The 124,947-nt window shown below is 42.5% G+C and overlaps 2 protein-coding genes across 5 annotated transcripts; both read left to right on the top strand.

Moving 5' to 3' along the window:
- The first annotated feature begins 4,129 nt into the window (after positions 1 to 4,129).
- Positions 4,130 to 66,589, top strand: Il13ra1 (interleukin 13 receptor subunit alpha 1). The gene is made up of 11 exons (XM_006992961.4): positions 4,130 to 4,605; positions 17,791 to 17,930; positions 21,807 to 21,945; positions 24,393 to 24,513; positions 34,078 to 34,262; positions 36,779 to 36,930; positions 43,098 to 43,145; positions 43,422 to 43,554; positions 46,031 to 46,127; positions 49,571 to 49,655; positions 64,126 to 66,589. Exons 1-11 carry the CDS (start codon positions 4,527 to 4,529, stop codon positions 64,216 to 64,218), a joined length of 1,272 nt encoding a protein of 423 aa, XP_006993023.1. The 5' UTR covers positions 4,130 to 4,526; the 3' UTR covers positions 64,219 to 66,589.
- A 20,419-nt stretch (positions 66,590 to 87,008) lies between these two features.
- Positions 87,009 to 90,226, top strand: Zcchc12 (zinc finger CCHC-type containing 12). Of its 4 annotated transcripts, none has more exons than XM_015986484.3 (4): positions 87,009 to 87,236; positions 87,600 to 87,657; positions 87,858 to 87,992; positions 88,400 to 90,226. In XM_015986484.3, exon 4 carries the CDS (start codon positions 88,508 to 88,510, stop codon positions 89,714 to 89,716), a length of 1,209 nt encoding a protein of 402 aa, XP_015841970.1. In that variant the 5' UTR covers positions 87,009 to 87,236; positions 87,600 to 87,657; positions 87,858 to 87,992; positions 88,400 to 88,507; the 3' UTR covers positions 89,717 to 90,226. The 4 variants fall into 4 exon arrangements, with proteins under 4 accessions (XP_015841970.1, XP_006993022.1, XP_076417536.1 ...); XM_006992960.4 differs by having other exon boundaries at positions 87,597 to 87,657; XM_076561421.1 differs by having other exon boundaries at positions 87,037 to 87,232; positions 87,597 to 87,657.
- The last annotated feature ends 34,721 nt before the right edge of the window (positions 90,227 to 124,947 follow it).

The raw sequence follows: 124,947 nt of genomic DNA, 5'->3' as shown, positions 1-124,947 counted from the left end.
GAGCCTGTCAAGACCAGGTGATTTTAGCATTCACCTCGGATACAGGCAAGCACAGGATAATGGGCCAGTAACAGCCAAGTATAAAAGCCAAGGAAGAATATCCTAGTTTGGGATTTATCAATTTTGGCTCAAGTGTGTCATTCTGAACAGCTAAATCTTAGTTGTGGGCCTGTCCTGTGCATTGGACAATGATCAGCAGTAGCCCTGGCCTTATCTACTATATGTCAAGAATGTTCTCTCCCTAACCATCCCTGACAGGCATGACAACCAGAAATATCCTGAAAAATGTCGCCTGGGAGGCTGAGTGGCCCTGGTTAGGAGCCATTGCTCTAGAGTCACTAGAGGGAAATTCCCTGCGACTTCCCCTCTTGCCTTGCACTTCATGCTGGATCTGGTTGGCTCTTCCTTAATAAAAGCTGGAGGACACATTGTGGAATGTTTTCCTAAGAGATCAGCAGTTTTCACTAAGCCGACAACGGACTCTGCTCTCTGTGTCCTTTTTTTGAATTTGTGAGGTTCCTTCTCACTGGCTAGAGGGAAGCCTGATTTAGGGAAAGGAGGCACATCGTATGCTTCCCTCTGAGGTATCTTGTCTCTGCTCCTTTCCAGCTCCTGAAAGGAGGAAAGCCTCGGTGAGAAAGTGAAAATGAAAATAGCTAGCTGAAGCTAGGCATGGAGGCTATGCCTGTCTGTCGTCATTCCAGAACTCTGGAGATTGAGGCAGAAGAAACACTGATGGTTTGAGGCCAGCCTACATAGTAACTAGTGACTTCCAGAACAGTCTGGAAGTCTGGGCTACAATGAGAGACTCTGTCTAGAAAAATCATCCTCTCCTTTACAAAAAAATAAGACAGCAGAAGCTAACTGCACTGGAGGTGGGCCTCACTGATAATCCCAGTATCAGGGCTAGGGAGGCTGGGCTGGGAGAAGAGCATTGTGGAGGTTAGTTTGGGCAGCACAGTAAGACCATGTCTAAAAGTAGGAACAGGGAGGAGGAAGAATAGAAAGAAAGGAACAACGGGCCTCAACCCCCATCCAGGTTCATAGGTCAGCTCAGAACTCCAGCCACAGTCCAGTCCAAAGTGCAAAAGAGGTAGATGGTAGTCTCAGGCCCAAGTCACATGGGCTGGAAGGGTCAAAACGAAACTTGCTGTTGCCTCATCATGATTTGGATTATTCTAAGCCAAACTCAGAGTTTCTTGTATACTGCAGTTCCTGGAAAGCTTTCCATTTGTTTCTCTTCTTCTTGTACACCAGAGAAGTGGCCCCGTCCAGTCTAATGTGCCTTTTGAATAAAAGCACAGAACCTATAAATAATAAGAGTTTGTTTTTGAAGAAACAGCATCCCTAAACCCTCTCTTGCTCCACCCCCCCCCCCAGATTGAAAAAAGAAATGCTGATGGATGTTTAAGTCAGAAGGAAAGGGAACTGGCTCCATAGACTCACTCGTGGACAGTAAGCCAGGGTCAGCTCGGGGAGAGGAACCCTGTCCCCTCCCCCAGCCTGTGCCACGCTTTGTCTTTTCTCTCCCAGTGTTCCAACTCTCAAAGCCATTTCTGGACGTCAATGATGAATCGTTGCTTTAACTTTTTGTAATCATTGCTTGCCATTACTGTGCAAATCTAAAGCACTCATTCAATCTAGGCCAGGCAGTGCCCACGATGGCACGCGGCCAGTCCCTAGGGCCTCTTTTTCCAACTGGAGACTCCTTAAAAGGCAGATGGCATAATCATTTTGGAAATGTTATCATAAACTTATTGTATAATGTTTATAGCACATGTCAACAAGTGTGTATGTTTGAGGTGATGAGGGAAGGGGAGCCTTGGGCTACCGAGTGCCAACCTACTTAGAGAGGGAGTTTAAAAGGGCAGTACTAGCTACCAGTTCCATGGGCTTTGATGGTATTGTTTTCATAACCATTATTTTGTTTGATAATACATATATAGTTACGGCTTTATTGTGAACCTTCAACAGTAAGAATCAGTGTTTCAAGACTCACCGCAAGCAATCTCCCCTCTCAGAAACCTTTCTTGCTCCTTCCCTATCATAAGGCATGCTCCTTTGCATCCCATAGTTCCATGTTCATGTTTCTGGTGATTGCCCCTAGAAACTGTTTGCAGCTCTTGGTTGGCAAGCTCTACCTTTTCTTTTAAATTTCTTTGCTTGGCACTTAGGACAGAACTCAGAGTCTTGTGCGTGCTAAGCACACAAGTAACCACAGGGCCAGACACCTCCAGCTAAGGTCTGCCTTTAATGATTCTCTTCCACAGTTCTTGGACTTCACAAATATTTACTCAACTCAAGAGCCGTCATTCCAGAGTGGAGTCTTTGTTTAGCTAGACCAAACATGCTGATGGCCTCTGGGTGAGGTTGAGGCTAGGTATACTATAACTGGGTATAGGTTATTGACAACTTTTTAGAGCTCCTTTTGGGTGTCTATATTGACTTAATCTAACCAAAATATCTTTATCATGAAAAGAGGGACACAAATAGGGGGATTTTCCCCCCAGCCATATTCTAATGCTTAACACTTGTGAGTATATTGCCTTCTATAGTAAAAATGACTTTCAGATATTATTAAATCAAGGCTTATACAATAGATGGGTATGTGTGCTTGTTTGTGTGTGTGTGTGTGTGTGTGTGTGTGTGTGTGTATATGGATGGAGGTCAGAGATCAATTATAGTTGTCTTTCTCAATTGCTCTCCACTTTATTTTTTGAGACAGTGTATCTCACTGGACCTGGAGCTCGCCAAATTAGCTAAACTGGCAGATTAGCAAATCAGGAAATCCAAGGAATATTCCTGTCTCTACTTCCCCAGGGCTGGGATTATAGGTTCACTTTTCTGTACTTGGCTTTTTCTGTGGCTGCTGGGGCTCTGAACTCAGGTCCTCATGCCTGTGTGGCAAGCACTTTATCGACTGAGCCACCTCCCTCGTCCCCAAATCAAGCCCTTTGAAATGTGTGGATTATGACTGTGGACTATTGCTCTCTCTAATCACAAGGGTCTTTGTAAGAAGAAAATGGAGCTAGGTTGGCCAGAGTGAGAGAAAGCGATGTATTTGGACCATGGAAACAGAGGGTTGAGTGTTAACAGCAACAAACCAAGCAATGTGGGCAGTGTCTCAGAGCTGCAAAAGCCAAGGAAACAGTGTATGTTCTAGAATCTCCAAAAGGAAAGGAGCTCTGCCCACACTTAGGTTTAGCACAGTGAGACTTCTGAGTTCTAGAAATGTACTAGCACCAAACCTTTAAGTTACCAAATTTGTGGTGATTTTTACAACAGCACTACAAAACTTTAAAAGCTCATTCATTTCTCTCCTTTACCAATCTCAGGAACCCTCATTAGCACCCAGTATTACGTATCCAATGCATAGCCTTTTAACAATTCTAGAGCTTCTCAGTGCATACTCTTTATATTTTTCATTGCGTTTATTTGTGTAGATGTGTGTGCACATGCCATGGTGCTTATGTGGAGGTCAGATGGCAACTTGAAGGAATCGCTTTTCTTCTTCCTCCATGCGTGTTTTGGGTATTGAACTCAGGTTGTCAGGCTTGGGAGCAATCACCTTTAGTCACTGAGCTTTTCAATGATTCTCTTTCTTTCTCTCTTCTCTTTCCACTTCCTCTCTTCCATGCTCACTGTGTCTATCATTTAAGACATGGTCTTACACTGCAGCCAGGCCTGGTGTGGAATCGGTGGCAGTACTTCTACTTCAGTCCCAGAATTGTTAAGTACTTGTCCAATCTAGGCCACTGTGCTCAGATGTGAAACACCATACCTGTCTACAATATGTATCTTGAAAACTAAATCTATAGTAGTTGATGGTTTTAATAATACGGGTACATAGGATGATGGCACTGTCCATTGTTTGGGGAATGCCACTTTAAAAATCCCATTCAATGTATTACCAGTTTTTAAATACATCGTCATTGCCCCCTTCCACAAAACAGAGTGCCTGCCACTAAAGTCCTGTATTTGGACTAGCAAGTCCACCCAGAGAAATAAATAAGGTATTACTAATGTAGGAGTCAGAGCTTAGGAAACAAGGGCTCAGAGACCTAAGGCTGGAAGCCAGGTTTCCAGACTCCCAGGACAAGGTTCTTTCCTACATGACCCTGCCCTAGTGCCTAGCAGGGCGCAGCCTTTGGCACCTGGGACAACCACGCATCCTAATCGAAGTGGGAGTGGAGAGAGGCCAGTGGCTGGAGCCTTGCCACAAAGCTCCAGAGGAAGTCGCCTTGGGTCCTAGTGAGGAGTCCTCTGGAGCTGTGACAGGTGGTGGCGCCGACGGAGGCCAGGTGTCACCCGGTGGGAGCCCGGGAGCCGCGTGCCCCGCCCCGTCCACCGCCCGCGCCCTGGCGCCCCCGCGCGCTCGGATTACCTGCGGCCGTGGGCGGGGCCGCCCTTCCCGTCTGCGCCGGCTCTGGCCTCCAGCGCGCCTCGGCCGGGAAGTGGGAGCGAGAAGCGAGGAGGCGGAGACTGCGGCGGCTCCAGCCGGGCCGCGCTCCGAGCCGAGGGGCTGCATGGCGCGGCCAGCGCGGCTGTGTGGGCTGTGGGCGCTGCTGCTGTGTGCCACCGTGAGTCCAGGAGCCGCGGCCACAGGTGAGTGTGCCCCCAGGTTGGTGACAGCCACCCGGAGGACGTGGCTGGCAGGGACGTGGACCGGCGGGCAGGGTGCCTTGGGGTTGCCGGGGGTGGGGTGGGGGTTAGATTGTCGCGGCCAGGGTGTGCGCCAAGGTGGTTGCCACTTCGACGCCCTGTGAGCCGCCGCCAGTCTTCGCCGCCGGTGCTGGGTCTCCCGGATCCTGCTGGATTTGGGGGACTTGGGAGCTGGGGGTTTCCCAGGAGCGGTGGCTGGGGAGTCCGACTAGCCATCTCACTTCCCTTGCGCACTAGGGAAGAGCCAAGGAGGCTGGCATCTGGAGGAAGGGGACTGAAGGGAACCTAATTTTGCCGAAATGACCCAAACAAGTGGCTTTGCCTGTGAAGGGATGAGGGACCCAGGGGGTGGCGACCAAGTCCTGGTGAGCTGGGAACTTCCCAGGGCTCCTTGCCCAGAGCCTCACAGATGCTCAGTTTGAAAGTGTGGCTTTGGCGATGGAAGTTAAAGGGAGCCTCTAAAGATAGATCTTAGTCCCAGTAGCAAAAGGACAAAAGGGTCAAGACCTCCTCTGGCATTAAGAAATCCATTGAGAAGACCTGACCAGCATCTGATGCCTCCCACCTTTAATAAACCGTATATTATGGGGGGAAATCTTAAATTTATGGAAAAGTTGCATACATTGTTTGGGAAGTTGCTCCATTGCCCTTGTGCTTGTGAGCAACTTTTAACTAATGAACTTTGCAGAGCTGCTGTGAAAATCGAAGGTGAATGATTTCCTCATGGACTGGGCCTGGCAAGCATGGAGATCTGGGACTTTTAAAATAGGTTTTATTATCGCATCCACACACACAAAAACCAATTTGCTTAACGAATGTTTACCAAGTGTACTGTGCTTTGAAACGAAAGCTGAAATGTTGTTAATTAGGAAACTCCCATGCTCTGTCAACAAAATATATGTATCTGTGACAGGCAGTGTTTCTAGGGGCTGAGGATGTCACAGTGAGCAAAATGGATCAAGTCCCCGAGCCATGAAGCTAGTTAAATCATTGGTAGAGGGTGTGTGTTTCGGTGTGTTAAGTAAAATATGGTATGTCAGATACTACTAAAGTACTACGGAGAGAGACAAGACAGGGTAGGGAGTTGTAAATGGCACGGAGTAGAAAGACTTTCCTGAAAGATTGGCATTTGAGTGAGACCTGAGGTCCACTTAAGTTTGTCCGTCTATAATTGCCCGTTTTTCCTGGGTTCCTGGAGAGGGCAGCTGGGGCTTCATGCAAGCTAGGTAAGTGCTCTAGGGCTGAGTCAGACCTCCAGCCTTTGATAATTATTCAAGTGTTGGCCTGGTTTGTTTTATGTTGAGCCAGGCTCTGAAGGTCGGTTGACTTAGAATCTTAGAGTGTACGGAATGATCTTTGTCCGTGAAGTATCTCTCCTTCAGCCGAGGCAGCAGGTTTCTGTAGGTATTTAGGAACACTGAAGTCCACAGACTTACCTTAGGTCACACCTATCTCATTGGTGTCCTGATTTTCGCCGCCGTGTCATCCCAACACACTCCCTCCTACAGGTCCCTTCCCACACACACCTGGAACAACAGCTGGCCCTCTAGACAAGACCGTCAACCCTCAACTTACCGACTTATTTTTGTCATGATAGTTTATTGGTACCTTAGACTACAGAAACTTTTCTCCTTTTAGAAATATTGAGAGAATTGCGTTTGTGGTGTAGAAAGCATTTGCCATCTCTAGTTACTCGGAGGCTGAAGTTTTTAGTGACTGACATTGACTGGCTGTGAGACTCAAGGTTAGTCATTATCCCCTCCATCCGTGACAGTTTGCTCATGGATGAAATGAAGCGATTGCGCTGTATATGTTTTAAACCACTGTTCTAATTGTAATTTCTGTGTTTGGGTGTTGAGAACGCCGTACATCTTAAGTGCTTTTCTCATTTTGATCCTGCTGAATATTTAAAAACTGATTAGGTTACTGGTTTAGTTTGGGCTGTTTAGTGCAGCAGCTGAATCGGGGCTTTGCTTAATAACAGCTAGCATTTCCATGTCTACTGTCTGCCCAGCAGTTTTCGAAGTGCTTTACTTCTTTTTATTTAAAGCTGTATTTTGACAAGTCTCATGAAGCTAGTTTATACTATTGGCAGAAGCTGTGTGTTTCTTTGTGTTAAGTAAAATATAGTACTAAAGTGCTATGGAGAGAAACTCGGCAGGGTAGGAGGTTACAAATTTAGTTACTAGTTTAGTGCAGTCTGTTTAGCTCCATAGCCCACACTGTGGCATGGTTTTAATAACAACTAGTCTTGAACTGCTGGCATGCAGAAGCGCTAGATAGGTACCTTCCAGGGTACCAGTATAGGACTAGATGGGATCCATGAAAGTATATACACACTAGTCACTACAGAGAGAATAGTATACTAGAGACTGACTTGTAGTTTGACACATAATTGAAGTTTTGCTCTGTAGCCCAGGCTAGCCTTGAATTAACTCCCTGAAATTCTGTTTCAGCCTCCTCCATGCTCAGACTATAGGTGTGTGCCACCATCCCCAATTTTAAGTTTCATTTCTATTTCATTTAACCTTTACAAGCAGCCTAAACTTCAGGTGTTATTATTGGGGGGCACTTTTGTGTACAAGGAAGCTGAGGCATCCTAAGGCTGAGATTCTTACCTAAATAAACTCGAGGAGCTAGGCTTCCAATCCTAGCAACCTGATTCCACAGGCTATGTCCTTAACCACTCAGTACCCAGTGCCTCTTTCAAAAGAAGTAAGAGGGAGTCTTGGCATGCAGAAGAGCTAGTTAGGTACCTCCCAGGGTACCAGAATGGGGACTAGTTGGGATCCATGAAAATATATGTAGACTAATCATATATTGAAGACTGGCTTCATAATGGCTGGAACATGTAGTTGAAACAATAGGCATTCAGAAGAGAGGAACGAAGGCTGACAGTTTCACAGACTAGGAAAAACTTGAGTAGAGCTTCAGAAGGGGTCGACTTTGGATGGAGAAACAGTGTAGTGGAGATTAAGCAGGCGCAGCGATGAGGAAGTGGCCAGTCAAGAGCCCAGCTTGGTCAGAAGAGATACCGGTAAAATCAATCTGTGCAAAACAGCTCTATTTGCTCGTAAACATCTTGATCAGGGCACAGTCTGAAGAAAAGCAAGCAAGGAGACTGGTCTGGGTAGAGGGAGCCATTGGAGTGTGAAGCTTGGTGGCAGATGGCAGTCTCTATTAGAAACATGCACAGCATATATACACCTCCTATGTAGGATCACGACTTACTGGTGATAAGGTCTTCCCTCCTTATAATGTTTAGGAGAGAATATTGGTGTGATTGGGGATGATTACGAAAGATGTAGCAAAAAAAAAAAAAGGCAGGAGTTGATGACTGCATGTGAAGAAAAAAGACAGATGACTCACGTATGACTCTTAGGATTTCCTTCACTTTTCCCGAAATCTGCATGCCTCTGCCAACTCTTGAGATTGAACAGGAGAAAGCAAAAGCAATCAGTTAAATGAAGCACCTTACTGTAAAATGATTACTGATGGCGTTACCTCCTCATTCACACAGAATGTGGGGATAGGCGATAAACAGACGCACTTGGGGTTTAGCTAAAAGAGTTACTTGGATCTTGACCTCTTCTACACTCCCCCGTCTCAAGGTAGTGATCATCTCCCAGTAAATGGTTGAAAGTCGATGTCAAAGGAAGGCAGAAGCAGTATGTGTTACGCCTCAGAGCCTATAGGCACACATTTCCACAGAAAACTAATGCAACTGTCCATTTTGTCTCTTAATACTTGCTCTGGGCAGAAACTGTTGTAGCACTTTACCCGTTTTTTTTTTTTTGAGACAAAGTCTGATTACAGAGGCCCCACTGGCCTGGTATTTGTTACTTAGCCCAGCTTGGCTCCAAACTCTTGGCAGCCTTCCTCCCCCAGCCTCTTGAGTGCTGGGATTGCAGGTGTGACACATTACCTATCTTAACTTGTTTAATACTTACAGTCACCCTTTGCAATCGGTTATGTTTAGGTTATGATTCTCATCCTTATGTTATGGGTGAGCAAGCTGAGGAGGAAGAGGGAGGTTAAGTAACTTGCCACACAGTAGTTGCAGAGCTGGGATGAGCTAGGCTCTTGAGCTGATGTCCTTAATTACTTCACTGTAGTGGAATCAGTCACCCAGAGCCCCTAGAAGCTATTCAAGTGTAGTCACTGCTTTTTTGTGTATATGCCTTACAATATGTATTACAAAATTCACATGTGTCATTATGTGCTTACTATCTGGAGATTACATTTTAGCTTTTAGAGAGCTATGGGCCCGAGGCCTCAGGAACCATAGGAATCCTGAAAACAGCCTTTGTGTTAGATTGTATGCTAATATAGGTTCTCTGAGCATGCTTCAGCATGGTGTTTAGGCAGTTAGGTAAGGAAATGCATTTTTCCCTTTTATAAGAATCATGCTTTCACAGCAATGTCTTCTTTCAAAGCTAGGGATTGTACCCGGGACCTTGCATATGTAAAGTAAATCTTCTATTACTGTATTGCCAACCTATTTGATTTCTTTTAAATTTTGAAACAGCATCTTACTAAGTTTCCCAGGCTAGCCTGAAATTTGCCATGTAACCCAACCCGGTCTCTAACAATCAGGCCTGCTGTCTTAATCTCCCGAGGAGATAAGATTGTGGGCATGTGCCACCATGCCCAAATTTGAAGTGTTTTTTTTTTTTTAATTATGAAAAGGCGTTTATTTGCGTAGCAATACCTGCTGAGTATTGAACCCAGTGCCTGGTACGTGCTGCATCCCTAGCTTCGGTTGCTGAGTCGGTCAGGTGTTTTTTTTTTCTGCATCAACTGGGATAATGTCATATTTCTTTTCCCTTTCATTGTGTTAATGTGGTCTATTACACTGATTAATTTTCCTATGTTGAGTCATCCTTCCAGGAATAAATCCCACTTGGTCATGGTGTACAATCCTTTTGGTATGTTACTGAAGTCACTGTGTCAGCATTTTTTTGAGGATTACTTGTCTGTTAGGATTTAGAAACAGGTACTGCAGGCCTCATAGGTCTTTGAAAATGGAAATGTATAGTATTGGCTTTTTAGATACTTGGTACAATTTGCCCATAAAGCCATCAAGTTAGGATTTTTTTTTTGCCAGGAGATAAATTTGATTACTGATTTAATATCCTTATTGCTTACAGATCTATTCAGATTATATGTGTCTTTGTGATTTAGATTCAGTAAGTTTTGTGTTTCCAGGAATTTGTGCCTTTCATCTAAAGCATCAAATTTCTTAGTGTTGAGTTGTTCATACTTTTTTCTTATAATCCTGTTTTGTGTCTTAGAATCAGTAGTAATATACTCGTTTTCATTTCTGATTTTAGTAACTGCGTCTTTTCTTTGCCTACATAAAGACTTGGAAATTATGTTGCCTTTTGAAGAAGCCCTTTGTTTTTTATGATACTGCCTTGCTTTTCTGCGTCTTATTTCATTTATCTCTGTGCTAATCTTCACCATCTCCTGGATTTTTCTAACTTTGCACCTGTCCTGTTCTTTTCATGGTCCTGTAAGTTGTAAAGTTAGGTTGTGTCTGGATGTTTGTAATCCCATCTTTCATAAATTTGGGGAGTTTTCAGATATTCTTTGTTTGCTTGAGTTGGTTTTCGGACAGAGTCTTATGTAGCTCAGGCTGGTTTCGAACGTGTTATGAAACATAGCTGAGGAACCTTGAACTCCTGATCTAACTGCTTCTACTTCCCAGGTGCTGGGATTACAGGTGTGCACCAGGCCTGGTGTCCTCCTTCTCTTTCCCCTTCCATCCTCCTTCCCTATCCCCCCCACCCCTCCACCCCGCACCTTTACTCGGTCTTTACTCAGAGGGAGTTGGTCCTCGGGTACTGTCCATTTCTTTTTGTGGGTCTCTTACTTGCCTGTAGCTTGCCAAGTAGGCTAGGCTGGCTGACCAATGAGCCCCGGGGATCTGCTTGTCTCCACTTACTCAGTGCCAGGACTGCAATCATGCTTGCCTTGCCGTCTGAGCCTTTGCCCCAGCCCCTTGTTATTTCTTAAATTTCTCTTTCTTCCCTTTTCTGTCCTCCTTTAACCCATCCCCTAATGCAGCTATTAGTCCAGTGATGGTGTCCCACAGGTTCCTGAGGGTCTGTTTATTCTTCTTTAGTCTTAAACAAACAAACAAACAAACAAACAAACAAGTCCTGTTAGTGTTGCCTGCAGCAACATGAGGAACCTACCACGAGCCATACTGCTAAAGAAAAATGGCTCTCCCTCCACTAGCAGCCGCCAGTGGCCAAGGGGTGGAGCCCCATGAGCCCCTCTACCACCCATGTTGGAAATATTGACTGGTTTGATATTGTGCAGGTAACTTCTGTGTGCAGCCCCAGGGACAGACCTGACTGGGGCTTCGAGGGAGTGAAGAAAAGACAGACAGACACATGGACAGACAGCTAGGAATCGGTGGTCTGAGCTCTCTAATGGAGAAGCCACAGTACCCCAGAAGCTGTTTATTTTATTGAATTGAATTGAAGGTGGAGTTGCTGCACACATCTGAAGAAGTAGGCAGAGTTATTACATGCAGATTAAACAAGGAGGCGGGGTTATTATATATAGATAACCAAGGAGGCAGGGTTTATGGTATGCAACTGGATCAAGGAGACAGGTTTAGCTGATCTCAGCAGGAGCAGTCTCTGTAAGTATCTGGCAGGAGAAGGCTATGGTGAACATTTTCTGCAAACACTGTCAACTTCTACACATGGACCACAAGGGAAGGCTTTGCCATTTCTCTCTGGGTCTGAGGCTACAGTCCTTGATGTGACTGTGCCCATGTCAACAACATACATTCACTCAGGATGTCACACACTCAGGGCTTTCTCTGCTTCCTACAGGCAACCTCTGCTATGTCTACAAGTGTTTCACAGCTTTTCTCCCCGTCCTCCATCTTTTACATTCTTTCCATCCCTTGCCCCTTGTTCCCTGAAACTGGAGAGGCTTGATATCGATGTCTCATTTAGGGCTGAACACTTACGGTCATTCTCAGCGCTTTGACAAATGAGGAGTCTTCTGTGTTGACTGTGGACTGCTGCAAAAGGAAGCATCTATGAAAAAAGATGGAGAGCAGGACTAAACAACAGGAGCAGGTTATTCTGAGGGTATATGACTTCCTAGCTATGGGCTTTTGACCAGTTTTACAGTATTAGGTATGAATTCCCTCCCGTGGAACAGGCCTCAAATCCCATCAGAGAAGAAGAGTTGGTTTCCCCACTAATGGTCATGCTATTATTGCACCAGTGGGAACGTCTTACCTGACAGGTTGGTACCACAGCATGCAGAGTCCAGTGCTGTGTAAGTTGGTTAATGAACTTTTCTCCTCCAGCAACCTCTATAACACTTTTCAGCTCTCTCTCTCTCTCTCTCTCTCTCTCTCTCTCTCTCTCTCTCTCTCTCTCTCTCTCTCTGTCTCTCTCTCTCTCTGTCTCTCTCTGTCTCTCTCTCTCTCTCTCTCTTTCAGCTGAGGATTGAACCCAGGGTCTTATGCTTGCTAGGCAAGCACTCTACCACTGAGCTAAATCCCCAACCCCCTTTCAGCTCTTTGAAAGCTGGCTATCATCACAGAGGAAGTATCCAAATCCGTTCCATCTTGTTTTTTTCTGTGTGCTGCAACCAAAATATGTTGTGTCTTACCTTCTATCTCCAGTGGGAAATGAAAAGCAATGGCGGTATCGTGGGTTATTTGGTGGTTGGGGGTTCCGAGGCTTCCTGGATCAATAACTCATAGGGAGGTATCACACAGATGGCACTGAGATTTCATTAAATAGCCCATGTCTTCTGAGAGGAGGAGCCTTGTCCAGAGTACCTCTGTTCAGACTGCTTTTAACATCTTATTATTGTATTTATTTATTGTGAGAGGGGACAAGCATGTCATCCAGCATGTGTGGGAGGTCAAAGGGCAACTTGCAGGAGTCACTTCTCTCCAACCATGTGGGTTCTGGGGTTTGAACTTAGGTTGTCGGGCTTGACAGCAAGTAGCTTAACTTGCTGAGTCCTCATGCCAGCCCTCCTCCTTTAAAAAAGTTTATATATGTGTAATATAATATATATATGCTTATGAAATAGTGGGTTTCAGTAGTGTTTTTTCATACATCCCAAGTTTTTATTAGTTCCTTTTTCACTCTCATCTCTGCTTAAGCCTTTAATGCCCACTATTCCCCTGCCCAACTTACTTTCATACCGCGTGTGTTCTACATTCCCCTCCCACCTTAGGAACTCCCTCCCTATACTGTATCATAGGTCCTTTCTGGATCCTGGGCGCTGCAGACGCTCCAAATCAAACACACAAATCTACGAGTTCTAAGCTGAACAGCCACATTTCTTTAGCCTTATCTTTCTGTTATTCAGACTCAGTAATTTTCATTGTGTTATATTCGAGTTTGCTGATTATTTCATTTGCTGATCCAGTCTGTTTTTAAATACCTCATTTCAGTTGTTTACTTGTGTTTTATCTTCTGGTTTTTGGACATGAGCTCTCACTCATGTAGCTCTGGCTGTCCTAGTCCCCAGTCTGTAACCCAGGCTAGCTCAAATTCCTCATGATTTCCTGCCTCTGCCTTTTGCACCCCAGGATTTCAGATGAGAACATCTCCAGAATTTGGCTTTAGTTTCTTTTTAGGTTGTTGCTCTTTCTGTTTTGTTTATCTCTCTTCAGTTCCTTAAGCATCTTTAAGACATTTTGTCTTATAGTCTTTGTCTAGCACACTTTCCCTTTTCAGGGACAGTTTATCCTGATTGTTTTTCCTTTGACTGACTCAGACTTGCTGGGATGTTGCTTAGTGATAGCGCACTTGCCTAGCATATGCAAGGCTCTGGGTTTCATCCTCAGCACTGCCAAAACTGAAAAAAAAAAGGATACTCATACTTACTATTTCATACACTGAGTTTTGATCATCTGCACTTCTCCCCCAAACTCCTTCTAGATCCATACCCCCTTCCCTAACCGTCTAACTTTGTGTCTTTTTTTCACCCATCAAGTCCAATTTCTGCTGCTCACATATTCATGGGGGTGTGGCCTTCCAGTAGAGTGATCAACATACCAGGGCAACACTCTTAAAGACAACTGACTTGTCCCTGTGCCAGAAACTAGCATCAGTCTCCAATAGCTCCCCAGCTAGGGGCGGGACTTCGTGTCCACCTGCACTCTCCATCCTTTGAATTTGTCTAGTTTGAGCTTGCTTGGGCTTGTGCATGAGCTTGCTTGGGACTTGTGCATGCTGTCCCAACCACTGTGACTTCATATGTGCAGCCGCCCTCTTGTGTCCTGAGGACACTCTTTCCTCGTATTCGCTCAGGGATTTCTGTTTTGATCATCTCTGTGTTTATTTTTATTATTGAGACTGTCTCTGAGGTTTTCTTGGGTCTTTTGGAAGCTTTCTCTTTAATCTTCCTCATGTATGCAGCTATTTTTAAAATGTCTTGACTCTTTAATGTCTGGCTTCCACAAAGGAAAAAAAAAAGAGGAAAATGAGGAAGAAAATAAAGTACCATTGTAAATTTCCTGAAAGCCACTGCTGCTAGAAGAGGAAGGAGTTGCAACAACTTGGCCATGGCTTTTGTGTCTTTGCCTCTTTCGTTTGAAGTAGCAACCAGTGATCAGAATACAGGTCTCAGATATTTGGAGGGCAGGGTTCTCTTTGCCTACTCTGACAAGCTTTCTGTCTCCCTACCTCCTTTCCTCCCTTCCTCCTTTTTCCCCTTCTTTCTTTCTGAAAAAGATTCATTCTGTAATCCAGGCTGGCCTTGAATTTGTGATAATTCCCACCCCTCAGCCCCCCAAGTGCTGAGATGATGTGCATGAGCCACATGCCAGGTTAGGCTGTCTTCATAGTGCCTGGAATCTGCCATTCAGCATGCAGTCAACATGATGGTGTGTGTGGGGGCGGGGAGCACATATGCTTCAAACAGGATCTAGCTGTTAGCCCAGACTGGCCTGGAATTCACAATGTAGCCCAGAGTGGCCTCAAAATCACGGCAGCTTTCTTGCCTTAGTTGTTTGAGTGCTGGGATTATAGTTTACCAGTTTCAGTACAGTTTTCGTCTAGGTGGGATGTTTCCTATCCTGTAACCCCTCCACCACCAACCAGCATCCACATACAGTTTTAAAGTATAGGAGGTAGAAAAATCTCAGCAGTTAAGAAGCAGCCACTAGGGCAAAAACAAAACGAAAAGGAAAGACATCTGATAGCCCCAAGTAGCTTACAGTGCAAACCAGTTAGATTTGGCTAAAATAGCATTTCCAAACAGATGGGAAAATTGAATCTTATTTGGTGAGATTAGAACTAGGGAAGACTTTTGATTGATTTCAAGTATAAATAAGAAGCTAAGGTAGAAGGGTTGATGTGAGTTTTAGGTCAGCCTGGGCTACATAGTGAGTTCAAGGTGCCTGAGTTAGAGTGAGACACTATCTCAAAAAACCAACAGAAAAAGCAGCAAAAACCGGTAGGGGGTTTAAACGTCTTAAATTATCTTAAATATTAGAATCCAAGAGAAGTAACAATAAACAATAACAATAGTTTTGTTGTTTTTATTATCAGGGCTTTAATTTTTGTGGGGGAGGTAACTGGATAGTTGGACTGTCAGGAACTGATAAGACAGGGATTCATGATTTCTGCTAAAATTTGTTTCTGGAAACTGCAGAATAAGGGAGATAATCCTAAACTAGATTGTGGTCTCTAAAATCCTAATTGATGGAATTTACCATGCAGCTCAGACTGACCTCAGACTCAACAGTGATCCCCCTGCCTCAGTTTTCTGAGTGCTGGAACTACAGCTGTGATCTACCAAAGCCAGCTACTAGTTCAGTTTAAGACATTGGGCTAGGAATTCCCTGCTTTTAAAGGCCTTGGCGTGCTCAGGGCTGAACCCTCCCCACACTGGGCCCTGGGAAGAGCTTACCAGTGGTTGTGTCAGGAGAGTGAGGCAATATTAAGATTCAAGGACTTTTATAGGCTGCTGACCAGTTAGTGGCTAGGTATTAAATGACTGTTAGGAAAACCTCAACTGCATAGTGCCCATGGCGCTGATGTTTGGGACTGATGGAGTTTTGTGATAGTGTGATAAGACACTATAGCTATAGTACTTAAACCATCATTTTAACAACATCAGTTATTATTAGTTGCAGTGCTGAATTAGAATCTAGAGCTTGGCAAATTATAGGCAAGTGTTCTACCACTGAGCTATATACCCTTAGCTCCGCTTTAGTTTGTTATTTTTGTTGGGGTTGGCCTTGGTCTTGTTTTTGCCATGGAAGTCTCCATGTGCAGTGCAGGCAAATGCCAATTCCAGATCCTTCTGTCTCCACCTCCCCAGTGCTAGGATTGCAGGTCTGGCTGGATTTTTAAAATGGCTTTAATAAACTTGGTTTTGCAATGTTTGCAGAAGCATTGCAAAGAAGGGCAGAGAATTCCCCTACACTCCCACCCAGCTTCCCATGTGGGACTTTGATAATCCTGGGCTTGGAAGTTCTCGGGCAAGTTTGAGACAGTGTTTCGGTTTCTCTATGTCCCCTTCCCTCTCCAGCTCCAGCTGCTTAGTGTCAGTTCCCAGGGGGGATCCGGGTGCTAAGTCTCTCTCGGTGCTTCTTTGGAAAAGCTATAACAACAACAAACAAAGAAAAACCCACCCACCGAGGACTAGCACATGTTGCCCAGCACAACTGAAGAGAGCACACTGAGGTTTGTAAGCGCGCAGAAGAGCGGCGTAAACTGTCTGGATTGAGTGTGGGGAACCCCAATGTCCTGGAGGAAGAATCTTGGGAATACTAGTATTTGAGAGTCCATCAGGGTGATGCCTGATTTTAATCTCAGCACTGGGAGCAGAGAGGCAGGTGGGTCTCTGTGAGTTAAGACTGGCCAGCCAAGGGTACAGAGTGAGATTCTATCTCTAAATGAATGAATGAATGAATGAATGAATGAATGAATAAATAAATAAAAAGTCAATAGGCTTCTTATTCATGGGCTTTATATTTGCTGGTCAATTGCCTATAGACTAACAAAAAGAAAAGAAAAACCTAAAAATATTACATCTGTGCTGAACATGTTAGACTTTAGTTTTTCTTGTCATTATTTTTCTGAACAATACAGTATAACATTGATATATATACCATTAAAGTATATGGAAGGATGTACATGGACTATATGAAAATCCTACAAGGAGCCTTTGCAATTTTGTTACTCACACAGAGTTCTGAAATAGACCTTCCATGGATACTAAGGAAAGAATATATTATATTTAATTAAGTATATGGCCTGGGAACTGGGAATGTAGCTCACTGACAGAGACACTTCTGTGCTTAAGGCCCTATGTTCTATCCCTAGAAAGAGAGAAAAGATATGGGCCATAGTGGTGTATACCTGTAACTATGCTAATGAGAGGTGGAGGTAGAAGATGGACGGTGTAGTAAGTTTGGGGCCAATCTGAGCAGAAACGATCTCAGAAAAGAACGTGACTTTAAAGCCATATTATCCAGGTTACAATCAGTGACTGACTTCCTTGTGCCTCAGTTACTTTTGCTGTTATTATTTTTTTTATTTAAATAGTGGGTGTATGTGTTTGCTTGCACACGCATGCCACTGCATGTGTGTGGGAGTCAGAAAACACCTCCAAGGGTGTATTCTCTCCTTCTACCACGGAGACCCTGGAGATCGAACCTGAGGTTATCAAGCTTGTGTGCAGGTGACTTTACCCGTTGAGAAACCTTTGGCAGCCTGTTTTTCCTTTCTTCATTTTTTTTTGAGACAGCCTCAGTCTATAGCTCATGTTGGCCTTGAACTTACTATGTAGCCCAGGCTAGCCTTAAACTCAGTGCAATCCTCTTGCCTCAGGCTCCCAATTGCTAGGGTTGCAGATGTGAGCTACCACACCCAACTAGTCACTGCATCTTTAAAGTGAAGCCAACAGTAGTCCCTATTTCCGAAGCGTCTATGAAGATTTTTTTTTTTTTTTTAGTAATATATGTAAAGTGTAACCGTGTCTGTCTCAGTAAATGTTGGATGTTCTCATTTCAGCTTGTTATTGGCTTTGGCCTCTCGGATGTGGGAGAATGGGTTAAATGAACCATTAAAGAGTCTGGCTGTCATTGATAAATGTTTATCTTATGTTTGATTTGAACAGAAGCTCAGCCACCTGTGACAAATTTGAGCGTCTATGTCGAAAACCTCTGCACAATCATATGGACATGGAGTCCTCCTGAGGGAGCCAACCCCAATTGTAGTCTCAGATATCTTAGTCATTTTGATGACAAACAGGATAAGGTAAGTTTGCTAGAATATGTGCCATTGCTGAGGTAAAGTGAACAAATACTATAAATCAAAGCAAGGCATGAGTCAAATTCTCATCTTCAAAGCAGGGATTTTATTTGAAGTTCTTCCCAAATTTCCACTGAGGAGAACTATCAAAACAGCTATTGACAAAATCGAGCATTTGAAAATATTTGCTCATTAGTGATGATTGAATAGAATTGATTGTTCTGATAGGAAACACTAGATATCTTTATGTACTTGGTGCAATAAGTAATCAGTTCCATTATTGCTAAGTTTGTTATGTTCTTGTACGTCAGCTGACAACTTAAATAATTTTTGATGGCAGGACTGGATAATTAGGTTTTTTTTTTTTTTTTTTTTTTTTTTTTTTTTAGCTGAGGACCGAACCCAGGGCCTTGCACTTGCTAGGCAAGCGCTCTACCACTGAGCTAAATCCCCAAACCCCGATGAGAATTAGGTTCTTTATGATACCTCTATTCAATTGTTTGGGGAGTCTGTATCTTCTTTCCTTGTGTATGGTGAGAGAGATATTTGGGGTTGAACTTGTCTAGAATTTTGAGGAGGTGGTACTGTCTAGACCTCCTGGAGTTTACCACCGTGAGGCTTCAAATGAGTAGCAAGAGCAGTGCTCCTCTTCCTGTCCTTTGGATGCAACCGCAGTATCATCTATAGGCCTGTACTTAGCCCCTAGCCCCTAGGCCTATTGAACATGGGGGAGCTTAGGCAGAAGCCCAGTACTTCCAGCTTCCTAAATGAGATCAAGTCTGCAGGTTCTTTGCAGCCTTCACGGTGAGGCTTATCAAGATATGAGAGATCTGCAGAGAGGTTTGTTTTTTAAAGCAAACGATTGATATCACTCTACCATTGTTTTATCCATGTCCATTAACTCTCCAGTCTGGCAAGTAGAAGGCAGCTCTGGCAATGCATTTTAGGTTATCTTTCATCACTAAGAGATAGGGAAGTCCCGCTGGGTGAATAAATCAAAGGCCCTTCAGTCCAGGCATGCACAGAGGCATAAGCTGAGGCTGGCTCCCTTTCCTGCTGGGAAAGAACAGTTTAGTCAGGAAAGGTGTGACAGAGCCAAGTGGGCGTTCATTGTCAGGGAGATGGGCTTGGATAAATTTTACATGAAGGCCAGATTCCCAGAGGGTGGGGAATACTGTCTTTATAGCAGCTACCAGTGCAATGATTCTGCTGGGAGGAATTTAGTTTCTTGTCTGATACAGGAAGGCATGTTTCACTTGATGATCATTGATATTTAGGCTTCCTATTTTATTCATACCAATTTAATATTACATATCTCAAAATCGGAGATTTTCTTCTTGAGGCAGGTCCTCTGGTATCTCAGGCTGGTTTCTGTCTCATTATGTAATAGAGGCTAGCCTTGTGCTCCCGATTCCTCTGCCTGTACAGCCCAAGTACTGGAATCACAGGCAAGCACCACCATAGAAAGAGACTGTAGGCCAGGCGGTGGTGGCGCACGCCTTTAATCCCAGCACTCGGGAGGCAGAGCCAGGCGGATCTCTGTGAGTTCGAGGCCAGCCTGGGCTACCAAGTGAGTTCCAGGAAAGGCGCAAAGCTACACAGAGAAACCCTGTCTCGAAAAACCAAAAAGAAAAAAAAAAAAAAGAAAGAGACTGTAAAACTATTATCTTTAAATATTTATTTTATTATTCATATGCCTAGAAGATAAGATTCAAGTCCATGTTTGGAAGTATTTTTTTATTTTTTTTTTTTTTGGTTTTTCGAGACAGGGTTTCTCTGTGTAGCTTTGCGCCTTTTCCTGGAACTCACTTGGTAGCCCAGGCTGGCCTCGAACTCACAGAGATCCGCCTGCCTCTGCCTCCCGCGTGCTGGGATTAAAGGCGTGCGCCACCACCGCCCGGCCGGAAGTATTTTTTTAAATTTAAAAATGCCAGCATAATAAAACTCTTTAGCTTTCTAGCTGGAACAGTATCTAATATAGTGAGAGAACTGAGATCTCCCTCCCCCACCATGATCCTAATTTATGATGTTTAAAAAAAGTTATTTTAAATAAAAAGCATCATTGAACCTAGGTGCCACACTTTTGAGATAAGTACTGTACCACTGAGCTACACTCCTAGCCTTAATTTATCATGTTTGTCAATACATTTTTCCCTTGGTGTCCTCAGAGGATGACTGCATCTCCCAGATGAGAATAAGGAGGGATCCTTGGGTCAGCAAGGGTCCCTCAGCAACTTGTAATTGGTAAAGTAATGAAGTTGGTGAGACTTACATTGGAAGCCTTCCTGCCACCATTATCACACTCTCGAGGGCTGGTCTTGAGCTTCACAGGCTTGGTCAGGGACCTCTCTTCCTCAGCGTACATTCATTTCTAAATGGACAATCCTAAAATGATGCAGCATTCCAGGAAAACTTCTGTCAGCACTGGACTTATCATCCCGGTAGGCAGAGCCTATATGGGAAGCCAAATGATAAGTAGATTTCTTGGCAAGGAATCAAGAATTCCTTGTGAAAATGTCCTTGGCTATGAATAGCCGGAGGTCCCGCTGAGGATAACCATAATTTTGCTGGATTCTCCATGTCCAAGTTGTTAAGTTACCACCTCCTTTCTCTGAGCCAGGATTTTACTTGAAGAGATCTATTTTGTATGCCCTCCTGGCCCCCACTTTTCCCAAGCACTGTCTTAATTGTCCTTAAGAACTATTCTGCCTCTGTATGCATATCTTTCTTTTGATATATTCATCATTGATTTGTTGGTGACTTCCTGAGGATATCCTCATGTCTTTGTTTCAGAGGTGACTAGAGTTTCCCCCATGCCCAGGCAGCAGTGGGCAAGCAAAATGTCACACCAGCTGCTTGAGGTGGTAGATTGAGCGACGTGACCATGTCCCACCTCCTCATGGCTACCAGGAAATTATGAAAGGAAATACTATGGGAAACTTGAGTCAGAAACTATTGCAAAACAGGAAGTGCTGTCTTGGGAGTTCTGATTAAAATCAGCTTCATTCTTATTCCCCTCACTTCTGGAAATGTTAATTTCTTAGAGAGCCCTTTAATAACGTTGTTCTAAGTCATAATAAGCAGATTTGTGATTTAGTCTTAGATTTCTACAGTGTCTGGGGCCTCTGTGGTTCCACAAAGCTTTTTTATCCTTATTTGTGTTCAGTCCTTATAGCAACACTAGAAACTTGCCCAGACACCACAAAAGAATGTTTAATGAAAAGTGTCTTTTTGGCCCTCAGTCCCCAGAGATCACCACAATGACTGGAAACTTAAACCTTGGTGTTGATGGAATTTTGTTAATTGCTTCCTTTCAGTTTGCTTGTGGAGAGTTGATGCTGGCTGGCGTGGTAGACTTCAAAGTAAATTGCATGATAGTTGTACTTTTTTTTTTTAATTTTTTTTTTTGAGACAGGGTTTCTCTGTGTAGCTTTGCGCCTTTCCTGGAACTCACTTGGTAGCCCAGGCTGGCCTCGAACTCACAGAGATCCGCCTGGCTCTGCCTCCCGAGTGCTGGGATTAAAGGCGTGCGCCACCACCGCCCGGCTGATAGTTGTACTTTTAAATGTGGGGATTTCTTTATCTAGAGTTTTTCAGTGGCGGGTGGCACTACTGCTGCAGGCTTATTGTTCATTGTAGGAGAAGGGTGGGCTGACCAGTTCATTATAGGATGTCAGTTATCATTCCTGGCCTCTAGCTATTGTGTCTACAGGCATGGCAGAAGAGCGGAATAACTCTTTCACGATCACTCAGCCACTCACTTCATTTAAGAACTTACTATTTTTCTTATACACTTGGGTCTGCTAAGACTTTGTTATTTAAGTGTCTTTTTTGTGTGTTTGCTGTAGAAGTTATTTCTTTAAAAAAACTTTCTCATCTCAGAAAATTGCTCCTGAAACCCGTCGTTCTAAGGAAGTACCACTAAATGAAAAGATCTGTCTGCAAGTGGCATCCCAATGCAGTGCCAATGAGAGTGAGAAGCCTAGTGCTTTGATGACAAAGTGCATCTCACCCCCTGAAGGTAACAGATTAGGATTTCAGAGTGTACCCCATTGCTCAGTGTGCTCACATTCATTGTTGATGGGCTCATTTCATTCTCAAAGTTTGCTTAATCAAATAAGTGTCAGGCCCTGTATTAGATGCTGATAAGTTTGAGGGCGTCGCTGCTTCCAGTAGCTCAGACAGTTTTAATATAATCATGTCTACATAGTTAGAATGCTTTCTTTTAAAATTTGAAAAATGAACACACACACATACACACACACACACACACACACACACACACACACACACACACACACTCACAGACTCTCTTCCTCCCTAAAATGTGCTTTACAAATTTATCTAAAGTAAGTAAGGCATTCATTGTTATCTTGATGTGCTCCACAATGGAGAAGAGGATGGAGTGACTTCCTGTAGGTCTTCAGGCTCAGCGCTTTTAGGGAGCCTATAGAACTGTCTATTTCATGGCATATGGAAATCAGTTTGCTATGCAGAATATATATATATATGGGGGACATGCTAAAGGGGAATAAGTATGCTGGCCTAGCTTTACTACATGACTAGTCAAAGGAAAAGCTCTTGGGTGGTGAGGATCATTGCCCCCACAGTCCTTCTGCCTCTTATATTATGTACAGGGAGGAGCCTACATTAATTAAAAGAAAGGCTACCAGACACCAGCTACCGACGTTTAAATCCCAGCTCGGCCCGTTACTATTTGTGTGACCTTGGTTAGATTGCTGCCCCCATCTGTATTCCTCATCTATAAGATAGGAGCACCTACCTCCTACAGTCATTGAGAGGGTTACAATAAATACTTTGCACATTCTGTCTTTTCATGTTATCCTGGTCCTTTGTTAGGCAGGGCCAGGTCTCATCTCCAGCTTCCAAACCTTAGCAGTACATGGATGGTTGCTTAAGCCACTCTCTGATTTGTGATAATCAAAAATACCCATGAGGCACTGCTTTTAAAGGTCTAAAATTTAGGACTTCCAGGTAACTGAGATCATGATTTAAATGGGTTTGGCAATGCTGGGCAATGGTGGTGCATGCCTTTAATCCCAGCACTTAGGAGGCAGAGGCAGATGGATCTCTGAGTTTGAGGCCAGCCTGGTCTACAGAGTGAGTCCTAGGGCATCCAGGGCTACACAGAGAAACCCTGTTTCAAAAAACAAAAAAAATCCAGCTTAGCCTACTATATTTGTATTCTTAGGAGTTTAACAATTTGAAAAGCAATTATATTGTGACATAAAATGGTTCATGCTGGCTCAGAAAAGTATTCCTTCGAGGAGCATGAGGGTTAAAGGCTGACATTTTAAACCTAGGCATTAAATTAATGTAGAGACAGGATAACTGAAATCTCTTTATCAAGAGAGATGTCACATCAGAATGATTTCAGGCCAGGTGTGGTGGCATGTGCCGATAGCCACATTACTTGGGAGGCTGAGACAGGAAGAATTGTTTGGACCAGGAGATCGAGCCAGTTTCTTAAAAACCAGCCAGAATAACAAAGAGTAACACACCAAAGAACACCAAAAGATAAAGACAGCCATCTTGGTGATACACACCTCTAGTTCCAGCACTCAGGGGGATGAGACAGGAAGATTACAAGTTCAGAGCCAATTTGTGCTCCATGACAAGTTCCAGGCCATCCTAGGCTACTTAGAAAACCATGTCAGAAAAGAGGGGAGTTAGGAAGAGAACACCCAAAACCACAGCATACAGCAAGCAACTATTAAAGCCTAGGTTATACTTATGTTTCCCTAGAACTTCCCCAGATGTCAGTACTGAGGAGAAGAAAGGTAGGTCAATTGTGTCTTTATAAAAGGCTTGCCTCTTCCAGAGGACCCTAGTTAGGGTCTGAGCATCCATGCCAGGTTGCTCACAGCCACCTCTAACTCCAGCTCCAGGATACTGGATGCTTCTGACTTCTGCAGGTACCTGCTCTCACATGCACATACCCCTATGCAGACAAACAACACCAGCTGGTTAGCCCTGAAATCATATACACAAAAGCAACCAAAACAGACCTATCACACATACGCCAGCTTAACAATAATAATCAAAGAAAAGGAGGCCATCAATTTGAGGGCAATAAGGGGGAGATGGGGGTGTTGGAGGAAGGCAAGGGAAGGGGCAAGTGATATAATAATATTTTAATTAAAAACAAATATTAAAAAGGATAAAATATAGGGGCCATTTGCATTTTTATGTTAAGTTATTCTATAGTCATGGCATATGGTTGAAATGTTATTTGACTTAACCAATTTCTATAGTTAGAAGAAGAGTAAGGTTCCTTTAGAGATACAAACGATGCTTTCTTTGTATAAAGTGGTGAGAAAGAAAGCTGTGAACCAATCATCTTTGTATTTTTCTTGTCCTGAGTGACCTCTGAATGAAATGGGCGTGAGATTAGGGGTTAAGCTGTTACCTACTTTCCGTGACAAGGACTCTTGCTGAATGTTCTAGGTGATCCTGACTCTGCCGCTACTGAGCTCCAGTGCATTTGGCACAACCTAAGCTATATGAAGTGTTCCTGGCTCCCTGGAAAGAACGCAAGCCCTGACACAAACTATACTCTTTACTACTGGTGAGTATGTATCGCAGGTACAGCAGATTAACTGGAACACTGATTGTGGTTGTTCTGGGAGCCTTTGGAGTCAATCTTATTTTAAAAAAGAATAGCCTGTTTTGTTTTTTTTATATGTGATGGTAGGGATAAAACTCAGGGTCTTGGCTTGGTAGTGGTGGTGCATGATTTTAAACCCAGCATTCAGGAGGCAGAGGCAGGCAGGTCTCTGTGAGTTCGAGGCTGGCCTGGTCTACAATGCTATTTCCAGGACAGCCAGGGCTACACAGAAAAACCCTGTCTCAAAAACAACCAACCAAACAAACAAACAAAACAAAACAAACTAATCAACAAAACAAAAAAACCACCATGGCCTTGCAAATGTCATGGCTTACTGGGCCTGTTATTTTCTATACGGGCAGTCATGTAACACAAATCACAAAGGTTCTTATTAATAAAAACAAACCCAGAGTCAGGTATTGGGGTAAATGCTGAAAGATCAGAGAAGCAGAACAAGCCACAGCCAACCTCACCTCAACAACTCCTCATCAGATCCTGTTTCCTCAGACTGGAAGTTCTCACCCGAATGGATCTCAGCTGAACTGCTGCTAAAAGCCTAAAAACTTAAAAGCCTACAGTTCTGATCCTCACACCTTACATACCTTTCTGCTTCCTGCAATCACTTCCTGGGATTAAAGGTGTGAGTCACCATGCCTGGCAGTTTCCATTGTGGCCTTGAACTCACAGAGATCTGGATGGATCTCTGACTCCCAAGTGATAGGATTAAAGGCGTGTGTGCCACCATTTTCTGGCCTCTGTGTCTATCTAGTGGCTGTTCTGTCCTCTGACCTCAGATAAGTTTATTAGGATGCACAATATATTGGGGGACACAATATCACCACACAGTAGGTTGCTAATTCATAATGAAACCCATTACTTCATATGGTAACTTAAAAACTAATCTGAAAAAATTAAAACAAAAGGAAAGGGCCATTATTAAGATGGCCCAGCAGGTAAAAGGCATGTGCTGCCAAGTCTGGGGACCCACATGGTGACTCCTCACATGCTCCATGACCTGTGTACCTCCCACTAAGTAAATAAATACCTATAAATAAATGTATTAAAAAATTAAAAAAATATAAAAAGGAAAAAATTCCACTCTTAAAAAACAAGAAAAAAATGACCAAAAACACCACAAGAAGAATAGACAGTTGTGTAGAAAATACATCTACTTAAAAAGACTTCCTGTTTTAAAATGCCCATCCACACAGTATTGCAACATGTATATGGGAAGACCCCAGTATTCCTTTCGCTCCTTTTCTCTCAGTGGTAAACTCTAAAGCAACATCAAAACCAGAAAATTAGTGTTGACACGGTCTACAGTCTTGCCACATGACAGCAGTTTCATATATATGTGTGTGCTCTATGCAAGTATATCACATAGTTCCACCACTACAAAGTTCCCTCCAGTTGCTTTTTCATAGCCACACCCATCTCCTGCATCCCATCTTCCTTTTCGGTCCCCTCTCCTAAGTCTCTGGCAACCACTCGCTAATCTGTCCTTCATCTATATAATTTTGTTATTTCAAGAATTTCACTAGAATGAAATTCTACAGCAAATATCATATAAAATGCACTTCTAAAAAAGCAGCACAGTTCCCCTGAGAGCCATATAGTATATATACTTACATACATACATATTACACACATACACATATTACATTCCTTTCTTTGTTTTTGAAACAGTTTCTCATGCTGTAGCCCAGGCTGGCTCACTGTGTATCCCAGGCTGGCCTCAAACTGTGGCAATACTTTTGTGTCCTCATGCCTGGCTGAAATTGGGGGATGTTTTAAAGCAGGTTTATTTACTCTTTATAAAGGCCTGGAAGAGTTTTATTGATTTGATATTTGTACATATTTGTGGAATATTGTATTTGGCTCATATGTACTATATGCAGTGATCAAGTCATGCTAATTACCACATCTCTCTCCTCAAATACTGTTTTTTTAAAGATTTATTTATTATGTATGTATATTATATGTGCCAGAAGAGGGCACCAGATCTCATTATTGATGGTTGTGAGCCACCATGTGGTTGCTGGGAACTGAACTCAGGACCTCTGGAAGAGCAGCCAGTGCTCTTAACCTCTGAGCCATCTCTGCAGCCCATCAAATATTGTTATTTCTGTGTACTGAAAGCCTTCAAACTCATTTCCTATCTTTGAAATGTGTAATTAGCTGTTGTGGGCTCTAATAGCCCTACTGGTTGTAGAACTGTAGTTACTGTACCTACTTACTACCACCATCTTCTATCTCCTTATCAGTTGTGAGGATTGTATTAGTAGGGTTTCTATTTCTGTATAAAAATGATGAAAGGGTTTATTTTAACCTACAGTTTAGCTAGGCGGTGGTGACAAACACCTTTAATCCCAGCACTCAGGAGGCAGAGGCAGGTGGATCTCTGTGAGTTTGAGGCCAGCCTGGTCTACAGAGTGAGTTCCAGGACAGGCACCAAAGCTACACAGAGAAACCCTGTCTCGAAAAACCAAAACAAAAAAGAAAGAAAGAAAGAAAGAAAGAAAGAAAGGAAGGAAGGAAGGAAGGAAGGAAGGAAGGAAGGAAGGAAGGAAGGAAGAAAGAAAGAAAGAAAGAAAGAAAGAAAGAAAGAAAGAAAGAAAGAAAGAAAGAAAGAAAGAAAGAAAGAAAGGGGGGATTTTAACCTACAGTTTATAGTCCATCTTGGAGGAAACTCAGGGCTGGAACTCAAGCAGGAACCTGGAGGCAGGAACTGAAGTAGAGACCATGGAGGAGTGCTGCATACTGGCTTGCTCCCCCTGCCATACTCAGTTTGTTTTCTTACACAGGCCAGGACCACCTGCCCAGGGGTGTTACCACTCACAGTGGGCTGGGCCCTCCCACACCAGTCACTAATGAAGAAAATGCTTCGCAGCCTTGCCCACAGAGCAATCTGACGGAAGCGATTCTTCAGTTGAGATTTCCTCTTTCCAGATATGTCTAGGTTTATGTCGAGTTGACAAAAACAGAATCTAACCAGGGCAAGGATATTAGGCACTGTGACAGCTGGATGGAGAGAAGAGTCTAGCCTTGGGGATCTGTCCTCTATTTGGCCTCGCTCTCATCACTTGTTTGATAAAACAGCTCTGACAGAAAGGCATGGGTGGGACCCTGTCTATGACTTCTGAAGATAAATGCCCTGGAATATCATATTGTGGCCGTGGCTCAATGGTAGAGCACTTGCCCAACATGCATGAGACCTTTGGAAAAGGAAACAAAATCATCTTGGAGTGACCATTACATCATGGAAAATATTTGTACTATATTAAAACACTCATGGGTATAGATAATGAAACAGAGTGCAAAACCCCCATATGGTGTTTTCATTTAAATTTATTTTTAAATGATACATAAAAATTGTTCATATTTATGGGCTACTATGAGAGAGAGAGAGAGAGAGAGAGAGAGAGAGAGAGAGAGAGAGAGAGAGAGAGAGAGAGCGAGAGAGAGCTCTACAAACCAGGCTCAGCATGTTAGCCTCCTCAAATCCCATGAATTGTTGAATGAAATCCCCCTAAATGTCCTGGGGAGTTGCACTCACTCTCCTCCCCTTTGGGTGGGAGGGAGGGTCAGCCTGATAAGATTGAGACACACCACAGGTAAAGGCAGGTGGTCCAAAGATCATGTGCTCCATTCTGTAGGTTTGTTTTCCCCAAACCCCTATCTCCATGTAAAAGTTCTCATTGGAGGTTTTGCAGTTTCACTTGCTCATTCTTGGTACCTATTGAAATCCTCTTTTTGTAAGATTCATGTATTGGTGAAATTATTAAGGCCACTCCACATAGTTAAAAGGGAGATTTATTTAATGGCGTAACTTACAAATGAAGGGATAGGTAGGTGGCGGGTTCTGGGAAAGACTCAGCACAGTCCAGCGGTGTTCTCTGGAGAACTCTCCTCGGTCTAACTCTAGTGTCCAGGGTCCAAGCAGGAAGCAAGCGCGGCACATCCTGATCTCAGGTCTTCAGGGCTCTCCCTTGGCCCTGCCTTGTAGGCGTGATAGTTACCGAAGCCTTAATAGGGGTTGGAACTTCCAGACCAAAGCTGGAATGGCTACCCACTACACTCATGTGCCTCTCTTGTACCTTTATGGTAAAGTCCATATTCTTCAACATGACAGACAAAGCCCCTTATCACCTGGCTACTCTCAACCTGTTTAGCCTGTCTCATCCCCCTCCTTTGACCTCTGCCCCTCTTACAGCCTACATTGAATTTATTTCCATTCTTCATACTGACTCTTCAATACACAGAATAGTGGTATTCAAACAGGGATATTTAAAGAGAATAATGGGAACAGTCTACCTTTTCTCATAGTCTACACCTTCCCCTTTGACCTAATGCCTCCTGTTTGTCCTCAGCTCAGCTAAGAGGCAATTTCCTCTTCAGAAAGTCTTCCTTGACCTCTCAAGTCTGGAGACATATCCCCAATAGTACTTTTGCATGTCATAGTGCTCTGCACAGTGTATCGTCATTTCCTGTTTACTTAGTGGTAGTTCCCTTCTCCAGACTGCAATCTCCTTTGAGAGCAGGGGCTGTGTTGTGTTTTCCCCAGTACTTGACACATGGTGTAGGTGTTCCATAAATCACTTGTGCATTCTTGGTGCAATCCAAAAGCAGAGAACATTCAGGGATAGGGTGAGGACTTAGACGTATAAGCACTGCAGGATCTCTGTAGTTTGGGAGTGAAAAAGACTGAATACATCTGGCTCCCCAAGAGGTGCTAGAAAGAAAACAAACAGAATTAAGCTTCTAGGAGTCTCCTGATTCTGTTTTGCAGTGAAAGCCATAGACAGCTGTTAATACAGGCGTTAAAGATACCTTAGGAATTGGTAGCTCCCTATGTTTCATATGCTATTAACCCCAGAGTTATCAGATTGGAACCACAGGGAAATCCTTTAGGAATGTGTCTATAGGAGGGGATTAGAAAGAGGGTTGGGAGGGTCTTAAACTTACCTTATTTCATGACAGACTGTGAAGGAAAGCAATCCAGCTTTTACAGTTGGGGTAAACGAGTTCTTGGAGATCTAGTAAGAGAAAAATAGGGAGGCGCCCCTGCCCTGGAGATATGCTAGCAAAAACCAAGACTCAATGCAAACCATACAGTGTCCCTGTGGTGATTTGAAAGAAAATGCCCCCCTACAGGTAGTGGCGCTATTAGGAGGTGTGGCTTTGTTGGAGTAGGTGTGGCCTTGTTGGAGGAAGTGTGTCATTGTGGGAGTGGGTTTTGAGGTCTCCTTTGCTCAAGCTACGATCAGTGTGACACAGTTGCTTCTGCTACCTGTGGATCAAGATGTAGGACTCTCAGCTCCTTCTCCGGCACCATGTCAGTCTGCATGCCACTATGTCCTGCCATGATGATAAAGGACTAAACCTCTGAAATGTTTTGTTTATAAGAGTTGCCATGGTGTCTCTATACAGCAATAGAAACCCAAGACAGTCTCCTTGGGATTAATTTGCATTCTTCTTCTCTTGGATGATGCAGGCTCTTGTCAAGGTTGACAGCAGATAGTGTTTCTGTTGGTATTCAGCCCCACGTTGATACCTTTTGGCAGGGCACAACCTATAACTGGACATGGCTCAAGAAGTAATCTGGAAAGTGGTAGTTTACTGATACCATAGTGGTCAGGTATCAAAGATACTACTTCTTGTCAGTGTATTTCTAGAGCTGGTAATTTGACGGAGGCTCTCCCCATAGTAGTGTGTACTTGGGCTGCTCAATACAGGAGATGCTAGTCATGTATGACTGTGTCTTAGTTACTTTTCTACTGCTGTGCTAAGACTTTATGACCAAGACAATTGATAAAATAAAGTGTTTCATTTGGGGCTAACAGTTCCAGAGGGTTAGAGTCCATGACTATCATGGTATCATGGTGGGACAGCAGCCAGACAGGCATGGCACTAGAATAGTAGCTGAGAGCTCACATCTTGATCCTCAACTCCAAGAAAGAAAGAAAGCCAACTGGGAATGGCATGGGTTTTCAAAACCTCAAAATCCACCCCCAATGACACACCTCCTCCAACAGGGCCACACCTCCTAACCCTTTCCAAACTGTTCCACCAAATGGGGACCAAGCATTCAAATATATGAGCCTTTGGGGGACATTCTCATTTAAACCACCACAGGCTGTTTACAATTTAATTAAATGAAGTTACAACCTCAGTGACTCAATATCACTAGCCAATTCCAGTGGTCACAAGTGACTGCTGCATTGGATGATGAATTTCTGTTATACAGTGTTGCCCTATGTCTTCTGCTCTCTCCATCCAACAACTTCTTCATTCTAGTCAGACTATGTGTGTGTTCAAATCCTTATTTACACTGATCCTTTCTTATCTCTGAGCCTTGGTTTTTTTTTTTTTTGGGCGGGGGGGGGGGTTGAGACAGGATTTCTCTGTGTAGCTTTGCACCTTTCCTGGAACTCGCTTTGGAGACCAGGCTGGCCTTGAACTCACAGAGATCCGCCTGGCTCTGCCTCCCAAGTGCTGGGATTAAAGGTGTGCACCACCACCGCCCGGCCGGTTTTATCATCTATAAAGTGGGGAAAGTGATAATAACTACTTCCAAAGATTGTTGAGGGCTGTTATATGAAAAGTACTTGCAATAGTGACTGATGGTCAGCATGGCATTTTGTGAGGGCTGTACATACTAGTGTTTGTTAGTTATTTGCATTCTCTTGCAGGTACATTCGGCACTCAGTGCTGCTCTTCCACCACATGGAATTGGCATCAAGCCCATGCCTCCTCCTCTTCATACCCCCAGATTGATACTTTTCAATCAAATCCCCAAAGTCAAGGGAGTTCAGACATGTTATTGATTAGCAAACATGAACAATGGCTTATGTACCCATGTAGACCACACATTGCACAAATTGCCAGACTGTTTCCTCTAATCTCTTAACTCCCCTAGTGGGGGGTTGTTTTTTGAGTTCAAAATCATTGTTTGCAAACCCAGAGCAGTGACTTGTGTTCTAACAGGGTAGTTTGGTATTGGAAAGAGCCTGACCCGAACAGCTCCAGTCTAGCCAGCTTGATCAATTTTAGGGATATCCACCCTGCATTAATCACTTCCAGAGTCCACAAGTATCTATGAACTGTTGAGGGAACAAAATGAAAGATGAACCTAAAAAACTATACATCACAGGAGTTCCTTTCATTATATTTTAAAAGTCACATTTATCACTAGCTTTTGTAATGCAAGAAAAATGTCATTAGTAGCTTTAGTTTCTGTTGTGGTTGGAAAACATTCCAAGACTGTCTAATCCCCAAACGACTCATGACCACAACTTATTTTTAAAAGTTTTCTTTTATAATCCATAGAGACTTCTAACTAAGAGGAAAGATTTTGTGCTTTTAGGTGATCATAGTGGCACATGCTTATAATCCCAGCACTTTGGTAGTGGAGGCTGGAGGACCCTAGGAGTGCAAGTTTGTCTTTGACTGCAGAGGGCATTTGAGGCCAGCCTGGCCTTCAAGACCCTGTGTCTCAACAAGAATAGCAACATGAAGAGATGAACTGTCTCTTGAAAGACATGTTCTGTATCAAAACACTTCTTTGTAGTGTTTGTAGGAGTAAATACATTACATTTTCATTATAAAAAAAACCCCTGATTTGCAGTAGGATTTGCATTTCTGTCAGAGTTCTGATTGCTGAGCTCAGGAAAAACTACAGATAATTTTGAGGTTACAGGTCAAGGGTTTGAGACTGTCTGTTCTTTGTTCATTTTTAAACAATGATCTTCCTTTTCTACAGAACCTTTGCACAACTCCAACTGTGGCAGATGATGTAAGACTTGACCCTGTCTTGTACTAGTTCCTAAAAAAACAGAGTTCTCTGATAGCTGATGCTGGAAAGACACACACACACACACACACACACACACACACACACACACACACAGAGAGAGAGAGAGAGAGAGAGAGAGAGAGAGACAGAGAGAGAGAGACAGAGAGAGACAGAGACAGAGAGACAGAGACAGAGACAGAGAGACAGAGACAGAGAGAGACAGAGAGAATGTAATGAATACACTATCCATTGTCTAGGTGCTCATGGTCACTTGGGAAGGTATGTGGAGAGATGAAATGTTATTTAGGATGCCAACAGTACCACTTATGAAAGCCTAATGGTAGAGTGGACACTCAGAGAGCCCTTGTGTGCTTGAATGCTGATCTGGCAGTAATGGGAGGGCAATAATAATGAAGGTCATAGAGGCCAAATATGAAGTCTGAAACAGTGAGATCATGAATTAGGGGGTGGCCAGTGGGAATATCAGAGATGAGACTCCAAGAAAATTGGCAAACAGAACTTGGTGATAGGATATAGAGAAAAAGGAAAAAAAGAGTCATTTCAAAGTATCTAAGGAACATAGAGAAAATGAGCTCAGAGTGGAAGAAATGGAAAGATTTGCAGAAATGGCAGTTTGGTGGAGGAGAGGGTACATATGGTGTCTTCATACAGTGACTCTGAGGCAAGAGAGAAGAATGAAACACTCAAATGGAATGGTTAAAGTCTGGATGATCAGGGTGGTGATGCATGCCTCTAATCCCAGCACTCAGTAGACTGAGACAAGTGGACCTCTGTGATTTCCAGGCAAGCATGGTGAATTCCAGGCCAATCAGACCTACACAGCAAGACCCTATGTGAAACAGACAAACAAACAAACAAACAAACAAAAAAACATGAAATCTTAGAAGAATTCTGAGGTGAATGGTCAGATTTAGGAATTCCCCAGAATGAGTAGATAGGGAAATTGGAAGTAGAGAAGGGGAAGGGCTGAGTTTTGGTATACTGCTTACCTTGTAAGCATGAGGGTCTGTATTCACATCCTTAACACCAACATTAAAAAAAACAGCTAGGTGTAGTGGTGTATGCTTTTAATCCTAGTACTGAGATAGAGAAGATGGAAGGACCCCTGGAGCTTGCTAGTCAGAAAATGTAACCAAAACTCCTGGTTCAGTGAGAGACCCTGTCTCAAAATACAAAGTGGAGAGCAATGGAGGAAACCACCCAACATTGCCCTCTCACCTCCACATGCGTTTGTGTGCACACACGGGTACATACGTACACACGTAAAATAGAAGTAGAGAAGAATGTTATTATGACTCCCCACCCCTGGGAGCAGGAAAGAAGGAAGGAAACCATCTAAGAAAGCAAGGAAGGAAGAGGCAGAGTGGAGCAGAGGGGAACCAATGGGGTTCAGTATATATGCATTTTCAGAAGGGGTAAAACTTCTCATTCTGGCTTCAGAACTTCTTCCCTCATACAAAAGAGGAAGGTCAGGATTCTAGTGCCCATGGCTATTGTGAATACCAATGTCCGTCATCAGAGGACACTCTTTTCTTCTAGAATATGACATGAGCCACATTAGAAAATAGGCGTTTAAAAAACTATCATGCCTTATTGCATATATGGCTTTTCATGGGCATTTCTTTCAGCCATTTTTAAAAAATGACTACCCTTGTCTCTTGACCCTGTGTTCAAAATAACACAGAGCATTGTCTCATTTTCTCTTGTAGGTACAAGAGCCTGGGAAAAATTCTTCAGTGTGAAAACATCTATAGAGAAGGTCAACGCATTGGTTGTTCCTTTAAACTAACTAAAGTAGATTCCAATTTTGAACAGCACAGCATTCAAATAATGGTCAAGGATAATGCTGGGAAAATTAGGCCATCCTTCAAAATAGTGTCTTTAACTTCCTGTGGTAAGTTTTCAAAGCCCTCTTGGACAACATGGATAAAAGGTTGTCCCATATTTTGAATAGTTAAAACAAATAATTAAAGATGATAATTTTCAGCCTGAAGATCTTTCTGAAACAAGAGACTGTATTTATATAAGCTTTTTTTGATAGATGTTTTCAAGAAGCAAATTGGAAATGGTGAGTACCTCATGCTTCCTTCTTGTTGACTTCGAAACAGGCAGAGACTTAGGGCAATCAGTTGTACAGCCAAGATTGGAACCTGGCTGTCTAATTCAAAGATCTTGTTTCACTTTGATCCTCTGGAGGATATGCTCATCTGATCATATAGTCCCTGAATAATCTTTTGGCTAGAAAAACTTCTCAGGAGTATTACTAGAATACTTCTCGTAATGCTGGGGATGGAGTTCAGGACTTTGCGAATGCTAAGCAATGCTCTACCGCTGAACTATATACACTCACCACCATATTCAAAATATTTAACTTCATGTGGCACATGTATTGATCAGTCATAATGTGTAGGCCAACCATATTTGACTGTATTGCCTAACAGGTCAGTAGTAGTTTGCCTCTCTGTTACTTTCATAAAACAGTGGTCAAAACCAGGGAAAGGGTTTATTTGTCTTACATTTCCATGACACAGACCACTATTGAAGGAAGCTGAGGCAGGAGCTCAAGGCAGGAAACTGGAGGAAGGACTCAAGCAGAGACCATGGATGAAGGCTGATTACTGGCTTGCTCCCTTTGGCTTGCTCAGCTTGCTCAGAGGTGGGACTGCTCACAGTGAGCTAGATCCTGCCACATCAATCAGCAATCTACAAAGTGCCCTTACATATGTGCCTGCAGGTCTATCTGATAGAGACAGTCCCTTTTCCCAGGTGACTCCAGTTTGTTTCAACTTGACAAAAGTTTAACCAGCACAATTAACCAGCACAAGGCTTGAACAACACTTATTTGGTTGAAGACTTAGCGCCTCCTTTTGCCAAGGCAAATAGACCCTTTTTGGGTGTTTCCTTATTTGTAAAATGGAATATATCATTCCCTTAAGAGCCAAAAGACATGAGGCATCTAAAGGCATTTTGTAAATCTCCAAAGTAAAATAATATCAGTATATTAGTTTGCTTGTTGTAGTAACCTACAAGGGAGCTCAGATTCTGGCTAAATGAGAAGTGGATGATTAATAGAAAAAAAATAGGCACCATTTGACAAAGGCTTGTCTAGACCTGTAAGCAGAACACTAGTTCCCACTCCTCCAGATAGTCTTGGAAGTCAACTGTAGCAGGGGACCAAAGGCAGCCTAGTTTGTAGGCCAAGAGAGTGAAGTCAGGCTAGTTTATCACATGGGGGTGGCTAAAGTAAAGCTGTCCTTCCTCTTGTTTGGCAGACTATCTTAGGAAGGGTTTTAAGGTTTTACTGTTCTTTCTGGAATTAATGGTGACATAAAAATTCTTGACAAGAAGTTGGCCTCTATGTTTTCTGTTAATTACCCATTATTTTCTGTTCCTTATTCTTAACTATAGTTCACACCTGCAAAAGTAACCTGAACTGGCTAATGCTTTCAAAATACTTTGTTCTTAATTGGGATTGTAATCATACAATGCTAAGTTTACCACCATCATCTTACATGCACAGTAGTGTTAAGTATATTCATATTGCTGTACAGCAGATCTCTACAAGAGATTCTTTTCTTTTTTTTTCATTTTGAGATGGGGTTTCTCTGTGTAACAGCCCTGGCTATTCTGGAACTCACTCTGTAGACCAGGCTGGCCTCAAACTCACAGAGATCCACATGCCTCTGCCTCCCAAGTGCTGGGATTAAAGGTGTGTGCCACCAATGCCCAGCGTCTATGTTTTTCATCATTCAAAGGTGCCATTATACTATTAAACATTAATTCTGCTTGCCCACAGCTCTTAGCAGCACTCTTCTGCTTTCTGTCTCTTTGACAATAGCTACTTTAGCATTTCACATGAATACAATCATAGCACTTGTCTTTTCTAGATTGGCTTGTTTTGCTTAACAAAATGTTCTCAAAGTGCAGCCATGTTACAGCCTACAGTGGAGAGCAGAGTATTTTTGAAATTGTGGTCTTGGATTGGCATCAGTGAGGGAGAGCTAGAGAAGCCTCGTGTACCAGTATTTTCTTACCGGTGTAGTGGAAGCACATCTGCACCCAAGAACTCCTTTGCTTTATTCTCTGTGTGGCGGCTAGATGTCCTGATTCTACCTTGACTGTTTGCTGACTAGACTCAGATCAGAGTTCATGTCATTTACCAGAGAACCCCAAAGGCTCTCCTTAAATCCATTTTACTGGGCAGTTTTAAATACACTTCCTCTGCTAATTGTGGCTAATCAGAAATTCTCAAACTCTATATCAGATCATGTGAAGCCATTAAAAGCTATCAGCCCTATTTTGATTTCACTTTGTGAACCTTCATTATCCAGTTTACATATATAATCATATCTTATATACATGTAATTTAATAAACTTGTAGAAACTAATTTTCTTTCTTCTATCTTTCAGTGAAACCTGGTCCTCCACATATTAAACATCTTTTCTTCAAAAATGATGCCTTATTTGTGCAGTGGAAGAATCCACAGAATTTTAGTAGCAGATGCTTATCTTCTGAAGTAGAAGTCAATAGCAGCCAGACTCAACTCCAGTCTCCTTTCTCTGTAAGTTTTCTTAGAATATATCACTCAAATAATAAGGAAATGTAGCTCTTAACATTTGTCAACAGATAATGATGATAATAAAGTTAAAAAAGAAGGCATATTGCAAGTTTTGAAGGTTTACAGTAGTATTGGCTGCAGAGTTTAAGTTGCTTAAAGCATTGCTGTTGTCTGCCATGTACCAGACACCTTTGCTTGCTACAGCTGTAAGACAAGCATGTTTCTCTTTTTTTCTTCTTCTTCACAGAGATTACTGATTGGAAAATGTATGTGAATTAGTAAACTAATTGCACAGTGTGAGTATTATGAAAAAAAGAAAGAAGAATAAGTAGAATGACTAGATGGGCTTGAGGAAATATTAGCCAGGGAAGTCACATAAAATAATGACATTTGATATGAGAGCAGAATGCTTAGCAGGAGCTAGATATATGAGGAATTGGGGTTAGAAAGAACAGCAGATTTAAAAAAAAACCTGAGTCAATAAAGAGCTTGACATGTAGTTGAAAACAGAGGGGGCAGGTGTGGCCAAAACATGATAGGAAAGATGTCTAAGTAATAGGCAGAGATAAAAATCATGCAGGTATGTAGATGCCTTGGAAAAGACATTCTGTTTTCTTGGAGTTTAGGGAAGCCATGTAGTCAAATTGGAATGGTCAGTGTTTCTTGGATTACACACATGTCTGCTGTCCAAAAACCAATGTAAGACATACAAATTAAAAGTCTCTGTGGGGCCTTCACCAGAATATGGTGTAACCCTAGGGCATCAGTCCCATTATTTGATTTAAAGTTTTATAGATTCTTGGAAGATTTTGTTTCTTTGCCTATTAAATTTTAAGCGGAGGGGGAGGCTGGTGTGATAGCTCAATGGTTTGCTGCTAAGCCTAATGACCTGTGTTCAGTCTTTGGGATCCACATGGGTAGAAAGAGAGAACCAACTCCTGCAAAGTTTTCCTTTGACCTCCACATGTATGCCATAGCAGTCATACATGCACATGTGCGCACATGCGCGGACACACACTACATATAATATCTAAAAAACCTCTTTTGGGTCCAGATTTAAAATCAGACTACTCTAGGTGTGTATTTCCATAAGGTGGCGCCTCAAGACCACGGAGAGTGGACCATTCACTCTCTTGTTTGCTACCTGCCTGGGTCCTTTGTACATTTGCGTTTTTAGAGGTTCTATATTAAAGTGTGTTAGTGGCTTTTAAAGGAGCCTGGTATCTTGCACATGGGTAAAATTTCTGGGTCCATGATGGAACTCTCAAAAGGCTTTTTAAAATAAGTCAGTGTTGATATTCTCTAACACCACAGGGAGTGCCCAGCTCCACAGCAGAACAGAGTCCTTCAGGGTGTTTGCAGATGGAACTGTATAGTGATAGGAAGTGATTGTTAGTGTTAGAAAGTGTGGTGTCCCCATACGAAAAGTAGTGATTTCTGTATGGGGGAGAAGAGGATGTTTAGTCTGACAACAAAGGGAGTATTTTGATCACTCCAGCCTTTACCCTCCCCGGATGCTTCTGTGTGAAATGCTGAGGCATGTCCTGCTTCTCTGAACTCATTTAGCCTCTCAGTTATGCCCTACTGTTTAAAACCTGATCACACTTATGCCTCTTGTCTCCACTGAAAGTATACAGCAGGCGTTGGGTAGTGTCGACTTTGTTCTGTTCTTGGTACTAACAGCAGCTTCTATGCACCGAATGTTGACTACTTAGTAGGTATATTAGTGAGCACTTTCTGTTAATTCTCTCATTTAGAAATCACACTAAGCACAGGGACCTATGTCCTGTTATTTGAGCACCACCCTCCCCCTGCTTTTTTTTTTTTTTTTGAGACAAGTGTTTCTTTGTGTAGCTTTGGAGTCTGTCCTGGAACTCACTCTGTGGACCAGGCTGGCCTTGAACTCACAGAGATCTGCCTGGCTCTGCCTTCCAGGTGCTGGGATTAAAGGCGTGCACCAACACTGCCTGGCCTTGAGCCCTGTTTTACATTGGGAAAGTTTAGGTACACCTAAGGCCATATTTCTAGTAAAGGAAAGAGTCACGATTAAGCAAAAGGATCTAGAGAGATGGTCCAGTGGTTAAGAGCACTGGCTGCTTTTCTGGAAGGCTCAGGTTTGATTCTCAGCACCCACATAGTGGCTCAAGACTGGCTGTAACTCCAGTTCCAGGAATTTGATGCCATCTTCTGGCTTCTGCAGGCACCATGTAGCATACATGCAGGCAAAATGCTCATGTGTAAAATAAAAACTGAAAAAGATGGAAGCAAAAGTCTTAACCCCAAGTGTGTGTTTTTAACCACTGGAGATCACCTTACTACTTCTCGTAATAGTACTAACTACCATTTATCAACTGTCTAGGATAAGCTACAAAGATACTCATCTAAGGGCTTCTGATGTAGTAGCTCATAATAACCCATGAAATTAGTATTATTGGAACACACTTTTTTGATAAACTGAGGCTGAAGAAAGATTAAGTAACTTTCACACAGCTTATAAATCAATATGACCTCAGAGGTCAGTCTCTGTGTCTTCAACTTGGACCAAGATTACTTGATACAATGCTATGCACAAATCATCATTAAATAAAGGCTAAGTCTATAGTTCAGTGGAAGAACCCTTGCCTAGCATGCTTGGGGCCCTAGGTTCAATCCCTAGTCCTTAAAAACCACACTAATTAAAGTCTTGTTGAATTTATATATATGTACAAAACTTCTGAACTAAGGAAGACATGTACACCATGGACTTTATATACATTGACCGGACTACAGTCTATTTGGAATTACTCTGTTTATGTGCTTGAGTTTAATGCTTTTCTTTAAGCAGATGTTCACCAGCTGCTTCCTCCCTAAAATGTCATCATCTCCTTGTGTGCTAATTTTGAGCTTTGCTGATTAGCCCCTTCTTTTTCTTTCCGAAAGATTACTTGAGGAGTTGTTTGTTGGGTTTGCAGGCCGGGGGAATGGGTAAACTGGATCGTGAACTCCTACCATCATATGGGGGTGGGTGAGTTATAGTCAGAGGTAGCTTAGAACAGAATCCTGAAATAAGGTAGGAATTGTTTTCTATGCCCACCTCTTCCCTGGAAACAGTTTACTGGGTACTCTGTGCCATTGTTTTTCCCCTTTCAGAGGTAAGAGCAGCTGCTGACCCATACATGAGGATTTACAGGGGAACAAGAGCCCAGACTTAATCTACACAGTGATTTGCTGGTTTTGGCATTCGTATGTTTGGGAAATGGTCCAAGAAAGAAGTGACATCAGTCTACAGCTTGATCTCTCAAGTGGCACTTGACACTTGTGATTTCCCAGAAGGCCAGTGGTTCCAGAAATAGGACACTGAGGCCACATGCTTTTTCTCTGCCTGTGTATGAACTACTGAAATGATAGTCTTTCCTCATTCTGGTGGCCTTCTAGCTCTTCAGAAATGCTGGTATGGACTATGTGGTGAATGGCATTGAGTGCCAAATTAATAGCGGTATATTGTGGTCTTTGCTCCATGTTTAAAAGTTTCTTTGACAGGAGTTGGAGAGATGGCTCAGCGGTCAAGAGCACTGGCTGCTCTTCCAGAGGACTGGGGTTCAATTCCCAACACCCACATGGCGGCTCACAGCTGTCTGTAACTCTTGTTCCAGGAGATCCAATATCCTCACAGAGGCACACCACACGTGTAGGCAAAACACAAGGGCACACAAAATAAAACCAAATTATTAAAAGTTTTTAAAAGGTTTCTTAGACAGAGGTTTGACTATTAAGACTAAGTAACAGATTTTCATGCTTGATTTTTTTTTTTTACTGTTTTTGAAAAAAATTCAAATTTATTTCTTAGGCTCTCAACAAGGGTGACTAGTCTCTCTTAAAAATTTGTAAAGGAGGGTAAAGAAATGGCTCAGTGGTTAAACCCACCTATTGCTCTTGTAGAGGACCTGTGTTCAACTCCCAACCCCTACATGGTAGAATCAGAACTGTCAGAAACTTCTAGAGAATCCAACACTCTCTTCTGACTTCTGCTGGCTCTGCCCATAGATGGTGCACATACATACACTCAGACAAGTATATTAAATAAACATTTTAAATTTTTTTTGTAATGGAATATAATTCACTCTAGAAAAAAGTACATAAGTCATGATGTACATGTCAACATTTTTTCATAAGTTACTTTTATTTATTTGGTTTGTTCATTTTGTTTTTAGGAAACAGAGTCTCATGTAGCTGGTCTCAAGCTCACTGTGGAGCTGAAGCTGGCCTTGAACTCCTGGCAGTCCTGCCTTTGCCTTCCAAGTGCTGAAATTATAGGCATGTACTTGTCCAAACAGCTTCAGAAATGAATTTTACCTGTATAGCCAACACCGTAGAAGCCCCCTCATTATCTCTTCTAGGTGCTGTACGCCTAAGGGAAACCTGTTATCAAGACTTCCAATCTTCTAGTTTTGTTTTGTTGCCACCGTTTAAGCTTTCTCAGACATGCCAGCCATGACTCTAGTCCCAGCTACTCAGAGGCCTGAGAGGAGAATAGCTTGCCCAGGGGGTTGAGATCAACCTAGGCAATGGAGCAAGTTTCTGTCTCTGTATGTCTCTTTCTCTCTCTCAACCAATAAATTCTTTCTATAAATAGAATTATGGAGAATATATTTGAACAGCAGCTCTGCTCACCGTTATAACACCAATGCCAGAACATATTTTGGGGTTTGTCTTCTTTCATTCAACATAAAGTTTACAAGATTTTTCCCAATAGTTGTAGGTGGTTAATTCTCATTATATGCATCTATGCATCCCTTTGTGTGACTGTATCACTTTCTACTAATGGATTTTCTCACTGACTTGGCAAGTTTCCAGTTTAAGCTATTAGGAATAGAGTTTACAAACATTTGTATACCTGTCTCCTGGTGTGCAAGAGCATAACTCTCTGTGGTCATGCCTCTGTTTATGTGGGGGTGGGGGCTGTCAAAAGGTTATGTATGATTGCCTCTAGTAGAAAATGACAATTTTTCCAAATGTTTGTGCCAATCTACACATTTAACAGAAATTGAGAGTTGCAGGCACCTCGTGACCCATCAACACTTGATATTGTCTAGGAAGTATGTATATCGTTGTTTCTATTTCATTTGCAGTTCCCTGATGACCAATGAAGTTAAGAACTTTTTCTGCCCATGTGCATACCTTCTTGTGAATTGCCTCTTTGGGTCATTTTCCAGTTCTCCTATTGAGCTGTCTTTCATTAATATGTAGAGGACAAATGTATTCACAGCCTTTGTTAGAGATTGCGTGTTTTCTTCTTCTCTGCATTTCCTGCTTGTTTCCTTAATAGGTTGTGGTTTTCAGTTTTAACACTTTATAAAATATTTATTTATGGTTCATGAGTGCTGCTTAACGTCTTTTCCTCTTTCAAAGTTATGAAGATGGTTCATCTGGTGGCTTGCTATATTTATGTGTTTATATCTGTTCATTTTTTTCCTGTTCATTTATGTGTGGTGTGGGTGTGTGTTTGCATGTGTGTGGAGGTTTGAGGTTGACTTTATTCATTGAAAATGATACTTTCTCAGTCAAACCTAGAGCTCACTGATATAGATTATTTCCAGATTGCTAGGGACAATCCTTTTTCTCCATCTTTCTAGAGCTGGAATTATAGGTGGATGCCACATGCACCCAGCCAGTGTTCCATGTGCTCTGCTGATCTGAACTCTAGTCCTTGTGCTCAAATGGTGAGCACTTAACCATTGAGCCATCTACCCAGTCTCTTTGTTCATTTATTGACATCTGCAGCATACTTGAAATTGGTCTCGTGAATAGTGTGAGGTAGAGGGAAAGAATTTTTTCTTCCCAGGCATATGTAATATACACAGCACTGCTTAATAAAAAGAGCAGCATTTCTCCACTGTACAAATTTCTCTTTTATTTCTTTAAATTTTACGATTTTTATTTATGTGTGGTATGTGTGACTCTGTACGGGTATGTGCATATGAATGAAGGTGCCAGAGGTGTTAGAGTTCCTGGAACTGGAGTTATAGACTGTTGCGGCCTGCCTAACATGGGTATTGGGAACCAAACTTTGGTCCTCTGAGACATCTCTCCAGCCCACATGTTCTTTTCACAGGATGTAAGGAAAGCTTGTTAGAAGTCGCTAAAAGACATAAAACATTTTTTTTTTAATTTTGGAACTCATTTTTTTCAAGGTTGGGGAAGACAAATGCCAGAATTCAGGATCTGAAAGAAATATGGAGGTCAGTAAATTCAGCTTTTGTTATTTGGGCTTGGACACCAAGTAACTGAGGGTGGGGAAGGTCAGGCACAGTGTAAATTTGAAATGCTCAGTGAAAAGCAAACTGTTTTGTTCTGTGGGTTATTGCCAGTGTTTTTCAGGAGTCAAAGTCAGATAATCTGAATTGTAATCCAAGTTTTAATCACATACAGAATTTTGCCAATTATTATAATTCAACAGCAGAGCTAAAGGGGATAAGCTGATAATATTTTTTGTGCATTTCTACTTTATATCGAAGGGTACAAGTTGTTTCATACTCCCTGGTGTTCTTCCTGATGCTGTCTACACAGTCAGAGTAAGAATCAAAACAAACAAGTTATGCTTTGATGACAATCAGCTGTGGAGTAATTGGAGCGAAGCGCTGAGTATAGGTAAGAGAGCACACTGTTATTACAGTGTAAAACACTGAGGGCTGGAAACTAAGTGGAAGCACAAAATCGATCGCGAAAAGGGGCTGCCATTCTTTCTTGATGCCAGAGAGTATTTATAATGCACATTTCCTTTCCATTTAATTGCTGTCAAATCACCCAGGGTTAATGGACAACCTACAGTTCTTTAGGAGGCCACAATCCACAGGGTGCTATTCTTACCTCTGCCCCATCTCCATCTTTATCAGCAACCGGAACAAAATCACAGAAGGCAGGCACCATCAAATCTTCAGGTTGCACCATGCCAGCGAACTCTCCTGGATGCTAGTTGATAGACTCAGGAGTGACTTGGTGGTGTTTAATAAAGATTAGCCTTGTTAGTAGCTAGGCTGAGCAGGCCATGCTCAAATAAAGGATGAGAAAGACCTGTTTGAATTGTGGGGTTGAATGCCAGAGAAAATGCATGTGCAGTCTTGGATAGTCGTGCTGGTGTAGCTCCCAGGTCATATGGGTAGTGTTGCAGGGTGGGGCATCAGTGGTCCGTCCCCGTTAGAAGTATGAAGTAGGGCTGAGGACATGGCTCATTTGGTAAAGTGTTTACTGTGTAAGCATTAGGACCTAAGTTCAATCCCTAGCACCCACTTCCAAAAAGTTTAGGATAGTGGTACTCACTTGTAATCCCAGTACTCAGGAAGTAGGGGCAGGAGGATTCCTGGGCTTGCTGGCCAGCTAATCTAGCTGAAATTGGTGAGCTTCAGGTTTAGTGAGGGACTCTGTCTTTAAAAATAAGGTACAGCCGGGTGGTGGTGGCGCGCAGGCCTTTAATCCCAGCACTCGGGAGGCAGAGGCAGGCAGATCTCTGTGAGTTCGAGGCCAGCCTGGTCTCCAAAGCGAGTTCCAGGAAAGGCACAAAGCTACACAGAGAAACCCTGTCTCGAAAACAAACAAACAAATAAAAAAAAATAAAAATAAGGTACAAAGCAATAGAGGAAGACACCTGACATTAACTCTGGTTCCTACTTACTTAAACATTTGCACTTCACATGCAAACACACACACACACACACACACACACACACAGTATGTGGTAACACCTTTCCCAGTCTGTGTGGAGTATCACATTGTAGGAGATACAATGACTGACTGGCATCTGTCATTGAAAGGGTAATGAGGATGTTGAAGAACCTCAAAATGTCTATGGAAGTGTACATGAAGTAACTTTGAGAAGGCATAGCTGTTGAATTCTTACATTTAAATCATTGCTAGGTGGAAGAGGAATTTGTCTTTTCTTTTGGTGGCCACTAGGGGCAATATAGAACCAAAATGAGACAGCTGTTAAAAGAGTCATAGGAATGGGTTTTTGAAGAATGTCATTCTGTATTCATTGAGAGACTGAACAAGCTGTATGTCAGATATGGTTGTATTAGTTATCTGTTGTTACAGAACAAAGTACACCAACCCTATCTAAGAATGGTGGCTAATAGCTGTAATTCCAGTACTCAAGGGGTCGAGGCAGGGAGATGGGCATGAGTTTGAGGCCAGCCATGGCTGCATGGTGACTCGTAAATCAGCCTGGGCTACAGTGTGAGACTCTGTCTCAAGAATAAAATAAAAAAAAAAGAAAAACAAAACAAATTGACACCAAACTTTAATAGCTTACAATAGCAGATACCTCCCACATGCCAGTTTCTCTAGGTCAGGAGACTAGTGTAGTTTAGCTAGCAGCTTCACATGGTTGCATTAGGACTGCTTGACAGAGACTGGAGAGTATCCCAGTATCCCACTTCTGGGCATACTGAAGGGGAAGAAAAGAAGAAGAAGAAGAAGAGGTTGCGCAGAGAGACACTAAGGGGAAAGTCGTGTGAAGATGATATGGTACCAGACATAGAGGAGAGGCACTCTTTAGAATCATAATGGTGGTAGTTGTTAGAATTTATTTAAGTGTTCAGTAGTGGGCAGTAGGAAGGTACGATAGTGAGTCTTTAAGTAAACAGTAAGAAAAGACAGTCAAGCTGGACAGTGGTGGCGCACGCCTTTTCCTAGCACTTGGGAGGCAGAGGCAGGCAGATCTTTGTGAGTTCAAGGCTGGTCTGATCTACAGAACGAGTTCCAGGACAGAGCTGTTACACAGAGAAACCCTGTCTTGAAAAACAACAACAAAAAAAAGGAAAGAAAGGACAGTCATTGTTAATAGAGTTAATAGATATGGAGTTTTTTTTATTTAATACTGTCTAAAACAATTTAGGATGCCCTGGTTGAAAACAACCCTTAAGGTCTTTACTCATCTAGAAAGCTCAGGCACCAGAGCAGGATAATTATTCAAACTATTATAAGATAATTGAAGAATTTGAGGAAAATGGGTTGAGGCATAGGAAAGAAATATCTGCTCTTACTAGCAAATAGAATTGTCGCCTGCTTCATTACGAAAAAGAGCTTGTAGATCTCATGTCTTCGCGCTTTCTTTCTTTCTATTGCGTAGGTAAGGAGCCGAACTCCACATTCTACATAACCATGTTACTCATCATTCCAGTCATTGTTGCAGGGGCAATCACTGTCCTCCTTCTTTACCTGAAAAGGTAAGTCACCTGCCCAGGCAGGTTTGACAGTTCCTGCTAGCCTGGGTGCTATGCTTATTACTCTTTATGCTGGGGGGTTGTTTGCCTCATATTTTTTGCACAATTGCAATCATGCGTGACTTTTGCCAAAATGACAGGCAAATCATTGTGCCCATTTTTGTGGTGAAGGAAACATCAAGTGAATTTCCCACAGCACTACTCTGGCATGGCCCCGACACCTCATGCAGCCTTGAGGCAGGGGGAAGGGCTTGGACTTGCCTCTACTGGATGTGCCTCCCCATGGGAGGCCTTGCCTTCTTGTGGGGAGGAGTGGGGCGTGTGTTGGGAGGGGGAGGCTGGGGGCACTGGAGGAGGGAAGAGGGGGATTTTCGATTAGTGTGTAAAATGAATGGAAAATTTTTCTTAATAAAAAAAGGAGGGGAAAAAAGCATTGCTAAATAGTCCCTGTGCTATGTACATTGACTCTTTTCAGTACCTGATTTATCCACAGTTAGTAGACAACTCTTGGAATGAGCTTTTAGAAATAGGAGATTAAGGGGGCTAACAAGACATCTCATTGGGTAAAGGCACTTACCGAACAAGCTTGGTGATGTAAGTTTGACCCCTGGGACCCATGTAAATGTTTGAGGAAAGAACCATTTCTACAACGTTGTCCTCTGACCTTTATATGTGCACAGTGGCATGTTCACACATGTGTGTTCCCCCCAGACCTCATGCACAATTAAAAATAAAAAGAAGCTGGGTCCAGGAGTGGAGCTCAGTGGTAGGACATGCAGTTAGCATGCCCAAGACTCTGGTTCAATTTCCAGCACCAACCAAAAAAAAAAATAAAAGAAAGAAAAGAAAATAAGAAGCGGAATCTATTGCTAATAAAACGGCTTATCAAGTGTTAGTGCAAAGCATGCTGCTACTTGATGCCACGGGAAAGAAAACTCTACCAGATTATCCCTAACATATGCTATTCATTCCTTAAGAGTGCTTTTATTGCTGAGCATGGTGGTGCACACCTGTAATCCCAACACTTGGGAGGTGGGGGAACGGAGAAGCAGGAGTTTAAGTATTCTTAGCTACACACTGAACTCAAGGCCACCATCAGCTCTGTGAGACCCTGTGTTAAAAAAGAGAAAGGATGTTTTATTTCTCTTTACCAGTATAGAGGTGCTTGCTGCTCTTATAGTTAATACTCAGGATTGGAATGAAAGTATTGATCTGGGCCCAGAACCAAAGCTTTAGCCTTATTTCAACATTATATGTTAGATATCCATTTATATGCTAGCTACTATTCAAAGTGCCAGGTTTATGGCAGTGAATAGAACATAGGCTATATCTATATTTCTATAGTGGATAGTACACATACATAGTAGCAAATCAGGTCGGCAGGAGGTAGAGGTAGGCAGTGATAGGAGACTCATTTCAATAAGGTGACCAGTGACGTCCTCTCCAAGAAGATGATCATTTAATGATAGACTCATAAAATAAAGGCATGAGCCATTCAAATATTTGTCCAGACCAAGGGAAAAACAAGTACCAAGACTCAGGGCCTGAAATGAAACTTGTCATGTGTGGCTAGAAGAGACAGGGTGAGGGAGAGTGGCCAGAGATGAGGCTGGAGAAGCTTTCAGATAGGACCAGGTAGGTATGGTAAGAGACCTTGGAATACCCTAAGCAGAGGATTTGTGTGGTCTGATGTACTGTTATGTATAGGATAATATCACTATTAAAGACTTTGTTTGGGCAAGAGTAAAAGCAGGTATGTTAGATAAAGGGCATTAATGTCTGGAAGGAAGCATGAAAGAACAGTCTGTATTTTTTTGTTTTTTTGGTTGTTTGTTTATTTTTTTTGTTTTGAGACAGGTTCTTACTATGTTGCCTTGGCTGGCCTGGAATTGTTTTTGTAGATCAGGCTGGCTTTGAACTCACAGAGATCCATTTGTCTCTGTCTCCTGAGTGCTGGGGTTAAAGACATATTGAAAGCGATCTGTACTAGAGGTTTAGGCACAGAGGAAGAAGTGGTTAGATCAGTGTGGGATATATTTTGAATGCCCAAATTAACAAGAATTGATGATGGCTAATAACTTATGAGGTATTAGGGAACGAGGGAAATTAAACATTCCAGAGTTTGGCCTTGAACAGCTGAGTGTCAGTGACATTTCTCAAAATAGGAAAAAACTATGAGGAGAGCTACTTTTGAGAGAAAGGGCAGGATTTCAGTTTTTAAGTCATTGTTAGAGATGCCTACTAAGTATCCAAGTAGATGTGAACAGTAGACAGAAGTATACATGGACCTGGACTTTAAGGAAGAGCTCTAAGGTAGAGATGACATTTGGGGAGTCATGTCATGGAATAGGTTTAAACTGACTAAAGCAAGCACTTAGACGGAGATTCAGGAAGACATAGGACAAAACCATAGGGTACACCTGGAGACACACCCTGAGAGGTGAGGCAGGCCCACAAGAAAGAGAGGAGAGGAGGGGCCTGAGGATGTGCCTAGGCAGAAGCCCACTTGTCTGGCATGTGTGTATCACTGGGATTGAAAAATTGGGAGCAGTAAAGAATGATCAGATTTTGGCTGTGTGAAGTGGTGCATGCCTGTAATCCTAGCACTTGGGAGGTACAGACAAAAGAATCAGGAGTTCAAGGCCAGCCTGAGCTGTATATCAAGTTTGTGGACAGCTTGAGCAACATGAGATGTTGTTAAAGGCAAAAACCAAACAGCCAAACAAACAAAAAATAGCAACAAAAAAACAAGAGATTTTTTTCACAGTGCTGAGCATTGAACCTAAGCTCTTGAATGTGCTGTAAGCAAGCACTCTAACCACTAAGCCATACCCCCAACCCACTTCTTATTAAGACAGGCTCTAAGTTACTTAGGCTGGCCTTAAACTTACTCTATAGCTCAGGCAGGATTTGAACTTAACGACCCTCCTGACTCAAGCTCCTGAGTAGCTGAGGTTACAGGTCTGTGCCATTAGACTAATATATATACTCTCAAAATTATAAAAAGAAAACTTCTTATCTGTTGAAATTATCCCCCATTATTTTATTTTAATTTTGAGACAGGACCTCACAATGTAGCCATGGCTGGTCTGGAATTCTCTATGTAGACCAGGCTGGCCTTGAACTCACAGAGATCCACCCACTTCTGCCTTCTGAGTGCTGGGATTAAAGATGGGTGTCACCGTGCCCAGCCCTCATTATTTTTAAGCTATATAAGTAATTTAAGTTGGTGCCTTATTTCCTCTATGCAGATTTGGTACTCTTAGGACACTGATTTCCCATAGCCATTTAAACATGTTTTTCACAATTCCCTCATTACTAAAGGTGGCTTACTAAAAGTGACTTGTGTACTGTGACTTTTGCATGCCTATTTTTTATATAGCTGTCTTTTAGGTGAGAGACTCATGCACTAGAAGGTCTGATAAAAAAAATCTCTTTTCTTAAAGGCTCAAGATCATTATATTTCCTCCAATTCCTGATCCTGGCAAGATTTTTAAAGAAATGTTTGGAGACCAGAATGATGACACCCTGGTAAGCACTGCCTCCATGGGGGATTGTAATAGGGTATGAAATTTGGAAAACATATGGTGCACATAATGTGAAATTGATTATTCCAACCATTTTAAGTATATAGTTCAGTACCCTCCAACACATTTTCTGTGTTTTATAACCACCATCAGTATCTACTTCTAGATCTTGCTCATCATCCTTGGCGGAAACTGTACCTCACCAAACACTAACTTCTTGTTCTCTTATCCTTCCCTCCCCCCAGCAACTACTATTCTGTGTTCTGCTCTGTGTATCTGTCTATTCTAGGTTATCTCATATATGTGGAATCATGCAATATTTGTCTCACTGAGTTTGGTTTGTTTTATTTAGCATCATGTTTTCAAGGTTTAACATTTTGTATCATGTATCAGAATTCTTCAGATTGGTCATTGTATGTATACATGCATTTGTTGGGGGAGTTGCACATGTTGAGGCCAGAGGAAGATTTTGGGAGGGGGGCTTACTCTATCAATCTCTGCCTTATACCTTTGCAAAAGGGATCACCACTGAACCTGAAGTGAGGCTGGTGGGCAACAGGTGATCCCCCTGTCTCTGCCCTCCACAGCACTGGGGTTACACGCATCATCAGCCATGCCCATTTTTTTTAAATGGATGTTTATGTTTCAAACTCAGATCCTCATGTTTACTCAGCAAATTGTCTCATCTAATGAGCCACCTCCCCAGACCAAACTTGGTTATTTTAGACTACATGTGATCTAAACGATGAAAGAGTTGATTTAAAATATTGGATATCTGGCCAAGCATACAAGCTAAGAAATTTTCAGAACACCCTGTCTGTCTCAGGTCGCTGGACTCTGTTGTCTTTTTGAGGAATGAGGTCTAAACACACAGGAGGAAGAGCCTTCTTTGGAAAAATAACCTAATGGGCAGCCTTCAACTTTTAGATACTTTTTAAATGTTGATGAGGTAAATATAGATAGGGTTAATAGTTACGATGTACTTGATTCATACAGTTTCATTAGAAAGCTGGACCCTAAGCACATAGAAAGAGAACAGACCCACCCCAACTGTTGGTTTCCTGCAGACTTTCATGCTACACCCTATGGGTGGAGACTTAAGACGTGGGAACACAAGAGTTTGAGGTTTCTGTGATAAATGCATTTACTCTAATGAGATAATGAAGAACATGTATGAAATAAATATTAATAGCACTGTAGATAGCCTAAATTAGTAATAACAGGCATAGGGCAGTTCATTTAGAGAAGCACTGTAGTGTACTAGATAATAGCCTGGGTTCTGGAGTCACAATGTCTGGATTCAGATATCCACTGTGTCATTTACTGTCTTTTTGACCTTAGGTCACTTGCTTAGCCTTTCTGTAACTTGGTTTTCCCATTTATAAAGTGGTAGTAGGAGTAGCACCTGTCTCATGTGGATTAAATCCATATAGAGCACAATAACAATAAAAACTAGTTAGCATGCCTCACACTTTAGACATGCTTAATGCATGTTAGCAACGAGTAGTGATTTTGACAATAATATGAATTTATTGTTGGCTCTCATAATAACAGATTACTCATACTGGCAATGATGCTATTCGGCTAGGGACAGGAAGTAGGGAGGCTGACAGGCTATCAGAGAAGGATTCTTGTGGAGCACTTTAATTTTTTTAAAAGGAGATCACTTTTGTAGAGAGTGGTAATGCCCAGGCCAGGGTACTGCTGAGGAGGTAGGTCCAGCAGTCTACAAGAGAGATTGTATAGCATGGGTAAGGTTAGTGTGGCAACTAGTGGTCCTTTAGCTCTAGTTGAATCATAGTCAACTAGTATTCTTGTAAGAAGCACAAGTTCCTGGGCTCTGTCTCCAGAAATTCTGGCAACAAGTTGGGAGCGAGTCCTACAAATCTGCATATTTAAAAAGAGGCAGTAGGTGATTCCTGTCCTGGTAAAAACAACCTGTATACCATATTCTTCATTTCAACAACTACTCTAATAGATGCTGCAAGCAGTTATTGAGCATCTACTGTATGTCAGGGAGGGCAGTGAGTGCTTGGCCTATGTTACCTTATTGAATCCTCAGAACCACCCTATGGTGTAGGTGTTTGTGATGGTTTGTGCTGTCGACCTAATGGAATCTAGGATCACCTGAGAGATAGGCCTTTGGACATGCCAGTGGGGTATTATCGTGATTATATTAATTGATTCGAGAAGGCTCGTTTTAACTGTGGATGAGACCATTTCCTAGGCAGTGGATCCTGGACTGTATAAGGTAGAGAAAGCAAGCTGAGCATTAGCATGCATTCATCTGTTTCTGTTTGCAGATGTGAGGTGATCAGCTGCTTCAAGCTCCTATTCCCTTGATTTCTCTGCTATGATGGACTGTACTTTGAGCTGTGAGCTAGAATAACACTTTCTCCATTAAGTTGCTTTTGTGTGGAGAATTTTATCACAGCAGTGAGAAAACAATACTGTTAGACAGTACTGTTAGTATCATTTTTCCACATGAGAAACTAGAGACTCAGTGAGATCTAGAAACTTGGCTATAGTCACACAGCTGGTTGGAAGTGAGATTCTAGAGGTCCCTTGCTTTTTTTTCCCTGTGCTTCATTACTTTTTGTATGATAGAATGCTTGTCCTCGAGTACCTCATTGCCTTCTACAAGTTGGTTTGACAGGAGAAGAGTTAGGCGAAAAAGACTCGGGATCAAATTATGAATAGCATGCAGTGAGAAGGTATCAGAGGATGGATTAGAGAAAGGAAGTACATGCATGGCATCAAACTGGAAGTAGGCCTGCTTTGCAGCAGTGGATGTTTTGGTTTGCCCTGTGTGACCTGCTTACAGTCCTTCCATTTGGAATAGTAGCAGAGCATGCACTCTCCCATTCACCCCCACTCTGCCATTTCCAGTTCCACTATGCTGTTACACATTGGCCTCAATGCCAGGTCGTGGAAAGACATTTGAGTTTGCTCCTCTTCTCAGAAAAATGGAGACTAGCTAAAATGCCACCGTGCAAATGCCCAGTGTCTGTGGGCAAACACCAAATGCACAGCACATGCCAACCAAAGCATTGATGAGTCATGTGGTAGTTCGAATGAAAATGGTCTCCATAGGCTCATATGTTTGAATACTCAGTCCCTAGATGGTGGAACTGTTTGAGAGGGATTATGAGGTGTGGCCTTGTTGTGGAGGTTGTATTTGGGTTTCCCAAGCCCACACCAGGCTCAGTTAACTCTGCCTCATGCTTGTGATATGAGCTCTTGGCTACTGCCCCAGTGCCGAGCCTGCCTACCTGTCTGCTGCCGTGCTCCCCCACATGATGGTCAATGACTCTAACCCTCTGGAACTGTAAGCCTCCGCTAAACTCTTTCTTCTGTGAGTTGCTTTGGTCATGGTGTCTCTTTGCAGCAATAGAAAAGCCACTAAGACACGGTATACACTAATGCATTTCTAAAAAGAAACAGTATCTGGTTCTTAACAAGTTGGTAAGAAAGTGGCACTTGTCATGTAGTGCTAGTGGCCCTACATACAGGTTGAGTGTCCCTTGTCTAAAGTGCTTGAGAACAAAAATATTTTTTCAGACTTTGGAATATTACATAGACTTTACTGTTTGATATGAAAATCGGAAATCCAAACTTCAGAACTTTTTATTGACAGGGTCTCACTATGTAGCCTTGACTAGCCTAGAACTCTCTAGGTAGACCAGGCTAGCCTTGAACTCATGGAGATCCATCTGCCCTACTTCCTTAGTGTTAGGATTAAAGGCATATAATACCACACCCAGACAAAATCCAGAAACTTTAAAGCATCATATCACTGTGTAAACAGTTTCAGGTTTTGGCACATTTCAGAATTTGGGTTTTTGAATCAGGGATGTTTAACCTGTGTGTCCTTTCTTGACAACAACAATATAATAAGCACCTTTGCTTACATAAATTATGCTCTTGGAAATACATATTCAGGGAATAACCAAACAATATCACAAGAATGACCCATGCATCATTTTGTTCTAATATGAAAACCTAGAACCCAGTGAGTTGCCAACAATTAAGAATTGATTTTATTTTCTAGAACAAAAATATACTATAAGGAAAATAGTAAGAGAATTAGTAGATAAATTGAGGGAATTAACATATAAATAATGACATTAAAATTTAACAGATAAATGAGAAGCAAAATTAATGAAATAATATAATTTCCAATGTGCAGATGAAATATTTGATTCTCATGTATGGCTGCCCAAGTGTCAGAAAAGTTTGATAAAGCATCTAAAGTGAACTGGGAGTGTATCCTGTCTAAGGATAATGAAAAGTTAACAGCTTTCAGGCAGAAGAACAGTTTACTTATAAACTAAGATGGCCGCAGTCAGGCTTTCTACCTACAGACAGATATGGAATAACATCTTTATTTTTTTAAAAAGTTAAGTTTCAAAGAATAGTATCTCAAAAGAAAAGAAGAAAGAAAATCCCACTTATCAGAGTACAAAATAAATTATAAATATCTAGTAAATCACAATCCTAGTTTTTAGAGAACTATATTAGATACACATAGAACAATGAGTGGAAGGAACTGGGTCAGAGGGATTATGGGTAGCTGATATTCTCTGTCTAACTCCCTGAAATTTTCAAATTGCCTATAATAAGCATGTATTACTTTTACAATGAAAGAAACCATGTACAAGCCATTAATGAGGAGGAAGACTATTGTAGTCATCCAGGTTTGGGAGATAATGGAGCCTTGGACTTCCATGGTGGCAGAGGAGACTGATAATAGGACACATTATTAAAGGAATGCACTCTGACTTGGTGACTCTGTGTGGGTGATGAAAGGTAGGGAGAATAGAAAATAATTGTAAGTTTTCAGTTCTGGGTGATAGAGTGAATGATAGCAACACTGACGGCAAAAATCAGATCAATTATCTTTTTCAGAGACAAGAAAATTGCCGGGGATTTTTCAATTTGCTGTCTAGAGGATAATATGTTGTTTTTGTCCCGATGAGTCAGATAATTCTGTAATTTCGTGAGCTAGATACATTGACAAGATGGACCACTGAAAGCGTGTACATTTTCACCCATGATGGCTGCAGATCATTAAACAAAATCAGGTTTTTCAGACTAAAAGTATAATAAAATAATGCCACATATGGGCAAGGGTCAGGGAACAATTTTCTGTCTGCTTTTAAGCAAATAAGTAATCTGCTTTTCTAAAAAAAAACTATGTGTATGTTGGGGGAGGATGTACATGTGGCAGTTGGACAACTTTGGGAAGTTAGTTCTCTCCTTTTAGTATTATGTGGGTTCTAGGGGTTGAACTCAGGCCTCTGGGCTTGAGTAGCGAGAGCCAGCACCCCCTGAGCCCATCTCATAGACCCCATAGTCTGCTTTCTTTACACAGAAGTAGTCTTCACAAAGTGATGTACGTGCAATAGAAACACAGCTAGAATCATTTATTCACAGAATAAACATGATTTTAGATGCTGTTTGATGAGACACATGTTTATATGCCCAATTCTTGCCTTTAATTACAAATTTCCAAAATCCTAGATTCTCTTTTAACACCCTGACTTTAGAGATGGGGACTTTGGGGGGCACCGAGACGTCTCCAAAGGTAGCGGAGTGACTAGTAAACCTGGATGAGACCCAAGTATCCCAAAGATGTCAACCCTAATCTGAAGAAAGAAGCCATATGATTTTTAAACACTCATTACTTCCACATCGATAACGCTGCTTTAAAAACGTATTTAGATGTGGCCACAAATCAATCTTCAGTGTAGTTTTCCTTAAGGTTTCTAGTGTTTTCATGTTGTTTTGTTCGTCACCGTAGTAACAGTTTGGCCAACAGTGCTTCCTGTTGCTTTGCTATTAGCCTTTCCATGTGACTAATTGGGCTGCGGGCCACATTCAGGGGTGGGGGAGGGGACTGCAGAGGGAGTTGTTTCTCTTCTGAATCTGTGTTGCTTGTATCTATTAAAAAGAAAAATCACACTGTTCTTCCCACACTTCTCGGCAGGCAACTGTGCTCTGCCAGTTTTCCATGCCCAATCACAAGGTAGCTTTTAAACTTCCAAATGTTTAATTTTTTTACTTCAGTATATGTCTTTTGAAAAACAAAGGATGCTCTCCTCTACAGCCAAGACAGCACCATGGTGCTTTAAAGATTAAGAATTCCTAATATGATCTAAGGCTCAGGCCCTGCCCGGATTTTTCCAGTTGTCCCATTTGTTTAGAGATCGATAGCATCCAATTATCCCACCTTTAGTGAGGCTAAGAATGACCACTGTATTTAAGACGAGAACAGCATACTCCCTCAGTTTACCTACATTCCCCCACTCTGCCCCTGCATCCCCGACCTGTGCCATTGGAGATACTTTGTTGAGTATTGTGCAGCACCCTGCCAAACCTTCACCTAATGCTTTTTACACCAGCAGATATTGTTGCTTTACTCAACCTTTAGGTGTTGTTAAAGGGCAGTTTCCGCATTTTGTCCTTTCAGCTACGTGCATAAATCTGCACCTTTCTGTAAAGCATTGCTTTTTGGTTGTCTGCTAGTCTCTTGGGCTGTTCTGAAACTCAATTCCTGCTAAAAGGGTAGAATGCATGCTTATTTCTTTCCTTTATTGGTTTATAAAATGAGGAGTTGGGTTAATAGCCACCACAAATGGTTTCAAATTAGCCCCTTTTATGACACATTCACAGTGCTCTTAGGTGTGGGGATCTCCAATTTGTACTGTTCAGCCTTTTGTTTTTTTTTGTTGTTGTTTTTTTTTTTTACTATTGCTCTGAAGAAGACTGGGGCATGAAATAGGTTCATTTGTGTCCAAGAGACCAGTGTTTTTATATGGTGCTTAGATGCTTAGAAACTTACTTCACTTCGCTAGACACTGTGGGAAACACTGTAATCAAACTTGAAAATAATGGTAAATTGAGACTTGATGTTCCATAATGCTCCCGAATTTATTGCTTAACAATACAAAAACCAATGATGTTTTTCCTCTTTGACCACTATTCTATTGTTGATGGCCTGTTTCTTTTATTTTAAATGGCAGATTAAGGATTGAATTGTGGACTGATAATTTTATGGGTTTTCAAATTGGGCTGGCATAAAATTCATAAAATTGAATACTAGATGAAAGCCTTTGTGTTCGTTCTTTCTCCTTTATGTGGGCATATTACATGCTGTGCTAAGAGAAAGGCCATGGTGCTGATAAAGGGTTAAAAAAGAGAGTATAGAATGTATTCTGTATTATAGTCACCCCATGTATTCTGTATTGCAGTTAGCCCCCTACAGCCTCCCACACTCCTTCCCATCTCAATCAACTCCACTCCCTCGTTTCCCCATCGTTCCCTTTCCTGGATTCATGTTTTGGGTTTGTTTTGTGACCTATTTAGATTAACCAGGGCCATCTGTGTGACCACTGGATTGGGACCATACATTGGAGCATGACAGGGTCACCAGTGAGTGTCCAGTTAAAAATCAATGACTCTCCCCCTCTTCATGAATCTATCAGTAGGAAATAGTAAGCAGTGGGAGGGCTAAGAACTCCTGAGTCCTTCCTTCATATATACATGTATGAAACTGTCAAAGAATAAAATTAGTCAGTAAAACATTTTAAGAGTATGAGGGCTGGAGAGATGCTCATAGATTAAGAGCACTTGTTGCTCTTGCAGAGGACCTGGATTTGGTTCCCAGCACCCACATGGCATAATCTCACAACTTTCTGAAACTCCAGTTCCAGGGGGATCCAATGTCCTCTTCTGGCCTCTACAGGCACCAGACACATATATGGTGCACGCAACATATAGGCAAGCAAAACAGACATATAAAATTAAAATGAATCTAATTTTTTAAAAAGAGCTATCCAAGTTTTTTGGAATAAAAAAGTCAATTGAAAAGATTGTCCCTACAGATTGTTTGTGATCCAGTATCACTTTATTGAAACAATTTTTTTAATGTTTTGGGGTGTGTGTGTGTGTGTATGACACAGGATCTCTTCTCAGCCCAGGCTGCCTTTCACCTCCCTATATAGCCCAGGGTGGCCTAGAATCCCTAGCAATCATCCTGCCTCAGTCCCCTGAGCATTGAGATTATAGTTATGAGCCATCACTAGTGACTTCCAAATTGCTTTTCTTCTTATCCAACACAGCACTGTGTATGTATATATTTTAGGAAGCTTCTACAGTAGTAGGTTATGACCCTTTCTGAACGTCTATAGTGTTAATTTCCCGCCATGTACTCCTTCCTTTAGCCTGTTTTCCCACCCCCTACCCACAGTAACCCTTCCTGTCCCATTATTAATTTTAAACCCTTTATACTAGTGCATTCTGTCTCCTTTCCCTTTAATGTCATTTCCCATAGATGGTTAGTAATTTCCTGACCTTTATGGGTATTCCAAATGAAACACACATATGTGAAGATGCAAAGCTAACATCCACAGATGGGAGAAAACATGTGATGTGGGCCTTTCTGGGTCTGGACTACCAATGCTCAAGGATCATTGTGGAGGAGAGGGTAGAAAGATTGCAAGAGATGGCCGGGTGGTGGTGGCGCACGCCTTTAATCCCAGCAATCGGGAGGCAGAGGCAGGCGGATCTTTGTGAGTTCGAGGCCAGCCTGGTCTACAGAGTGAGTCCCAGGACAGGCTCCAAAGCTACACAGAGAAACCCTGTCTTGAAAAACCAAAAAACAAAAACAAAAACAAAATGCAAGAGCTGATGATGGGTGATCAAAAGGAAACTGTCTTCCAGACATAGCAGGGCAGCTGCACACATGAACTCACGGTGCTTGTGATAGCGTGTGTAAGAAATTCTTTAAAAACAAAACAAAGCCGGGCGGCGGCGGCGCACGCCTTTAATCCCAGCACTCGGGAGGCAGAGCCAGGCGGATCTCTGTGAGTTCGAGGCCAGCCTGGGCTACCAAGTGAGTCCCAGGAAAGGCACAAAGCTACACAGAGAAACCCTGTCTCAGAAAAACCAAAAACAAACAAACAAACAAACAAACAAAAAAAAAACCCCAAAGCAACAACCCCCCCCACGTCCTGCTTTGACTATCGTTTTTTTTAATTTAATTTTATTTTATTTTACAATACCATTCAGTTCTACATAACAGCCACAGATTCCCTTGTTCTCCCCCTTCCTGCCCCCTTTCCCTTCCCCCCAGCCCACCCCCCCATTCCCACCTCCTCCAGGGCAAAGCCTCCCCCGAGGACTGAGATCGACCTGGTAGACTCTGCCTGCTTTGACTATCTTAAATGTGTTCATACCTTATCTTCTGGTATAAAATATTGTTAAAGAATCTTACAGTATAATATTATTTCCATATTAAAATATTTGAGTTTCCCTCCCTGGATTTTCAAAATATTTTCCCCACAAAATTCAATAATCTTACCAGAACCATTCTTTTTTTTTTTTTTTCCTTTTTTTTTTTTTTTTTTCCCCGAGACAGGGTTTCTCTGTGTAGCTTTGCGCCTTTCCTGGAACTCACTTGGTAGCCCAGGCTGGCCTCGAACTCCCAAAGATCCGCCTGCCTCTGCCTCCCGAGTGCTGGGATTAAAGGCGTGCGCCACCACCGCCCGGCCTTACCAGAACCATTCTTGATATTGGTCATTCTGGGTTGATTTTTCTCAGGTACAGGTTGAACACCTCTAAACTAAAAATCTAAAATCTAGAATGCTGGAAAATCTGAACTGATATGAGGGTCAATATGATGCCACAAATGGAAAATTCTACTTCCTAGAACTGTGTTTTATGCACAAAACTTTAATGTGCCATGTAACATTATCTTGAGTTATGACTATTTAGTATATGTGAAATATGAAGGAATTTGAGTTAAGACTTGGGTCTCATGCACAGTATATCCCAATTTTGAAAACCTTTCCCAAACTCCAAGCACTTTGATTCTCAAGCATTTTGTATGAGGGTCTCTAACCTCTTCCACTCTTGTTCTCTTTGTCTTCCGTATCTGTCACACCCTCCTTGATAATTGTATAAATCCCCCATCTCACCCTCCATTGCTCTGAAAACATTATCTAATGACTGGTTGTGTTTACTCACTCATGTTCCCTCTAGCTTAGTCTTCATTTCTGAAATGAAATTATTATTTTCCGTTATTTCTAATTCCTTACTGAATTTTTTCATCTAATTTCTGAATTCCCTCTTGTTCTGAATTTTTATACATTCTTTCACGGGATTTATAATTTCTTATTCTGTGTAAATTTTTCTTCATAAAATTTTTGAAATATTAGGGTATAGTTTTCATGGGCATATTTCTGACAACTTTTAATTCTGTGAGGATATTATTCTGTTGCTCATTTTTATGTGAAATTAGTTTCCTAAACTTAAAGAAAGAGGCTTCACTTGGGCCCGTTTTCCTAATTTCCTGACTATACAGCCCCCTCTTGTATTGCTTTGAGAAATTTTGGAGGTTAGAATGAGTGACTTTTGACATCTTGCCTCCTTTCTGTCTCGGCAGTGGTGCGAGTCATTCTCACTGAGCAGCCCTGAGATGCCTGCTCCTGACTCTGCAGCCTCGAGCCTCCACTTTTCCTTCGACCTCTGCTTCCCACGTGTGCCGCGACACCTGGCCTTTTCTCCTTTTTACAACTTCTTCCTCCATCCCTTCTTCCCTCCCCTCCATCTCTAGATTTATCTGGATTTTCTTTCTTTTTAGCCATTTCTTTGCCCTGCCCTGCCAATCAGTTGGAGTCTATTCCCATAGTCTCTTCCCAGAGTGCAACTTCTGTCTCGACCATGGACTTGTTGTGAGTTAGCGGACTCTTTGCATTCTCAGAATATGTTCCGAAATTAGCTCACTGATGTTTGAGTTCCCACCGCCTTCTCAGATCTCTTGGATACCATGTTGAGTCTTTCTGTATATTCTTCCACAGCTGTTTATCATTTTTGTCTCAACCATCACTTGTTTGTCCCCATCAACCCATATTTGGGTTTATGACGAATTCTTTTTCATCTAGGTTAGCTGTAAAGTTGGTTAGTGAATTTTATTTATTTGTTTGTTTGTTTTTGCTTTCCTATTTACTCTGCTTGTCTTTCCTACTTCTTTTTTAAATGATTGCATTTGGAGAGAGACAAATACCATACCATGCTGCCACAAACCACCTTCTTGCCATCATATCTCTGCAAACTACAAACTATGAGCCAAATCCTGCCAACTGCCGCTTGTTTTTGTCTAAAAATAGAATTTGGATCTCTCTCTCTCTCTCTCTCTCTCTCTCTCTCTCTCTCTCTCTCTCTCTCTCTCCCTCCCTCCCTCCCTCCCTCCCCCCCTCTCTCTGTGTGTGTGTATGTGTGTGTGTGTGTGTCTCTCTATCTCTCTGTCTCTGTCTCTGAATGCTGGGGAAGGAACCTTGCACAAGATCGATAAGTGCTATACTAGAGAACTGCTCCTCCAGTAGCTTTTAGTTTGCAAATTTGCAGATTTGAAGCGACAAATTATTATCCAGGGAGGTCGTATGGCTTGAATGAAGTGTATTCATGCATGAAATTGTTTTTAGAGGTTAAAGAAAATGAAAGCTCTGTTATGCCAATTTATGAGAATTTATAACATATGTTGCTAAATGAAATATCCGTATTACCTAAGCAAAACATGAGAATTCAAACAATTATATTCACAGGAAGTAGATATGAAAACTAGGGTATACAAATCTCTAGATTTGCCACTATTAGGATTCAAATACTTGTTTGGACACACTTTTTTCAACATGTTGTTAAGTAATGTTTTAAAAATCAGTGGGTGTTTTGATAGGCGAGGAAATTTTATACAACCAATTTTGTATATTTCGTTGGGGCATTGGCTTAAGTCATGTGTTTTGTGAAATTCTTGTTCCTTGCCCTTTTATCTGCTACAATATTTCTCTTTTCCTTGGTGGTTTTCAAGGTTCTTTATATATCAGGCTTTGTTTTTGCACCATTGACGATGGGACCCAGGGCCTGATTCATGCAAGGCAAGCACTCTACCAACTCAACAATTTCTCTACCTCATATATAAAATATTAATCCTTTGGCTTGTCAGCCATTGTTGCCTTTTTATTATATTTATGGTGATTAATTACATACAAATGGTTTTTCCTTTTTTTCTGCAGTAAAACCACCTTTCAAATAATCATCTTAGAGGTTGGGGATTTAGCTCAGTGGTAGAGCACGCAAGGCCCTGGGTTCATCCTCAGCTCCAGGAAAAAAAAATCAAATAATCATCTTTTGTGTGCAGGAAGCCTATATCATGGGAAACTTACATAGCTGTTCCCCTGTGTGTTTAGTTGACTTTGTTTTTTATATTCAGGGCTTTACTCCATCAAGGCTTTATTGATGTAGTCTATGAGAGAGGGATTAACTTTGTTTTTCAAATGCTTAGCCACTTGGCATAGTGCCATTTATTGAGTAAACCGTTGTTTTAAGGTCATCTAATTTTTCAGATTGTTTTTCTTAGAAGTCTGCACATTTCACATTTTTTTAAAATATAGAATTTTTGGAAGTACAACTTATAAATAACAAGATAGATTCTTTTTAAGTGTTCACTTAGAAGAATTTTAGCAAATGGATGCAATTTGGTAGTCACCACTCCAGTAGAAATATAGAATATTTCTGTCATTTCCTGACATACCCCTTTGGAGTTAGTTCCATCCCTCACTCTAGACAAGTGGTTCTCAACCTGTGGAGCTTGACCCCTTTGGGAGTCTAACAACCCTTTCACAGGGCTCACAGATATCCTGCATGTTAGATATTTACATTACAATTCACAACAATAGCAGAATTACAGTTATGAAGTAGTAATGGAAATAATTTCATGGTTGGGGGTCATTACAACACGAGGAGCTGTATTAAAGGGTCACAGCATTAGGAAGGTTGAGAAGCATTGCTGAAGACTCTTGCAACCACTGATCTGTTTTCTGTCCCCATAATTTTTCCCTTTCCATAGTATCATATAAATGGAATCCTAGGACACATAGATTTCTGAGTATGGCGTCTCTCACTTACTAATAATGCATTAGGGAAATACTCATATTGTTGCATGTGTCAACAGTTTACTTCTGTCTATTGCTAAGAATTACTCCATGGTTTATTTAAATGTTCACTTAGGTGAGGACATCAGGGCTATATCTAGTTGCACTGTTATGAGTTTAGGCACTGTAAATGTTCATGTAGAAGTCTCTGTATGGTCGTGTTTTCATTTCTTCTGGGTAAGTACAAAGGAGCAGGACTTTGGGGTCATGTGTGAAGTGTGTGTTTAGATTTACACACAAACACAAGGCTGTTTCACATAGTGACTACTGTTTTGCATTCCCACCAACAATATGTGAAAGATCCAAAGTCTATGCATCCACACCAGCACTTGCACTTGTCAATAGTTTTAACTGTAGCGACTCTGTTAGATACGTTAGGGTTAAATATTTTATTTAGGAAAAAAATGACTATTTTAAGCAGGATCTCCCAGCTTTTAGCTCTATACACTAACGCTACATGGTCCATATTTCTGCAGTGCCACAGGCTGCCACAGCTGAACAGGCTGTTCTTGTTTCTGTTTCTCTGACTTCCATTTCTTCCCGTGAGCTTAAAGAACTATGGACCACCAAAGGAGAAAGGGAGCCTACACATCATCCTTGTGCAGAGAGTGGTGTGGTTTTATTTCTGCAAAGAATTGTTCTTGTTCACTCTTTGTAACAATTTAAACCTTATAGCATGAAACCAGCCATAGGCAATACAGAAACAAATGGTTATATTTCAATAAAACTTCACTTCTTCAAACGGGTCGTCAGCTAGATTGGCCCATGCCTCATAGTTTCCCCACCTCTAGTTTTCTCTAACAACTTTATTTTACAGATGAGAGAACTGAGTTTAGATTTCACGGTTTCCCCAGACTGACAAATAAAAAAAAATAAAAAACAAAAACAAAAAAAACAAACAAACATAGGACCAGAATGTTGGCCATGAAAGACATGCTTGATCCCATTCAGGAGAAGCTGTATATAATGAGTCCATTATACATAATGTCTAGCAAACAAGGTCTGTCTGGCAAATGATGCTAAAGGAAGGTGTTAGTATAGAGCCTTTCACAGGTTTTTGAGACTAAGACTTTCTGGATATCCAGTGTCTTGTTCACTAGATGTTAATTGGCTTTTGTGAGCCTCTGATGTTTCTGGAGCAGTGGTCAAAAAAATAAAATCCCAAGTGAAACAGTTAGAAAAGTAGGCTACCCTTTTGTTCATCTCCAAACGACTGTTTCTAGTCTTGAAAATACCTACATTTTTATCTCTTCAGACAGCCATTAACCATTATGTAACAGTCCTATGCTTTTCCTGTGTTTAATGTTAGTTCTTGATTGCTTGACTTTGTTAATTGTCCAACTAGATGAGCATTCTTAGATTTAAAAACCCAAACCAGGAAAACATTGCACTTATGGTTCTTGTTCATGCCAACTTTAAAGTGCCCAGGGAGAGACTAGTGTCGAGAAGAGTCACTGTGTGTGTTTGTGTTCTTCTTTGCAGCACTGGAAGAAGTATGACATCCATGAGAAGCAGTCCAGAGAAGAAACGGATTCTGTAGTGCTGATAGAAAACCTGAAGAAAGTGTCTCAGTGATGGGGATAATTGATTGCTTTCTTTCTCTCAATGTGACCTTGTGCAGATTCATTGCATTCTCCACTTGTTATCCGAGGACTTGTTAAATAGAAACTGAAACTACTAGACCCTTGAAAAACAGTCAGCTCTTAAGAGCCGCGGGTTTTGATGTCAGCCTTGCACTGACAAATCCAAACACATGGAGCTCTTCAAGGAGAAAGCGGAGTCCTTCTTGTCCTCGTTGAATCTTAAAAGCAGACATCCTTTGCCAAGTCTCCAGACTAGAGGACAAAGAAAAGGGGGCAATGACCATGGATTCATCTTATTAAGAGTTGTGATGGCTGCCTAAGGAATCTCTGCTTGCTCTGTATTCTTTGTGTGGAATAACATCAAGAAATTTTACTTGTGAGGAAACTCATTTGGGGTGTGTACACTAATGCTGAGCTTGATTCCCAGAGAACAGTTAGCAAACAAAACTGATACAATCTGCTGCCTATTGTTTGGGAGCCCACTGAGTAATGTTTGTGGCTATTAAAATGCACTGTCATTATCCGCTTCAATAGCATTTTCCTCTGCTTTGAAATTCCCAGAAATCATCTTGGCAATGGTGATGACATGTACAAAAAAAGCAGAGGCGACTTCTCCACCAAGGCCCTTTTATGTCATTGCCGGGTTTTTTAGGAGAGTGGAGGCAGAGCGACCTAGTATTAGAGTTGGAATCAAGAACTCTCTAAAGATATATGCTCCCCTTAATTTCTGCTACTCAAATCAAGTATTGACTATGTATCTAACTTGTACTACACCTTCAAGTATGAGGGGTGGGACCCCACTCCTGGGTTTACTTAATTAAGAAATATTGGGACTCCATATTTCTTAGCACTTTCTTTATCTCCAGACTCTTGAACTTTTGAACTTCCGGTCTCCTGTTCTTATTCCCTGCTATGCCTACTCCCACATCCTCTTTCATGTAGCCTTTTGACTTGCAGTGGAATTGAGGATACAACTTTGCTTAGACTCTCTAGTAGAGCAGGGAATAATTTTCATCTCAGGTAAAAGATGAGTATTCTGAACAACAATGACTAATTCATACAGATTGTGGCACTTCCCTGTGAGCCTGCAATTATTTGAGGTTTTTGAGCAATTGGTGTTTCTTTGTGTGTTCTCTAATAGAGATGATGTCTTTTCTTCGCTTAGAATTTAGGCTCTATTTGCTCAGGGGGAAAAAAAAAAGATTTGTGTCTGTTTTTCGTTGTTTGCAAAATAGGCCTTAGGATGGCTATTTTCCATGCTGTAAATGGTTCTGTCCATTCTGTGTTTTATTGAGAGAGAGCCAAGTGGGACTCCAACTATGTACTCAGTTTTTGCATATGTTGGGTTTCCATTTTGTCCCATTTCCACAATATATGCATATATATATTCCCCCCTATTCCAACTACTTCCTGCAAATTTAAAACATTGAGAGGTACCCCACTTCTCTTTCTCATACCTACAGATCACTAGCAAGGACTGAAGAACTTTATATAACAAATTCTTTAGGCATTTACCAGTTCATATTAATAAAATGATGCTACTTGCCTCTTTTGTTTTTAAGCAGGGAAGATAAGAAACCCCTGCTCTCCACAGGTTGGGACAAAGGGGAACCTTGCTTCCGTGGTAGTAGAGGAGCACTGTGCCGTGGCATTTCAGGAAATGGGGGTCCATGGTGTGATTGACGCACAGGTGTCTCCTCCCGGTGCTTTTATTTTGGTTGTCAGATTGCAGTTGGGCTCCAGGCATCCTAGGTGTTCAGTTTCTCCTACTAGTCACTGGAAAGAAGACTTGGCTTTTTGTAGAAGAGGAAAATCACTCCTTAAGCAGATTTTCACAAATCTGGGAAGGAAAGCACCTAAATGCATCACACAGGGCCACTTTTACTGCTGGCCTATTTTGATGGTGATGAAGAGGATGCCTGGAAATGCCCTGGAGACCACCCATTACGAGAGTTATGCAGCGTGGGAACAAGAACATCATATTTTACTTCCATTCTCTGCAATAGCAGAGGGGAAAGGGGATAGCACATTATAGGAATTCCTTTGTTTTAATGGACAAAAGTAATCTCCAGGACTTAGGAACTCTTAAAGACATCAGTACATTGCATATCGGAAACTTGTAGGTTCGTTATATTATTTTGACTAAGGTATATGGATTGTTTTCACCTACACATATAAGTAAACCCAGTGTAAGGAGGACCATTCCTTTTCTTTCATTCAGATAACCTTTTTCTGAATCTGGGTGTTGAAGGGATACATGAAATAATGTTAATGTGTTTAGTAATGTCTGCTACTAGGAGTCTTTCTGTTTAACTTCTTATAAGAAAGTAAAATAAATATTGTCTTTTTGTATGTCACCTAAATGCTTTCTTTTGATCTTATTTTTGGGAAAGTATTGTGGGGAGTGGGTGGTAGAGAAAATTACAGTTGAAATAATAAACATTATAAAGACAATTCCAAGGCAGCTACTTTATCTTAACAAACATGTATTACAGTTTCCCTGTTGTTTGGTTGTATCAGTTTTCTGAAGAAAACATACATATAAAATCAGTTTCCTGTTAGGGCACCCATTCCAGGCATCATCTAAAGAGACTGAAGGATTTGACAAATTGTGATTGCAAAAATTAATGGTGGTCCATCAAGATGCCTCACCAGGGAAAGATGCTTGATGCCAAGCCTGATGACCTGAGTTTGAGCCACAAGACCCACATGGTAGAAGGAGGGAACCAACACCCTCGAGTTATTCTCTTATCTCCATACATACACTGCACCACACATACAGCTGCATACATGCACTCGTACACAAATAAAAAGCTATCTAAAATTAATGGAAACAGAGCTGATCTTTTGCAATATCAAGCAGGAAATAAAACACAGTATACTTTCTGTCATCATAGACATGATGTGCACATGATATACACAGCTATCATTGCCTTTGTCATGAGAGACCCCTGGTTATATTATTAATATTAGCTTACATGTGAGACTAAGAAAATTATTTTTTTCAATAGCTGTTCTCGTAAGATCTATCTAGCTACTTAGAGCTTCATAGTTTTTTTCAACTTTTATTTGTGTGTGTTGTATGTGTACGTACATGTTCATGTATGTCTGCATGCTTAGAGCGTGGTGCACTTGTGTGCACATGTATATGGAGACCAGAGGTCAACACTGGGAGTCCTTCTCTACTGCTCTACTCCTTAGTTTTGAGACAAGGTCTCTCACTGAATCTGGAGCTCCCCAATTGGGCAAGACCAACTAGGCAATGAGTTGCACAGATCCTCCTGGCTCTGCCTCCACATTGCTGGGCTTAGAGGTATGTGACACCACTCTTCCAGCTTTTTAACATGAGGGCTGGTGATGTGAAGTTGAGATTGTAAATCTAGATGAGATCGGTGGAAAACATCATTTCCTGTAGCTACAAAAATGGTCACCTCATCTCAGGGAGAGAGAAGCCAGAATCATCTATGCATGTTTGCTTTTCAGGTTCTTTGCAATTTCATCATTACCATGGACTGCTCTTTGAAAAGTGCAACATCATGTTTACATGAATTGTGTTATTAGGCTTTTGGTTTCATTTTGCTTTCTTTTTATATTTTGGATTTTTTTTTATGAGATGGGGTCTTGTTATGTAACCCAGTGTGGCTTGAACTTGCTACATAGCCCAGCCTTGTCTAGAGCTCACAATCCTCCTGCCTCAGTCTCCCAAGTGCTGGGATTACTGACATGCAGCATGTCAGACTCTCTACTAAAGTATTAGCACTTTGAGAAGAAAATAAGAAAACAAACACTTTTATTTGGCCTGGAGAGACAGCTCAGCATGTAAAATAAAGCTGCTTGCAGATCTGAAGACCTGAGTTCTGTTTCCAGAGCCCAATCAAAGGTGGAAGGAGAAAACTGGCTCCATAAAATTGTTCTGTGATTGCCACACACATATTGTAGTATGTGTATCCATATCCATATCACACACATGCATGCACACACACCAATGATAATAAAATTAATAAACCCTTTTATTTCAGAAATGTTTTTCTTCCACACTTATAATTAGATAAAATAATCTTCACACACGCACATGCACACACACACAAACACACACATGCACACACATATAAAGTTGACATGTATATATCAACTAAAATCTTGGAATGCTTTAATTTCATTAAGGGAGAAGTTTATTTGATGTTGACATGCTAGATATTTTTTTTAACATCAATCCTTAAGATGATTTTTTTCCCTAAATTTTCTCTGGCCTCTAACCATCTTTCCCAGTGGTTGCATCTTCAGCAACAGGAAACTATCTCACTGCTAGTTTTCAACATTTGTTAGGTAGACTAGTAAATGAAAAGGGAAAATCAATAGTTTCTACTTTGTATTAAGTTACTAATACATGTGCTATTTCCCTGATTCCCTATACCATGAGATTGGCTGCATTCCATGCCTTTTACAAATGCAGACATTGGAGATACTGGCTGATTGAGTTCTGTAAAACTGTACAGCTATGGAGTCATGAGGCAGAAGTGGAAAACAAGTCTACCTGACTCTTAATGCAGCCAGCAGTGCATTTGTTTGTCCCTAAGAAGCAGCTACTAAAAGAAGAGACACCTTCTTTCACATTATTGCCAAATTGCCTATTAACGGTAAGACTTTGGGAATTCAAATCACCATGTTGTAAAGTGATCATTTGCAGCATCTTGAGATTCATTGTGCAATCATTTATCAGTGTGCCAGGTAGGGTGTGTTAAATAAAAGGAATTTGGAAGTGAATAATGTTTGGCTCTGTAGTCCATAGTTGATTAGTCAAGGGGAGGCTACTTTTTATAAGATAAAATAAGCTGAATTAATTGTTTGGAGTTCCAAAGGATGCTGGGCAAGTACCTCGCCCTGTCTGGATCTGCTTCTTCTCTGAGGGCCAGTGTTTTCATCTGTAAAATTAAGAGGTTGGATTACATTTACTATATTAATTCTGACACACAATAGGGACTAATATAATTTTGCCCTTATAAATCAAGAAAACATGTTTATCATCATTTATTCTTGCTTGCTATACGCGGTAAATGCCAAAAGCAACCAGAGGAGCAGGTCCTTTAATGGAATGTGAAGAACTAAGGAATTGATACCTTGGAGGAGCTCTGTTGTTCATCCAAGTCAAGATTTTTCACTGGGGCCCAGCCAAGGTTGTGACTAACAAGTATTTCTTAAAGCGTTCAGATGATTTTAGAGCATATTTCTTTGAAGCACAAAAATGGAATATATAATACACATTGCTTGCATAATGACTTGATTTAATGTATTATCTAAAATAGTCTATTTGAATTCAGTAATAGAAAATTTGGTAGTTGAGCTTAAGTTTTTTTTTTTTTTTTTGGTTTTTTTCGAGACAGGGTTTCTCTGTGTAGCTTTGTGCCTTTCCTGGAGCTCACTTGGTAGACCAGGCTGGCCTCGAACTCACAGAGATCCACCTGGCTCTGCCTCCCGAGTGCTGGGATTAAAGGCGTGCGCCACCACCGCCTGGCGAGCTTAAGTTTTTGTTTGGACAATGCTCGGGGATTTTACCCATGGCTTCACACATGCTAGGCAAGTAAGTGGTCTACCACTAGGCTACATCTCTAGCTAGCTTAAACATTTTTTTATTTGCACAAAATAATGCATGCATGCACAAAACCTCTAAACTCAAAGAGTATTATAGAGCTTGCTATGGTCTATATTGTTAGTGTTCATCAAAGGTACATGGGACTTGATCCCCATCATAGTATCATCAGGATGTGATGGAAACCTTCTAGGAGCTAGGGCGCAGCTGGAAGCCTTTGGGTTATTGAGGGTTACTTTAGGGCATTTCAAAGGGAGCAATAAGTAGGACCCCAGTCCCTTCCTCCTTTTCTCAGCTATACACGTCTACCATGATGTGCCACCACAAGCCTGAAGTAATAGGGCCAGCTGTTCATGAACTGAAATTTCTATGAGCCCAAATAAGCTTTTTCTCTTTATAAGTTATCTTAGGCATTTATTGTAATAGCAGAAATCTGACTAATACAAGACCTAACACAAGGCTCATGATGTCGTAACAGCCATTCCTCTGCCCTGCCCCTTTACTCCTGATTTCTACTTTCCATACCCCTATCCCTGGAACCCATGACAGTGTAACCATGAAAGACATTTATGGATGTGATTCAGGCCACAGGCTTTAGAACAGGGAGGATTTTCCTGGGTTAAATTATTGAGTTTAGCCTAGTGATAAACGTGCTTACCTAGTGTACATGAGTTCTGGGTTCAATCCTCAGTGCTAGAAAAAAATGGGGGTCCAATCTTGAGCTCTCAAAAGTGAGAATTCGCTTTTCTGGAAGCAGAAGAGCAAGAGCGGGTCAAAGTCAGAGACTCAAAGTACTGTTGCCAGCTTGAGGATGGAAGGGTCCATGTAGAAAGGGTGGGATGGAACTGATTACTGCCAGCAACTTGAACAAGCCAAGAAGCAGCTTCTCCCCAAGAGCTCACACAGAGGAGCAAAGCCTGGCAGATACCATGCTTTGGGTCTCATAGGACTCTGGACAGAGAATTCAGCCACACAATGTTGGATTTCTGACCAACAGAAGTGTAAGCTCAAAAATTTTTGTTGGTTTAAATAGCTTTAAAAACATTTTTAGTTCTTTCTTTTGGTATATGGTATAATTACTGTGGAATAACACAGTAACTAATGCTACTTCGTATTTTTAAATTTAGAGATTTATTATAAACTTGTTATGTAAGATAAGGAATTTGCATTTTTTTCTTGAATGCTAGTGATTGAACCCATGGCTAAACGTTAGTTCTCTCTCTCTCTCTCTCTCTCTCTCTCTCTCTCTCTCTCTCTGTGTGTGTGTGTGTGTCTTCCTGTTTCTCACACACATGCACACACACACTTCCACAAGTATAAATTTTTAATGACAATATTGACTAGTTGCACTATATCATGTAAGTACTGCTCACAGTAACGATGCATGTAAAGTGCAATTCATCATATTTCTATTTTGTTCTTCCAAAATCACCTTTTTTTTAAATTTATTTTTTCTCCATACCATCAATTTTCTGACAAAACCATAAAATTCTACATAGCATCATCAAACATATTAAGTAATTCCTGGGTTCCATTTATTTTTCTTGGAGAATGCTGTCTTGGAGTTTGCTCCCTTCTGATTCATTCTGGAATGGTTATTTTCTAGGCTTGCCACCAAGCTGTCATCCTGGGAATTCCTCTCCTGCATTAGACCCCAGTTTCTTTGGTTTAACCTCTAGCCTTACCGGCCCACACCCTTTGCTAACTTCCTTAGAAAGATGTCATCATCAGAGGTGATTTTTGTTGGATTATTTCTCTAACAGTGTACCCTTCTAGAGGTGATTTTAATAAAACCTTTCTGTGTCTGAATATATGCTTACACATGATTAAGTTTCTGCTAGGTGAATAAGTCTTCATTGGAAACAATCTCCTCTCGGGATGTGGAAAGCATTCTTCAAATTGCACATATTCTTCCAATGTGTTCTTGCTTCTAAAATAGAATCAGCCCTCCATGATTTCCAACTTCCGGCATGTAATTGTTTTTCTCTTCAAGACTGTCTTTTGGTCCATCGTGTCTTATAATCTAATAATATGCCTCAGTGCAAATCTTTCATCTAGTAAACTGGGATTTTGTGAGCATCGTTCAGTGTAAGAACTAGCTCTTCATTTGTTGCACATCATGTTATTTCTCACCTTTATCTCCTCTTCTATTGTCTGTGTTTCTAGAACTCCAATTAGTTAGCTATTGAATGTACTGGACTGATTTCCTACCTTCCACATTTTTTTTCTCAGATTTCCATTTATTTTTGGCTTTTGATTTTAGTTTCTGAGAAATCACCTTAATGTGGTTTGAGCCTCAATCCTTATTTGTACATTTTTTGTTGTTTTTCGAGACAGGGTTTCTCTGTGTAGCTTTGCGCCTTTCCTGGAACTCGCTGTGTAGCCCAGGCTGGCCTGGAACTCACAGAGATCCACCTGGCCCTGCATCCCGAGTGCTGGGATTAAAGGTGTGCGCCACTGCCGCCTGGCCCTTCTTAGTACTATTTGACAAAAGGTTCTACATCCTAGGGTTGTTTTTAGGTTCAAAATGACGCATAGAGAGTGCTTTGTATGGTGCACTGCCATCAGCAGTGCTTAGGATCCAATTCCTGGTCTCGCGACCCATGAACACGACAATTCAAGTAGAAACCATATCTTGCTCTCATGGCATCATACTATAGTATTGTCTTCCTTTATGGTACTGAATTTGTAATGACAGTTTTCAATTGCATTGCTTTTAGAAAACTTGAATAGCATAAATCAAATCACCATTATTAGCTCTGTTTCTAAAAACTCTTGAAATCAAAATGGTTTTTTTTTTTAAATTCTTTTCTTTCTTTCCAACCTTCCCTCACCCCTGAGATATAGATGTGAACTGGAAAATGGATGTAGGTGCTCTTTGATAAAAAGTGAGTCGTTTGGAGTACAAATTCATCCATTTTTTCAGGATGAGACGACAGTGTAAACCTTTAATATGTGCAAGTTGCCATATACTCTGTCATATAGCCAGTACCTGGGTGCCAAAGAGGCTAAAAAGCAGCTCACAAACCTCAAGACTCAGAGGAGACCTAGGTTTAGTATAAACGTGGTCCTGCCTGTGTTTAGGGGCCCATGGAGACCAGAATTAAAATCAGAGAAAAGGAAGGAGCAAAATTTAGTCTTGCTATTTCACGCATTCATTTGGATGACGTGGGCACCAACCAATCAGATTGGATTCCAGTTCCAATTTCTTGGTATGCACGTCTCAGTCTTGGATGCAGCAGCTGTTTATTGTGGTGTGAATATAGCCCAGTGATCAAGCTTTTACCTAGTGTGTATACATTCCTGGATTCAATCCCCAGCACCACTCAGAAGCAGATATTTATTGCCTATTATGTACCAAATCTTTGCTAGGCACTGCATGATGTTGGGCATTATTTCATTTCCTCTGAGATTTCCTCACCTGTGATAAGCAGAGTGGAAAACAGGAGCCCCTACAGGTCCAATAGTCACAATATACCAAACAGGTTTTGATTATTTTTAGGAAAGTCATGGAAGCAGCTAATGGAAAAATTGCAAATGACCCAAGACTCATAGATTTCAAAATGTGGAGAAAGAAAACAAACAAAACCAATTCCACATGTTATTGTTTGACATAAGAACTGATAGAAGGATGAATTCTACATGACTTAACCCATCACGCTGCCAGAGGCACTAGAGACAGGACAAAGATTGCTCCAATCAAAAGTTGAGTTTGGGACTGGAGTGTTGGCTCGGTTGGTAAAGTGCTTGCCATGAAAGCATGAGGACCTGAGTTTGATTCCAGAATTCATGAGCAGAAGAGTTTGATCGCAAGAATCCACCTAAAAAGGCTGGGCATGTTGGTGGTGCGCATTTGTCATCTCAGTGCTGGGAGGCAGAGACACGTGGATCCCTGGGGCTCACTGGCCGTCCAGCCTCGCTTGCTTGCAGTGTTCTAGGCCAGTGAGAAACTGTCTCAATTACAAGGTAGGCAACTGCCAAAGAATGGGCACTCAAGGTTGTTCTTTAACCCCACATGCACGTGCACCTTTCATGTTTCCCGTCACACACGAGCATACACACAGATAAAGTGGAATAAGGGACACATTCGAGCTGCACTCCAGTGATGCCCCCACCAGTGTCCATGTACCCGTACCTCCCCCTTCAGTGTGCTCTACTTTCTTTTAGCATCCTTACTCCAGCTGCTGCCACTCCAAAGCCTCTTGCTGATTGGCTAACAGTAGATCGGTAACTCTTGCTAGAGTTTATAGTCCACGCTTTCCCTAACTGCCTCGTTTCCTGTTCTTTCAGCATCTGCCTCCTCATAATGTGTAAGCTCAGTTCATTCTTGTATCAAAAAAGACAAAAGAAAATTGTGGGTTACCATTCTTGGATAAGATTCATCTTGTAGGCAGCCTCCCCTAAACCCTGCTACCACTTTCATGGGGGATGTTTAAGCATCTTTTCTTTGGGAAAAGATGCTTAACATATATATATATATATATATGTAGAGATTTTTTATTACAATACATGACCATGTACTTAGCATCCAGTGTCAATAACTATCAATGTGTTTTATCTTGTATCATATTTACCTTCATCTATTGTCTATTCCCCCACAGAATGAGATAGTTTGAGAAAAATCCCAATCATCATATGCTGTCATCTGCAAATACTTCAATGCATGTCTCTATAAAGTAACATTGTTATTAAAGAAAAACACATAAACTTGTAACAGTTTATCCCGCCTGTAACCTCATATACTTGGTAGGCTGAAGGGGGAGGATCGCTTGAGCCCAGGAGTTTGGGACCAGCCTGGGCAACATAGACTTTTTGTAAATGCTAAAGTGAATAACCAAATAAAAAATATGTATGTATACCTTCAGTATCATTATAACACTTTTTAAAAATAACACAAATTTTTAACATTGACAAATATTATGTTAGTGTTCACATTTCTCCAATTGTCTCATGAATGTTTTCCCTACAATTTTCTTAAATCAAGGTCCAATGAAGCTCATGCTGGCTTAAAAAATACTAATACTTTATGATTTGCAAAGGCAAGAATTTGAGGGAAATAATTATTTGGCTTTGAAAATCATACTATGTCAGCATCTAGTAATGAATATGACCATCTCACCACAAAGTCACTCCCTTTTGCCCTTCCAAATGGTTTAATTTCAGGAATTCTTCACAAACACAATAAGACAGCTGTGGAAGTGTGAAAGAAGTGAGAAACCTAAGTATGGCTTTGAAATTTTGAAATTTCTACACACTAAAGACACAGTCTTAAACAAACAAACCCGGGCTGTGGGTATATCTCTGGAGCATGTGTTTAGTGTGTGTGAGACCCTGGATTCTACCTCCAGCATCAAAACTAAAACCAAGGCAAAGTGACTCATCCACACAAGTCTCCGCCCATACACACAAATGTCCACCCATACACACAAATGCCAACTTCAGTATGTCCAGGGAGTGTTTTTGCAAATGGAAGCAGAGAACACATCTGTTTTTTATCATCACCCCCCATAGGGTAAGGATCAACCTAAGTATGTTGGACATGTGATAGTGAAGGATAGCACTTTGGCATGAATTAATTAAGACCAAAGAGTTGCAGCCTTTTAACAAATATTTTGAAGCGCATAAAAAAAAGTCTTGAAACAAAGTGGACAAAGAGATTTATGAAGTAGAATATTAGGTTGTCAAGGATGACATATAGTTATGAGAGCACAATCTGCTGCATTTACACTTGATAATGAAGTTTGCAATAAGTCGCTGCCCTCGATGCAGCTGAGAAATACTAATCAAAACCCCGTGACTATCATCAGCAAGGTATGCAGATATACCAGTGAGAAAACACACAGTCAAATTGAATGTCGGAGTCTGGAGTCACATCCTTGCTGCTAGAGTCTGCTCTATTCCACTTTGCTTTTTATGCATTCATTCAAGAAGCCCTTAGGTGAGTATGGACTGTACACAAAATGTTCCGGTAGAGTCCGAGTCATAGGGCATACGTTTTGTACTATAGGTGTTTCAAGTCCAAAGTAGGTTGACATCTATTTTAAATAATAGACTAGTTCTGCCCGGAATACTTCTTTTGAAAAGGGTTTTGAGAGCGTGCTCAGAGTCAGTAGGAATCCAGCTAAGATGTATGAATGATGTGTTTTTCTGTGGATACTGGAAAGAGGATGAACTGAAGTATTGTGCCACTTCATTCATTGTTACCTAGGGCTAAGGGCTCAAAAGAGATAGAATATATATATGAAAAACTATAAGAGATAATATTATGAATTAAAACTATGAAAAGAGGAGGGTGGAGATAAGTGCTGTGTACAAGTAATACAAAGAATGATGTGGCTGTTGGGACCAGAAAAAGGACTTAGAAAGTGGTCTTCAGGGAGGAGCTAGTTAAAAATGCACCAGAATCATTTGAACAGAGATATGAAAGGAGGTCATTGCTGTTTTCAAAAGGAAGAGTTTGCGCAAAGGCCTGGACTCTGTTGCCAGTATAGACTGGTGAAGGGAAGATGGGGAAGATATACAGATAAAGTAGGACATTGGAAAAGAGGTGGTGAGGATCTGCCTTGTGCCTGGCAGAGTAGAGGAGGAGACACAGCTCTGGGATAGTTTAGAAATGGTGTCTTTGACTTCTAGTGATGTGACAGAACACTCTGACCAAAAGAAACTTGGGGAGGAAAGGGTTTATTTTAGCTTACATGTCCCCTTCACAGTCCATCATGGAAGGAAGTCAGGGCAGGAACCTGGATGCAGGAACTGATACAGAGGCCATATGGAGGTGTGCTGCTTACTGGCTTGCTCCTCATTCTCACCATGTTTTTTTTTTTCATAGAACCCAGGACCATCAGCCCAGGGATGGCACCACCCACAATAGAATGGGCCCTCCTACACCAATCAGTAATTAAGATGTACCATAGGCTTGCCCACAGGCCAATCTCGTGGGGCCATTTTCTCAACTGAGGTTCCCTCTTCCCAAATGACTCTCAACTTGTGTCAAGTTGACATTAAAACTAGCCAGCACAGATTGGTTTCTTCAGGACTTAATGCACAGAAAGTATGTGCTCCAAATAATAGAACAAGATCTGGAGGCACACACTTGGGATCCCAGCTCTCTGGAGGATGAGTCAGGAGGTCAGGAGGGCTGCGTGTTAGAAGCCAATCTGGGCTACATACTGAGACTCTATCTCAAAATTGTAGCTATAAAAAGCACAGACTTGAGTTGGGGAGTGTACGAGAACTCTGAATTCGATTTTGGACATGTGGGTTGTGGAGTCCTAGAGAGAACCATCGGGCCATGATTCCCAGCTCCGTTCAGACGCTCCAGGATAGCTGTGAGAGGAGCAGCTCGTGTTTTCCCCGGCACGTGGAATCTAGACTTTAGTGTGAATGTGTGGAGCGTGGAATAGAACAAGAGAGGGAGAAGAGGAGGACAAGAGGGAGTGATAGAATGTGTGCGATATGAAGGCAGAAAGGGGGGACTATTTGAGGGGAGGAGGAGAGATAGCAATGGGCAGAGAGAAGTATGAGAACAAATGATAAGTATTTTATATGATTTAATATATACATATATGAAATGCCATAATGTATGCTATTACTTTGTATGCAGATAAAAGTGTATGTGTGTGAGTGTGTGTGTATGTATGTGTGTGGGGGGGTTGTTGAGTAAAGGTACTTGCTGACAAACTGGACAACCTTGAGTTCGATCTCCAGGATCCACTTGTTGGAAGGAGAGAACCAACTCCTGAAAGTTGTCCTCTGACATCCACAGGCACGCCATGGCACCCACTCCCCCCTTCCCAGGATAAATAAATAAATATAACATTGAAAAAAAAGAGGGTCATGGGAGGTATTCCCCAGAGAAAGACTAAGGAGGTCACTAGAGAATTCACTTTGCATGTCTTCTAGCTCAGGGCCAGGAAACCCCCAACCCAAGCTTGCTGTACAGTCTAGGGTGGGAAGTGGGACAGCGAGGCGCTTAGCAGGCACTTGCTGCTCAAGAGTAACACACTACTGCCACCTGGGGGCTGTGCCTAGAAACTGTAATGGCAGCTCTAGGAAAAACCATTTGGAAAGGACATGATTTGAGATGACATGACCCCTCCTCGCAAGAGCCTTTTATAATACTCTTGACTCTTACTTTCGGCTCTTCAAGTACTAGAATGATTTCATGTCTCAACTTTGTTTCCTTCCGCTAACATCTTGCTGTGAAGTGGAACTGGGTCTTTGTTCATTCATTCATTCATTCATTCATTCATTCATTCATTCATTCATTCATATTCATTCATTTATTCATTCAACAAACATTCCTTTAGTAGCTCTAGTGTGCTGAGTACCAGGGATACATAAGTGAGCAAAACCAGATGCATCCCTCTAACAAACTGTATTTCAGTGTAACTGTAAAGGTGTGTGTCGTGGGGAGGGATTGAACTAAGGGCCTCGTACCTGATAGGCAAATGCTCTACCACTGAGCATGTCTCCAACCTGCAATCATTTTAGTGCAGAAACTGCCATTAGGGAAAGTTGGGTGATGCAGTGAGAGCCAGTAATGGGGAGCCTCACTGGTTTTGGAGGAGAGCAGAAAGTTTTCTGAGATGTAATTCTTAAACTGAAATGTGAAGGATTGGTGGAAATTGGGCAGAAGCTAACGGTTCTGAAAAAACACAAAGACACAAGTTCAGGAAAAGGAGGACCCATCTTTCTGCGTCTTTGCCTTCTAAGATACAAAGCAGTGGAGAGATTAACTACCTTCACATGGGGAGTTCCTCAGAGGATCTTCACTTCTGAATTGTCCTGGAAAATAAAAGGAAAAGCATATCTCTAAAATAAAGATAACAAAAAAATAAATAAAATAAAGATAACAATTACAACAGCAGCAGCAGTCAGGAAATTAGGAAACCTAGAAACAAGAGACTCCTCATCTCCTAAAAACACATCCTCTATCGACAAATGAGGCTGCCTGTTTAGAAAGAAAGAAATGCAAACAGTCAAACAAAGAAATGAAGATGGTGTACTCAGAACGCCATGCTTTTATTTGTTTATTATCTTAAAGAATCAAAAGTAGTTTTGACTTTTCAGAACGAAACCTCATCTTATATCTTAGGCTGGCCTCATGATTCCCCCTGTCTCGGCTTCCCAAGGGCTGGGATTCCAAGCTTGCACGACCATATTTGTTTTCAAGTGGACCAATTGATTGTTGTCCTACACACTCATTTGAACAGCAGGAACACAGTGCCTTAAGTATTCTAACCAAAAGGCTGGATACGAATCAAGATACTAAAATCTGCCTTTCAGATTCCTCACTAGTAAAACAGAGATGAGAAGATTAGACACAGGCCAGGGATGTAGCTCAATGCTAGAGTGTTTCTCTAGTATGCAAAGGACCCCAGGTTCCATCCCCAGTACCAGAAGAAAAAAATAATAGCTACATCTTTAGGGAGTATTTTCATATTACCACTTGAAAAGCACTTCAATTAGAGTCTAGTATACAGGAAGCGCATAATATATGCCGCTCGCTCTACTTACCTGCTTATAGGAGCTAGGGAAATTGGTGTCAGGTTGTTTCAAAACAGTGCTGTGGCAAAGGAGTTACTTCAGATGTTCAAGGGCCCACCCTGGCATTAGTAATGGTTAGCAAAATGAGGAATAAAAGAATCGTGCTCCATAGCTCACTTAAAAATCACCTGGTTTGTAGAGTACACATACAGAAAGAAACTGTCTTTGTAGCCCATACATATAAGAGATCTCCCCATCTCTCTAAGGCTTTGTTATCTAGCCCAGGCTGACCTCAAATTCCTGATCCTTTTACCCAAGCCTGCTCAGAGCTGGAATTTAGGTGTGTGCCACCACACACAAGAAATCATCCAGTCCCTGCTTCAGGGGAAAGGCATCCCCTATTTTTAAATAAAAGCTAATGTATGCAAGTAATAGACAGCTTTAATTTTTTTGACCGTATTCCTCATATGTTTGCCCATTAATCTTCCTTCTGTCCTGGAGGAGCAAACAGAACACCCTCTGCCCATGGCAGCTGAAATTGGAGGAAGGAGATTGCAATATCTCATCACGGCTAAATTTCCTGGATGTGATCATGGTGCTGGAGTCACCTACAAGCACATCCTTTACTTAGGAAGTATACAGACCTGCTGAGGACCACAGTGGCATGATATATGAAACTTGCTGACAAACCGCTCTGAATAAAACCTTGATATGTAAATGGGGAGATGGAGTGATAAATCTGTTAGCTTGCTCAAAATTGCTTAAGGTCTGGACAGACACATAGAGATTCCTTGTTCTAATCTTGAAGCTCATCAGTAATTTTGAAATTAATTTTTCAGTCAGGAGTTATAAAGACTCCCGCCCCCCCATAGGCTGAGGATATTTTGTCACATTTACTTTGTCCTGTTTCTCTCCGTGACTCACTTATTCCTCTTGTTCCATTCCTTAACCAATATTGGCTGAGAGTGCTCCATGCCAGGCCCAGAGCTGAGCACTGTGGTCATGGCCCAGAAGAAAGTTGATTCTGTCTATTCTTGTGTCACTTGGAGGTACTTGGGGACAGTCCAATTATTCAAAAATAGCTCATTCTAATGAACGAGACGCCTATGGACTATGGAGGAAGAATGGGTGTGAGAGAAAGTGGCTTGAGTGCTTAGCCAACATTTCTGGACCTGGCAAATGGCCCCACAGGCTACAGTTATAAGGATACAAAGGGCAGTGAGCCAAAGAGATGAACACCCCTTTATGAAAAACCTGTCAGCGGAGGGGAAGGACATGGAAGTCTGCACAAGCACTTGACAAGTTGCTCTGTCTGCTCCCTTAAATGTCACAGAGCGTTGGAAAGAGATTGCCTGGATTTGAAAGACAGCTGCTGTGTCCCAGAGAAATAATTGTGAACGAAGAATGAATAAACCTGGTGCCCCGGGGGAGGCTGGGATCAATCATGAGACGTCCAGTCAATGCCTCAGACGCAGGGCTCCAGCTCCTGTCCTGCTGTAACACTTACCCTTCATCAGCTCTAGCTATCTGAGCTGACATAGTCATGGCAACCCGTGCTGCATGATTTCAGTCCTGAGAAGAGAAACTCCAGCAAGAATAGGATTTGCCTTACAGTTTAGATTAGAAAAGCTGAGGAGCTGAGTCACTAATGCTCATCCTCTGCTCCAAACGGACATTCAATATGAAGATGGACTTGAAGGTCAAGTTAAGGATGAACTTGTGAATCCTAGTACCTAAAATGAAACAAGCCTTCAACATATTGCTTATTGTTCTTGTCATCACATACAAGTGGACTGGGTAAGAAAAACATGTAGCATGCATGAGGACATTGGATAATTTTTCTTCAGGGCATTATCATGGACAGCTACAGGGTTCAAAATGGAAGGGTATAAGTACTGGGGATTTTTTTGCCTATCTCAGAGGTTTGCTAATTTAATCACCTAGTATTTTAAATAGTCAACACTAAAATGTACTACATGCTAAACTTATTCATTCATCACCTCATAGTTCTGATTATTATGGGACTTTTCATAGTTTTCATCTCTTTGATCTTATTTTACCCTTATGATAATCCAATGAAATATCTGCTGTTGTTAATGTCTCTGCTTTGTAGATGAGGGAACTGGTACATCCAGATCTGTGGGTAGAGATTTGTGGGAGACATATGTTCTCATATGTGTGCTTTCACATTTGAGAGTTTGTGTGTATGTGTGGACAGGTGCACATGGAGGCCAAAGTTGGCATTGTGTGTCTTCTTCAGTCACTCTCCACTGTATTCTGTTTAGGCAGTCTCTTGCTGAAGCCAGATTTTGCTGCTTCTGCTAGTTCAGTTAGCCAGTTTTCCCCAGAGATCCCCACCTCTGTCGCCTAAGTGCTGGGATTACAGGTTGCTGCCACCACTATCTGGCTTTCTGATGGGGTCTGAACACCTCCTCCTCCCAGCACTAGGAATGGGAAGTTTTGAAGTGTCTGGCTCTGTGATTTCATAGTAAATAAATACCTAACTCTATGGATCACTCTGTAGACTTCCAACCTCAAAACAGGAAATGTCCATTTCTTTATTTAGACCTTTCATTTCTTTCAACTGTGTTTATGGCTTGATTAGAAAATTACATTTATGTATTTATTTTGTTGGGGTTGGGGAGCCCGTATGGACCATGGTGTGCATGTGGAGGTCAGAGGACAACTTGATGGAATGCTTTCCCCTTCCACCATGTAGGTCACCAGGCTTGTTATTTTTCATTCCTTTGTATTTTATGACTTTCTCATCCTCTTAAATAGGCTTGGGTTTCCCTTTTTCCTTTTCTCTCTTTCCTTTTCCTCTTTTTACATGCTGAAATGGAGGCTCAACACTTTGACTTTTGGTAAAGATTTTCTCCATCTAAGCCCCAGTTCAACTGCTTTCCCCAAGTTTTGATTATTGTTCAGTTAAAAATATTTATAATTCTACTATTATTCTTTGACTCATTAGTTGTTTCTGAATGTGTGTCTTGGTTTCCAACTATATCAAGATTTTCCAGTAACCTTTTTGTTATTAATTTAATTTGAAATTTATTTACATTATGATCACAACTCAATTATTCAAAATTTATGAGCCTCACTTTTTGGCCTCACAAATGGTCAGGTTTTATAAATGTTCTACATGTGTGTGTTATGCTAGTTGGTTACAGTGTTCTGTACATTAGTTGTTAGCTTAAGTTTTGAGTCGCACAGTTCAAAGTATCAGTATCTCTGCTTTTATCCGTCTCCTCCATATTTCTTTCACCTTTTCTATCCTCACCAAAAAAGAAACTAGACTGTGGCTGTAATTCAGCAGTCGCTTGCATGCTTAGCTTGTGCATGTGTGAGGCCTTGGGTTCAATCACTAGCACTAAAATAAACAAAGGAATAGCCTAAGGATTGGCAGAATTTGTTGTTAATTTTCGAAAAATTTTCCCGGTCTACTTGTTTGGAAATTTACAACCTTTTGCTATTACGTTAATAGTCATATTCCATTAATGTTTACCTTATCAGACTGTAATGCCTATGAATACCAAAGTCACTTCTGATACAATACAAAGTTCTTAGAAAACTTGAATTCTCGTCATGTCCTTCCTGATGACTTCCTCACTGTATAATAGTTTACTTTAATGAAAGCAGATTAGATGGGCGAGAGCCAAAGCTTGGTGGTTACAGAGTGCTTCCTGCTGTTCCGGGGGACCTGGGTTTGATTTTCAGCAACCACAACTGCCTGGAACTCCAGATGTGGGGTCTCCAACCCCTCTAGCTTTTGAGGACACCTGTACTCATGTGCATGTACCCTCACACAGATAGACACTTACACATACTGTTTTTAACGTCTCAAAATGAATCAGAGTAGAGGTTTGTTCTGCGTTCTTAGGTGTCACCTTTACTTTTATCAGTATTCGCATATGTTGCCCTACACTATCCCTTTCCTTGCTTTTCATTCTTTTGTACATCTTGTTATCCTAAGGTCATTCCCTCCTGAGAACATCTGCAGAATTTCCAATGCGATATCCTGGTGAAAACTTCTCTGTTTTCATTTTCTAAAAATATATTGATTTTCTGAGTATTAATTGTGACTGACACTGCCCTAAGGGCATCAGATTGCCAAGTGGAGGGTTCCATGAGCATCCTTATGCTGCCTTTGACTTCAGAGGAGAAGTGTCCATCAGCACTCACCTTCTTTGGCGGGCTCATGATGCCTGTCTCAGGAGAGTTGCTGAAATCCTTAAGAAGAGACAACAGATGGAAAAACCCTGCCTCAGAGAGCAAAGGCAGCCAAAGGTAATCATTATTTCTAATGAACACTTCCTCTCCTAACTTTCAGGAAGGCTTTTGTTTGTTTGTTTAGTTCTAGAGACAGAGTTTCTTTGTGTAATAGCTCTGGCTGTCCCTAAACTTGTTTTGTGGACCAGACTGGCCTGGAACTCACAGAGATCCGCCTGTCTCTGCCCCCACTAGTGCTGGGATTAAAGGTGTGCACTACTACCACCTGGCAATGAAGGTTGAATTTCTACAGTTGGAAACTAAATATGGCCCTTTTGAAGTCCTCACAGCTCTTATAATTGGAAGCCCCTTCCTCTAAGCCCCTTGTTTCCAACCTGGGGCCAGGGATAAGTTATACTTTCTCTAGGGTTTAAGCCCTGGTGTGCTTCTGGGATCTAACCTGGGAATCTTTATATGATCAGCATTTTTTTTTAATCTGGAGAGAGAGAGAGAGAGAGAGAGAGAGAGAGAGAGAGAGAGAGAGAGAGAGAGAGAGAGAGAGACTAAGACTAGGCCTGGCATGGGTTTTTGAAACCTCAAAGCCCACTCCAAGTGACATGCTTCCTCCAACAAGGCCACACTTCCTAATCCTTCTCAAGTAGTGCCACCCTCTGATGACCAAGTATTCAAATATGTGAGTCTATGAGTGCCATTCTTATTCAAACCACCACAATGATCAGTGCAACTTGTAAAAGAAAACATTTAATTGGGGGCTTGCTTAGAGTTTCAGAGGGTGCATCCATGACCAGCATGGAGGGGAGCAAGGCAGCAGGCAGACAGGCATCGGGCAGTAGCTGAGGGCTTACAGCTGATCCATAAGCAGCAGGCGGAGAAAGCAAGCCTGAGCATAGAAACCTCAAAGCCTGCCCCTAGTGACAAACCTCCTCCGACAAGGCCACACCTCCTAATTCTTCCTAAAACTGTTCTAACAGGGACTAAGCATTCAAATATACGAGCCTATGGGGGCATTCTTTTTCAAACCACCACACCACCATATGCCTCCAACAATGAGCTGCTCCTTCTCTGGGGTCAGTGAAGCCGAATACAGAAGAAAGATCGTAGAGGCCAGAGACGAACAACACAGCATCTAAACTGAAATATCTGACTGAGCTCTATGAGTGGCAAAGCTCTAGCACTGTCACTGGAGATTCTAGTCAAATTGTGGTCTGTTTCATTTTTAAGACAGACTCTCATACAGCTCAACCTGTCGTTGAGCTGACTCTGATGACGAAGATGATCTTGAACTTCTGATATTACTATACTTCTCAAGTGGGATTACAGGCATATCTCATCATGCCTAGCCTAGACTGGGTTTTATTTCACATGCATGAAGGAGGAAGATAATGCAGGAAGATATCATACACGAATGTTTTATAAGCTCTAGTGACCCAGACCAATTAAAAAGTTTATACCTTAGAAAAATATGCAGCCTGTATTAATATTTCTACAGCCCTTCGTAGTCTCCGAGTCTCTGGCTCCTGGCCATTCTCTAGAGCTCTTCAGCCACCTCTTGGTTTCTGAGTGAGACAAGAGCTCATAGTTCCAGGATTCTGGAGGCTTATAGCATCAGGAATCACTCTCCAGCTGCTTTAGCTGCAGCGGCAGTTTGGATGTCTGGGCCCAGAAGCCCATGTTTTATCAGCTCTTGGTGTTAAGAGCTCAGCCTGCTGTATCTGTGATAAAGACCACAAGTAGGCAATGAAAGACCATCTGGGGAAGCATTTATTAGGCTTGATGCTGCCAAATCAGGGAAAGTACACCAGAGAAACCCCAGGGGTTAAGCTGACAAAACTGAGAAAAAGCCTGATGATATCAGTAGAGAAGGCACACGACACACTCATGCCTGGATTATAATTCCACCAACCACAGTCTTGCATATTCAAAGCTCTCAGTTCTACCAGTCATGAGCTTTCATATGCAACGACCACAGGATTTGTTTAGGAACCTATTAAAAGCTTCATATTATACCAATCACAGGGAATTTCCCCGAGTTAAGCAACTGCAGGGTGAAGTATTCTTTCAAGGAGGAGGAGGAATGGAGTCTTCCAAATCCCTGCAAGTTGCCCAGAGAAGCAAAGCCCCCGAAAGCAGTAGTGACTTTCCCCATAGTACCCCTATGGTTGCAGGGTCCCTTTGCAGCTGGAGTGGGCTTTCCTTGGAGGGGCATGGCTGTTTAAAGCAGATGGACTGCCTTGAGTGTAGTCTGGCTGTTATCAAAGGGACCAATTGGCTGACCACTGCCACGTCAAGGCAGACAGGTAGGTAGGTATAAGGGAAGGATCTGAGAGCTCTCATCCCAGGGAACCGATGGTCCACTCCCAGCAGTTTGCTCATCCACAGAAACAACAACAAGCAAACTTGAAAAGATGTTTATTAAAAAAAGATCAAAGAAATTAACATCCTTTGTGGTAATATTCAACGACGTTTAAACCGGACATGGTGGCTCAAGCCTGTGACAGCAACAGCTGGGAAGCTGAGACAGGAAGATTGTCACTAGCTCCAGATCAGCCTGAGCTACATTGGGAATTCCAGACCAGCCTGGGCTATAGTGTGAGACCCTGTCTCAAAACAACAGTAACAACAAAGCAAAGAAACAAAATAAAAATAAAACAATAATTAACCCCTAACCATGTGCCCTTAGAGAGAGTTGGGCCCCTCTCATTATTTGTACCTTAGAATCAACTACATTATTGGTTAAAATTATAAAACATAAAATCATGCCCTAAACTCCTAAGTAAACCAGAATCCCCCAGAAATGAGATCCAAGAATCTGCCTGCATTCCTAACAAGATTCTAAAAATGTTTTCTTTTCCATATATATTGAACCAGGGCCTCGTGTACATCCCAGGCTGGTCTTGAATGCCCTATGTAGCTAAAGCTGGCCCTAAATTCCTGATCCTCCTAGCCACTCCTCCTAAGTGCAGTGATTACCGGCACAGGCTACCACAGGTAGCTTCAAAATAGCTCTTTCAACAGGATCTTACGTAGCTCAGATTTGGCATCGAATTTCTGATTCACTTGCCGCTACCTCCCTAGAGAGCTGGACTAGAGATGTTCATCACCCTGCCCAATTCCCCATACAATTCTGAGGTAGCCGGCTAAGGAGCCTAATATCGACCTCCTTTTACTGTCGTGAACCTGATTTGGGTTCCAGCTTGTCATGCATACACATCTGGCCTCAAGGCACAGGACTGAGGCTAGGGAGAAAAGGAGAGGGCAGAAGGGAAGAGTGGAGGGACAGAGTCACAAACCCAGGGGTACAATGCAAATTAGCTTTCTAAACCAGCCCAGCATCACTCGCTATGGCTGGTGAGGCCTGTTGCGTCTTTTTCTTCTTCTTCTCTCCCTGCTTCCCCCTCCCCACTCGGACCCTTGGACTAGGAACCGCCCCCACACTCCACTGATTGGCTCCGCTAGCCCGCTCGTCAAACTCTTTTGTGTGGGTGGGCAGCTGATAAAAGCTCTGCCGCAGCCCTGGGAACTGCGCTGCTGGGATCCGGTTACCTCTGGGTAGGTGGCTGGGTGAAGCAGTTCCTTCTGGTAGCTTCGGGTCGCCTAGCGGCTTAGGAAGCGCCAGCCCTTTTTCCCTGCAGGGCGACGGGACTGAAAGGCAGAATCTGTAGCTGAAGACGTCGCAACAGCTGCTGGCCACCAGCGGATCGCAGGTTAAAAAAAAAAAGCGGGGTGGGGGTGGGGGTGGGGGTGGGGGAGGGGGGACGCGATTCCTTGGTGAGGAAAGGGGAAAAGGGGAGGGGGCAGGGAAGCCCGAGGGTACTAGGTGGCTCCGGTCTTGGAGAATCAGCAATTGAGAAGCTGGCAGCGTTTGCATGGCCTGACTGCATTGGGATTCACCTGGAAGATGACACTTGGTAGGATTTGCCTGGCCAGGGAAGGGGTTGGGGGAAGAGGCCACCTGGAGGATGAGGGAGAAGGAATTCTGTTTGCCTGGACCCCCCTATGCATCTCCTCTAATTTCATCAGGCACTGTGGGGGTGGGTGTGTCCAATTCATGTTTCCTTTCTCAGTAGCGGCCCATCAAAGCGGAAATCTGAACTTGAATTCGGTGCAGCTGATTGTTAGAGCTGGGTAGGCTGATGGTGTCTCGGGGTGCAATGCGTTTTGGGGGGGGGTTATCGTTTTGGATTGTGTTCAGAAGGTGCGAGAGGGAATTTTCTGCCTGGTGACAGCAGAAGAGGCGGGAGAAGAGGGGGAGGGGGGAGGGAGTATCGGGATGACGATGACGATGGAGTCTGTTTCTGACCCTTCCCTCCTCTATTGTGGCGCAGTCTTGAAATCCTGAGCACCAGGATCTGCGACACCCTGTGGTCCGAGATCTACGTACTCTGAAGGCGAGCTTTCTCACGGGAGGAAACAGGTTGCAGAGGCTGGAAATAAAGACTTACTCCAGTTTCCTAGCTAGTGTAAGAATCTGAGAAATCACGGGCTGGAGGGCGGGGGTGGTGGTCTGGGAGCTTTGAGATGGGCAGTGTGGTTGAGACCAGAGATGGTGAGATCTCTTTTTAACCCTTGCAAATTTTGTGACCACTGTGCTTTATTTTGAGAGCCCGACATCAGTTCCACACACCATTAAATCTAGAATCGAAGCAACAGTTGCCCTCCCTCTCACAGGACTGGCGGGAGGGTATGGATGACGTGACTGTAAAAAGCACTCCGTTAGTACAGAGACATCAGCTAGTTCCAGGAGGCTGCAATTGGTCTCCTTCCCAGTATTTTTAGGACAGTGGATGGATATGGGCTATTGAGGTACGATAATCACAACCGTAGCCTGTTCTCTTATTAATCCCCCCTCCCATTTTATTTTTTGCAGCCCCTGCTGAGATTGGAGACTGCTGCGTGACTGAAGACAAAGCAATTTTTTGTTTTCTAAAACGCCCTGAGCATCTTGTATTAAGATATCCTATTGCCATTGTCAGGCATGGCTAGCATCCTTGCACGTATGGGTAACAGCCGGGGGCAGAACTCACCCTTGCCACCCTGGGCCCATTCCATGCTGAGGTCCCTGGGGAGGAGTCTCGGTCCTTTGATGGCCAACATGGCAGATAGAAACATGAGGCTGTTCTCTGGGAGGGCAGAGCCAGCCCAGGGGGAAGAAACCTTTGAGAACTGGCTGAGCCAGGTCACTGGGGTCCTGCCTGAGTGGCATATGCCTGAGGAGGAAAAGGTCAGGCGTCTAATGAGAACCCTTAGGGGCCCTGCCCGGGAGGTCATGCGTTTGCTCCATGCTGCCAATCCCACCCTAAATGTGGCAGAGTTTTTGCGGGCAATGAAACTGGTGTTTGGGGAGTCTGAGAGCAGTGTGGCAGCCCATAGTAAATTTTTTAACACTGTGCAGACCCCTGGAGAGAAACTATCGCTGTACGTGATCCGTTTAGAGGTGCAGCTGCAGAATGCTATCCAGGCAGGGGTCTTTGCCGAGAGAGAGGCAAACAAGGCTCGCGTGCATCAGCTCCTTGTTGGAGCTGAGCTGAGTAGAGACCTTCGATTCCGGCTTAAGGGGCTTCTCAGGATGTATGGAAATGAGCCAGAGCACCTTCCCGATTTCCTGGAGTTGATCAGGATGATAAGGGAGGAGGAGGATTGGGATGACACTTTCAATCAGCGAAAGCGGCCCAGAAGATCTGAGTCAATGATGGAGGGGGTGTTCAGTCCTATGGCATTTCAGGGCTCCCCACCAATCATGGTCAGCAGTACTGACTGCAATGTGATAGAGATAGATGACTCTCCGGATGACTCAGATGAGGATGTGATCTTGGTGGAGTCCGAGGACCCACCACTGCCATCCACTAGTGCCCCTCCCTTCCTAGGCAGGGCTATATCCGAGGACCAAGTGCTGGTCATTGAGTCCCCCAACATTTCTGAGATTCAGGCTCCTTCCACCAGCAGTGGTGGTGGGCGTAAGAACAATAGTTTGGGGGAGCTGCGTAGAACCAGGAAGCGAAAGCTCTCAGTCAACTGCGCCCATTGTGGCGAGGATGGTCACTCCAAAGAAACCTGTGACAATGAGACCGATAAGTCCGAGGTTTTTGAGAATCTGATCATCACCCTACAGGAGCTGACTCATTCAGAGGAGGAGAGGGCAAGAGAGGCCTTTGGGGAACACTTTGACTTCTATGAACTGCAGTAAGATGCCACCCTCCAGGCTGGAATTAACCCTTACCTGTACTCAGAGCCCAATGATGGAAAAGTTGGGGGGACAGACTTCTAATTGCATGAACAAATCCACGAAGTGGCTTTCTTTTGGGGTGGAGAAAGGGTTGTGAACACCAGTACAGTAGAGAGAAATGGCCTGACCTATGGTCTTCTTCGCTTCCCCCACTGCCCGAATCTACTTTCTGTGTGCACCTATCTCCTTGGTGGCTTTATTCCCTTTGTGAAAGTGCTATTGTCCATTGTTCAAGCTTCAAGTAAAAAAGAAAAAAAGTAAAAATTACCCAACACTCTCTACCCCGTGTAACAATTATAAGCCCTTTGGTGACTATCCTTCTAAATATTTCTCTGTACCTATGTTCCTAGATAATAGATATGTGTATAGACAAAGTGATCAAATATTCGTGTTGTTCTATATGCTGTATTTTTTCACCAAAATGTATGTTGTGGCCTTCTTTGTCAATAAATAGATAGATATGTGGCAGCATCTACTTTAATGTCTTGTATTATTTAAGGAAGCAAAGAAAAGGAACAATATGGTGAGAAGGTATAAAGGGGTGGAATTACACTCTGAAGTGTTTTGTTTTTAATAAACATTGATTTGCAGATGAGAAAAAAGCCAGGCCCGGTGGTCTAGTTCTGTAACACCAGCTACCTGGGAGACTGAGGCAGGAGGATCTTGAGTTCGAGGTCTCCCTTGAGCAACAAAGTTAGCTCAAAGCCAGACTGGGAATGTTACTTAGACCTGTCTTAAAATTAAAAGAAAAGAATTAGCTTAATGACAGAACATTTGGTTAGCATGCATAAAGCTCCAGGCCCAATCCCCCCCCCCACACACACACAGAGAGAGAGAGAGAGAGAGAGAGAGAGAGAGAGAGAGAGAGAGAGAGAGAGAGAGAACACTTGTTTAGCATGTATAAAGCTCTAGGCTTAATCTCCATCACACACAGACACACAAAGAAAGATAAATAAATGAATGAATGAATAAATAAATAAAATACAGAGCACTTGTTTAGCATGCATAAAGCTCTAGGCTTAATACCCACCACACACACACACACACACACATACACACACACACACACACACACACACACACACGCACACACACACACATACACACACCACCACACCATATATACACACACCACACTATACACACACACCACACCACACACACACACACACACACCTACACCACACCATACACACACCACACCATACACACGCACCACACTATATATACACACACCACACCACACAAACACACACACACACCACACCACACAAACACACACACACACCACACCATAACCCCCCCCCCCCACACACACACACGAAGAAAGAAAGGAAGGGAGGGAGGGAGGGAGGAAGGAAGGGAGGGAGGGAGGGAGGAAGGAAGGGAGGGAGGTAGGAAGAAAGAGAAATAGGCTGAATAAATCTCCTAAAGCAAAGGATCCCTTTGCCACAACTGACTGATTCCCTGCCCGTAGAGCCAAATTATGGCCTATATTGACGACAAATCTCCATGGCTTTCTTCTCTAGTATTCCAGAGCAGTCTGCTAGAGGAGCATGTTGGGAAGGGCATTTCTTCCTTTGGGTAGCATCTTTAAATGTCTGCTGGTGCTGCTGGGCATCCTGCTCTCTTCTGTGGGCTGATACTACCCTCTGCTGCCTCCGTGAGAGAAAATAAGAGAGCATTTCCTTTTAGCTTAGCATCAGCAAGCTCTGCTGCTGACAGTGGCCCAATCCTCAGCCGGCAAACAACAGGCCACAGGAGCCCAAGGACCCCAAACCCCAAATCAACTTAAGACCACTTCCAATTCAATCCACTCACACAGAGGCAAAGGCCAGCAATCTGCTTGTCAGGGCAAGGCAGTGTGGAGAGAGTGAAATGGATTCGTACGTCTGAGTCCCTGAGAAAGTTTATCGTGTAGGAAATAGAGGCCCCACAGAACTGAGAGAATAAGAGTATGCGGCAGTGGGAGCTGGTGTGTCAGGGGAGAAGCATGGTGCTTTATGGGTCAGGGGCCAGGGATGAGGGAACGAGGGCTAGGAAGACTCACATGGAGATTGGCAGGGACAGAAATCTTGGTAGGAATAACAGACATAAGGTTTCATGCAGAAACCTGGCCTTTGCTGAACTGAGTAACCCAGATTTGTCTCTGAGGCAGGTATTAGGAGTGTCATTTTGCTGGGATTTGATGGTCCACTTAGAAGTGGCAAGAGACCCCAGGCTGAGACCTGGAGGAGGTAGCAGACACCAAGGGCTACCTACAAGAGGTTTTGTCCAGAACCTGACTTCAAGTGTTTTGTTTTGTTTTTTCTAGAACGACCATCTCAGCTCCTCCTAGCTTCTCGCGCTTGCTCCATTCCATGACCCCACAATCTGTCCTTACAATTGCCACCACCCCAGCATTCATTTATGTTTTAAACCTCAGCCACTGAACACTCATGGCCAGAGGGAAACTGGGAGGGATGGCTGCTGCTTCTGACCCTTTAGTTTAGAATTCAGGTTGGAACAAAGACCCAAGAGGGCCAGCCTTCTCATGCCTCCAAAGCCCCTGTGTATCTCTGGCAGCCACTGCACTCTCCAGAGCCAGAGAGGTGACTTCCTGTGCTTCTAGGAGGAAGCTGCTCTGGTTTCTCAGGCTCCTCAAGCCACTGGCGCTTCCAATGCCCTCCAGTTCGCACAAGTTGTAACTTACTCTCCACCTGCCCCTCTGGACACTTGCTGGATGGGTTACTTTTTCTCAGTGATGCAACATGATACTTGACCAAAGAAACTTATGGAAGGGTTTGTTTTCTCTCACAGTTCGGCAGTGCAGTCCATCATGGTGCCGAACACACGGCACAGGGAGAATGAGGCAGTTGGTCACACTGTGCCTTCAGTCAGGAAGCACAGAGAGGCGACGGCTGATGCTTGTCTTTTTCCTTTTTAATTTGGGACTTCAGCCCACGGGATGGATGGTGCTGCCCACATGCAGGATGGGTCTTCCCTCTGCAGCTGAGCTTTTCTGGAAGCCCAGGGACATCCCTAGAGATGTTCCCATGGTGATTCTAAATCCAGTCAGGTTGACAATGAAGACTTCAGCATCACATTATCCTTTGCTGAATACCTGTCCCCAGTGTCTAGCACAGTTAAAAAAAAGTTCCAAGTTCCAGATCAACTCTATTCAACTCCACTCTTCAAATACTTGTTGAATGATTGATCCAAAGACATAGATTATGCCGCCAGCATTGTTTTCTGGCCGCAGGCAGGGTAGAAACACAGAAAGGAAAAGAAACAAATCCTGGCTGTTCAAGACCCCCCTCACTGGAGCTAGAGCAGTGCTTAGAAAATCCATTCTGAGATCTTTTGGCCTTTCTCATGGCCCCTCTATTGTGCACATTCAAAATGCTTATTTTCTTTTTTTTATTTTTGCTGACCTGAGATTCCCCCCCTCCCTCTTGTCCTTCCTTTTATGAGCATCTTTTCCTTTATGCAAGAAAAATCCATTTTTCTCCGATTGGATACTTGGGTATTCAGATCAGACCACTGAGACTGCTAAACAAAGGTGACTAGGGAGGGCATTTGTGCTACAGTCCCCTTCTTTTCAAGCTATGACCTTGTTCTCTCTCTTCTGCCTCCACCCACACTGATCTCGATGGGCTGAAAATGGCTTTTTGTCTCGTCAGAAGCACCTGGCCTCCAAATGGCCTTTTATATTGTCTCCCTTTTTCCTGGCATCTTTGCCCTCGGTTTCCATGACACCCTTCTCTCATGGCTCCCCCCGCCCCCGCCCTCTGGCCTTTTTGGTACTCTCTTCTCTGTTTCTTTTGTATCTTTCTCCTCTTTCTGGCCCTGTGTAATTGTAATAAAAATTGAATAAATACCACCCCTGAAATTTTTAAGAGTTGTTTGCCATGGCAAAACAGTATCAAGCCCTTTAACTATATCAGTTCAGTTAACCATCATACCAATCTTATAAAATAGGCAAACCCATGCTCTTATTTCTGTAATGAGGAAACAGACTGAAGATCTCAGAAACTCACCTGGAATTGTGAGGTTTGTAAGCTGGGCAACTTGGGGGTTGAATGACCCTTTCACAGGGGTCATTTAAGACCATTGGAAAACACAGATATTTACATTACAATTCATAACAGTAGGAAAACTACAGTCATGAAGTAGTAATGAAAATAATTTTATGGTTGGGGGTCACCACAACATGAGGGACTGTACTAAGTGGCCACAGCATTAAGAAGGTTGAGAACCACTGCTCTAGGGTTACTGACCCCAAAGCCTCAACCTTTTCCCTGACTCGTGGGTTCATAGCACCCCAGCATGTGATGTGTCTTTTTACATACAAGGGCTGCTGTTAATAGATATGCTTTGAATATGGAATTAAGACAGGGCTAACCCATTGTCGGCTCTTGAGAAATGACAACTGCTGGGTTAGAATGTGTTGTAATCTGCTCTAGGAGGAAGGACAGAAGAAATGAAATGTTGTTCCTGAGATGCACCCTGTGCTTACTTAGTGTTCATTTGAGGATGTAATAGTCAGGCTCCTTGAGCTCCACTGAGACTGGCCCCTGGCAGTCATGATAAGACTATCAAGTTCAGGAATGCCTGAGGTTTGTTAAGGATGGTAGGAGGGTAAGAAAGGATTTATTGAATACTACAGTGGATTTCCTAGGCCAGACCAATGCCACCCCCACAACCCATGCATGGCAGGGGGTGTGGTTTGTGCATCCCGGGGGAGGGGGCGGTTTCTCCTTTTCTTACATGTTAAAGGCTTCCCGTGTCTTTTTAGACTGCTCAAAACCATCAAAGCCATTATCCTCAGTAATATGGGACAGGCATTTTGGGGGGCGGATCTTGGAGTAACACAGAACTTCCCCAGGGCATGGCAGGAAGGAGGCGTGATTGATGTCTGAGAAGTCCTTACTATCCAATTAAGTATGTGTTGCCACAAGCAGGGATGCCAGGGACAGGACAAAGGAGGGGTGGGGTGGGACAGAGGGTGTAGGGCTGGGTCTTGAGGCTTCATCCTGAAGGGATATATGGATTGCCTCCTGCAGCAGTTCATCTCAGATCAGGGCTGACAAGTTGGGATGTCTCCCACAACTGTGCCCTTAGATAGCTACTCTGTTCACGAGCTCCACTTTATAGTTAAGGACATCAAGGTACAGTGAATTCAGTCACTCTTCGAACATTACACAGCCAGGATGGGCTACAGCTAGACCTGAACTTCAGATCTGCCTCTCCCGAGTCAAAACTCATTACAGGGCATGGTTCAGTGATGAAGAGCAGTGGATCCTCTTCTAGAGCACCCAGGTTTGTTTCCCACCACCTACATGGCAGCTCAGTCATTTGTAACTCCAACTTTAGGATCTGATGGCCTCTTCTGACCCCCAAGGTCTCCAGGTATATATAAGGTGAACAGACATACTTGCAGGCAAGACATCCATACACATTTTCAAAATGGTCATTGCTGATGTTGCTTCTAGAACAATGAGCTCAAATACATAATCATCCCATTGGTCATATTATCACTGTGCTGATTGTTACTTACCAAGCCAGTCAGTAGCATGTTCCTAGTCTCATTTCTGTCATTAAACATGACAGAGAAAAATGATCTGTTTAGGAAAGTCCCTTCTCAGAGTCTGAAAGAATCTTCATCTCATATTCATTCTTAAATGTGATTTCTGGGAAAAGATAATAAAAATAAAAACCTAATGAGGAGAAGAAGGGCAAATAATCTCTCTCCCATTCCACTAGTAAGACTGGGTGGGCACTGACACACTCTTGCTGATAGGTCAATTAAGGAATGTAGCAATGGTTAAAATAGGAAAATCTCTGGAGCCAGCAACATAAGTCCCCAAACCAGCCGGGCGGCGGTGCCGGCGCATGCCTTTAATCCCAGCACTTGGGAGGCAGAGCCAGGCGGATCTCTGTGAGTTCAAGGCCAGCCTGGGCTACCAAGTGAGTTCCAGGAAAGGTACAAAGCTACACAGAGAAACCCTGTCTCGAAAAACCAAAAAAAAAAAAAATTGATGCAGATAAACTAATTGAAGAAAATAATTTATGAACAAAGATATCCACCTACACTTGTGTGTGTGTACATGTTTATGTCTTGGGTTCGTGTGTGTGTGTGTGTGTGTGTGTGTGTGTGTGTGTGTGTGTTGCATATATATATATATACCAAATATAACCATGGACATTGTTCCTCTAGTAACTTCCACCTTGTTTTTGAGACAGGATCTCTTACTTGACTGGAGCTCCTCAGTAGGTTACACTGGCTGTCCAGTGAGTCCTAGGGATCTGTCTGTCTTACCTCTTCAATACTAGAATTACAAGTATGATGCACTTCAGCTTTTATATGTGGGTTCTGGGGACCCAACCTCAGCTGTTCATGCATGCGTGGCGAGTACTTTACTAGCTGAGCTATGTTCCCAGCTACTGGTAGCAATGAAAAACTGGAATTGACTTAAAATACCATGAGTATTTGTCTCAATGGGCAAAAATAAAATAAAAAGTAGACTGCCTAGCAGCATCGATTCTTGAAACTAAATAACTGATCTATAGGGTTGGAGATATAGCTCCGTCAATAGAGTGCTTGGCTAACATGAGTGCAGCCCTGGGTCCTCTGATGCCAGCATCATATAAACTGGGAATACTGGCACACACCTGTAATCTCAACACTCGTGAGGCAGCAGGGACAGAAACCCAGTTCATTCTTAGCTACATAGTAAGTTTGAGGCCAACCTGGTCTACATAAGATATTGTGAAAAAAAAAAGTAAGGAGATGAAGAGATGGCTCAGTAGTTAAGAGCAGGGCACACATCAGATATCTAGTTCCAGAGGACCTAATGTCCCCTTCTGTCCTTTTCAAGCACTTGTAGACATATGGTACACGTTACAGATAAGCAGGAACACACATATACATAAATACTTTTTGAAAAGTAATAAATAAAATTTTCCTTCTTTGCTAGAGTATTTTATAAAACATCTATTTATTAAATAAAATTATTTGCTAAATAAAATTAGGTGTTACATAAGCACTGGTTTGAAAGGTCATAAAGCTAGAAAATATTATATAGTCAACATTTAAATAGTCAGAAAAGCATGCAGAAATAGAAAAAACAAGCTGTAGGTAAATGGTGGATACTTTAACACATTTCTTTTAAAATGTCTTTCTAACTATGAGTGTAGGTACGTGCATAATTTGCTTTGTTGAGAATGTACTTTCTATACAGCTTTTTTGCATATGAAAAATTGTTTTTGTTTTTTTTCTAAAAAGTGTAATCATTGCTAGAACAAAATGAAAAGCTAATTTGGCAAAAAGAGGCACAAGGTTAAAGCTGGAGGAAATATAGAAGCATGCCAACAAAAGCTACAAGAAATAAACTGTCATTTGTAGGCACACACACATTGGTCATAAATTATATTTTGGTTTTCCTAGAAAAAGCAAGAGAACAGATGGAAACATGTCTGAAAATACAAGACTAAGAGACATTTGGATGAAATCTGAATGACCTGGGAAAAGAAAATAGGAAAAAAGACTTTCGAAATGTACACAGATGATTGCCACAAACAGAAAAAACAACTTAATTGGAAGCCGTGGGTGTGATAGCCAGAACAGAGAGGATAACGTCACTATAGACTCTCCATGGCTCTAGCCAATCTCACAATGACAGTTCAGGTATCCCTTCCTCATTAGGCTTACCACTGTGTGCAGTAGCCAAGGGATTGAAACAAGTATGTTAAGAGCCCCGGAGCAGGTGAGCCACTGGGACAGTGGAACACAGAGGTCTGGAAACTAGGGAGTCTCGCTTTCCATATGTGGGTCATAGCATAGTTGCTATGGTCCTTAGCAACCGGGCACTGCAAGAAAGAGATCTGAGCTCAACTCATAGAGAAACACATATTGTCTCTGTGGCCGAGAAACTCAAGTAGGAAGGTCAAGAGGCCTGATAGGAGACAGGCTCAGCGTAGAGCACACATGTTTTAGGAACATGACTACTACCAAAACGATCCAACAAAATGCTTTATTCTCCCCAGAAAGGAGCTGGGATCCAGGTTCAAAATGGTTCGCTGTGCTTGGCTGGACTCTGTTGGGTTCAGCGGCTCACCTAGTTCTGCTAAGCTCAGGCTGGACTCAGGAAAGCTTCCCTGGGCTGGGCTGGGCTCACCAGGAATCAGTTGGATTAGGTTAGACTTGGTAGAATTTGGGTGAGTTCCTTTATGTCTCAGCTTGTTTTGAAGAAAAGCTCTAGGTGTGTTTGGTTAGATTTGGCTTGGTTCAGCTAGGCTTGGCAAAACTCGGCTAGCTTCATCTGGCCTTGACTAAGCTTGTCTGGGACTTGACTACATTCAGCTAGTCTCGCAAAGCTCAGTTAGCCTACTTTGGATTCACCTGGCTTTGGCTTGGCTGGGCTGGGACTTAGCTGAGTTCGGCTAGAATCGGTTGTACTAGGAAACTCAGTTAAGTTCGGTTACGCTCAGCAAAGCTCCGCTTGGTTTGTCTGGATGGATCAGGGCTGAGACTTGGCTAGTCTCCAAAGGGACTCGGCTGGGTTTGGCTTTGCTCAGCCGGACTGAGTTGCCTAGGCTGCATTTGACAGAGCTCTGATAGGTTCAGCTGAGCTCAGAAAGGCTCTGCTGTACTGGATTGGAGTCGGCCACACCGGGCTAGACAGGTGGCTAGGATCGGTGTGCTCAGCTCAGTCACCCTCAGCTTGGCTGTGGTGGCGGCACGTGACCAGTGTATCACGCTGAGGATCATGGAGTAAGATTTGAGAGTATCTAGAGCTGTGATGAGAGAGAGTGACCAGGCACTGTGCAGCTGACTCAGGGGGCTTTTTGTCCTCCACTGTCGGTCTTTGTAGCTCTGTGATGGCTGGAGGGTGACAGTGCTGGGGGATAAAAGCAACAAAAGTCCCAGGAGTGACTGCGTGAGTTTCCAGGCACCACAAAGGAGACACCTACCCTAGAGGTTGTAGCAGCTTTGGCCCTTCCTGTAAGACAAAGAAAGTCTCTCTGTGCCTTCCCCCTAGGTCAGAGAGCTGTGCTGGCATCTTTTAGTGTCTCCGCATCACCCTCAAAGTCCATGGCTTTCCTCTATCGAGGACTCGAAGGAAATAGGTGTTAGGGTGTGGGCCTTGTCTCAACTTTGCCACAACAGAATAAGATACCCAGTTCTGAAGGGAGCTTTAGAGTTTCCAAAATTAATTGCCTGAATAGGGGCTTTGGACAGCTGCAGACATGAACTGGCAGGGAGACCCTTCATCTCTCCTCCCTCATTTCCTCCCTTCCCCTCTTAGTTTTCTTTCTCCTTCTCCTCCTTCCCCACATATCCCTTTCTTTTCCCCTTCCTCCCCTGTTCCTTTCTTGACAGGGTCTCATATAGCTCAGGCTGGCCTGAAAACACTATGTACTTGAGGATGACCTTGCTGCCTCCACCTCCCAATTGCTAAAGTTACTGGCATGTGTCACCATGCCTGGCTTATTTTCAGATTTTCTAAAATGAACATTGTGGTAGTTTGAAGAAAAATGGCCCCCAGATGGAGCGGCACTATTAGAAGTTATGGCCTTGTTGGAGTAGGTGTGGTATGTTGGAGGAAGTGTGTCACTGTGGGAGAAAGCCTTGAGGTCTCAAATATGCTCAAGCCATGCCCAGTCAGTCAGACTACTTCTGCTGCCTTCAGGATCAAGATGTAAGAACCCTTGCTGTGAGATGTTGTTCTGTATGCTGTGAATATGTGTTGCTCTGATTGGTTGATAAATAAAATGCTGACTGGCCAGTGGCCAGGCTGGAAGTATAGGTGGGATAAGTAGACAAGGAGAATTCTGGGAAGACGCCAGGCCACTGTCCAGGGAGCAGCACAGAAAACGTGGCAACATATAGATGAACAGAAATGGGCTGAGTTTAAGTGTAAGAGCTAGTCAGCAGTAAGTCTGAGCTAATGGTCGAGCAGTTCATAATCAATGTAAGCCTCTGTGCATTCACTTGGGTCTGAGTGGATGCACAACCAAGGGGCGGGGTCAGGAAAACTTCAGCTACAAACCCTCAGCTCATGGTGTCTCTTCACAGCAATAGAAACTCTAACTACGACAAACTTATATTGGCTTTGTAAATGTGTAAGTAAGGAAATAAACAAACAAGTAAATAAATAGTTATTTCCAATTAAAAGCAGCCTCTCACCATAAACTTACACACCAGTGACTTTTGTAAGTATTTTTTAATTTAAAATATAATTATATCATTTCTCCCCTCGCTCTTCCCTCTCCTACCCCTCTCAGGTTCTACCTCTTATCAGCTCCTCAATTCAGGTAATGAAGGGTCAAGGAGGTGTAAAGGAGCTATAGACTGTTTGCTCTGCTGCTGGTGCTGCTGGTGGTATAGGTGGTATTGGTGGCGCTGGTGATGCTGGCGGTAGTGGTGGTACTGGGGATGCTGCTGGTGCTGGTGATGCCGATGGTGGTGGTGGTGCTGGTGGTGGTGGTGGTGGTGCTAATGGTGGTGGTGGTGGTGGTGCTAATGGTGGTAGTCCTGGTGCTAGTGCTGCTGCTAGTGGTGGTGTTGCTGTTCCTGGTAGTGATGGTGCTACTGCTGGTGCTGGTGGTACTGGTCATGCTGCTGCTGGTGCTGGTGGTGGCCTTGCCACTGCTGTTGGTGGTGGGGCTTGATGGAAGTGGTCCTGCTGGTAGTGATGGTGGTGGTGATGCTGCTCTTGCTGGTTCTTGTGCTGCTGCAGGTAATGTGATGATCCTGCTGGTGCTGCTGCTGCTGCTGCTGCTGTTGGTGGTGCTGCTGGTACTGTGGTACGGGTGCTGCTTCTGGTGCTGGTGGTAGTCCTGCTGGTGGCAATGATGATGGTCCTGCTGCTGTTGATTGTGGGGTTGGTGGTTCTGGTGTTGGTGCTTGTGCTGCTGCTGGTGGAGGTACTGCTGGTTCTGGTGGTACTGCTGGTGCTGCTGGTGGTGATGGTGGTAATCCTGCTGGTGGTGATAACGGTCCTGGTGCTGGTACTGGTGATGGTGATGGTAATGGTAGTACTGGTCCTGGTAGTGGTGGTGCTGATGGTGGCACTGGTGGTGCTGCTGTTTCTGGTCCTGTTAGTGGTAGTAGTGGTAGTGTTGCTGCTGGTACTGGTGGTGGTGGTACTGGTGGTGCTGCTGGTGGTGCTGGTGGTAGTTCTGGTGGTGCTGCTGCAATATTTTGGTAAGCAGAGCTGTAACCTGGGTGTGTTTTTGAAGGGGCCAGCAGTCACAGAAGAGGACCTTAGAGGCCATTGCCAATAGTGTCCATCTAAAGCAATGCTGAGGAAGAGGATCCTCTGCTTGAGAGAGACCTGATCTCTACTGGAGTTATGTATCTCTGTGTTGCCTTGGTGACACATCGGGCTTCCATCACTGATGTAATTAATCACGTGAGCCATGTAACCACTACTCTCGTTCCTCCTTTTCTTCTGTGTTGTGAGTGTGTACTTGGTACTTTGGCAGTGGGCATGTAAGGATGTGGGTATATACGCTTGTATGTGTGTTATCTTGTGTGTGAGTGTGGTATGGAGGTATCAACATGCACAAGCATTTGGGCTCGCGTGCATGCATGTGTGTATGTAGGACAGAGACCAGACTCTCCACCTTTCTTTTCGAGGTAAGGCCTCTCACTGAATCTGAAGCACAGAGACTTTTGTAGACTGGCTGGCCCGTGAGCTCTGGGGATGCACCCATCTTTGCCTCCCTTGTGGGTATGTGGCACCATGCCTGGCCTTTTATGTTGGTTCTAAATATCCAAGCCAGGTCCTCATGCTTGTCTAGCAGGTACTGACTGAGGCATTTTCCAAGCCTCTACTCTTCTCATTCTTTTTATGCACTTTCTTTTTCAAAAACTGTTTTTGAGACAGGGTTTCTCTGTGTAGTCCTGGCTGTCCTGGAACTCACTCTGTAGTTCAGGCTGGCTTCAAACTAACAGATCTGCCTGCCTCTGCCTCCAAAATGCTGAGATTAAAAGCGTGTGCCACCACCACCCAGCTTACGTTTTTCCTTCTTATTCTAGGCTATGGATCAATAAACTAGAGTATGGACCACACTGGTCTTTGTAAGTCATTTGGTTGGGACACAGCTACACTTACTAGCTTGCATATTGTCTGTCACTGATTTTGTAGGGTTCAATTATGGTGATATTTTATTTGTACTGAAATGTGATTTTATTTGTATGTTAATAAATAAAGTTGCCTGGGGATCAGAGCTATTAGCAAGCCATAGGAAAGCTGGGCGGTGGTGGTGCATGCCTGTAATCCCAGCACTTGGGAGGCAGAGCTAGGTAGATCTCTGTGTGGTCAAGGATACAGCCAGCATTGGAGACACATGCCGTTAATCTCAATACCAACCATAGAAGACCTGGAGGTCTGTACAGACAGGCAGTGACTAGGAGGTCATGTGGTAGGGTTTACAACCAATGAGAAGGCAGAACAGAAATTCTATAAAAAAAAAAGACAGACACAGGAAGTAGGTCTTTTTGGAGAGGTAGGACCACCGCAAGAGGAAGGGTAAGGTTTTTAGCTATTAGCTCTGACCTCTTGGCTTTCTTCTTTGCATTGGTTCTGTGTTTCTTATTTAATGAGATGGTTGGTTACTTCTACATTTTTATTTGACAAATTCAGAGAAAATAATTCCATTATCTATCCTATTTTGGTAAGTCCAAAATGTATCTAATTCACTTTCTATCCTAATTAATCTTCAACTATAACTAACTAATCTTCAACTCCCTCAGAGACCCAAGAAGGAAATAATATTACTTAATAAAATATAAAAACAGGAAGTGCATGCAAGCAACTTCCAAAAAAATTGTGAGTTGACAGAAACAGCCAGCTGCCTGGACAGTCACCTGAGGTTTCTCCACAGTGTTGGGGCATCATCTTCAGCCTATAGGCTTAGTGTATCTGACAGACTCATTTGTGAAGTAGGATGTACACAAGGTCAACAGTTCAACCTTACATTGGGTGAGAGCAGTCCATGTACCAGAAACACCTGAATTCCACTAGTGTCCTGTCATGATTCAGGATTTTAAATTCTGGAAATTGTTGATGTTTTTTTAATTCAGCTGTCCATTCTTCTTGGCTGTGTATATGTGGCTTCATCTCAGCATCCCGTTCTTCTCCACATCCCTCTATTAAATGCCAGTCTACTATTGAGAGGTGTGAGCTTAGTTACTCTTCAAGAATAACTGTTTCAGCTGCTGTTCCATTGCACATCAGAAACCATCGGCCCACTGCCTGTTCAGCTGCCTTCGAAGAAAAGGGCACTGTACCTTTTTCGGATTGTGAAGGCCACTTCAGGGATGAAGCCATGTTGTCCTGGCCTCAGAAGATGCCTTTTGATAAAGCCATAACCACACTTGCTTTGGCAAGAATCAGTAGTCCTTTGTTTCATGTCATGTCTGTCCTGTTTGTCAGCAGTTGATTCGAGGATACTTTGTTGTCCAGTGGCTAACTTTTGCCACAATGAAAGTTAACTTCATATGCAGTTTATTCAATGCCCATATTTTCTCAGAAGTAGATTGGTACTGCCAGGAGCCAACATGTCTCATAGTCATACCAACAAAGAAAAATTTTCTAAGTTATTAAAACATTTTAAATGCCATATTCTGTAGATCTCTGAAGGGTTTGAAGATGACCTGTCTATCTAAAATATATCTGCTCAATCTTGAAAACATACCTAATGTGACTACAAGTTCTATTATAATGTCTAACTACTAACTTTCATTTCTTTATATCCTAATAGTTGGTAATAATAACATTCAAGGATCAGAAAATTGCATTACATTGTTAAATGAATGGTATAAGTACAATTAGAAATATACATATAGCATTTTCTAACAATATCAATTTCAATATATATAATTTGTATACAATATAAAACAATCCAATCCAATGTAAAGTATTTAAAACTAGTAATTGTCTTTTACTTTTCTTTTTTTTTAAACAAGAACCTTAAATCTAATCTCCTTTGCTTAGCCCTTTTCCCTAACTCTTGACAACAACTTGTAACCAACCCCCCTAAACAATGAAAATTATCCCAGACCCAAAACCCATTAAAAGACCAAAAAACCACCCTCCCCACACCACCTCTTTTGGAATGTGGTCGTCGTATTCTTAAAATTGCTTCCTGATGGGTATGGGCGAAGGTATCTTTATCCTGAAAAGAAAAATTTTAGGTTAATTGTCACATTCTAGGAAAGGTAACTATATCCTTCGTTATCCAGTCTGTGTATAATGCCAAAGTTCAGGGTTTATCTCAAGTCCTTATTCAAGTAGTCTTTGAGACTGGATCATCTCAGCTAGTCATCTCAAAATTGCTCTGAGCACTTTGTACTTCAAAGCTGATCTGTATATGATGTTTGTCACCTTAGTGATATTATTATTGTCCACGTGGAATTGTTGTTGTGTGGGCCCCCATCTTCTTCCTGGAGACTTCAGTTGATGTTAGGCCTGGCCATGATTTCCTGCAGAAAACTGATAAGAGACTCGAACACAAAGACATATATATGCAGCTAATTGAAGCCTTTTTTCTTTCTAGAATTAGTTAGTACTCTATATGACCATTCATATCTTAACAAAGTTTAAAATGTATATATATATATAGATATAGATATATATAGAGATATACCATATATCTATGATGCGAATCATATTAAACCTACAAAGCGCAAAGTATCTACTATGTGACTTTAAAGAAAAGGTTTGCAGATCCTTTTTCTAGACTCAGCAGAAAACTGTGTCAATGTATACTCTCAAAGGGAGTAACTGCCCACCTTAGTTTCTCTGAGCAAATTGATGCTCTGATTTCTAAGCTTCCTGTTCTGTATTCTCACTGCAGTTTGCATTTATTGCCCTGCAAGTTTCAGGAGAAGGCTAGACTATGGCAAATGTTAAAAACTCATTACCCTGATTTTTGCTTCCTGGATCATGCTTCCACTGTACCTTTCCAAGACCTCCATCATCATAGAGTACTGGTAAATTTCTGAATTACTGATCGATTCTCTTTCCACTACAGAAGACAAAGGACATTGTCTTGGTCAGGGTTACTATTGCTGTGACGAAACACCATGACCAAATAGCAAGTTGGAGGAGGAGAGGGTTTATTTGGATTATACTTCCCCATTGCTGTTCATCATCGAAGGAAGTCAATGACAGGAACTCAAACAGAGCAGGAGCTGATGCAGAGGCCATGGAAGGTGCTGTTTCCTGACTTGCTTCCCCTGGCTTGCTCAGCCCGCTTTCTTTCTTTCTATTGATTGATTGATTGATATGGGTACTTTGTCAGCATGTACATCTGCACACCAGAAGAGGGCATCAGACAGTTGTGAGTTGTCATGTGGGTGCTGGGAATTGAACTCAGGACCTTTGGAACAACAGTGAGTGCTCATAACCACTGAACCATCTCCCCAGCCCCGTCAGCCTGCTTTCTTATAGAACCTAGGACCACCAGCCCAGGGATGACGCCACCCACCATGGGCTGGGCCCTCCCTTATTGATCACTAATTGAGAAAATGCCTTACAGCTGGATCTCATGGAGACATTTCCTCAGCTGAGGCTCCTTCCTCTCTGATGACTCTAGTTGTGTCAAGTTGACACACAAAACCAGCCAGTACAGGTATATTCACTAGTACCATGGTAGCTTACTAGGTGTGTAGCCTCAACCATGCCCCCTCCGTTATCTCACATAGGAAATGGGGATGATAACAACAGTAACTACATAATAGAGTTTTTGTGAGGATTAGAGACTCCGTCGGCTGTTTTTTAAACACTCGTTAAACAATCACATATGGGAAGATGTTTAGATTGAACTGGGACTTAAGTCAGCACCTAAGGTAATGTGGGACTGTTTAGTTGCCTATATTTGGGCCAGCAATACTTTCTCATATTCTCTATTCAGAGTGGAGTATCATATATCATCATCATCATCATCATCATCATCATCATCATCATCCTTTTTCTCCCCATTCTTCCTCCTCCTCCCTCCCCTTTCCTCCCCTTTCCCCAGGGTCTATGCTCTACCACTGAAATGCACCCATAGGCCATCTTACGTTTATTTAATCAACACTTATTAAGGGCCTGTTGTGTGCTTGGTGGTATGCTGGATGTCTTGGATATAACAGGATAGACACAATCTCTCTGTCCTTCTGGAGTTTTCATGTTTGTGATAAAAGGGCTCAATAAAAAGTCAACTGGCATATAACATAGTATGTTGCACACTCTGATAAATGATAAAGAGCCAGATTAGAGTAGTTGAGGAGTACGGATCACACACAGCTTCTTTGAAGAAGTGACATTTTGGGATGTGGCTAGAAGAATGAGCCGGCCATTCAAGGAGCTTGGAGAAGGATATTTTAGACAGAACCATGGAGTGTAGAAGCCTTGGAGTCAGGAAGGATTTGGCATGCTCAACGGATGAAGGAAGACAAGGCAAGCTCAAAGACTAGAGTGGCTGGATTTGTTATAGATGTAGTGGGGATCCAGTTACAAGTTTTAAGCAGGAGGGTGATAGGCATATCACTGTGAACTTTTGTGGTATTGTTTATTTTGAGCGAGGGTCTCACTATGTAGCCATGCCTGATCTAGAACTGGCTATGTAAACCAGATTGCCCCCAGATTTGTTGTGATCCTGTTGACTCTGCTCCTAGGTATTGGTTTATGTGCCTGTGCCACTATGTCTGGCTACACTATTTATATATAAAAAAAAGAAATGTACAGCTATGATTGAAGTACTATGAATGCCAGGGTCTGAGTACTGTGAGCTCAAGGCCAGCCTGAACTGTGTAGTAAGTGATAGGTAGATCAAGGGCCCCAAAAGATGTCCATTTGAGACAAATTTGGAGGTGCTATGCTGCAGCCTAGAAGGTACAGGAAGGCTATAAGTTGGGGGACTATACTTAGCCCCCTGAGAATGGAAAAGGCAAGAAGTGACATTCCCCACTGCAGCCCTCAGAAGGCATGCAGCCCTGCCGACATCTTGGTGTTAGTACTGTGAAATCCATTTAGATCTGACCCTCTGGGCTCTAACAGTCTATGCTCTTTTGAGTCGCTAACCTTGTGGCAATTTGTTACAGAGGCTCAATGTGGAAAGATTAATCAAAACCTGATGCGGTTAGCAACCTGAAGGGCAAATGAGAAGAATGGAAAGGTGAGGGGCAGGGTACAAGTGGAATAGAAGGGATAGAAAACAACAATTAAAATTATTTATTTTCATTAATTTTGTGTATCTATATTAACATGATCATGGAGATTAGGTGCATGTGTGTGTACATATATTAGCACGATCATGGAGGCTTGGTGCATTACTTTTATTAATTTTAAGTGTGTTTGTGTGTGTGCATGCATACATGTGTGTATATGTGTGCACATATGTATTAAAAGGGGCTAGGTGCATTGGATCCCCTGGAGTTAGAGCTACAGCAATTGTGAGCTGCCTGATTTGGTTCCTGGGAACCACACTATGGTTCTCTGGAAGAACAATATGTGCTCCTAACTGCTGAGCTAGCTCTCTAGCACCCACCAGTGACAGCTAAGAACATTTTTTTTATTATTTTAAATTGTGTGTGTGTGTGTGTGTGTGTGTGTGTGTGTGTGTGTGTGTGTGTGTGTGTAGGTGCTCTTGGAGGCCAGTGGTATTGGATCCTTTGGAGCTGGAGTTACAGGCAGTTACACATGGCTGTGAGCAGTCTAGAAACTGAACCTGGGTCCTCTGGAAGAGTGACCAGTGCTCCTAACTGCTGAGCCATCTCTTCAGTTCTGTAGCATTATTTTACTTTGGCACTCCTAATGAACCAAAATTCTGAGTTACTTTGGCAAGTAGTACCTGGACTGTATTTTAAGATAGTGGTTCTCAAACTTCAGTGTGTACCAGAGTCATCTAGAGAGACTGCTAGAATTCAGATGCCAACCTGTAATCCTGGAATTTCTAATTTACTAGGTCTGGGCTGAGGCCTGAGAATTTGCATTTCTAACAAGTTCCCAAGTGATGCTGATGCTCCTGGGCCCACACCTTCGAATTAAAGATAAATTACCTACTTTGCTTAGTATTGTTTCCCAAAGAAGTATGGGTTCATAGTTCCTGAATCTGTGTATATTCCTATGTGGAGCAAATAAGTAATATACTATGAATGATAAAAGCTAGATTTTAATCTGTTGGTTAAAAATAACAGCAACTTTAGAATGTGCCTTGTGGTTATCAGGGGTACCAGTATGAATGCATGTTTATTACATGTACACATCCCATTTCTTCTCTAATACAATGATTATTGCTCCAAGCAAGAGTGGAGGCAAAATTTTATGAAAAAGTATGAGAAACTGAATACTTACACAGTCTCTGAACATCTCTCCCATCAACTACTTATTATTTGTAAGCGGTAGTGGATTGAGTTCAGTCTGGAGAAACCTAGAAGGTGTCACCTGCCTGACTGATGAAAGTAGATGCTGCTGTTGGTGAAACAGACTGGCATCACGTGCCTCTTGATATGATAGCCAAGAAGGATACAGCTCATGTGTCTGAGGTCCTTTTGCAGAGCACACAGCCTGTAGTTAAGACAAGCTATCAGACAAATCTGAAATTCACAATGATCAGTCATTTAAAAAAAACTTTAATGATGAAAAAAATCTATTGGTGGGGCAATTGAAGAAGGTTATATATCACCTATAGATAACTATAATATTGTTAGAATGTTAATTTCTTTCGTTTTGTCTTTTCAGACAGGGTCTCATGTAGCCTAGTCAGTCTGGCCTTGGGCTCACTATATAGCTGAGGATGACCTGGAACATCTGATCCTCTTGCCTCTACCCCGCAACTGCTGAGATTGTGGGCATGCACCAGTTCATCCATCTGGAATGTTAGTTTCTTATTTATTAAAACTGTGTTGTGGTTTAAATTGCTTTTGAGATTATAAGTGTATCACCTACCCTATCATTCCCCCTTTTCCTTTCTTCCCTCCAAACCTTTCCATATATTCCCCTTGCTGTTTTTTTCAAAATCACAGGCTCTTTTTATTATTTGTTGTTATAGATGTACATGCATATATATATATATATATATATATATGTAGCTCCTGAGTTGAAACTGACCCAGAAGCCTCCTCCCTGAGGATTAACTTTCACGGTACCAGAAGGCACCATGCAAGCTTCCAAAGGAAGGAAGCAACCAGCAGTCCTACGGGGCTACGACACCTATGAACCACAGCAATGATCATCATGGCATGATAACCCGAAGGATGCATTAGTGGTACGCATACCTTGGTAGTAACCAACAGCTTTCTCGTTGGTTTTGTGGGATGCTAACATTCAGAGAATCCATGGATGGTGCTGAGATTCTTTGTGCTGATTTTACAATGTCTTTTCAACTGTTTGAAAGAACTGTTTCAAAATGAAAACTTGCAAAAAAAATGACTTATTTACTTTTTACATGAACAACCCTTGGTGATTTGTTTGGTTTGTGCAGGAGGGCTGAAAGTGGGTCCCCAGAGTTAGTGGGGAGACCAATAAGAAGGCTTAGGCACTGCACCAGGGGACTGAGGAAGGTGGTTTGTCCAAGAGAGACAATGATAGTAGAGATGGAGAGAAGTGGATGGATTCAAGAGGTGTTTTGACTCTCCTTTAGACAGGAGAGAAAGGAAGAAAAAAACCTTATTTGAAAAGATCGTTCTCTGGATATTCCCTTTTGGTAAAATGTTGGACAGAATATATTTCATACGCCCTGCTTGCCTGACTGGTGTTTTCATTGTGGGTTCATAATCCTCTGTCTATTAATGTAACTTTGACTGTTTATTTGGGTATTTTTAATTTTCTTTATCTTTCCCCCCATAGTTTTTACACATATTCCTCTGATATAAGAGAAAACAAGGTAAGAGTCTTTCATTTCCTCCTGTGTTTGCCTCTGCCAGGGACCTTTCTCTAGATAATCCCTCTGTGTTCTTTTCACCCACATTGTGTAGCCACTCAAATCATGACCTTTATAAAGCCCTGCTGCTCTCTTGGGATTCCACAAGCTATGCCCTTTCCCATATTTAAGTCTCTCCACAGAATACTCTTTTGGAAAAAATTTCCTTGTTTCAAGACTCAGCTGGAGAGCGATTCCGATTCAAATTTACCCAGCCTAAAGTAATTCTTCCCTTTCCTGGGCAATTTAGAGTTCCTTATTCCTCTTATCTGGCTCATGTTCACATGTTCAATCATGCTCATTGCTTTGCACTTGTTTGTAAAATTGACTAGATTTTAATTTCTTTGACTGTGAGTTACTAACTTTAAATCAGTTATTTTTCACCTTATCATCCTATGCCAAAGAAGTTTAACTGTAATATAAGTTGCTAGATCTGGCCATGTGTTTTGTGTTCACTCTTGACTTTCCCGTGTTCCTATGAGTACTTTTCCAGGGAAATGTTGTTAGTTGTTTCTGTGAAGACTTTGGAGTTACTTCCACCAGAGGGCGCTCTAGGACTTGACTTGATCCAGCATTTTTTTTTTTTTTCTTCTGGAGACAGGGTTTCTCTCTGTAGCTTTGCGGCTTTCCTGGAATTCACTCTGTAGCTCAGGCTGGCCTCGAACTCACAGAGATCCGCCTGGCTCTGCCTCCCGAGTGCTGGGATTAAAGGAGTGCGCCACCACCGCCTGGCTTCAGCACTAACTCTTAAACCTTGCTGTTAAACCGTGTTTTTGGTGTGATTGTGGCTCTGTGTCAAGATTCTCCTTCCCAAATCTACTTCATTTCATCTGCGAATATATTTTCAGGACAAAGGAAACACCAGGTGAGGGCTTGCAGGCCTTTGTAACAATTTGAACTTTTATGCAGGGTGAGATGTTTCCTGAAGGGCATATTGCTATTTCAGCCTTTTTCCCTTTTATTTTTTTTTTTATTTTTTTTTTTTTTTTGGTTTTTCGAGACAGGGTTTCTCTGTGTAGCTTTGCGCCTTTCCTGGAACTCACTTGGTAGCCCGGGCTGGCCTCGAACTCACAGAGATCCTCCTGCCTCTGCCTCCCAAGTGCTGGGATTAAAGGCGTGTGCCACCACCGCCCGGCTATCTTTGTTTTTCAATCATAAGCTGGATAAGTCTCTCTATCATCCCACCACAGGCTGAGGACAAAAGGTCCATGTGATCATGAACTGAAACCTCTGAAACCAGGTACTCAATATTTTCTTCTTTTTTGCTTCTTGAACATTTTATTTATTTATCTCTTTATTTATTATTTTTTATGTATATGGTGTTTTGCCTGCGTGTACATGCATCTGCATGTAGGCCAGATGCATGCAGTGCCTGTGGAGGCCAGAAGAGGGCATCAGATTCCCTGGGCGTGGTGTTACAGACCTTTGTCAGCTGTCATGTAGGTACTAGGAATGGAACCTGGGTCCTCAGCAACCCGAGTCTTTTCTTCCTTGAAATGGAAGTGACAAGTATTGTCACTGTGAAAATGGATGAACACAGGTGCTGCATTTGAATGCTGTTGAGGACAGATTTCTTAACCTCCCCAGGCCTTGATTGCCCACCTGTCTCCTCTCAAGTTTACTAATAACAGCACTCGATGTGGGTTTGTATTGAAAATCTGTTTTGATAAGGAATACATGTGAAACACTTAAAACCATGCCTAGCACACGGTAAATACACTTCTGTTATGTGTCTGTCTTCTCTTTCGGTAATGAAACCGTATTTTTATGTTATCACTACTACTTAAAGGCTTGGTACTGAGTACTTACTAGATGCTTAATCAGTCACATAGGAAGAGTAACCAGATTTCCTACCCAAACCAGTTTAAGTCTGCACTTGAGAGAGAGAGAGAGAGAGAGAGAGAGAGAGAGAGAGATCATTTATTTATTCATTCTGTACACCACTTGGCGTGGTGGTTAAGAGTGAAAGTTCTAGGGTGGGGAAATGGATCAGTGTGTAAGAAGACTTGATGTGTAAGCATGGAGACTTAAGTTCTGTTTCCCAGCACCCGTGGGAAAGTTGTGCATAGTTACCCAGGACAGTAACCCTAGCATTGGAGGGTAGAGACAGGCAGATCTTGGGACCTTGTTGGCCAGCCAGCCAAGATGAAATGTCAAGCTTCTGGTTCAGTGGGAAACCATGTTGCATAAAATAAGGTGGGAAGCCAGAGTGGAAGACTTCTCTGGCTCCTGCTTGCACATTCATGGGCATGCACAGTACCCACCTCTCATATACGAATTCTCCCACCACATACACAGGGATGAAGGTTCTAGACCCTTATAGCCTAGTTGGCACAGCTATCGTTCCTCTTACTAGGATGAGACTGGGGATGATATCTAATCTCTTAGTGCCTCAATTTTGTCATTTGGAAAATAAGATACAGGAAGTTAAACATAGAATTACTGCCTACTCAAGTGTTAGCTATAAACACTGATCTTGTCCATAGTTAAATGGTTTAACGCACACCCTTGGTATTTCAGGGACTGATAGAGACTGTAGACATGTAAGAAAGAATGAAGTCCGGTCTCTGCTCTCAGAAAACCCATAAACTGGTAATGAAGACAAGGGTGAGCATGTATAGACAGAATATGGCAGAGGAAAGGACTCAGTTTGTGGGCAGGAACAGCAAGAGGAAGAGGAAGAGAGGAAGAAATGGAATGCATGAGCTGGGCATTTGTGTGTAGCTGGAGATTTCTCCAGTCCCTTTGGGGTCCACAGCCATTCAGACCCACAGAGACTTATATTATTTATAAACTGTATGACCATGGCAGGCTTCTTTTTTTTTTGGCTTTTTCGAGACAGGGTTTCTCTGTGTAGCTTTGCGCCTTTCCTAGAACTCACTTGGTAGCCCAGGCTGGCCTCGAACTCACAGAGATCCGCCTGGCTCTGCCTCCTGAGTGCTGGGATTAAAGGCGTGCGCCACCACCACCCGGCTCCATGGCAGGCTTCTTGTTATCTAGTTTTTATATTTTAAATTAACTCATCTCTATTAAGCGTCAGCTGGCAGCATCTCCTGACTCAGCCTTCCATTCCCCAGAATTCTCCTCTCTGTTCATCCCACCTATACTATACTTCCTGCCTGGCTACTGGCCAATCAGCATTTTATTTATCAATCAATCAGAGCAACACATTCACAGCATACAGAAAGACATCCCAGCAATAGAGTGATTCAGACCTGACCCTCCCTCCTCAGAGACTGTGCTGGCCAGCCAATCTCTGCTTATTGTGCTAGAAAAGGAACAAATAATAGCGTTTGAATAGAGCAGAGGATGCCTGAAATTGATATTACAAATGGTATTCTTCATTTTAAACATGGCCTGTCCTGGGATTTTCCAGGTAAATTTGTGACAACTTCTGTGAACGTCTTCCTGTATGCTGAAATACACCTCTAGATTGCTTAATAATACTGAAATGTTATTATTATGGAATTACCTATTATATATATATATATATATATGTGTGTGTGTGTGTGTGTGTGTGTGTGTGTGTGTGTGTGTGTGTTTGTGTATAGTCAGACAAGAAGGACAAGAAAAACAATCTCCTTTGAGTACAGATGCAAGTTATTCTTCCAATACTCTTATCTGCTTTTCCTTAGGTTCCCATTTGTGCACTGGCAGTCATAGGATATTGATAGATAGTAAACATCAAAATCCCACTTGTGGTTCATCAGAAATGAGTTTTCAACCAAATTTCTCCCATCTTATTTCTTTAACAAGACCAGTTAACTGCAGCCCCTGTTCTGTATTTTGAAAGCCAGAATAGTTCCAGGCTAACATTTCACACCCAGGCTCTCACAAGTGTAGTACACATGACTTTGAATATTTTCCTTAGGAAATTCCTTTTGCAGTTAAGTCAGAAGGGTATCAAAGACTACATTTCCCACATCTTTGCCCTGTTCTCTCCCTCCCTCCAAATACACATTTTCTGAAAAGCCTGGTATTTCCATTCTTTCTATTCATCAGATGAGAAGTAGAGAGTGACTTTTTTTCTAGAAATGTCCAGGGCTAAGGATTTAGTTCAGTGATAGGATGCTTGCTCAGCATGTACAAGGTCCTGGATTCAAACTCTAGTAAAACACACACACACACACACACACACACACACACACGAAAAACAACAACAACCAAGGCTGGGCCTTTTTTTTTTTCCTAGCTCACACCTTAAGCAGGGGTTTCCCAGAGATGGGAGGACTCACTGTGTATTTAAATTATTGAGATCAGGGACAGGGTGTGGGTAAGGGGAAAACTTTCTCCCTCTGTCTCTCAGAAAACCAGAGAAGCCACTGAAGCTTGTCTGGTTCCCCCAAGTAGTTAAAAAGAACAATAGAATCAAGAGTTCCTGGTGTTCTCTGGAGCTGATTTTGGCAGATGATAAGCAGCTTGTAAAAGGGCTTATTATTTGAGTAGAGCTTTGGCTGCCTGACTTTTAAGGTTGATTATTTATTTTTCATGTTGTATAACAGGAGCATTGGGCAATGCTCAGAAGAGGCCTTCTGGGTCAGCGACGTAAGGACTCCTGACTCCTGTCCCCTCCCCGCAGAACTGGCTTCCAGCCACAGAGTAAGGGAACCAGGCTGTGGCTCTCAGCTAGCCTCTGTCCACCAGACAGGCTTTCTCACTGCTTTCCTTAGATGTTCAAAACATCAGCATTTCCCTCCAGTCCCTAGCCCAAGAAAAACATTTTTCTGTGTGTATAAGTTCGCAAACCTTCACTGGTAGCATGGCCTGCTTTGGAAAGAAATTTTAAAAATACAGAGCTTGGCCATTTGCAATAAGCAGCCATTATGGGGCCTCCGCATCTCAGGGAGCAGGAGCTTTCAAACTGGGTAGAGTGAAAAATAGGCAAGAAGTCTTCTGTCTGCAGAGGGGACAAAGCCAAAGTTGTCACTGGCCTTTTTGTTTGGAGCTGGAAGGCACTGTGCCTCCTTTCTAAGGCTTGATGCCGTAGCTTACTGAGACGTCCAGAGCTAACTTTAGTTAGTGGAAGGAAGTTCTTTTTCCCCTATGCTAAACTTTAAATGTGGGTTGGGCCTCCATCCACAAGCAATTGAATGGTTTCAATAGTGGGAAACTTAGTTCTCTCTCTCTCTCTCTCTCTCTCTCTCTCTCTCTCTCTCTCTCTCTCTCTCTCTCTGTCTCTGTCTCTGTCTCTCTCTCTCTCTCTCCTTTTCTTTTTCTTTTGTCTGCTTTTTTTTTACAGGAACCTATGTTTTGGAAGCAGTCCTGCATATAGATGCTAAAAATCATCACTTCTATTAGGGCTATCGGTGACATGGGAAAGAGCAGTAGGAGGTGACGGGGCCCAGGAGATTTGGGAGCTACTCAAATGAATTTTGGACGCTGTCTGATAGGAAGGTGTGTATCTCTGAGAGAGGTGGCCTTCCCTTGGAGTAGTAACTCTAATTTCAGTACTCCAAATTCAGTAATTTCCATTTCAGGAAGAACCTTCCATTCTCCCTCAGAGACAGTGTTTTATTGAAGAGAGTTTTGGAGATGTCAAAGGCAGCCATCGAGGTAGAATTTACTTCTTTAAAAGAAATTGTATCTTGAGCATATGACTAGCTTTATTTCTTACACTGAAGTTTCTCACATTCTAGATTGAAGGCTATTTTGGCTCCTACATTAGCCAAGAGAGGTTAGACTCGGATACGGAAATGAACAACACAGGTTTGTGTGTTCTGCACATAAATTTTGATGCAAACCAGTTGTCCCTCTTGCATTACACATCAACCTGTCTGGAACACATGACCTCCAAGAACACCACTGTAAAGAAAGAGACAGCTGAAACTGCGCATGCTTACAGGCAACACATGCAACTTTCGCGTAGACTTCATTGACAGGAACTAGTTCCTTTGGTCTAACTGCGAGGGATGTGAGCTCTGAAGAGACAGAGCTGGTAGATTTGCTGGCTGTTGGTAGTTTGCTGCATTCCCTGGGTACTGACTCACCATTGATTTCAAGCCCGATTACAAGGAGTGAATGAGTGAGGCTGACTTTCTCGTTCCGGAAGGAGACAGGACTGTGTACACTAAGTCACCTCTCCAGTCCTACAGCCAGCACTTGCTTCACTTAAGGAGAGGGGACAGAAGCGGCGTCACCCACCTATTTGTCGTAGTCCATTTCCTTTTCCCCCTTCATTACTCACCATCCCACTGCATTTCCCCTGCTACTTCGCTTGCAATGATCACACTAATAACAGAACTGCCCCAGGTCAAACACTTTGGTCATGCTAGTGCCAAGTTCCAGGTCTGACTCCAGCAACAGGAGCCTTTGATAAGAAGGGGGTTCTTTCCAAGGTCACTATGACAAGGTTGGCACAGGCCCTGCGCCATATCTCTAGGGGCCCCAATGCCTCAGGCTTGTTTCCCTGACAATTAGTTTGTCCCTTTGACAGAGTTGAATGAACAGAATTCCTCCTTAGCCTGAAGTACACAGAGAGAGGGCAAGGTAATTAGTTCTCCTAGGAGAAGAATATCCAGTGGAGAGTTTTCCACATTTCTTACGAGTAGTAAAGATCACATCCTAGAAGAAATGTAAGAGGTTAAAAAATGTTACCATGTACATATGTACAAACACACACACAGCAGTATGTACATATGCACACACATTAGTATGTATATATGTATACACATGCACACACATATGTATATATGAACACATTACTATGTACATATGTACATATGCACGCGCGCACACACACACACACACACACACACACTAGTATTATATACATACACACACACCTGCACACATGCAGGAAATCCAGGAGTACTTGTTGACTTCGGTTGCAACAGTCTTCTTTTTGTTTTCACTCCCAGAGATAAACTAAATAATTTTTTTTTCTGATGCTTTTAGTGCCTTCCGTAGAGATGGGGTGGTTGGTGCCGGCGTAGATCAAACCTCAAAGAACTGATCTGCTGGAATTGCATATGTACCTTTCTCAAGGGCAGGCTATTAAACCAGGTGCATGTAAGTTGTTTGCTCTATGGATAATGGATCGGCTACTTAGCTGGGTAGCTTAGGGCGGGGGCAGCGGGACAGAATTGTAGGGAGGTGGAGATAAGAGCTGTGTCTGAAAAAGGGCCCCGCAGATTAGTTTACATTTCCCTTTTCTGAGCCTCCGTACTATGTTCTATATGGTGCTTGATATTGCAACTCTATATTAGACAAGTTCAATTAGTCAGTTCCTGAATATGAATCATATCCTCTTAGAGAATCAATGCCAATCTTATTATACATACATATATATATATACACACTCTTTCTCTCTATATACATATGTATATATAGAGAAGATATATATATATATATATATATATATATATTCACAGATTTAAAAGTTTACTAAAAAGCATGGAAAAACTGAAGATTTGGTGAGGAAGAAGGCAAGGACATTTAGCAAGGTGAGTGACAATCCCAAGCAGCGCTATGAAGAGGAGAGGACAGTCGTGAACATGGGAAGTGGAGGAATTGAAATGTGGCCACTGGGAAAGAAGGGAAAACATAGAAACAGCAACAGTCAAGTGGTATTTTCCCAACTTGATAAAGAAATCTTAGAAAGGATTCAATCTGGAAAAACTGAGAAACAATTAGAAGCGCATTATATATGACATGACATATACATGAAAGAAATTTAAATTGTAAACTACAACCAAAGTGAATAATGCATCTGATCCTAAAAATTCTTTTAACCAGGGGCTGGGGATATAGCTCAGTCAGTAAAGAGTGTACCACACAACTATGAGGACCCAAGTTCAAATCCCAGAGGGTACAGTGAGAAGCCAGGTGTAGTAATGTGTGTTTATAAACCCAGCGCTAGGGAGGCAGAGACAGGTGGATCCCTGGGGCTTAATAGCCATCCAGCTCACCCAATAGGGAGCCAAGGAAAACAAGGTGGATGGTGCTGCAGCTGGAATCACATGCAAGGTTGAGCTCTAGCTTCTCATGCATGCACTCACATGCACACACACACACTACACACACACACACACACACACACACACACACACACACACTACACACACACACTACACATACATACATACATATATACTTTATTAAGCATATTAAGGTCCCACAGCCACTTACACAATAATCACTCAGAGGCTTAACATTATTTACAAACTGTATGGCCTATGGTATGCCTCTTGCTAGATAGCTCTTATAGTTTAACTCTATCCATAACTATTAAACTATATACCGTCACGTGTTCCCTGGCTTTACCTGCATCCCATTACATGTTGCTCCTAGGATGGCAATCTGGCATCTCTCCCACTCCACCTTTCTCTTTCCTGTCTCTCTCCTTGGATTTCCCACCTGCCTCTAAGCTGTCTTGCCATAGACCAAAGCAGCTTATTTATTAACCAATGGGAACAACATATATTTACGGTGTACAGAAAGACATCTGCTAGCAAATAAGATTTCAAACATGTGGACAAATCAAGGTTCAGAAATGATGAATAAGTTTTTCATCACCAGCCTTTGATGATCTGTGAATTCTGCATTATGACCTCCTTCCTGTCTAAAAATGATGTGAGACAGGCTGATAATAACTGCTATGCATTGTGTATAGGTACATGACCTCACACAGGCAGAACTCTGGTAGAGGTCTCTCAAGGGCAAGGAGTCTAGTATCTAAACAACTGCCTTTTAGGTCCTATGATAGCTAGATTTGAGGTCTGGTCCAGCTCTCCCAGTGGAATCCTGCAAGGGATGTGGACTTAGTGACCATTTAGCTGATAAGATGGTACATACAATAGAAATACAGTTTTCAAGTGTTGCTCCTTAATGTAGTGACTGATGTCTGTGGCTAGGAGGACAAATGCTTTTCTGTATAGATGATTAGATGAGTCAAACAGTTAGGAAAGTACTTCTAACTTGTAAAAGTATGGCACATATGATGCATACCACGTTGACATGGCAAATTGCATGTGTTGCCTTGCCCCTTAGGAACCCCCGCCCCCCGAGGATTTTAAGGATGACCTCTTACCAGCTGAAATATAGTTGTTGAAAATTCACCCAATTTAGCTTACTTCTGGTTAGTTTTTTTTTTTCTTTTTTTCATGTCATTAGGTTTCCCTCAGGGTCTGCCTAAACTGAAGCTGCCTTTCTAATTCCTTCAGTATGTATAGTTCCCCTGGGAGCAGCCTAGAGAAGTTCCTCTGTCAGCACTTAAGCATTTTCTCAAAGAAGAGTCTGGCCTGGCCTCAGGTTTATTCTTAATTGTCCTTTCCAGCTTTCTGTCACTCAGAGATCTGAGCCAGGGAGCTGCGTGGAAAAGCGGCTGGAGGCACAGCCTGATGTCAGGCAGACATTCAGTAGCGAAGAAAGCACTTAGCCCTAGGCCAGGCTGCTGGCACACCCTCGCTCTGAAAATTTGATCCCAACTTGGAAAGAAAAGACTTGCAACCCCACCCCCCACCCCCCCACTCCCGCCACCATGCACAAATATTATCAAAACTGCAAACTTTCTTCTCCGGACCTTTTCTTAACGGCATATTTGTAACAGCTCCACCTAAATTTGTAATCTACTTTCCTAGCACTGTGGATTAGAAGCAACAGGAAGAGATACCGCAGGCTGGGGCGGGGGAGGGGGGACCGGATAGAGGGAATGGGGGTTGTACTCAGACCAACTAATGGGGGATGTTTCCATTGAAAACCTGTTAACATGGGAAGAAATAAGAAAATAGCATAATATACCATAAAAGAGGGTGTGATTGTGGTCCCCTGGAGCTCTCTGGACAGGAGTTCAAAAGGGCAAAGGAACGTGGGAGACAAGAACCATAGGAGTCCGTGCTCTGTAATCTTAGCACTTGAGAGATAGAGGCAGGGGAACTGTGAGTTTGAGGACGGCCTTGGTGCATTGTAAGATCCTGACTCATAAAAAACTAAAGCAAACGAATCAAATTAGACACAAAAGAAACATGAGAGGCAAGCAATATAAAGACGCACATTTTTGTATATTATTAAAATATTGCTAAAATTTTTATACTTTTACCATGTGTCTCGTTGGTAGAGTGCTCCCCTAGCATTCATGGAGACGAGGGTTTGACTCCCAATGTGCCCCCCAAAAATAGTGTTCAGAAAGCCCTCACTTAGTCCAAACCCAAGCATTTCTAAGTCTACTATAGCTCATCTGTGCTTGAAGTTTTAGAGTTTACTGTAATGAGAATATGGTGCTTTTGGTTGTAAGAACGGGAAGCCTGGGGTTGGTGAGAGTGATTCAGATATTGCATCAGATATGATCTGCATGCAAGAGTCATTCACTCTCTGATTTGCCATCCATAGAGGGGCTGCCTTTTGGATTTTGTCATGGACCCCATCAACCCCTCATAGGCTTCTCCTCATCCCCACTCCATTGGCCCTAGGGGCTACCTCTGTGGAAGCCAGAGCTGTGGAGAGGGGCAAGTCAGGCTTGGAGGTCCCTAACAGGAAGTGACTTCAGTTCTCACGCATGTCCCTGCCAGGTTGTCACGGTGCTTACTGATGAACTAGTCTACCCATTTGTCCGTGCTTCTGGGTCAGAAACCTAGGCAAGGCACACTCACTGCTGCTCAAAGTGGACTCTTGTATCCTGTTCTATTCACATGGCCATGAGCTCCGTTGCCAGCTTCTGTGAACTGGCTGGCCCTGGGTGCGAGACAAATGCCGCTTAGGCCAGAACTTTCTGCTGCTGTCACATGCATTTGCAATTACCTTATTTCACTTGCTGGCCCATTAACAGTCTAGCCACGTTACTCCTGCCAGCAAGGCCTGCTTTCTTCACTGTGCTCACTGGCCTCCTACCTCTACCTCGTGACAAAGGGTATGACTGACTTGGCTCAAGGCAAAGAAGCGTTGAGGCTGCAGAGCCCGTAAAGCAGCCAGAAACATGTCTCACTCAGCCCATGCCGTTATTATTCCTTTGCTCAGCCTTCTGCTATGCTTCCTTTTCCTAGCCCTGACCACTCACCACTGAGAGATGGTTTCTGATTAGGAAATCCACTGTATCCAACATTGTTTAAGGATGCTTCTTAAAGATGTAGAACTACTCTGCGTAGTGCTAAAATACTGGAGAGAGTGAGACTGGTGATCAAGAGACCTGGCTTCGGCCCCTGGATCAGCTGAACAGTGCTGTGTGATCTTGGATGAATCTCTTAGTCATCTGCCCGTGGGATGGTGCAGCAATGAGTGTATTCTGAAGTCTAAGCATTAAGCCTTCCATTTCTGCTCATCTGTTTTCTAGAATGTATTTTTCTTTCTTCTCTGTCTGTATCTCTTTTCACCTGAACCTCTCTGTTCCAGAAATAGTCACTTACCTATTTTGTTTGTAAGCTGCTCCGGGAATATGGTAAGATTTGGAATCATAAGAGAGATCTGGGAGTTTTTATTTGGGAGTTGACATATGGAATTCAGCCTTAATAAAGTTACTGGAGTCCCATCTGGAATTTTAAACACAGGGAGAACGTCCAACTTAACCATCAGTAGTGCAGCGAGATCGATGACCAGACATTTCCATTTACTCTCTTGCAAGTGTCCTGGCTGGGAGCAGGGAATATGCTGTCCCTCCATTAGCTGTCCAGGAAAAGCAGAGCAGAGACAGAAAAGCATGTGCCAGTGAACTTGGACAGAGCTCCTAGGCAGTAGCAGCCCAGTAAACGTCCGCTGTGTGGCAAAAGGAGTCAGCCATTGTGGAGCGGGGAGACCCAGAGGGCAGTGTTCTACAAAGAAACCCTGCCTGTGCCTGCAGTTCGGCCTATCCCGACTTGTTGCTCTGGTGGCCAAGCCTTATTTCTCCTTCGATTCAGAATCCTCCCTCTCTAGCTAGCTCCACCTCTTCTGCTATGGTTCAGCAAGCAAGCGAACCACCGTCCTCTCCTCCTCTTCCTCCTCCTCTTCTTTTTTTTTCTGGGGGACCACTTGGTGAACCAGTTCTCTTTTGGGCATACACAAAGGAATGTTTATTCAGTGTCTCTCCTCTGGCTGGTTGTACTGTACTGTCTCTGCGACTCCATTTTGCGCCTTTCTTTTCTTCAGCTACAAGTGAAGGTCCTAGGAAGGAGCAGCTGTTTTCTGGGCCCTCCGATCACTACAAGTTGAGTGATTTACTAAGACTCACAATACTTAAGAACACATTTTGCTCACACTAAGGTCTCTAACAGCACAGGATCCAGAACAAAGGCAGCAGGAAAATGTATGCGCTGGATAGAGACAAGACTCTTATCCAGGGCCACACAAGAGCAACTAAGTTACTCATTTGTTCAGAAAGTCTGGTCCTATGCCAGTTTCTGAGCCTTTTCCAGAATGAACCTCAGGACCCCAGCCTCAAAGCCAGGTACTTATGAATCTTGCTAAACTACCCCAGGAAGTCCTGATAAGCTAGTATAGCGTGCTTTGTTGCTCTTTATCAAACATCAAGACGGCAACAATTAATGGCATGAAGGTTGTTGAGTGGCCTGGATTCCCAAGGGTTAAGCTCGGAGCGCGCATAATTCTGTAGCTCTAGTTCATGAAGGAGTAGTCAACCAGGCTTTGTGTATTAACCCTTTCAACAAAACTCTCAAAACACTTCCCACTTCCCAGAGTCCTTAACATGGGATAATGTAAGACCTTGGCCTGTGCTCCAGTGCTCAAGATTTGATTTGATCCAGGATCAAATGCGATCCTCTCACACGCTCTCCACCTTCGCCATCTTCATCTGCTCTACTTGCCTCCTTAAGTGTTCTGTTTGTCTTCCCCACTCGTCATCTGGAAGGATCCTTCACAATGTGTATGGATTATGTCACTTCTGGCTGTTCCTCACTTTTAATGGCTTCTGAGCATACTTGGAATAAAATGGAAACATTTCACTCTCCTGTTTACTTTGTCCCTCCAGACCTAGTGAATAGCTTCCTTTCCTCCTTGTATGGCATTTCTTCTTCCAGTAACTCCTGAAGTGCTTTCATTCTTTCCCCACTCTCAAGCTTTATTTCCTCTGGTGACTCCTTGTAGAGACCTTTTTGATCGCCTCATCTAAGATTATCCCTGCCCCTGTCTTCACCCCTATAAGTAAGACGCTGTACTTACTCACTTATACTCTTTTGTCGCTGTGCTGACTAGAGTATAAGCTCATAAAGACCATGGTCTGTCTTGTTCACAGTGATACCCCAGTTCCTTAGCACTATGCCATGTTCAGAGTAGCCATTCAACAAATATTTGCTAAACAAACTCCAGCAGATAATTAATCATTCATTTGATGACTTAGAAGTAGTGGACTGGTCTCTGCCCCTACAGGTTTATTTACAGTCTCTGTTAAAGAAGTTGAGAAAGACCAAAATCCATCCATCCATCCATCCATCCATCCATCCATCCATCCATCCATCCATCCATCAATGCAGACCAGAAAATATTTTTGGCTTTCCAGTATCCAACACAGGACATGTCAACATGCTAGACAGCTGCAACCACCAGGAAACAGAAGGGTCACCTAGAGCAGTTAGAGTTTAGATAGCCGACTTTCACTCTGACAGTAGTTGCCAGAGGTGGTAAGAGGAAGACTGTTAGAAGGGACATCATAGCAACTTGGAAATTCCAATTGGAAGGCAAGAATTATGGAGAGCTGATGTCTTCTCCAGAGGAATGACAGAACCTAGGCATTACCCACAGAATGTTTGTGCCTTTTCTGGCCTCTTGGGAGCCTGCAGGTTTAAGGGGGGGGGTTGCTATTTTTTCTTTTTCTTTCTTTTCTTTTCTTTATGTCAAGTTGACACAAATTGGAGTCATCTGAGAAGAGGAAGCCTCAGCTGAGGAATTATGTCCATCAGATTTACCTATGGACAAGTCTGTGGGAGCATTTTCTTATTTAGTGATTGATATGGGAGGGACCAGCCCACTAAAGGTGGCGCCACCCCTGGAGAGGTGGTCCTGGGGTTGATAACAAACCAAACTAAGCAAGCTGGCAGGCAACATTCGTCCGTGGTCTCCACTCCAGGTTCATCACTTGAGTCCCTGCACTGACTTCATGGATAATGGACTATGTGCTATAAGCTGAAATAAACCTTTTCCTCGCCCAAGTTCTTTTTTGTCATGGTGTTTATCCCAGCAACAATGGAAAGCAAACTACAACAGGGCTCTGTAGATCTTGGGGTGTCTAATACTGTCCCTCAATTATTTTCTACTTAAAAAAACTAGTCAGAGCGGATTCTGTGGTTTGCAACCAAAAACTTTGACCTATCCAATAGGCAGAAAATCAAAAGGGTTGAAATTCAAATTCAGACTTGTACAATTGTTTGACTCTGGACATGGCATTATATCTGAATGGCAAGTATTATTATACTGAGCTTGGAGACACGGTTTCATAATTATCTTTGGTGAATTGTTTTGTTGTTATATTCTTGCAACAAAATTTTTCTATGTACCTTATCTGGCCTTGCTTTTGCTGTGTAGTCTAATCTAGCTTTGGACTCAGTGTTCTTCCTTCATCCTCCCAAGTGCTGAGATTCTAGACAAGTGCCCGTAGGCCTGACTGGAGACATTATTTAAAAATGGAATACACACATAGAACAAGCTAAAGTAACATGACAAGTTTTAGGTAGAGTAATTTCATCAAATATATGGAAAACATTGTGTGAATGTATGATTTTATGGATCTATAAAGGTCCATATTTATTTATTTGTTTGTTTGTTCGTTTTTCGAGACAGGGTTTCTTTGTGCAGTTTTGATGCCTGTCCTGGATCTCACTCTGTAGACCAAGCTGGCCTCGAACTCACAGAGATCCTCCTGGCTCTGCCTCCCAAGTGCTGGGATTAAAGGCGTGCACCATCACCGCCTGGCAAAGGTCCGTATTTAAAAATGAGCATTTGAAAAAATGGGCTACAGAGCTAAACAGAGAATTCTCAAAAGAGGAATCTCAAATGGTTGAAAGACATTTAAGGAAATGCTCAACATCCTTAGTCATCAGAGAAATGCAAATCAAAACGATTCTGAGATACCATCTTACACCTGTCAGAATGGCTATGATCAAAAACACTGATGACAGTCTATGTTGGAGAGGATGTGGAGCAAAGGGAACACTCCTCCACTGTTGGTGGGAGTGCAGACTTGTAAAACCACTGTGGAAATCAGTAGGATGGTTTATCAGAAAATTTGGAATCAATCTACCTCAGGACCCAGCCATACCACTCTTGGGCATATACCCAAGGAATGCTTAATTATACCACAAAGATACATGCTCAACTATGTTTGTAGCAGCATTATTTATAATAGCCAGAACCTGGAACAACCCAGATGCCCC

The sequence above is a fragment of the Peromyscus maniculatus genome, chromosome X (genome assembly GCF_049852395.1).
Source record: "Peromyscus maniculatus bairdii isolate BWxNUB_F1_BW_parent chromosome X, HU_Pman_BW_mat_3.1, whole genome shotgun sequence".
Classification (NCBI taxonomy): domain Eukaryota; kingdom Metazoa; phylum Chordata; class Mammalia; order Rodentia; family Cricetidae; genus Peromyscus; species Peromyscus maniculatus.
This window is presented reverse-complemented; position numbering and strand designations above follow the sequence as displayed.

Coding starts and splice junctions, on each gene's coding strand:
- Il13ra1 (XM_006992961.4), top strand. CDS start 4,527: ATGGCGCGGCCAGCGCGGCTGTGTGGGCTGTGGGCGCTGCTGCTGTGT. Junction 24,514..34,077: donor AACTATACTCTTTACTACTG/GTGAGTATGTAT, acceptor TTTCTCTTGTAG/GTACAAGAGCCTGGGAAAAA. Junction 34,263..36,778: donor AGTGTCTTTAACTTCCTGTG/GTAAGTTTTCAA, acceptor TCTATCTTTCAG/TGAAACCTGGTCCTCCACAT.
- Zcchc12 (XM_015986484.3), top strand. CDS start 88,508: ATGGCTAGCATCCTTGCACGTATGGGTAACAGCCGGGGGCAGAACTCA.